This window comes from Strongylocentrotus purpuratus, unplaced genomic scaffold, assembly GCF_000002235.5.
Source record: "Strongylocentrotus purpuratus isolate Spur 01 unplaced genomic scaffold, Spur_5.0 spur5_scaffold_3, whole genome shotgun sequence".
NCBI lineage: Eukaryota > Metazoa > Echinodermata > Echinoidea > Camarodonta > Strongylocentrotidae > Strongylocentrotus > Strongylocentrotus purpuratus.
Genome location: NW_022145609.1, coordinates 10406879 through 10514755, shown reverse-complemented (window position 1 = coordinate 10514755; position 107877 = coordinate 10406879). Strand labels below are relative to the sequence as shown.

At 36.7% G+C, this 107877-nt stretch overlaps 6 protein-coding genes across 9 annotated transcripts in view; 2 read left to right on the top strand and 4 right to left on the bottom strand.

The window, feature by feature from the left end:
* Nucleotides 1-11117: 11117 nt before the first annotated feature.
* Nucleotides 11118-35562, bottom strand: LOC100893278 (titin homolog). Of its 2 annotated transcripts, none has more exons than XM_030996119.1 (12): nucleotides 35311-35562; nucleotides 24386-24479; nucleotides 18644-22298; nucleotides 18112-18214; nucleotides 17577-17803; nucleotides 16800-16936; nucleotides 15943-16011; nucleotides 15525-15581; nucleotides 14437-14466; nucleotides 13735-13854; nucleotides 12609-12808; nucleotides 11118-11617 (listed from the first exon to the last, which is right to left on the bottom strand). In XM_030996119.1, exons 1-12 carry the CDS (start codon nucleotides 35385-35387, stop codon nucleotides 11422-11424), a joined length of 4965 nt encoding a protein of 1654 aa, XP_030851979.1. In that variant the 5' UTR covers nucleotides 35388-35562; the 3' UTR covers nucleotides 11118-11421. The 2 variants fall into 2 exon arrangements, with proteins under 2 accessions (XP_030851979.1, XP_030851980.1); XM_030996120.1 differs by lacking the exon at nucleotides 35311-35562 and adding an exon at nucleotides 27690-28016.
* A 7828-nt stretch (nucleotides 35563-43390) lies between these two features.
* Nucleotides 43391-65310, bottom strand: LOC574943 (sodium-coupled neutral amino acid transporter 9). Of its 2 annotated transcripts, none has more exons than XM_030995594.1 (14): nucleotides 65178-65310; nucleotides 63922-64005; nucleotides 61417-61552; nucleotides 59560-59663; nucleotides 57285-57442; nucleotides 56138-56305; nucleotides 54549-54677; nucleotides 53647-53790; nucleotides 52357-52461; nucleotides 51413-51519; nucleotides 47277-47381; nucleotides 45798-45946; nucleotides 45074-45163; nucleotides 43391-44087 (listed from the first exon to the last, which is right to left on the bottom strand). In XM_030995594.1, exons 1-14 carry the CDS (start codon nucleotides 65267-65269, stop codon nucleotides 43922-43924), a joined length of 1737 nt encoding a protein of 578 aa, XP_030851454.1. In that variant the 5' UTR covers nucleotides 65270-65310; the 3' UTR covers nucleotides 43391-43921. The 2 variants fall into 2 exon arrangements, with proteins under 2 accessions (XP_030851454.1, XP_030851456.1); XM_030995596.1 differs by lacking the exon at nucleotides 51413-51519 and adding an exon at nucleotides 48398-48504.
* A 64-nt stretch (nucleotides 65311-65374) lies between these two features.
* Nucleotides 65375-70318, top strand: LOC575015 (methylmalonic aciduria and homocystinuria type C protein homolog). The gene is made up of 4 exons (XM_775434.4): nucleotides 65375-65510; nucleotides 66776-66979; nucleotides 67639-67800; nucleotides 68521-70318. The coding sequence occupies exons 1-4, from the start codon at nucleotides 65442-65444 to the stop codon at nucleotides 68854-68856; spliced, it is 771 nt and encodes a 256-aa protein (XP_780527.3). The 5' UTR covers nucleotides 65375-65441; the 3' UTR covers nucleotides 68857-70318.
* A 1828-nt stretch (nucleotides 70319-72146) lies between these two features.
* LOC575075 (phosphoglucomutase-1) lies at nucleotides 72147-80910 on the bottom strand. Of its 2 annotated transcripts, XM_775491.5 has the most exons (9): nucleotides 80567-80908; nucleotides 79418-79580; nucleotides 78585-78730; nucleotides 77218-77332; nucleotides 76250-76440; nucleotides 75148-75302; nucleotides 74464-74715; nucleotides 73446-73638; nucleotides 72147-72722 (listed from the first exon to the last, which is right to left on the bottom strand). In XM_775491.5, the coding sequence occupies exons 1-9, from the start codon at nucleotides 80807-80809 to the stop codon at nucleotides 72498-72500; spliced, it is 1683 nt and encodes a 560-aa protein (XP_780584.4). In that variant the 5' UTR covers nucleotides 80810-80908; the 3' UTR covers nucleotides 72147-72497. The 2 variants fall into 2 exon arrangements, with proteins under 2 accessions (XP_780584.4, XP_030851453.1); XM_030995593.1 differs by lacking the exon at nucleotides 72147-72722 and having other exon boundaries at nucleotides 73578-73686; nucleotides 80567-80910.
* Nucleotides 80911-83054: 2144 nt separating this feature from the next.
* On the top strand, nucleotides 83055-92758 carry LOC100890194 (ubiquitin-conjugating enzyme E2 U). Its single transcript, XM_030996792.1, has 10 exons — nucleotides 83055-83232; nucleotides 85054-85148; nucleotides 85621-85705; nucleotides 86105-86197; nucleotides 87076-87173; nucleotides 87508-87634; nucleotides 88377-88571; nucleotides 89199-89295; nucleotides 90499-90620; nucleotides 92488-92758. Exons 2-10 carry the CDS (start codon nucleotides 85083-85085, stop codon nucleotides 92592-92594), a joined length of 990 nt encoding a protein of 329 aa, XP_030852652.1. The 5' UTR covers nucleotides 83055-83232; nucleotides 85054-85082; the 3' UTR covers nucleotides 92595-92758.
* Nucleotides 92759-106400: 13642 nt separating this feature from the next.
* LOC105436428 overlaps nucleotides 106401-107877 on the bottom strand; it is a gene marked incomplete at its 3' end in the record, with an annotated part of 11734 nt that continues 10257 nt past the window's right edge. Inside the window, exon 7 of the mRNA XM_030995709.1 lies at nucleotides 106401-106505. Within this exon, the coding sequence (XP_030851569.1) occupies nucleotides 106401-106505 (105 nt within the window). The remainder of the gene's footprint in view (nucleotides 106506-107877) is intronic.

Below are 107877 nucleotides of genomic sequence, written 5' to 3'. Positions count from 1 at the left end.
AATCAAGAAACTAAGATGATTGGATGCTATCTTGAAAATAAAAGTAAATTGAAGCAATATTCAAAGTATCAATCCTGAAATTAAAATTGTAGCAAGACTCAAAGCATAAATATAATCAGTTATAACAAGTATAAATCAAGAAATGAAAAAGATGATAGGATACTATCCATAAAAGATAAAAGATAAAAGATAAAAGATATTGAAGAAATTAAAGCAAGATTCAAAGTATCAATCAGGAAATTTAAAAATAGATTGGGTACTATCTTGGGAAGAAAATAAAGGTTCAAAGTATCAATCAGGAAACTTAGAAATGATTGGATACTACCTTGAAAATAGAAGTAAATTGAAACAAGATTAAAAGTATCAATCAAGAAATCATTAAATGATTGGATGCTATCTTGAAAAGAAACAAAAATAATGTCAAAGTAAACTGCCAATTTTTAAACCAAAATATTAGATCAAGATTCCAGGTATCAATCAAGAAATTAGAAAAAGATTGGATACTATCTTGAAAAGAAACAAAAATAATGTCAAAGTAAACTGCCAATTTTTAAACCAAAATATTAGATCAAGATTCCAGGTATCAATCAAGAAATTAGAAAAAGATTGGATACTATCTTGAAAGAATTCAAACAAGATTCAAAGCATCAATCTCAGAGTAAAAAGTGATTGGATGCTATCTTGAAAAGAAGAATCATACTTTTATTTTCGAAAATGATAAAGGAGCATTTTTTTTGGCAGTTGTTTTGTGAAGGGAATGTATGAATGATCAGTATAATGATCCCATAGAATATATGCTCTGGTGCAATCGATATGATGGCAAGTTCAACAGCAACAACCTAACAATGAAATAAAGGTTGTATGCTATCTCATAATAATTTGTAGAAATAGATGATTATGATCATGATCACACAGAGAAGTTTATTGCCTTAATGAGAAGATAGAATTCTATTTTTGAATGAGATGACAATTGAACTACAAGAGTTTGCTTTGAAACTACAATGACTATTTAGAATGCAACTTGAAATAAAGTAAAGGAAGTATTCAATAATATTCCAAACATCATAGTGAGGATAGTGAATGAATTAGCAGAAGGGGTTTATAACGTTGGTCAGAGTTTTTGGAGAGAGAATGATATATTCATGATTTTGGGATGCTACCAATATGTTCTGGACTTTAACAATATCTTGGGAAATAACCTTAATAATGCAATGATGTAAATAAACCTTTCAGAGGAAAGACAGTATGTTTAATACACTGATGCAAAATGAACAATAAAATGATTTAGTTGAACAAAAAATGTATTCTTCACCAGAAACTTTCAATTTTTGAAAAAAAGTAAGCAGCTGGGATTGGAATTGTGGCACAAACAAGGGATGTATATTTTTGTAAGAAATGACATTTTGTAATTCTATTAAAAGGTTTGACAAAATATGTTGTATAATTGATTGATCTTATATGTTATTTATGTAGTATTTGCTGGTCATATACAAATTTATAGCATGCAGTTTTTTGGTCATTTTCTGGTGACATCATTTTTATACAGTGCATTCATGAGAATGTATTTCATGGAATGAAGAAAGTCATGTAACAAGGAGTTAAGATGGAGGAATCACGTTAGCAAGGAAATTGGATTTGTAAATACGAGTGAATGGTTGGGAAGAAATTTGAATACAAGATTGTGGATACATATATGTATAAAGGTTATGTTGTGGTGCAATAGTAACCTTAGTCTTTTCTTGTTATTTCTAGTTATTCATACATGAAGTGGGTAAAATATGGGGGAATTGATATCAGAGAAAATGGACGGGGGGAATGCTAGTTCACATTCTTTTTAAAGATCTCTTCTCTATATCTAATTTTTTAAAAACTTCTTTTCAACAGAAAACCTCAATGAATTTTCGACCTATTTTTTTAATGTAGTTGTTTTATGTTTGCACATATAAATGTAAGAGCAATGATCATTAAACAGACGATTGATGTTACTATAAAGTACCATGCACAAAATACAGATTAAGTAGCTGAATAAGAAGTATTCTTCAAAAATATGATCAAAAAGATATTATAAGGTTTTCTAAAACGCAAATTCTAACAAATTTTCTGGAATTAATCATCACTCTTACTTTAATATTCTGTGAAACACTGACAAACAATATTTTATCAAAAGTATTTAAGTTTATGTTAATTTTTATATGTTGTTGAATTTGTTATAAAGAGGTCTATGCTTAATATGATGATATACATATATCAGCTCAGTTTTATCTATCTGTCTATATATACTACAATGCATTACTTTATGTTCAGTTACTTGATCGTGTATAATGTGGAAGTGTGTAGTTTTATTAATTTATTGTGTGATAATTTAATATTTGCGTGTTTGTGATTATGAGTGCAAGAAGTTGAATATTTTCTTTTTACCATTAGGCAGCAACATACATGTATGCAGTTTTATTGTATATAATCTTTATATGTTATATTTTATGTAGATCCAGAGATGGTACAAACAATTATTCATACGAGTGGGAGTTCATTATTCACCGGGCATGGTGGCTCAGTCGTTAGAGCGCCCGCCTCATGAACGGGAGGTCGTGGGTTCGAACCCCGGCCGAGTCATACCAAAGACTTATAACAATGGGACCTTCTGCCTTCTAGCTAGGCGCTCAGCATATTAGATTGGAGAAGGGTAGTAATAACATATTATGTTATGCAGGGCCTGCTGGAAGAACAGTTTCATAACTGAAGTGGCTACCCTGGGTAAATAAAAGTTATTATTATTATTATTATTATTATTATGTGTTTGAAATTCATTTGTATATCAATATTTTCCCCACATCAATGTTACTGTATTACAAGACCTAATGCTTCTAAAACGATTGATAGTTTATGCAAACACAAAGTTAGAAAGGTATATGTTGCTTTTGTTCTTTGGGCAAGAGTGCCACAAATCTGAAAACTCCCACGTTCATCACAAACACGCTACGATGGAACAACAATTTAAGAGTACTTCCAAAATTAACTATTAGTGGCACGTACAGTGACATTTACAGGTGAAGAATTATGTCATTGTCATTTATGCATATACATTGGTTTGTTTTGTGTATCATTTATTTATGTTTCATTTTATCATTAGTTTATTATATTCAGTGTGCTGCATATTATGTGTATTAACGACGGGTCACTAAAATATTAATATATTTCTTTGAAGCATTATACTCTATGTCACGAGAGCTCTTGTTTTATCTTTTTGCGATGATATTATTTGGTGGAAAATATCAACTCTCTGTATCCTCTCCGACTTGACTGAGATGAAGTTGAGTCTTATAGCAATAATAATTTTTAGTCTGGATATCTCCCTATATGTTTATAATAACTTTGATGATAACATATTTGCTATTATGCTTATAACTTTAATTTGATGATGACATGGTTTTTCAGTTGTCTTAGACTTATACCAGCATTGATTTGTCGATGGAAAGTTTGTTTTTGGCACAAATGCATGGTAGCGATCACTGCCATTTTACACCGTTACCCACATCTTTCCCCTACATGTAATTCACACATTTTTAATTTTTGAAGGGTGATAATTGCAGAAAGATAATACAGATTCTATTTTAAAAAGTGCCATTGCAACTACACCTCATAGAATAAGTGAGAATTTTTCCTAGCTTGGATTTTGGAAGAGGAAGGGTTTTCTTTCCTTGCGTGTAATTTGAAAGGATGTGAATAAAAAGTGACAAATTTTGTATACAAAATATACTGCTTGTAACGGTTTTTAAGTATCAGATAACTGATTGGTATGGATGGATCTGAATGAGAACATTGAAAATGGGATGGGACAAAGTGATGAAAGAGGGGATAGAAGATACTGAGAAAGAGAGCATAAGAGAGGCAGAGAAAAGAAGAGCGGGACAGAAGGGAGAGAGAGAGAGAGAGATAGACTTAATGAGAAACTTAGATTCAGAGAGGGAGGAAAGAGAGAGCATAAGAGAAGGGGGAGAGAGAAGGAGAGATAGATTTGATGAGAAACTTAGATTCAGAGAGGAAGGAGGAAAGAGAGAGCATAAGAGAAGGTGGAAAGAGAAGGAGAGATAGACTTGATGAGAAACTTAGATTCAGAGAGGGAGGAGGAAAGAGAGAGCATAGGAGAAGGGGAGAGAGAAGGAGAGATAGATTTGATGAGAAACTTAGATTCAGAGAGGGAGGAGGAAAGAGAGAGCATAGGAGAAGGGGAGAGAGAAGGAGAGATAGATTTGATGAGAAACTTAGATTCAGAGAGGGAGGAGGAAAGAGAGAGCATAGGAGAAGGGGAGAGAGAAGGAGAGATAGATTTGATGAGAAACTTAGATTCAGAGAGGGAGGAGGAAAGAGAGAGCATAAGAGAAGGGGAGAGAGAAGGAGAGATAGACTTGATGAGAAACTTAGATTCAGAGAGAGAGGAAAGAGAGAGCATAAGAGAAGGGGGAGAGAGAAGGAGAGATAGATTTGATGAGAAACTTAGATTCAGAGAGGGAGGAGGAAAGAGAGAGCATAGGAGAAGGGGAGAGAGAAGGAGAGATAGATTTGATGAGAAACTTAGATTCAGAGAGGGAGGAGGAAAGAGAGAGCATAAGAGAAGGGGAGAGAGAAGGAGAGATAGACTTGATGAGAAACTTAGATTCAGAGAGGGAGGAGGAAAGAGAGAGCATAAGAGAAGGGGAGAGAGAAGGAGAGATACAGACTTGATGAGAAACTTAGATTCAGAGAGGGAGGAGGAAAGAGAGAGCATAGGAGAAGGGGAGAGAGAAGGAGAGATAGATTTGATGAGAAACTTAGATTCAGAGAGGGAGGAGGAAAGAGAGAGCATAAGAGAAGGGGAGAGAGAAGGAGAGATAGATTTGATGAGAAACTTAGATTCAGAGAGGGAGGAGGAAAGAGAGAGCATAGGAGAAGGGGAGAGAGAAGGAGAGATAGATTTGATGAGAAACTTAGATTCAGAGAGGGAGGAGGAAAGAGAGAGCATAAGAGAAGGGGGAGAGAGAAGGAGAGATAGATTTGATGAGAAACTTAGATTCAGAGAGGGAGGAGGAAAGAGAGAGCATAGGAGAAGGGGAGAGAGAAGGAGAGATAGATTTGATGAGAAACTTAGATTCAGAGAGGGAGGAGGAAAGAGAGAGCATAAGAGAAGGGGAGAGAGAAGGAGAGATAGATTTGATGAGAAACTTAGATTCAGAGAGGGAGGAGGAAAGAGAGAGCATAGGAGAAGGGGAGAGAGAAGGAGAGATAGATTTGATGAGAAACTTAGATTCAGAGAGGGAGGAGGAAAGAGAGAGCATAAGAGAAGGGGAGAGAGAAGGAGAGATAGACTTGATGAGAAACTTAGATTCAGAGAGGGAGGAGGAAAGAGAGAGCATAAGAGAAGGGGAGAGAGAAGGAGAGATAGATTTGATGAGAAACTTAGATTCAGAGAGGGAGGAGGAAAGAGAGAGCATAAGAGAAGGGGAGAGAGAAGGAGAGATAGACTTGATGAGAAACTTAGATTCAGAGAGGGAGGAGGAAAGAGAGAGCATAAGAGAAGGGGAGAGAGAAGGAGAGATAGATTTGATGAGAAACTTAGATTCAGAGAGGGAGGAGGAAAGAGAGAGCATAAGAGAAGGGGAGAGAGAAGGAGAGATAGACTTGATGAGAAACTTAGATTCAGAGAGGGAGGAGGAAAGAGAGAGCATAAGAGAAGGGGGAGAGAGGAGGAGAGATAGATTTGATGAGAAACTTAGATTCAGAGAGGGAGGAGGAAAGAGAGAGCATAAGAGAAGGGGGAGAGAGGAGGAGAGATAGATTTGATGAGAAACTTAGATTCAGAGAGGGAGGAGGAAAGAGAGAGCATAAGAGAAGGGGGAAGAAGAATGGGACAGAAGGGGGAGAGAGAAGGAGAGATAGACTTGATGAGAAACTTAGATTCAGAGAGGGAGGAAAGAGAGAGAAGGGGGAAGAAGAATGGGACAGAAGGGGGAGAGAGAAGGAGAGATAGACTTGATGAGAAACTTAGATGAAGAGAATGAGAGAGGGAGAGACAGAAAGAGAGAGAAAGAGAGACAGAGACAGAGAGAGAATGAGAAAGAGACAGACAGACAGACATACATGTAGTGAGAGACAGACAGGCACATAAAGGGATGGAGAGTAAGAAAGGACAGCAATTTATCTTTCGATGTTAAAATAAGGATATAAGAAGGATGAATATACATTATCTACAAAATGGAGATCTTCTTTTGTTTCTACTGTACATGACACAAAATGAAGTTTAAATTTCACACAGAATTTTATTCCAAACAACTTACATTTATTTCTTTATCTCATAATTTCTTGATAGCATACTTTCTGTACAGCGTGTCTTGTTTACATGTGCAATGATTCTTTCGAATTTTTTACAAAAAACTTACACATTAACTACAAAACTGTCTCTACTGCTTTTAAAGAGAAAATAAAAATGAAAGAAAGCTAAACAAAGATGATATAAACCCAGATAAAGCAGCTTTTGTAAGGTGATTTCCAAACCATGTTGGCAAGACCAGAAATAGAACTCAGGTAGTATTCTTACAGGCATGTTGGGAACAAACTAATTGTCAAAAACAAATTGCAACCAGGAAAAATATATACTTTTCAGTGGCAGAAAGAATATTTGCCAAGATGTCTCTAGGGATGACAGTGTATCAAACCAGTACATGTACTACCGCTTATACTGGGAGATCAGCGATTTAATTCTAATTTATTTAGTTTTGACACAACTTTGATCTTTACATTATTTCAGAAAACATACAATGTTAGCAACAAGACAGTCTCCTGATGTGAAATTGTAATAGAAATAAACTATAGAGACATTAACAGTAATGAAAGAAAACTTTTAAGCAAAATTTTGAATTTCCACCAAGTACTAAAATCTAGTAATCTGGACACTACAGATCTTGCTCTGCAGCATTCATGTATGAAGACAGATAAATCTGTTACAGCGTAGCATGTCGCCAAATGTTATTCCCCGGCACTTTTTGGATTTCCCAGTAGGTTACAATGTACTGACTTGCAAAATAAGCTGTATTTTGTTTCATCAGTTATGCAGTATCCTTGCCACAATATCCTTACTCAATACATACCTGATCCAAATTCAACATCACTAATACGCAATGCATGTGTATTTCTGTTATGTATTGTATTTCAGAAGAGAGTAAAGCAGAAAGAGAGTCAGCTTAATGGGTATTGAATATCTGGTTAAAGGTAAAGACCAGTATTGGAAACGCCCCAATTTCAAGAAATGGAAGCTCTCATTACCAATCATGTGAAAGAATATGTTTTGACTAATACACGATGATAAAAAATTTGCCGGGAAACCCCCTACTAATTCATATATTTGGTAAATTTGTTTCTCTCATGGTCTGTGAGAGATAAAGGGTAGTCCCAAATACATCTTTCTGTGTATAGTGCTTGTAACGTTACGAAGAATGGGTCAAATTTCTTATCATTTTAATGATTCCAGAACCTTGCAGATGCTAGATGATCAACCTTTTCTGATCGATTTCACAACGTTTCTTTCACAATGCAATCGCATGACCATAACTGGTCTTTACCTTTAAACTAAGTATATGTCTCGTTGGTGTGAAGGAGGTATTAAGGAATTAAGAAAGTCACTTAGGACAATACAAGTATTATTAAGTAACTTGCTGTATTGAATGTCCCTTATTATTTAAATTAACACAGGAAAACAATGACATACTGTAGTCTTACCTAAGAACATAGCAAAAACCAGTAACCCCTAACCAAGGACATAGGGTAAAATTACATAAAGTCATACCTACAATCATATTTTTAAAGGAAATTACATAAAATATAGTCATACCTCAGAATATAGGAAATAACATACTCATATACATGTATATTAGAACATAGGGAAAATGATTTAGTCATAAGTAAGACAACTGAGAAAATTACTACAATATAGTCATACCCAAGAACATCTGAAAACTAAAATACACTGTAGGAATCCATAAGAACATGCAGATTATGTTCATAGTTTTACATATAAATGAGAGAGTCATACTGGTACCTAACAAACAATAACAACGGGAAAATGACATCTAGGCCCCGTCTTATTTAGACTTTATATTAATCGCAACTTATTTTTGCGATTGATATCAATCATAACCATGTACATAGGAGGTGGAGACAGTAAATTTACGATTGATTTGGATCAATGGTAACTCTTTATAAGGCAGAGCCCTAGTCATACATACATGTACTCCTTCACCTTTTGTTTGAATCACTAATCTCATGATCAGGTTGGTTAAACATATTTTCTTTTTGATCGCCTTTCAACTCTTGATATTAAATACTCCCCTTACCTTTCTTTAAAGTAAGGCCGTGAAGGGTAGTTGAATGCTCGAGTACCCGCATGGTTGACAACTACTCGGGTACGATTTTTCGTACCCGAATATTCGGCCGCAAATTTTTTTATTTTTTTAAAATAAAAAAAAATTATGAAAAAAACATGGCGTCCGAATACTCGAGTATTCACTTGTAAGCATGGGAGTGTACTCGGGTACCTCATTACACTGTTGTTCACAGCCTTACTTTAAAGAGCAAGTTAATGCATACAACAACAGCAATGAATGGTATATCATTATCCTCCCAAAATGTTAAGCAAATATACAATAATAATAATAAAACAGTGTTTATAAAGTTTCTAATCATGTATAGGAAAGACAGAGCAATTTGTCTGTTCGGAGTCAGAAAGGCATTAACTCTGTGTTAACGTATACAAGTTAACGCCCTTCTGGTTACAAACAGACAAACAGATAATTGCAACATACACGTGAAAACTAAAGGTTCTCCACAAATCCAAAAAGAGAGACTGTCATCTTTTTATAGATCGTTATGTGTTTTGACATGAGTGCAATTAAACAGCTATTTCAATAGATACCGAAATAAATTTACACGTTATTACCTAAATATGGCAATGTTCTTTCTTGACACATACAAGGGAAAAAACAATTACCTGATCATAATTTTCTTTGGAAATGTCCAATCTTTTCAAACAACCAAAAAATTAAAGTAACATGACCCACGTCAGCTAACAATATAACAGGAAATGCACTCTAAGGCTGCTAATAGCAAACACAATAAATAATTCTGATGATATGAGGAAATATGGCTTATCTATTTTAATAGTGAAAGATCACCTTTCATAGTAATCAATCATCAACAACTTGAAATGTATTTCAAGGCTAAGAACCTCTTCTGTATCACTTAACAGACTCTTTGTATTTATTATAAAAAAAAATACACGTAATCATGTAAATTGTAACTGAAATCTCAATACAATAGCTTGGTGACTTGCAGCAATCGTGCTTTAAAGCCCGTCTGCATTAGTTTGGCCAGGAGGGATTAGCATTGTCACTGACAGGTGGTTATCTCATCAACTCAGCTCTCAAACAACATAAGAAAAAGAGGATCATGGGGGACCAATGGTTACCGACTAGGCATTGTTTTCTATATAGAGGGAGCAAGTAGCTACAAGTTGTACAATGTAGACGAGTCCCACTCCCAATGAGCAGTTAACCTACATGAAACGTGTAAACAAAATGACTCGGTTTATGATAACCTCCCTCATTCCTCATATTGGTTAGTAACACGTTCATATTGAATGTTTCACATGAATTCTTCCCCAATCTGCATTTCAAATATCACCCTTAGAGGTACTCTAAAACAGTTTTAATCTACCATTGCTAATACTTATAATCTGGCTTGCCCATTATCATATAAATGTGTTACAAAACCTCTTACTACCGGTACTTTTATCTGAAAAATGACTTTACTACCCTGCGATTCTATAAAAGAAAAGTTTCCTTGATAGAATTTTTTTTTTTTTTAAATTACAAACTTAAGAAGATGTCAAAAGTTTCCTAAAATTCCAAAAGCTTCACAATCGTTGAGAAATGCTCAGTTAAGAAGACAAACAAGATACCATTCATGTACCTTACAAAAATATATATTTCTTGTAATGAGAATATAAATTGACATCATATATCAGCTCGAGCAAGTTACATCACACAAAGACAAAAAAATAAATATTATCCCATTAGAGAGGAATAAGTTATGGTATTTGAAAGCTATTTCTGAAGTATTTGAATTATGGACCCCCCCCCCCCCCCCCCCCCCCCCCCCCCAAAAAAAAAGTAATCACATAACACAATCTGTTATCACAAAACAGCAAGCAATCAAAATAAAGTGGTTTAAATCAGTGAAACACAAGCAATGTATGGTGGAAAAAATAGCTGTTAAAGGTAAAGACCAGTATTGGAAACGCCCCAATTTCAAAAAATGAAATGGAAGCTCTCATTACCAATCATGTGAAAGAATATGTTTTGACTAATACATGATGATACAAAATTTGCCGGGAAACCGCCTACTAATTCATATATTTGGTAAATTTGTTTCTCTCATGGTCTGTGAGAGATATAGGGTAGTCCCATATACATCTTTCTGTGTATAGTGCTTGTAACTTTACGAAGAATGGGCCAAATTTCTTATCATTTTGATGATTCCAGAACCTTGCAGATGCTAGATGCTAGATGATCAACCTTTTCTGATCGATTCCACAACGTTTCTTTCACAATGCAATCGCATGACCATAAATGGTCTTTACCTTTAACAGAATTACTATAATTTTTATGTCAACAATCCAGATCTTATCACATTTCAGGTGGACAAATACACTAAACATATGATAGTGCTAGAAAATAGAAGGTGAGAAATATCTGACCAAGAACCAAAAAAATATAAGAAAGAGAGAAGGAAAATACTATGAAAGAAGGTTAGGGACAACATTACGAATTTTACACAACTATCCCCAAACTCATGCCAGTCAATCCGGGCAAGCCTTTACTTAAAACAAAACCGATTGAGTTGCATTACTCTACAAAATATACAGTCTCTATCAATTTTCAATATGCAAATTGCCACGCAAATACAAAAGATAAAGAGGTGGTACAGGTATATAAGAATTGCACTTCCAATTTGTTGTATAAATCTTACCTAACAGTCTGTTTTTTTTTTCATGAGATGCATGAGAGAGAAGTTTGTTTGGAAAAAAAATATGGAAAAGTATGTCAATTTACCAAAAGGTAAAATTCTATATTTATGTATACATGAGATACAGAATGTGACTTAACCCTGCTTTCCAAGAAAGTCCGTACAATGTCTATCGAATCAGTCGACACGATGTTTTTTACTACAAAGGCATAACACCTAGCCTCACCATGATAGAAGGAAAAATACATTTCACCAAATGACGTTCCTATGCTATCTCTGAAAGCTCCATTTAAAAAATAAATGTTAAGGTTACATTGTGACCACATGCACAGTGAGTGACCTTATCAACTACACGGACTACTACCTAGTCTACTTCTTCTTCTTGCGTGACTTTTTGACCCCCTTGTTGCGGCTTCCTCCTCCCTGCTGGCCATGGCCGTGACCTCCCCCTCCTCCTCCTCCATTGCCATGGTGACTGTTCCGATGGTGACTTTGTTCGTTGGCCGAGCTCTGGAACTGATGGAAAGCCCCGGATCCGAATATATTGTCAAACATCTCTTCGTACCTGAACGTAACGTAAAAAAGATAAGTAGATAACAGTATGAATGTATATTTCCTTGTCTGACACTTCCACCTGACATCGCCATTACCATCACCATTTTTCTCAGTGTTATCTACATCATCAGTATCATCTTCTAAGTTACCATCAATGTAATCATAATCATATCACTATCCCTATCATGATATGATCATCATCAGCAACTCTTAACACCATCATCTTTAGTCTTTACCATTACCAGTACTTTTATCACAATTATCACCACTATCATCATCTTTATCATTATCACTACCACGATTATCATCACTACACCTACCACCACCTTCACCATCATCACCACTATCATCAATTTCATTATTTTCACAACCACTACCATCATCACCACCACCACCATCATCACTGCTATAATCAACTTCATCATTATCACCACCACTGTCATCATCACTACCACCACCAACTTCAACATCATCAACTTCATTATTTTCACCACCACTACCATCATCACCACCACCACCGTCATCACTGCTATAATCAACTTCATCATTATCACCACTACTGTCATCATTACTACCACCACCACCAACTTCACCACCATCACCATCTTCATCATTATTACCACTAGTATTGTCATCACTACCACCACCATCTTCACCATCATCACCACTACCACCACCACCATTACCATCACCACCATCACCACCATTACCATCACCACCACCGTCATCATCATCATTACCATCTTCATCATTATCACCACTACTATCATCATCATCATCACCACCACCACCACCATTACCATCACTACCACCACCACCATCATCATCATCTTCATCATTATCACCACTACTATCATCATCACCACCACCACCACCACCACCACCGCCGCCGCCGCCGCCGCCGCCGCCACCACCACCACCACCGCCACCAGCACCAACACCAACACCACCACCACCACCACCACCACCACCACCACCACCACCACTATCATCTTTATTACCCTGCTGAGTGTTGCTGCCTCTGTTGTTGACTGCCTCGACCACCTCTCTTGACCTTACACAGCAGACGACACGAGTTAGCCTCTAACCAATCAAGGTTCTGACAGGCAGCCCATTCTGTCACGTCGTACACCGTTCGTTCATCACAGAGGTACACAAAGATCTTGAAACCAAGGTGCCGCGTCTCCTTCCATAGAGCCCCCTGATGAGATGCAATGAAAGCAGTATAGAACATATTGGTGGATAACGTGGGTGCTCGGGGGGTGGGAAAGGGGGGAGGGGGTATAAGCTTTGCCCACATGCATAATCCCGATGTGCTTACTAAATTACCAAATAAAAATAAAAGATTCTTAACCACTGGAATGAGGAAACTATGAAAGAGGATTAATATTCACTCAGGGACATAAACTGATCAGTGCTCTTTGCCTATCATATTTTGTAGGAAACCAGTTAAGTGGACAAAAAGAAAATAGAAGAATTTTATTCTATATTGCACCAATATGCATGTACTTGAAAAAATAAAAATAAAGGTGTTCTTGTGATAGCTAATGTAGTTTCCCTGAACTTCATATCGTGAAGAATACAACATTTGAAGGAAAAGTGATGGAAATGCATGTTGCAATCTACAGTGGTAGAACTGATAGCAGTCATAATCTTACACATGAATGCGCTTAATAAAACATAAAGTTAAAACTCGAAGCCGTAAAAGTCAACAATTCCCTAAGTCCAATCAATTTTTGGAACCATACTATGCAAAACATGTGTTATTAACATTTCCTAAGTTGAATTTTGCCCAAGTCTAACAATTTTTTGCCCTCCCAACAGAGTTGAATAATGCAGAAATCTGTACTCGGTGTGTGTAACATGTACATGCTGGGGCCTATTACAAGAAATCAATAGACATGGCATACATGTAGATGCTTGAATACTTCAATTCTATTTTAGTACTTATGATATCAAACATTTTTTTCATTTTCTTGTTCTTCCTAACTTCAATACTAAGTTAGGGGGATGGGAAGAACTTCTGCTTGTGCAGGGCCTTTGCTGTGGAATGCTTTCCATCGAGAGATTCGTAATAAGCAGATCAGTTGAAGTGTTTAAAAAATCTGAAGGGTCTCATGAACTTACATTACTGACTGGGTGCCTGGTGTTATGAGTTGCACAGAATCTAGCAGCAGAGATGGGTAGATCAGTCTCATAGCGCTTGTGGGATCTCCTACATACTCCACAGGGCATTGCATCGGCCGCCTGAAAGGAGAAGCAGGGGGTCGGTTAAAATAAACCCTGCTACACTGTGAACAGATGACATCCTTATATTTCTTACTTGATGACGAGATTGACGACTTGGTGTCTTAAACATTTCTGCAAAATGGATATGGCGCTTTACAAATAGTCATTATTAACCGACTTTGATACATTAAAACAGGACTTCATGTTCTATTTTTCATCAGTACATCATGGATTTGGATCTATAACAAAATGCTATCATGACACTTTGTAAAGCATAGAAGAGTATATTTGTACAGTGTTTGCACTATATTAATGCACATTTATATCATTACTACCAATTTCTGATCTGTATCTTCAATACTGATGTGTGGAAGATTTGAAGTCTTAACTCTTGCAAAATGCATCATGAAAATCAACTACACAAATAGCTGGTGTGTAGAGATATTCTGAAAAAGCAAATGAACTAAGAATAAACGCATATCTAATACTAAAAGGAGAGAGCTAGAAGGAAAAAAAATGAATTCACATAAAGAATAGAAACTTCTGGATGTATTGTCTCATGTTCCCTACAACCCATCCTACTCTAAAACACATTCTTACCTCTGCCATTTTCTTGAATAAATCGTTGACCTGTTTTTCAGAAGTAGAGAAAAGATCAAAATGAAGACTATGAACTGCTTCCCAATATTACAAAATGGTCATGCCTGTTCTAAATGTCAGCTTAAAGCCCCACTGTCCTACTTGTAGCTACTTGCTCCCTCTATTTGGAAAACAATGCCTAATCAGTGACCATTGGTCCCCCATGATCCTCTTTTTCTTAAGTTAATTGAGAGCTGAGTTGATGAGATAGCCACCTGTCTTTGACCACGCTGTGTGGTCTAATCCCTCCTGGCCAAACTAGTACAGCCGGCCTTTAAAAGAACACCTAATCTGTAATATACATTTCAATCAGAACTGTTGATTCCTGTGAATTCATCTACACCTGTAGTCACACAGAAATCACAAGACTCTCGCATTGGTTTGTATATAAAGCAGTAACCCTCCCCCCCCCAAAAAAAAAAAAAAAATACATAAAAAAGTAATAATAATCAATACTCCATTAACATCAATTCAGATCAAGTTATGAACTTTCAAGCTTGGAGGGGCATATCATTTAACCATTAGAAGGTCCGATTAAGAAAATTGCAAAAATTGCATAAATAAGAGCCAGTAGCTACTCAAATGTTAATGAACATGTGCGTAGATCTGTAAGACATTATTGTTCAATAATGAAAACAAAGAATGAGAAAGAATGAGGATTTTGAGCTCTGGCTGTCAACTGTAGTCTCAGGAGTGCATACTTTTGACAAGCATGATCAGGATGCCTCTCCTTTCCACCAAGATATTGGACGAGCAACAGGATACCTTCAATACTCATCAACATTTGAGCGGCAAGATGCCTCATTTTTGCAATTTTCTTTCAAAGACTTGTTGATGTCAAATAAATGGCTATCCTCACTCATGCACGAATGGTATGATTCCATTTGCATATCATCTTGAAGAGGATTGACTTATGTTTGCTTTTTTGACATAAGAAAGATTAGTTTATATTGAACCTCTATTTGAAAATCTTAACTAAAGATAGTGTCTATTTTTTTTTTTTTGGGGGGGGGGGGCAAGTGACCTTGAGTTTTGACCTTGTCACTAACCTTGTCTTGTAGATCTTCCTTGTAGTCAAGCTCAAAGTCATATTCAGTTCTTTTAGTCTGAAAAAAAGAAAGAAATTCCATCATAAAAAGTGCATTTGAAAAGTAAAGCATAGGTTGAAATATACAAAATTAAGATATCGTGGTGACCTTGCCTTGCACATGTGGATGTGGGTGCAGTATAAAATGGCAGTATTTATTCACCAAACTTGATCAAAACGTGCCTTCCCGTGTGATGAAAAATCACCAAAGGAAAAGTAAAATTCCTGGATAAAGTTGAATCTCTAAAACTCGTGACAACCACATTTAAATTATACTCAACAATAAACCATGTAGCATTCTGTAGCTAATCATGTGTCAGACCAAGAAGTAATACTTCGACATGTTGTTACTTGCTATAAAAATACAAAACATGCCTTACCGTGTCACTTAGTATTGCATAGGCTTTCTGTAGAATCTGGAAGGCCTCATTGGCTTGAGGTTGATCAGTCTGTTTGTGACAAATAAAATGAAAAGAAACTCAAGGATTATTTATACAAAATATAAACCTGTAAAAGCAGACACAATTTTACAAATACCATTAAATATAGATGATTCAATATGGCATGTTCCATGTTTTTCTGGAGATTGTTGACTGAAAGGGCTACATTTTTACAATTGATTGTGGACATAAGTATTTTTTTATTACTCACAAAGTGCCAGATAAGATTCCCTCTTGGCAAATTTGAATGTGTGTGTCTGTATGACCGACAACATTTTTAATTCTCCTGCTTCAGCGGAAAGCAATTCAACTCGACTAAATGATACCTTAGAAATATAGAAACATACAAAAAGTTCAATTTAATTTGAAAACATATTTATTTATTTAGCACTTTGTAAAATCTCACAATTACGAACCAAATATTCAATTTCCACTCCCTACACTTTCTGTTCTGTGAAGCGCATAGAGACATGTAATTATGCCTATGTGTTATGCGCAATACAAAGACGTTAATTACTATTATTATTACTACTAATACATTTCCAAAGAAGAAGAGGGGGAGACCTTGTAAAGGCTTTCTAGATGACTTAATCACAGAATGTGGAGCAACAGGATATGAAATGCTGAAACGGATGGCTCAAGACTGAGGTACTTGGAGAGAGACTTGATGTAGAAGTAGAATTCTGTTTGGGTCACTAAACTTGTCATACTGACACTATCTATTATGAATATATTTCCAAGGGGATGGGGGTTGTTCTCTGTAATCCGGTAGTTTCAGGGGGATATTTTCGACTCACCTTATCAGGATGGACGAGCATGCATTGCTTGCGGTAGAACTTCTTGATGTCATCCTCCGGGGCATCCTCGGCCACTCCTACCACCTCGTAATAACTACCAGGATCACAGGCAAGGATGCGATGAATGGCTGCATGCTCTGAGGGTTCACAAAGTTGAGAACAACACCACGGATTCATATATTTTGTTAATAATGTATGTAGCATTATTAGTATAGTATTGTATTGTATTGTATCTGTATGTTTTTATGTTTGGGGTTGTTTGTTTACAAGTTTTTAATTTGTTTTAGCAATCCCGGTATCTGTAATGATTTCATTTTGATTTTTATCTTTTGCCGAATAAATGTGAATTGAATTGAACGGAATCACAATCATCGTTAATGATAAGCTAGCAAATTTCCTCTATGCTAGGCAAGGTCTCTTTTTATTCATGTTCATTTGTTTAGCATTGTCAAGAGGAGTTTAGCTTTATACTCAGAACATGAACAAGATACGATTGGACATAATAAACTTGAATGACCCTTTTTCACAAACATGAAGTAATACCCGACTAATACATGAAAAGGTGCCATGTACAAGTATCTTGTGAACAATCATCGACTAGAAGGTCTAATAGGCATTTCCATGGAACTTTCACTAGAGGGTTTGGGTACAAGCTAGTGGAAAGTCTAGAGGAAACAAATACTGAAAAATTCTTTCACCATCAAGAAAATGAAACATCCTACTCCCCCCCCCCCCCCCCAAAAAAAAGGATGATGATGATGATAATGAATGATTTACCAGTGCTCGGAAGGTCAATATTCTGGGTCTGTTTCTTCCTGGGTTTCTTTGTCCTGGCTCCTTGCCCCTGCTGCCCACTGCTACCCCAGCCCCCATCACCAGACTCTCTCTGGTGGCTTCGATGAGAGCTGAAGAACCCGTCGTCATCGTCTCTAGGGGATTTCTCCCTGTACCACGCCCACAATTCCCATCCACGGCGGTAGGCAAACTTGCAGGTGTCCCTTGCGCTAGAAAAAAAGAGAGCATTGGAAGGAAAAATATGTTTTGTAATCAATTACTTTAAAAAAATTGAAAACGTCTCGTAATATCTCATTAGATTGTTAATAGAAGACTACTGAATGAAGAATACAAGCTCCCTTTAATAACATGTTCATGTTTTCTTGAATCTAAGAAAAGACATGCTTACATGTATACATTGATCTAGATATGATTTCATTTCACGATCTTTTTTCACTTCAAATTTTCTGAATGGATCATATTTCTGAGAACCATAGTAGATTAATGAGGAAGTAAAAGCAGGGGAAAGTATACTTACAAGGCCAACACGAATGAGAGTATGACAAGACAGAGGAGAATAGTGAAGAGGATTAACCATGCAACTCCATTGCACAGCTTCTTGCCAAGATGAAACCACCATTCTGTGAGGAATAAAAAAAAAACCTTTGTAGCTGCATTTTCATCTACAATCTTTAAAATCAATCATAATAGAGAATTCATGCATCATTTAAAAATGTGAAATGATCTATTCACTCAAGAAGCAACAAGGGCTATACAAAAAAATGCAGTCAAATAATCTTCATTGCACATTGTTTTGCTCTAGGTAAATTATCAGATAGTTTTCATTAAACTAATATGATCTGATGCTGTTTCCCATTCACAACTTCATTACATTTGGGAGGTAAATTACAAAGTGCTGAGGTTATTTTTTTGTTGTCCCCTCTCAATTGCTCTCTCCTATATAAATAACAGTAAGAGTGAAGAATATGTATTAGTTCTTCAAGAGTAGATCATTGTTTCATCGAGAATTATCTACTTAACTTCCATACACTGCATTGTAGCGCACTCACCATCAGTGATTCCCCTCGCTAGGTCTTCCTCCAAGTCGCTATCTTCAGCGCTGTCCTCCTGGGAAGGTGTCCGAGGTCTATCTTCAGGTTGGCTAGGCCATGGCCTTCTGGGTTGTTGGGTCCCTGGCCTTCTTGGTTGTTGGGCGCTGGTCCCTGGCATTGGTCTGTCTTTAGCTGGTCCTGGTCTCTTGGCCTTGGACTCCTGCTCTGCAGACTTGGGCTTACTGTAGGTTGCTCTGGTTGGACGCTTGGCATGTGAGGCACTTGATTGGGGTTTCCCCTGCTGTTTTTTCTGCTCCTGCTTTTCTTGCTGTACCCTTTGCGCTAGCTTCTCCTGCTGCCTCCTCTGTTCCTGCAGCTCCTGTTGTCTTCTTTGTTCATGCATTTTCCGCTGCTGCTCTTTCTCTAGGTGTTCTGCCTGGGCTCTCTCCTGCTGTTTCTTCTGCTCCTCCCTTTGCTTTTCTTTCTCTTTCGACAACCAGGAGTTCTTGAGACCCTCTCTCAATTCTGCAAAGGCACTTGCATCAAAGACCTTTTCCGAAGGGTTATTTCCACACTGATCAGAAACATTTGGTTGTTTAGTTTGAGAAAATGTTTTCTCCTCTGATGATGCAGATCCTGTGCTCTGGTTGACACCAGAAGGAGCTGATCTGCTGTTTGAGCTTGATCGAGAACTACTAGGAGTAGACGACTTTCTGTAACAATGTGCTGAACAACCAAAAGGATGGTGGAAACCATCCATATGAGATTCACCACTGCATCTCCTCTCTCCTCTTCCTTCATCAGAAGAACTCTGAGTCCCACTCGAGTCCCGCCTCTGGGTAGTCCCACTGGAGTCCCGCCTCTGGGTAGTCCCACTGGAGTCCCGCCTCTGGGTTGTCCCACTGGAGTCTCGCCTCTGGGTAGTCCCACTGGAGTCCCGCCTCTGGGGAGTCCCACTGGAGTCTTGCCTCTGGGGAGTCCCACTGGAGTCCCGCCTCTGGGATTGGTGTGTTGTTGCTTCCTCCACTTTTGGATCCGATGACCTTCTCAAGACACCGGTGTCATCATCCTTCTTATAGCTGTACATCCTGGAAGGTCGGGGATCCGTTGGTGAAGCAGGCTGCTTGATTGGTTCTCTGTGATGCTGAGAAGACGTAGGCTCTGCTTTCATGGCAGAGGTTTTGCTAGCTAATGCATCCTTTGCACTGGATGAAGGCACAGTTTGGGCAGGGTGCAGAGGTAGATCTTTGCTTGGGACTGTTCCATTTGCCATTCCTTCATTCTTACTGCTTCTCACAGATTTGGTCAGGTTGGCTGGTTGCTGTACAGTTGGACAATCAGGCAGCTCACTACACTGTTCTGACTCTGCTGCCTGGGCAGGATCCTTTCCCTTGACATGGTAATCCAAAGAAACATTTGAACGGCTGTTTTTAAGGATTCTCGCTGCTGATAATGAGTTTGTTGACTTTTCTGCTTCCTTCTTCTGTTTCTGCTCGGCTGTTTTGACAGGTTTTTGACCTCCAAATATCCTTTTGGGGTCAAAGAACAGATTGTTATCTCTGGTACTTGTCTTCTCTTGACCCTGTATCAGCGTTGATGTAGATTTAGGACTGGTGTGTTTTGAGCTTCCTGTGGTTGTTGGAACTTTGTTGCTATTGCCTAATTTCAATTCATCAGTTAGTTTCAATTTCTCTATAGAGCTATTACCATCTGATTCACAACTTGGTGTTTGATTCTGCACAGGGGTTGACCTCATACCCTTAATAAAATCCTCCTTTCTGTTATTTTGTGATGTATCAATGACATGATCTGTCACATGTCTGGAACAGTCTGAGCTGTCATTCTGTGATGCTATACGCTTATCAAGAGGAGCCGCTTGGGCACTCTGCTCCTGGACATTCTTAGATGACACACAGGGTTTTTCTGAGACTTCTTTAGGTTTACCACAGTATGAAACACCCAATGACATATCATCCTTTATTCCAAGGTTTTCTTTGACTGGTGCAGATTGGAAAACTTTTTCAGAGAGAGTAGATTTACTATCACACTCGTCACATATACTGCTTTCAAGGCAAGAAGCATGATTTACTGATACCTGGTCCATTGGTGGCACTTGTTGACATGAGGTTTTGGAATTCACTGCATGTGCTTTGGAAGCAAGGAGAGAGTTTGCACCTGCATTGTCTGGTATACATGATTTACTCTGTGATGACTTTGTAGGTTTGGATGATTGCACAATATGTTCAGACGAAGTGCTGTTCAGAGATTTGGAAGATAGTTTAGGCATTAAACCTGTTCTGTTGGTGACCAGGTGAACATTTTTGTCTATACCCTCCGGTTGCTCTTTGGTTTTAACCTGGACTGTCTGTTTTCCACAAGATTCAGTTTCAGATTTATCAGCTGGAGCCATGCTCCTGCGTTTGTCCCGAGGCAACTTGGGTTTCCTCTTACCCGGTCGGATCTTGCCATTGCTCAGTGTCTTCCGTGTTGTTGTTCCAATTTTAACACCGTTGCTCTGCTGTGCCTCCTGTACAGTCACTGGATCCGAGAGAGATCTTACTTCTCTACCTCCCATCCGATCCCTCAGATCTGATGAGTCTACGTTAGATGCTGTTTCTTGGTAATCTCCTGTGGAGTCACATCTTCCAGGTTCTTGTAAGACAGTCTTTGCTGGTACATGGCACTCTCTATCCGTTGCCGGGACATTGACTGCAATATTCCCTATATGGTGACTGGACACACTCTCTCCACATACTGGACCGAGTTCTTCAATCATCTGTGATGGAAACTCTCTACCTGTCCCTACCTGTATGTGTAGATTTGAATCTATGCTGCTCTCAGGGGTCAGAGGTTCAGGATCTTTGTCGCGATACTTCTGAAGGAACGTTGCAACTACTTTCCCATTCAGTGAGGCTGCTTTTTGAGAATTGGCATGTGACTTCTGTTTATGAGCACTTCCAGCTGGAACAAACTCAGTGTAGTTGAGCCCTTTCTTCGCCCACTCTCTTCGCTCTTGCCTGCCTTTCATGTCCTCTTCTTCATTTTTCCTAGCTAATTCGTCTTCCTGAAGTTCCCACTCATTAACTGCAGGATTGGCCATATTCCCAACCATCTCCGGTCCGCTGGTGGGCTGCCAGTTTTCAGCTTGCACTGAGGAATACTCCCCCTGATTCCAATTCCAGTCTGGTAATCCTGAGACGTTGGCGTCGTTCACACCGTCACAGGGTGACCAGGCGCCACCAGGTGTTGTAACGCTGCTTACATCACCATGGAAACCAACATCATCATGTCCATACACCTGCTGGTCATACGTTCCAAAGGGTAAACCATTGGTGGTTGATTTAGGAGTGTGCGGCGTATCATGATACCCTGAAGCTGTTGCTGTGGTCTCTGAAGACCAGTCACCTGCTTTCTTCTGGTGGTTCTGGACTCCTGCACTTGCACCCGCCATCTCGCTGGACTTCATCGACCAGATACTATCAAAGGGTCCAATAGAGTAAGGCTCCTTCAGGTGTTGAGGTGGGGCTGCTGGGGGTCCAGAAGGATGCCATTCGTCTGTGGAATGGGTTGGATAAGACAGTCCATTTGGAGTTTGGCCAAGGCCACCGGAGTGCATCTGGGGGCTTGTAGGCATCTGATGCTGTTGATATGGCGATGACGGATACAGAGATTCCTAAAAGATAAAAAAAAAGGATGAGGACATTTACCAGGAGTGAAAAAATGAAAAAAATCTGCATTGATTAGTTGTACATTTTAAAAACAATTTAATCAAAGCACTTCCACTGCAATAGACCAGTTCACGGTAAGCACATTACTGCAATGACCCCGAATATCCATAGATCTTCAAAACATGAAGAGGTCCCACTTTGTACATTTTGAAATAATCACTCCTACAGCGATGGAGGTGCTATATAAATAGCCTTTGTTACCCCTTTTAAAAGAATACTTTCACCTGTGTATCATGGAGTGCACTGCTTGTGCACGAATGAATAATGATTACATAACATAACTTTCATTTTGTCTACGGTACTTGTATTTCAAAATTTGTAACCGTGAAGTGGCTTATTATTCAAATCTCTTTCCCACAGAAATAATTAGTCTACTAAAATTCTACTGATTAATCACACTACACTTCGGCATACACTAATACATGGTGCAAATATATGTGATATATTTAGCACATGATCAGACATGTATAATACAAATACCATATGTGGGTGGAAAACTAGAAATGCTCCCACGTTAAATCAAATTTGAAAATTTACACAGCAAGATGTCTATATTAGGAACAGGGAAGTAATTCATTGTGAAGAATATTATATATTTGTAGATACCATATGGATAACCATGAAAGATGTGCACCATGAAAAAAGTGCATCATATATTAATTCATATTATAAGATGATGACGTGGATCCTAATCAAATGATTGGTTGAAAGCGTACACGTGACCAGGCATTTATTTTGCCTAAGGTGTAATTTGGATAATGACTGGTCATTATCCAATTCTAATGACCGGTTATAAGTAAAATCATGTTATAAAACATCATTTTATAAAACAAATAAAACATAATCGTATAAAACAAATAATACACATAATTTTGTTTGGGCATTAGTAAGATTACCCACACTCGGTACCTTCAAAACAGTCCAAACACCCTCGGCTGCCGCCTTTGGCATGTTAGACTATTCCAAAGGTACCTTGTGTGGGTAATTCTTACTAATGCCCTCACTGCTGTGGATTATTTGTATACTAATGGCAATATATGGTTTGGAGCTAAAAACCTGCAAGGGTGCTCTGGTGAGCATCAACATTCAGGCTTACATGTATGTCAACATCATTTGTTCATTTTCACGTAGTCCAAGGAGGTCAGAGAGCCTTGATGGAATTTATTCTTCTCCCACCCTCACTGGTTAAAAAACAAACAATCCAGACTTATAAACAAACAGACATATTAAGAACTTTCCATGTAAAATACTACCTTCTCTTTCAATATAAAGTCGGCATAATTTCTGTGTCAGATTATAATTAATATAAAGCCTGTAAGTCATAGCCTACATTGGTTTTATTTTCGGCATAAAAATTCAAATGCTGTACATACAAGAATACAATTTACAAATATAATATAAATCAAGATTAAAAAAATGGCTGGAATGTTATATTCAGAGCCATTATTAAAATGGCTCTGTTTTTCCTAGAGGTCCATGCATGACAGTGCTTGTGCAACGACCCAAATTATTTTTGTTTTTCTTTTAACGGTACACTTCCTTTGGAAAGTATCTAGAATAGTACAAAGTTTGTGATCCAATGAAGTTTGAATGGATGTACAGTGAGTACTACTTGCTTGATTTTTGTATCAGCTGATTTATTGATTGATCGAGTGATTACAGAGCCTTTACACACAGGGGTAAAATTCATTTTATCTAGAGCTGTGTGAACGTCGTTTATACGATGTTCGGACAGATACGAAGTCGCGATTCATACGCCGATCAAAGCAGGCTGCAGATACAAAGCCCGTATCTAGAGAGCAAGACATTTTGTGTGTGAACGGATATACGTCCGTAACTAGACCGGGCACTGCTCTTTAAACGTTTAAAGAGCAGCGAATCTCGAACGACAGCACCAAAATTTTCTGTGTGTGAATGATGTTGTATCTAAAAAAGCTGATTAATTTAAAGCTCTTTCAAACTGTGAAAAGGGGGACAGTTCTACAGACTATATTGCGTATGATGACATTCTGAATGACTTTGAACCACTTACATTTGCAGAGGGTCTTGTGGCTGGATTTGCGCTGAAATTCGGTCTGTCACCCGACGGTCCTGACCCAAATAGGGTGGCATAGAGGCTGTCAAAACTGCAGACGAATGAATGAGATCCAAACAAAAAAATTAAGAAACATAGAATTTTGAATTGTCTGCCATAAAATCTACATATAGATTGTACTGCAAATTACACAAGTACATGCTCAGACTGAAATACCCCCCCCCCCCCTCCAAGGTCAAATTGAAATGGCTTAACACAGGAAGCAATAATTTGAATATAATGTAGGACTACATGTACATGTACATGTACAGAGTGTCCAGGTATAGTATAGCCTACAAACACAAATAATATGACTGATCCATGAGGTGTTGAATACATCTACATGTATGATTGTACAATGTCTCAATATTACAATCGTATACGGTAGCTCAATGTACATTAAAGATAAACTTGAGTTCTGGTAAAAAAAGAAAATGAATTTTCACAGAATCTAACGAAACTTACACTGAATGTTCAAGATTACAAATAAATGTCATTTGCTAAACAGTTTGGTAGAAATGTATACTGGCTGAGTAATGAGCATAGAAAGATAACGAAATCAGGGAAGTACTAGCCCCGACACCATGTGTGTTGTCCCATCTATCTGTGTAAGTGATTGTTACTTTACCAAGACTCTGCCAAATTTATGATGATTTTGATGACTCTAGAACCTTGCATTACACACCATTACTTACATGCTATATGATCAACTTTTCTGATCCAGACCACACCTTTTCTTTCACAATGCAATCGCATTACCAGTACTCAAGTTTATCTTTAAAAATAATTACAAAACATACCTTTGTATCTTTTTTATATGAGTATGTATTTTAAGGTTAAAACCTTTGTAACGCCTGGGGAGGCACAAGGAGCATTCTCTACTCCCCTGCCTGACAAAACTCATTCTGACATGTACATGTACCCCAAGTCCTTGATTATACAAATAAAAAAGGTGCCTCCCGTGATCCCCGGCCCCCCCCCCCCACTCCGAGAACGGACGGACCCCATGCGTTTTGCCAAAATGTCCTTTTCGTAACAAAAGAAAAAGGTCGACCCGTATTGACTTTACACACCAGACTTTTGCTGAAAAGGGGGGGGGGGGGGGTGCTGAAAAAGGCTCGTATACAAAAGAAAAAGGTCGAGCCGTATTGACTTTACACACCGGACTTTTGCTGAAAAGGGGGGTCGGTTGGAACACGCATATGTGTACCCTAAATAACACTGAGTGGGGGGGGGGGGGGGGCCGGGGCGTGATCACCCCAAAGAGTACCTGAACATATATGCGATCAAATTGACTTGTTTCCTTAATTTGTTTCCTTTTGTCAAATGTTTGTGTCCGTCATCAAATTTTAAGACTTGTGCCCCCTCCCCCTACCCCCCTCCTAACATACATTATTAGCACCCATGAATCTAAAGGATCTATCCACCATTCTGAGGGAATTAGTGCCAGACTTTTATTCACTGAGTGATGATTAAGCCTATGAAGATGTTACGAAAATACATAATCTACACATGTACATGTATTAAAAGAAGGCTTAATTAACACCAGTCTCTGACATGAAAGACAACTTTATGAACACAACATGTACAAGCAGTACAATGTTTATGTCTGCTACATGTAGCAGTGAGGGTTTGCTGCAGTGTGTGCATATGGTAATGTACTTGCACTTGGCGAGCACACACACACTACACTGTGCCGGAATGTTCAATGCATATTTTGAACACAATAGAGCATGACCTTCCGTTGTGGAGACTGAAATTGATTTTTAGCCAGTTAGATACATGTACTTAAACTAGTGAAGAGTACATTTTTTTAATTGACGTAATTTGACATAAAGATCATACATTACAGACACAGTTGCAAAGTACTGTATGTACATGAACAATGCATGGTTTTTCTTCCTGAATTGCCATGTACATGTTCTGTACATGTATGTACATACACTGTGAACGTTGTACATGTACTGTCTACATACAGAGCTGCCAACCTCCAGAACAAAAAATCAAGGCTCAAAATCTGGAATTTTGGGAAGAAATCAGTACTTTCCTATGCGGCGCTATGAAACTTAAAAAAACGGCATGCCAACACTGCCCAGACGCATGATTATCTGAAATTGTTGGTGATTTTACTTAAACAAAGTTGCTAAATATTGATTTTCAAATCATCACAACACACAAGTTTTCCATAAAAAGTGGCTTCTATTAAGAGAATACTTGATACTTTTCCGTCTTTCTCAGCGCGTGTTGGTTGGCCGCTATACTGCACAGCAAAGATAAATTTTTGTTGTTGATGTTGTTGTTTGTAATCTGTAATTTTAGACAACAATTCCGTACTGCCATAATAATGGTTAATTTCCGTACCAATTACAGAGCTACCAAGTGTCACGCATTAGGCGTGACATCACGCATTTGGAGGGTCTGGAAATGCTCTCACGCACGGCGCGCGCGCTAGATTTAGAAAAAAGGCTATACCTCATACGTGTGTTATACCCTCGCACGTGCGCTTGTGCGCCGAAAAAATTAAAATGTCACGCATTGCTGATCTTTGAACTTGGCGTCTCTGCAATTACGAGAAATCCATACTACAGAGCTACCAAGTGTCACGCATTAGGCATGACGTCATGCATTTCGAGGGTCTGAAAACGCTCTCACGGACGGAGCGTGCTAGATTAAGAAAAAACGCTATACCTTTACGTGTGTTATACCCTCGCCCACAAGCCGAATCATGAAAATATCACGCATTGCGGATCTTTGAACTTGGCGTCTCTGATACTAGTTGGCAGCTCTGTATTTATCAACCATGACCTAATACCCAGGACACATGCCCATTCTACATGTACATGTATTAATGTAATGTAGGTCCATATTCATATGCCCGAATTCACAAACAACGTTTGTGGACAAACCTACATGTAGGTTTATGTGCGTCATATGACGCGTTATATGACGCACATGAACCTAGGTTTGTCCACAAACCTCCTTTGTGAATTCGGGCCAAAATGTCTGTAGTGTACATACTAGAAGTATAGGGCTGGCAAAAAACGAAAGTTATTTATTCCTTCTTTTTTTTCCCCGCAAAATTGCCCAGTCAATACAAACTTGTATACATACATGTAGATAGACCTGCATGTTTTTAGTCCTACAGTACAAATAACAAAATGATTTTGGCCTATCTAGACATGGACATTTTCCCACAAAAACATGAAAATAGCATGATGCAATGATTGCAATCGCTAAAATGAGTAAATGTTACAATACAGACCTATCTAAGCCTTGCTTCTCTATATCCCCCTGAGTCTCTCTGCTGCCTTCGCACGGCATCTTGAACAATGATTGTGAATCGGTTACAGAAACATCCAGGTATGTGCCACAATTATTGAAAGGATAAGCAGGAATTCACAGAACGGCAATCAATGCAATAGACGAATCAGGTTTTACCACGAGACAATGAAAGATATGACATTTAGTACACACATGTACACCGGCATCAAGCCAGGTTGCACAATGGCTGTGATCCATAGCATTGTCATTTCGAAATACCATAAATCAATGCAGGCTATTTTGAAGGGAGGGAATTACCCGCTTTGTCTCCAGTGTCGACTCTTGTCTACATATTCCGATACTTAGGCCAATGAAACTTGATTGCGAGTTTCCCATCACATTTTTTTCAGCTCATAATGAGGCAACTGTTTCATCATTCATTATTTGCATGATTCCTTTATGATTAACCTTTTTACAAACACGTAAATCACTTTTGTTATTTCAACTTGTGTACGTATGTCTGGTTTGTTAACTTAATTAATGCATGTGAACATATTGGTTATTTTCATTCCTTAATACAAACATCAAATATTGTAAAAATAAACCACACAAACATGTACATCCAATAAATGCAAATAGAACAGTAAGTACTTTAAAGTTACTATGTCCCATTTGCAGGCCAAAAAAATGAAAAAGTTAAATTCCAACTGCATTTGAAAGATAATACTAATTTAGAACTTCCCTAAAAAAGGTGGGGCTTGAAAATGTCTTCAAGTGGGAAAATAACGACTATTAGTTGTCAAATCGACTTTAGGGCTATAGAGCCCAAAAGTAATAGTCTTGATTTTCAGACAATTGTACCGAATGGTCATACGTTTTATGCTGCGCAAAGATTCAATGAGTTTAATCTTGGCCATCACAAGAAGTGGGTTATTGATGTAGACAAATGCTCATGTACCCTTTACAACTCTTTTCATGTATGTTGTTACCAAAGAAGAAAAAAGCCAGTCAGTCACTCAATGGTGTCTGACAGTGAAGTCTAGCAAGTAAACGGGTTTCCTTGCATAATTTGAATATGAGGACACTGCTAACGTTAAAATTTCACAGATAGGACATACATGATATATTCATAATTCCTGCAAAGTTCTACAGCATTTGAGGTTGGCTGCAAAAGGGACATAGTACCTTTAAAGGTACTACATTGTATGTCCCATTTGCAGCCAACATCAAATTCTGAAGAACTTTGCAGGAATTATGAATATTTTTAATGTATGTCCTCTCTGTGAAATTTAAACATTAGCAGTGTCCTATTATTTGAATTATGCAAGGAAACCAGTTTACTTTCTACACCTCACTGTCAGACACTATTGAGTGACTGACCAACTTCTTTTTTTCTTTTGGTAATAACATACATGTAAAAATGAGCTGTAAAGGTACATGAGCATTTGCCTACATTAATAATAACCCACTTCTTGTAATTGGCAAAATTAAACTGATTGAATCTTTGCGCAGCACAAAACGTACGACCATCATATACGTGGACATTTATCTACAATATGGTCATGATTTCAAACCATATTCAACATTAACAGTTGACTTGATGGTCAAGCATCAATGGTCAATATGGGTCGACATGTGCACGAAGTCCAAATCCACACAATTTAAACCTTCCTTGTCCTAAAGCTAATGAAACATTTGTGCACAAATAATAGAAAGTTGTTGAGGGAAACTACCTTGAAAATAGATAATTTCCCACATCCTCCAGAGGCCCACATGTACCTACATGTATGCATGTCACAAGAAGCCCAGTACACCATACAGTACACTGTGGTGCTGGGGTCACTGCAAGCAGGTTTTGTGTATTTGTTTACATATTTTTGTATAACAACCCATATCCTGTGTAATAAGACTACAGACAGCAACTTTCAGCCAATTTTTTTTCTTCAAATAAAAATATGCTAGCTACCGTACAGCTGCACTTTAAAACTGACTAGAGTGTCTAGACAGGCAAGAGCGATGCAAAAACTCCCATGTTTATTTATTTGTTTACTCATTTATGCATTCATTTTTTTGAGAGAGAGATTATGGTGACAGCTAATTGGTCATACATACCACTGGTATTGCAGTTCATTGTATGCTTTAAGAATGCATTTATGTTTTGGGTGAGTCTTGGTTTTAGGGAAATTAGGGTTAGTCGCGTTTACATTCAGGTTTAAGATTTTAGGTTTAACTGTAGAGGTGCTGTGGTCTAGTGGATAAGTCACCAGTCTGCAGATCACAAGGTACAGGCCTACAGGGTTGGAGTCCCGCCGGAGTCCTTTGGCAAGACGTTAATCTACATTTGCCACTCTCCACTCAGGTGTTAAATGGGTACCCAGTAGGATGCGGAGATTAATGTGGTTGGATGAGCAAGTGTGCGCTTGTAAAATGGCGACTGGCCAGAATGCTCCCCAAGAAGTGGAGAATGTTGTGCATACATTGTGTGTGGGTAAGCCTGGATCCGATGACAGGAGTAATAATATATCTGTACAGCGCTTAGACACATTGTTGTATTGATGTATTGGGCGCTATATAAAAGTGGAATATTATTATGTACCCAAAATGGCCCCAATCATAAATGTGGAAGCCAAACAGGTCACATGTATGTATTTATTTGAACTTTGAGGGCAGCCTTTTTAAGCCTGGGTTAACTTCCACTGATATGAGGAAGGTCAAGCATCCATAAAGAAACTGAAATTGTGTAAGTTGTAACAAAATACACAAATTAATTTGGCCATAAAATCAAATAGTAGATCTGATCACAATTTCCCTTGACAACTCAAAAAGCTAGACAGATGCCTGCCAGACATAGAAATTATAAGTGGATTTCATCTATAGTCTAGAGATGCCATTAACTATACCATGTAGCAGGTGAATTAAATAGTTTATAGTAACCAGGGCATTGTTTCACGAAACTGTCGTAAGTACACCAACACCCAACTGAAATGCGTGTTAAATGCGTTCCAATGGGTTGTCGGGAAACTTGCACTTATAAAAAACAATCAATTTATAATTACAGAGATTTGCTATATCATCATGTCATCAGAGTGATCTACTGGTATTTTAGAATAAGCGATTTACAACTGTTGGAACTTTTACTCATATAAATTTAGCAAGGTCTCTTTTGCTGTGCCAAATAATACTGATCATTTTTTGCCCTTACAACTAAGAAATGTACATAATTAATACAGGTTACTTTTTCTCCAAAATTGTCTGATTAAAAAAAAAAATCTAGGAGGGGCGCTGGTCCGAGAATAAGGATCGTCCCCACAAACCAGGATCGTCTTCGTAAACGCGGACAGACAAGTCCGCAATAGAGTAAAGGAGGGGGTAATCGACCAGCTCCAGTTTTCGGCCGTTCCGTTGGATTCATGGTAAAATCCTTTTAAAATACATCGCATAATAGCATATCACATATCCCACACATACCATGCCAGAGTCACTATAGAACCACATTTGCAATGGAAAATATATCCTAAAATATCACATTTTAGCGATGTAATCGGCGGTCCCGCTACCCAAATCTGAAAAATCAAGTATCTTACGCGTGTCTGTAAGAAATATGGGTACCAGAAAATGAGCTTTATTTCAAGTATTTTTCAGATTTAGAGCCCGATTTTGTGTAAGTCGCAAGCTCAATAGTATACAAATAACGCACGTCCCAGAGTGCAATAGCGGTGAATGCAGTACGCGTGAGGTTTCTTTAGATTGGTGCCGCTCTGTGCAACAAGCCGCTTGCGGCGAGTTGACAGTGCGAACCATCTGAAGAAACCGAGCGTACACTGCATTTACGTTTCGCACAATTGGTCAAGTGCGTTATTTGTTTTATAAAATAGCGACACAAATAGCAACAAACGAAACTTTAGATCTTAAATTAGAGTCTACGAGAGTTCGATCTAGATCTAGAGTTAGGTTGGTTCTAGACTAAGACCTTGCAGGCTTACCAAAAAGTCAATGGGATTCATTGCCTTGATTAAAAATAAAATCCACAGAGGTCTACAGTGGGTCTAGAGACGAATCTACATCAGACAGCTGAAATTCCTGGCTTCATTATAAAATCCAAGAGTCAAAACAGGCCTAAATCCAAGGCAAAAGTAAAATAAAAATTTGCTTTTTATGTCTAGTAAGTCCATGCTAGAGCTAAGCTACGCCTACGTCGCGCTGGGGATCATGGTGGAGCATACAATATTAGCTACGCGTAGCCTACAATAATTGCAATGCACTCGAGGGAGCGCGTACTACACGTACGCGCGCGCACTGGATCTCCATGGTCACGTGCAATATAACTTTTTGTTGCGCTTTTTCTGCACTCATTTCTGCAAAATCGTGCTTGCATCAAAAATTTGTCAATGTCATGTGACGCGTATTGACCAATCACGATGCTTAAAATACTAGAGCCATTTTATAATATCTTATCGCATGTATTAAATCAATGCAGCCGCACACCGCAACGTACACACGATATGTCCCTCTAATTCAGATTCCAATTTCCGATCACGGCAGTGCTAGTTTTCGACCAGGCGAGCACCGGGGGAGCTCCGGCGTGGGATACCTGCTCCGCCTGCTTGTGCTATAGATCAGCGCGGAAACGCACGGCGCGCGCGAGCGCTTCCTATTGACTTTGTACATGTGGTCGAAAACTGACTCGCTAGGTCAATAACTGGCTCCATTTGCTTCATGATTTGAACAAGAAAAGATAATAAATAGGAAGTAAAGAGTCCAAAAAATAGGATTTTGTCTTAAGTGGCCGAAAACCGGCTCCTTTACTCTAATAAGAATTGTCCACATTTTCGCTGATGATTCTGATTTCAGATCCGCGCGTTGTGGCTATACAAAAAAATGGGTTCCACGGTGATTTTCTTGATGCATTTTACGTTGACTTTGTACAGAGACCTTCACGCTACGAGCGATAAATCCTCGGGAAGACGGACAACCCATAGAAAAGAAGTAGTCTAGACGGTGAACTGGGGGTATTTTATTTCATGGAATCCTTTTTTTTTTGCATCGCCAGCAAGCGGATCGAGAACCCAAAACCTGCAGAGCACCAAAGAAAAAAAATGTTTGTGAAAAATTATTTTTTTCAGATGCATTTTCCCCGCGTAGACTATTATGAGGATGATATCAGGGCTGTCGTTTAAAGCCGGTAACCGGTAAAACTTGCCGCCTATTCACCCGTTTCTTACCGGCTATAATTCCTATAATAAACCTTGCAAAAATCACAGAAAGTAGATCTAAATCAATGCTAATCCAAAATTTCCTTAATTTCGTCCAAGATATAATTAGTGCCGCACATACACGGCCGCAGTCGACGAAATCCCTTACGATCACGAACGCGACGTCGTCCGTACTTACCTAGACCTATCAATCTAACGTTACATCGCAGTTCTCCCCCACAGCGCGGCGGCCAAGCCCGCCCGTCCCTACCCCATTGCGATCCCGATGTGCACGCGAGAGGACGATGCACTGCACAAAATATATACACACTGATCATAACAAAACTGAAGCTAGCTCGAAGTAACCAAACTATCCGTTGCCGATTTGATATTTGAAGATCACGGAAACCGGGGCCTATACACGTGCGTGCAATGTATAGAGACAACGTACTTTAGATTCTGAGATGCGCAAATCGGCAACAGATTTTTGAACTCGGCTGAGTTTAGGCCGGCCACGGCCGTCCCCGGCGGACCCCCGCAGCTAGCTCGCATGATATAGGCCTATGCAGGCTCGCGCTCCGCGAATACTCAAAAGTAAATTCTTAAATGTATTCAATAATTTCATGTCAAAAAAAAATAATTAAATGAGAATTCATATGGGGAGCCAAATAAAAGTAACAAGTAAAAAAAAAAAAATCAAAATCTAGCCTCTGCTGCCCATTATTTAAATACTGTAGACTACATGTATTCAACAAATCATGATGTAGAAAGATTGAGTATGGTGCATCATCTCAGTTTAATTAAAAATTACAAAGTAATGGTACAAAGTGATAAATAATTATCAACTTAATAACTTTTCTATGAGTTATGATTGTTCATGTAATATTAAACATGAACAATATGTGTGTTTATTTATATGTGTAATACTATTAGGGTGTCTGATCGCGCACCCGATGTTGTGTGCTAAAATTCTTCCCATAGAGATTACACGCATCCCTATGCAGCCTACGTGCATTGCGCGACCATGCAAAAAAAGTCAATTTTTTTTTTTCAAATCGAGATTCAAACCTTTATCAGTTGTGATCCTGAAGGTGATAATCAATGAATGAGGTGTCATATGAAAGAGCAGGTGAATTCCAATATTTCCAAAGGGGCGTAGCCCCCGAAATTCTAAAAATATCTTGGTCAAAACAGCAATTTAAACATTGTGTCCTGGCTAACTCTGAGGTTTGTCACTTTTGAGATATGACGCCCCGATCGATAAGTAGTCCCAGTCCTAAGGAACAATTCTATGTGATTATATTTTCGCTAGCCCCCAGGGATCACAACTGATAACAGTTTAAAAATACCCTTCTCGCTATTTGGTGGATCAGCTAATTAGGAGGCGTGCGCTCCGCTCAGTCCAAACCATGGTTACATCGCGTAACATCTCCGCGCACGAACGAAACCCCAAATTATAGTGACTGAAATTATGGTTGGCAATTCCCTCGATAAACCCGGAAGTGAATACACGTTATAGTCAATGGCAATATCGCGGAGACAACGTGCGTTGTCTCCGCGATATTGCCATTGACTATAACGTGCATTCACTTCCGGGTTTATTGTGCGACGAACGCCAACCATACTAGTCAATCGCACATGTCGCGGAGACAGCGTAGCTCAAGCTGCAAGTCGCGGATTGGCTTAGCAGCATGCGTACGATATGCATACGCTTGCATATCGCGCGATACAGCTGTTTGGCTAAATTTAGCAAAACAACATCACTCTGCGTGGACGTCTTTTTCGTCGATTTTGACCAAAATGATATGAATATACCAGCGTGTTGGAGGGGCTGTAACTTTTGATAGAAACATCGGTGAGACTTGAAATTTGAAATGTATTATTCTGATAACATTTTTTATTCAAATATCAAACAAAAATGGTGAAAAACGATCCCAAATTGAAAATTGAAAAATCGTTCAGACACCCTAGAAGGTAGGAAAGATAACTACAAATTTTCTTCTTAGGTATGCACCAGATTGCACGATTTCAAGTGGAAAATCCCAAAAGGTCCCTACCGTGGGAGGGGGGACACCCCTCCCCCCCTCGGTCGCTTCGCTCCCTCGGGCTTGGTCGCTTCGCTCCCTCGCAGTGATGGTACCTCCTATAAAATTCAAATTACCTCCTTCAAAAATAATTAACAAGACCCCTGGATATCCTCATTTATGAGCACGAACGCGATCCTCATTCTCAGACCAGCACCCTTAAGGCTGCAGGCGATGCATCACTAGTATAATTTCAATGACATAAATAAATTGTAATATTTGTACTGTGTCTTTCTGCAGCTGTATAATGAATATGTGGCTACACATTGCATTTTCCTAATCCTATTTCCCTTCCCTTCCCTTCCCTTCACCCACTGCACCCAATGGTTCCCATGCCATGTCTTACCCGGGAGCCGCCGCAGCTGCTGAGCCTGACGATCGATTCTTGGTGTTTGGTTTCGGATTAGCCCTGTATCTATCCATCTTCAGCAAAACCTTCAGGTTCCCGACAAACCTATCTTCCTTCTCGTTTAGAAAACACGACGATCAATTCATATTTCAGTCCCAGGCGCCCGGCCAAACAGTGCGATTATACAGTGAAATGAATGGACGGCCGACATGCATGCATGAATGAAAACGAACTGATCATGTCATATTGTGAAAACGATCAACTTTCAGACGTTTGTAATAATTGATTTGCAGAATAATTAGATTTAACGTCTAAACCGTAATGATCGTCAAATTTTGAATTGTAGTAAAAAATATTTCTGTTGATTTATATCACACAGTTTATAAATTAATTCCTTATATTGTTAATTTTAAGACTTAAATATACCCTTTAAGAACATGACATATAGTACATGCCTGAAGAATAGACTACAAAATCAGAAGCAAATCCACCCAGAAGGGCCAAAGTTTACTTTTTATTTTTAATACTTTCGGTATATCAATTATGTTTCTTTCTTTGCAAATGCTTCAAAAGCAGCTTTAAATCAAAATTAGTTACGATACTTAGATGATAAAATACTCATTAACAGCTACAGCTTTTGTTTTCTCTCCGTCTTTTCTTGCATGTACTCCAGATGAAAGCTATATATAACCACAAATCACTTATTATATGTCGATCACCACAAAGTATGCCCGACATAAAAATTTGCTAGTCAATTTAATATATATAGTCTTATAGTTATGCATTCTCTTTTATTAACTGGTCTGTTTCTGAATATTTTTTTTTATTTGTATCTCCTTTATCTTGAAAAAAACCGTTTGGAGGGCATCAACTCATCCGGGCAACTCATATAAAATACATGTACCTTAATACAAATATATATATATGTTAGTTTCAATGTGGTTCTAATTTCATTATAATTATATATACATATGTTCTATAAACAGTTTATCATATAAACAAAACAAATACTTTCCTGCATGGTCGTGTTCAGTAAATTAATTGCCTCTATAGCAAAGTTTAATTTAAAGGGCCCATGCATGTACATCAAAATAAGTGTATTCCTGTTGGTGTGCAGTCCTGCATACATCTCATATTTTGATATGTAAACTTCTGAATTTGTTTCATAGATTTTTAAATATTTTTTGAAATATTTGTTTTTCAAACTTGCTAAGCTCCACCCAAAAAACCTCCAGATCTCATTCCCCTTGTGATCGACATCATCTGTCAGTCATCAATGAGCTAACTTGAGAAAGTGGCATGTAACTTTGCCGAAGTTGACCACCTGTTACAATAACACAAACAATAGCAACATATACGTTGCTATGTCAGACATGTCAGACTAAACTAATATTCTAGAATAGAAGACAATGGTATGCAATTTCCCCCAGCTTAGCACACGTTCATAATAGAATTGTATGCTTCCATACATATTGCCTTTGTCTTCCTGGTGATGCTACAGCATGTCTGACATTATTATTAGCAACTTGTATGCTGCTATTGTACTTGTATTTCGATGTCATTGGCCCTTTAATGGAGCAAAAAGAGAAGTGTGCCTCCTTACAAATTTAGATCCAAAATGGGCATATGAAAAATCTGGTAACTTTTTCTCCCCGTCAATATTTTTTTGTTTTAGTAAGCGAGTACCTAAAATGGGATATCTGCCCTTTTGCTGTTTGTTAGTCAGAAGATTTTCAGAATTGTGCCCCCTAATTCTTTCATATATATGTAGGTTAGCTTCAATATGGTTTACATTTCATTATAATACATATATCTACATATAATTAAGTTCTATAAAAAGGTTTGTCATATAAACAAATTAAATGCTTTCCTGCATGGTCTGTATATTCATTAAATTATCTATATAGCAAAATAAGTTTAATTTAATTGGGCGAAAAGAGAAGTGTACTCCCTTACAAATTTAGACCCCAAAAGGACATATGAAAAATCTGGTTAGTTTTTCTCCTCGTCAAGATTTTTTTAGTAAGCGAGTACCTAAAATTAGGATATCTGTCCTTTTCTCTTTGTTAGCCAAGTCAGAAGATTATCAGAATTGTGCCCCCTTCTTTTAGTGAATCATAGACCAGCTCCCACCTCTAGCTAAATTTTGTGTCATTTCTTTTTGGATGAAGATTTAAGCCTGAGAACGGCGAAAAGATACAGTGAAAGACACACTTCTTAAAAAATACTAGTTAACCATGCCATTGCAGTAATACAATAATGTTATTGTTCAGATCAGGATTAGGGTCATAAAAATTGCAACCAATCAAGTAAATACAGGAAGTTATTCAGTGTACTTCGAGTAATCTCTTTAACTGAAAAAACAAGTTCGTACTGCATGTTTTTAAGAGCATATATTTATTGCAATAATACATGATACATTCTTTATAAACTTATACATAATGATGAAAAAATTAATTCAATTACATTGAAAACACAAAATAGATTTTTTTTTTGAGCTGTAGAAGAGGAAAAAAGAATGTAGACATCTAAACATTTAAAAATTGGCAACATTTTGTAAATGAAAAAATGACTATTTTTGAGTAAATATTGGCAACATTTCAGTCAAATTTTGCTATATTTCACATTTGTTCAATTAAAAAACATTTTATTTTTGTCAAACTATAAAGGAGTGGAAAATAAGATTAACTGCTGCCAATTTGAAGAGAAAAACGGATTAATTTAGAAAATAAGAAGACTCTGAAATGATAATAATCTTTAATATATCTCTAGGGTAAAAGCACACTCTTTTAAACTCTTAAAATACTTGGGATAATAACCTAACCTGTTAAAAACTAACACATTATGAGCTATGGATACTTCCAGGACTGTATGATCAAATCTCACAAAATCCATTTTTCTAAAAACAAAGCTTAAATAATGTTAAGTATATGAGCAATAAATACAAAACCCACTAAATGAGAAAAACTGGGCACAAGGAATGACTTGATATACCAACAAATAGAGTTACATGTACAGATGAGATGTAACACCCAGAGACAAATGAAAATGTGAGGATTCAATTATCAACAGGCATTTCAAATTGGTATGCTTTTAATATACTCACACATGTAGAAAATTAATGTTTGAGTGTAGAACTGGCACTTATGTCTCCCATACTACTTCCAGTACAGCAAATTCATTTCAAATCTAATTATTTCACAATGATGTTGCATACACTTTTGTTCACAAGAACAATAGAACATGAATGCTACCAACAGTCCAACACACACACAGAGTCAACTGCCCATCTTTCTTCAGTATTTACAATTATCTCTGAACTTTGATTGCGACTTTCGGTCACATATTATCTTTAGTTGTTAGTTGTCTTAGTCTTTGCTACATGACCCTTTGTCACAGGTACAGGGTATATACCAAGTTGAGTTAGATGACATTTTAGGAAAGTACAATAAAGCAAATAAATCTTCCTTGAATCTTTAAGTACCACAAGATAATAGCCAAGAGAGAAAGTTTCTGATATTGTGAATTGGATATTCTTTTCATATTCAGGCAAGGAAATGCAACAAATAATAAAATGCATAAGTACAACAATGATCATCAAGAATCAACGAAATAATTATTTCAAGTTTACATCATCGTAAATGTAAATCTTCTCAATAAATTACCAACATGGTCTCTATGTATGTTAGAACACGCACCTATGGTTAGAACATCACTGCATTAGTGTCACTAAACCTTAGATTATACATTCAAGAACAAGTGTTTTCAGCTCAGATTTAAATTAATCTAACTGAGTGATATTCCTTAAGTTTTGTGGGTGTTTTTTCCAAAGTTCTAGTGCTATCTTTTGAAATGCCCTGTACCAATATAATATGGTCAGGATGGACATTTGGAGGAGCAGAATTGTAGGTATAAAATTAAAGATAAACTTGAGTTCTGGTAAAAAAAGAAAAAGAATTCTCACAGAATCTAACGAAACTTACACTGAATGTTGAAGATTATAAATAAATGTCATGTGCCAAACAATTTTGGAAGAAAATGTTTACTGGCTGAGTAATGAGCATAGAAAGATAAGGAAATCAGGGTAGTACTAGCCCCGACACCATGTGTGTTGTCCCATATACATCTTTCTGTGTTAGTGATTGTTACTTAACCAAGACTCTGCCAAATTTATGATGATTTTGATGACTACAGAACCTTGCATTACACACCATTACTTACATGCTATATGATCAACTTTTCTGATCCATTCCACACCTTTTCTTTCACGATGCAATCGCATTACCAGAACTCAAGTTTATCTTTAACATTTGATGGTAAACTAGCTGGGAGTAAGATAAAGTGGAGCAGTCAAACTCAGATAATTGAGTTTGTAGATTTGAGACTACAGCAATTCCATGATATCTTTCATATTCATGTTTGATCTTCAGAAGTTTCTTTAATTGCTGATCTCTGAAGATAAATATTGGTGTGAGACACACACATACTTTAGATGTGTTTGTTCAAATATATGTACCTGGTTGCCCTTTCGGTTTCTAATGAGCACCTAATCAACAATTTGCCTGCCCGAATGTACATGCGGTCTCCCCTACCAACTGAAGATGGCGTAAATCACAAATGTGTACACCCGCGGTTCTTAGACTGGGCCATACAGACATAGCCGGGGATGCATTGTATGAATTTGTTGATCCCGACATCTTCGTCAGTTTGTAGCAAGTGTATAGGTACCGGTAAAAGAGATAAAAATAAGAACCAGCCAGATTCTGGTCTACCGGTAATGAGCAATTTAAATAGTATCATAGGTATATTTTGATGCCAATTTGATGACAAAATAGAGGTTAGCCCATCTTCATAACGGTACTTTCCACACTATTAATCACTAAATATTTACACACACAAAATGGAAAATAAATAATTCCTTGCTTTTTCTTTCTTCTCTATATAGGAGCCCTAAATAATTAAATGTTGTGCGCAGAATAGAATTGCCCTGGATTATGAACTATTGATCTAGAGAAGGGTTACTGCTTGAAATAAATAAATCACCTTTTTGGTTTATTCTTGTTATGAACAATTTCATTTATATACATACTGTTTATTTGTGCATACTGAAGAAACAGAGCTATTTAGAATAAAAATAGATAAACAATATAAACTTAGTATTGTCTTTAAGTTATGGTCCTTGGTAGTATTAAGTACATTTTCTTTAAAAAGAGAAATTTTTATTGCACTATTTCTTCTACACATGTAAAATAGAGTAAACATACATGACGAGCACCTTGTACTTATATATTTGAACAAAAAAAAGAGTAAATGATATATAAACAGTACATTACTATCTTGACTATAGTTTTGTTATATAAGCACAGAAAATAATAGGTGAGATTAGTCAATTCAGACAAATGTTGACAAATTGACTACCAACAGTAATAGTAATTCACATTACGAAAAGCACATGTTTATGCTGTAGGCCTTCATTGAAATTTAGAGTCTTAAAACAAACATGTTCATTGTAATTCATCATCATCACTAAACTTCACCCTACATATATGTACAACAAAAATGTAAAAATACATTATGAAATTATTCATACATTTAGAAGAAAAAATGTATTTTACTCCTGTACTGCTCCACTTGACCATATGCTCTATGAATACCAGACATGTGTAATACTGGTTATATAATAAGACACACACTTTCTGAACTTGTTATTATTCCACAGACCTGACAATAATTTAAAGAAATCAAAATCCATTTCCACCTACCGGTGCTGTTTAATGATGACTATACATGTATGGATAACTAGATAATTCAAGAGAAGTTTGAATTATTGGAAAGTTTGAAACTGATTAGTGAGCCATCTCATTTTTTTCAAATCAGTTTGGGAGAATATCAAGAGGCTATCATATTCTAACTCGGACAATAAATAGCTAAAAAAAGTTTGGACCAAAAAATGAAAAGCAACTCACATGCATGTAGTCCCATATAAATATTCTTGTGTGGAGTGTATGTGACTCTAAGTAGGATCTAGTCATTACCTTAAAGCCCCACTGCACTACATATAGCTACTTGCGCCCTCTATATAGCAAACAATGCCTAATCGGTGACCATTGGTCCCCCATGATCCTCTTTTTCTTATGTTAAGTGAGAGCTGATTTGATGAGATAACCACCTGTCAGTGACCTTGCAGGGTGGTCTAATCCCTCCTGTAAACTAGTAAAAATGTGCTTTAACATTTAGATAATTCAGATGAATCCACAGCAACACAGTGTATTACAATTTGTATGAATGTACTTATTATAACAGTCACATTTATATAGTTTCTAAGCACTTTACATTGTAATTATTATTACCCGGTCATTGGATTCAATTGCTAATGATAGTATACATTCTCTGCTCCCTGGGGTGTATGTACATTGCTTCCAGATAGTTTCTTCTACAATGTTATCACATGACCAGTATTCAACTTCATCTTTAAATATGTTATCAAACGTTTGGGGGGCTATGATGAAATCTCCATCCAAATTGTTGGGGATATCAAGATGAAAAATAGAAACAATTTATGCCTAGTGGCATATTTCTCTAAAGAAATTTCAATTGCTTTTTAACTTGAATATATTTTGCCATAATATTAGAAGTCAAAGACGTAATAAGCCAATATTAGAATACATGTCTATATTTTAATTACACTGTACAGGCAGTATTTTGACAATGCCGATATTGTTTATACATATTAAGTGTGTCACTTATTATGAGGAAATATATCTGCACTGAAAACATAAGCCTTGCCTGGTAACATCCACCAATCTTCAAGCTCTTTTATTTCCTTAACATGTATATCATGATTGAGATCTTATACCCAGTTATAAGAGACAAAATATCCTCATATAATAATACATATCATAGAAGAAAAGAAACCACTTTACTATTATTTTTAGTAGTGCTGTAACGTCACGGATATCTCCAATTCCGTTTAACCGCCAGTCAAAACCGGACGGTTTTCGGTTAAACGATTTATAAAAATAAAAAAAATAATTTTTTTTTTTTTTTTTTGGCCGTGTGAAAAAGCAGGAAGGTGATTTAACTGAAGAAGCCGATTTGTGCTTGTGAACTAGTCACAAATAATAGTAACAATGTCGTTTTAGAATAATGTGTAAGATCATTAATTTAAATTAAAAACAGTAGAGGACCTAGGATAGAACCTTGTGGTACACCATGTGTTAAAGATAAACTTTAGTACTGGTAATGCGATTGCATTGTGAAAGAAAACGTGTGAAAGGATCAGAAACAGTTGATCATGTAGCATATAAGTATTGGTGTGCACTGCAAGGTTCTGGAGTCATCAAAATCATAATAAATTTGACCGAGTCTTGGTAAAGTAACAAGCACTCACATAGAAAGCTATATATGGGACAACACACATCGTGTCGGGGCTAGTACTACCTTGATTTCCTTGTCTTTCTATGCTTATTACTCAGCCAGTATACATTTTCTTCCAAAATTGTTTGGCACATGTCATTTATTTGTAATCTTGAACATTCAGTGTAAGTTTCGTTTGATTCTGTGAGAATTTTTTTTTTTTTTTTTACCAGTACTGGAGTTTATCTTTAAACTTGGATGAATATATATTGAGATCTATTACAAAGATTACTTTCAAACCAAGATGACAGACAAATTGGAGTGTTGTTCTAGTTTCCAAGTGGTAAGTCATCACACCGATTACTGAGCTAGGAGACATTGCCAGGCATAGTGCCAGGTGGAGGGGCATAAATCGAAACTTAAAATTAAAAAAAATAAAAAAAATAAAAAAAAATTAAAAAAATATTTATAAAAAAAAAAAAAAAATTATAAAAGAAAAAAGAAAAAAAAAAAAAACGGGAAAATTAAACCGTCCAATTGAAAACGGAATCCGCCATTGGCGGTCGGATACCGGACGGTTAAACGTTTGACTACAGCACTAATTTGTAGAGCAGTTTTTTCTTTACAAAACTAGATATGGTCAAGTATTAGGTAGATGTAGGGTTGATTTGAGCAGTTACATGCAGTAACCCTGATTGAGTAATAATAGTATTTTTTTTTACTGTAATCTTTGAAGGCTACTATGCAGAGGATAGATTTGAGCACAGTTTGTGGTGACACCATGTATTTAAATGTATTTTGAAACATTTAAGATATAACTGTATGTACTGAACAGGTTATATATCCACCGAGGCCCATAAAGTTGGAATAAATCTTTCTTACCTCTTTTCATGAAGCGACAATATCGTTTATTCTTGATAGATACGCTTATATCTTCCAAGAACCTTATAGATCAACCTCTATGACTCTTTATACTCTATATATTGTCACAATCATTTCATAAAAAGTGTATTCCAACTTTATGAGCAATAGTGTAATTTGAAATAGCACATACAATTTGAACATATCAGGAGAAAAAAAAGAGTGACTTCAGTTCAATAATACAAATGTTGTCAAGAATCAAATTTCTTACAAATACAACACACGTATCATAGACCAAGAACTTATAATGGCTACAAGATTGACATTGGAAGACAGAGTTCTCTTTGGACCGTTGATAAAATGTGCATTTTTTTCATTTTCTATTTCCATCTTAGACAAGAAATTGAGAGATGAAGTTGGTGACTCCTACCACGATGAAGAGAGAATGGAATGCTATGTGATACCAGCGTAGTTTACCCTGTCTCTTGGTATAAAGAAGATAGATGACCACCGGTAGAGTGAAGACGTAGGCCATACCACAGAATGCTCCCGAGTACCTGGGTGGGAGGATGGTGGAGGGAGGAGGGGGAGGGAGGGGGGAGTAAAATGAGTGAGAAACATGCAATTAGTTCTCCTCTGGTCCTCATATTTAGATGTAATTCAATATTTTCTTGCTAGCCAAAGTCAGCAGAGAAGTATGAACTAAGTAAACTTTATGAATTTCAAGTTGTTTTAAGACTGTATTCTTTTATCCAATACAGGTATTATAAGACAGTAAAGAAATGCTTACATAAAAGACAAGACATGTCTCATACTAATTCAAAAGATAAAGGAAATCCAAAAAAAGTTTACACTTAGAAAATTGTCATTTATTCTAAAAGTCAGCTATAAACGAAAGGTTATCATACATGTTTTGAAAGAGTGTTATATCCCGAATCGTTTGGTATCATTTTTGTGTGGTATGTGTTCACAGCAAATAAAATGACAATATGTATAGTATGCTTCTCATTGTTCCATCTTACAACAGACAAAAAAATGGGCATGCTTAGGGGGCATTGGTGCCATCTCTATCTGACCTTTATTTACATATTAGATATTCTTTCTTTTTTTTTTGGGGGGGGGGGCAGTTTACAGCATCATGTGTACCGTAATTAACGTTGTATTAACCGCACTCGGACACTAGAACAACACTCAAATTTGTCTGTCATCTTGGTTTGAAAGTAATCTTTCTGATAGATCTCAATATGTAGTTTATAATAATAATTGCTCCAATTTTTCTTCTATTACACGGCGTACCACAAGGTTCTATCCTAGGTCCTCTACTGTTTTTTAATTTATGTTAGTGATCTTACACATTCAGCTGGACCTCGCAGTTAAATGAAAGGCCTTCCCGTGTGGGTTTTTTAACACAGACCTGGCTTGCTACCGACAGAGTCAAAAAAAGAGGGGTGCGGTGAATACATGAGGGCGGTTTATACACCGTTAATTACGGTATACAATTTTTGATGTAACAATCCAAATTAATCTTTAGCTCTTTTCTTACCTGATAATATTTCCAATGTGAGGTATGTAGATTGCAAAGAGACAACAGATACACACCAAGATGAGGTTGTACACTACCATGTGTTTCCAGCTGAAGAGAATACAGGAGAAGAAAAAGAATAAAAGAGTCAAGTATACTGCAGTTTCAAGATCATTTATCTACACTTTACCAATGCTTGTAATTGTATGCACAAAACAGAACTCTATTCAAAACGGTTTAAACAGCAGTATCAACCATTAAGTATTAAAGGACAAGTCCACTCCCCAAAAAACTTACTTTCAATAGAAGCAGAAAAATCGGACAAACCAATCAAAAAAAGTTTGAGCAAAATCAGATAACTAATAAGAAAGTTATGATTTTTTTGAAAAAGTATGTTCCATTGTTTTACATACATTTTCAAAAAATCATAACTTTCTTATTAGGTATTCGATTTTGCTCAAACTTTTTTTGATTGCTTTATCTCATTTATCTGCTTCTTTTGAAAGTAAGTTATTTTTGGAGTGGACTTGTATTTTAAGGACTAGGATCTGTGTAGCAGCTTATTCTAAATATCTACACTATGTTTGGTGCTAAATAGCTAGTCTAGGTTTGGTATTAAATATGTAGTCTAGCTTTGGTATTAAATATGTAGTCTAGGTTTGGTATAAGATATGTAGTCTAGGTTTGGTATTAAATATGTAGTCTAGGTTTGGTACTAAATATGTAGTCTAGGTTTGATACTGACCTGGGATACGCATTACCAAACAGCTGATCCATGAGCTGGACCCTGGTGATATAGACCAGCAGAGGGAAGAGGGTTACCATCTGGAAGAGCAGGAACAGCCTTGCTGTAAAGGCCAACACATCCCCTTGATGAAAGTTCTTCAAGAAATTCTATGGAATGGAGTTAAATGAACAGATGGAATAGAATTAATAGATGGAACAGCTTAGCCATGAAGGCAGATACATTGACCTGTGTAAAGTTCTTCAAAAAATTCTGTAACATGAAAGGAAGTAAGGAACATAGTAGTACAGTGTTCGAGTTACCGTAACTAAGGGTTTTTTTTTTGCAGACTCTGTCGGCAGCAAGCCAGGTCCGTGTTAAAAAACCCACGTAGGAAGGCCTTTCATTTAACTGCGAGGTGCAGTTGAATGTGTAAGATCATTAATGTAAATTAAAAAACAGTAGAGGACCTAGGATACAACCTTGTGGTACACCACAATTGGAGGAATTATTATTATAAACTACATATTGAGATCTATCAGAAAGATTACTTTCAAGCCAAGATGACAGACAAATTTGAGTGTTGTTCTAGTTTCCGAGTGGTGAGTCAATACACTGATTACTGAGCTGGGAGACATTGCTAGGCATAGCGCCAGGTGGAGGGGTATAAATAGAAACTTTTTTTTGTACTGTGTATAAGACGCACCCCCGACTTTGAATTTTTCGGCAGCAAAGAAGTGTGGTAAATACAACGTTGATTACGGTAGGCATGAGTGATCAGAGGGAGGGGGGAAAGTAAATGGAACAGCCTAGTCGCGAAGGCAAATACATCTCCCTGGTGTACAGTAGTACTAATGAATGAGTGTAAGATATGAATTGGCAGAGGGAATAGGGCCAGTAGATGGAACAGCCAGAACAGTCTTGCCATGAAGGCAAATACATTCCCTGGTTCTTCATGAAATTAGGCTTAGGCACAATGAAGAGAATAGAGTAATACATTGTAAATGGAACGGCTGGATTAGGATATGAAAGGGCAGAGGGTGGAAGATCACTAAATAAAATAGCAGGAAAAGCTAGCTTTGCCATGAAGGCATAAACATCCCATAGTTGTACGTGTAAGTTCTTCAAAAGTTTAATACAATGAATACAAACAAAATCAAGTAAGAAGGGTTTAAATTGAAATTGAAATGGCAAAGAGAACAGCAAAAGTAGCTCAGATGACGATGCATCCTAAAAATTACTAACTAAATCAGTTAGAGAACATTTATTATGTTGAATATTCTTCAAACATTACATGTACATTACATTTGATAGAACTTGAATTGTTCTCACATACAAAAACAAAACTAGTACTTGTTAAACAGGCATCATCTTTCCTCACAGAGCGAATAGATACAAAATGTATATAATGTTTACTGAAAGACTTCAGTTTTTTGTATAAAATAACAAAGCTATTATTACCATAGTTTTTTTGTTGAAGTGACATAAAGTATAACTTACATCTGAAATGCAGGACTTTGGACAAGGAAATGATATGTAGAATAACACAGCCACAAAGGTGTACGTTCCTGCCACTAGACAATAAGCGATTGTCAAGTCACGACCCTGCGATAAACCAAAACATGAAAGTAAATTACAACTTGTTCTTATTATTTATGTACAAATCAGGGACTCAAGTGATAGTACCATCCTAAATGGTCTCATCTTTGTTTTTTCTGGCAGGCTTCTTAAATGTCATACAATGAAACTTGAAGAAGTATAATACATCTCTTTTTTGTCTCTGTCATTCCCTGTAAAAAAAAATTAGGCAAATTCATTCACAATAATAGATGACTGTCATTTTTATAAAATCCCTCCCACACTTAGTAGGGGAAGAAGAAAATTTGCTGCACTGAGGTGATAACTAATATCTATCAATGACGAAAATCCTTCCCCGACAAGAAATCCAGAAAGACTTGTGAAGTTTATTAGTGGAAACAATTACAGAAATTTGGGACAGTAATGAAAACGTGTGAGGGAAATGTAACCTAGGGCAGTATATGCAGACCCCCCCCCCCCCCCCCAAAAAAAAAAACGTGTCGAGGTCTAAGGGTTCACTTTGAACGAATATTCATTTATATAGAAGGACTTTACATATACATCCACATTTTTTGTTAACGATTTAAAAAAGTCTCATGTAGGGATTCTTCAGTGTTCCCAACACTGCATTGGTTTGACCACTTTTAAGGAAACTTACGGCACACTGGTCCCACTCAATTTATCATTTACAATCCCGTGCAAACTGTCTTCCGCTGTTGAAGAAGAGGTCTCAGGGAGGACCCCTAGCCATAGAAAATTACAGGGAAAAAATACACAGGGGCTCTGGGCAAATTCGCCCCCCGAAATGACCAAAAGAGCCCCTAAAAATTTGCATAGAGTTCAATGCAAAACAAATTTAAAAAAGTTATTTTCATTCAAGCAAGCTTGAAAAGTAGCCCCCGAAATATTTTAAATATTTTTTCCCCTGACAATAAGACATCAAGACCGAAGTTCCAGAAATTTCTTTTTTTAAATATATGTATCCAATCTATAAATCTATCTTCCAGTCAGGTCAGAGAATTAAAAAGAAGGCCCCCACTTACGTTGTTCTCGGGATGACTCTGATTCCGTAAAATTGAAGAGACACAATTGTGAATGAAATATCCGAGCGCTAATATCCCGCTCAGAGCAGGAAAGTTCAGGCTGAACACTGCGTATTCCAGAGGGAGGACAAGTGAAGGAAGGAATAGGAAGGGAAGAACACATGCAGATGAATAACAGACAGATAGAAAGCAAGGGAGTGAGAACGAACAATAGGTTAGCCACAAGAGAAGCAAACGGCAAGGACTACTCTCATGCAATACATTTCCTTTCAATTTCTTCTGTAGCTCATTCTTCAATTACGATTTCTCTATGTTTTCATGGGTTTTTATGATGTGGTAGAAAGTGGGGGGGGGGGGGGGGGCAATGAAAAAGCGTCCAATGCATTGGGGTAGGATCATGAACGGTATCTTTTTTTTTAAAGTGATATGGTACTGTTAAAGTGGCCCAAACACCTGGAGAAATATGTGCCTCAGTAGTACACATTTTTTTTAATAATTTAAAGAATTTTTTTTTTTATTATTATTATTATTTTATTCATTTTTTAAAAATGTATTCATTTATTTATTTATTTATTAATTTATTTATTTAATTATTTATTCTTGGCTATAATATGGAAGTCCCACTCTAAATCTACATAAGGCGGCCAATCTGCATTGTTTTTCAGTACCGGTACATCAATTTCATTCATGCACACATAACCAACACAGTAATTTTTCCAATTTCTTTCATGAACACATGAATGTTTCAATCCGCGAACCATTTTGAAAATATTCAAAATATGTAAATCAATGATGTCAAATATAAATTATTTTGGAATATACATGTGGGTCGATGAAGCAGAAACTTGAACATTGCAATAACATAAAATTGCATTGGATTTAAATAAAGAGGATATTCAATGAATAGTGGCAGATGAAAAGTGCAATTAAAAAAAGTTAAGTTGATATATTTTGGTGTATTAAACAGCTGTACACACATGTCAATGGTCACAAATAATGCAGCATCTCATTATTCTATAAATCATATATAATGCATAGAGTCAAGCTGATGTGATGCCAATGACCAATAGCAAAATTAGAACAAAAAATCATTGCTTTGCAGCCTAAATTTAACTATTGCCTGATGATGCATTTAACCAGCTAAATACTAAGCATGAGATAACTATAGTTGGAGGTTATGGAAAAAGCATGTACTGGTACCTTATATGTATACTAACATGAAAGCTAGCATTAAAACAATGTAGTTGCCCCTTATATGGATAAATTCTATTTCGTGTAGCGTTACAAAAGTATCTAAGGAATGAGGATGTGTGAAGAGTGTAGCATAATGGATGAGGAAAATGCTGCTACAGTGAAACCTGTCGACAAAGACCACCCAAGGGAGACAAGAAAAGTGGTCTTTATAGGTAGGTGGTCTTTGTAGACAGGTGCCTAAAGTACTTGTTTTGATGAGAAACCATTTTCAAGGGAAACAAAAAATGTGGTCTTTGTAGACAGGTGGTCACTAAAGCAGGTTTGACTGTATTTAGCGTTTTATATACCACACAAATAATCTTCCTGCGCCACATTGTCTTTATCGTGGGATGGATATAACAGATACTTGAAGATTATTTAATTGTTTCCAGTGGAAGATTAATGTATATACATATACAACGGAGTTGAAAGGGTTGCCATGAAGCTAATAATAATAATAGTGTAAATTTATAAGGCACACACACTGGACATGGGTAATTTTGTATTAAAAGCCATTGTGTTGCACAAAGCAATCCTTCTGTCAATTGGTGCCAACTGCTTTGTGCAAAATTGCATGTGCAGCAAATAAGTGACCATGCATAGAGGCAAGGAAAGCAACCAATTACAGGAGCGATAGCTTCTGGGTTGCTATGAGTACATGAAATCCTTTCAAATACAATACCACTTTTGACTATTTCTGCTAGACATCGAGGAAACATGAGCGAAACAAATAATGCATAAGAATTGATAGCGCAGGCAGAGAAAGATAGATAGAAATGAAACGAAATAGTGACATGAAAAGAGACAGAAAATGGAATGACACAGTAATGCAACCTGAATGTTCCGCAGCTGACAATGTGTCTTTTTCCTGAGAAAATTCCAAGCCCACTAAAAATCCACCCAAATCCATTTCCATCCATTTAAATACTCTTGACTGACGGACATGAATCTACATGCACATACAACTACTCAATGTGTAGTTTTCGAGGAGAAAAAAACCCAGGTAGTTTTATGTGCTAAATGATGGTATTAAAGTACATCGGACAGATACTTGTGCAATCTTGTGAATATTCCATTATTTTCTGGGGTTCCCCAGTTTGATAAAAACATTGCGATATTGTGGAATTTCCACAAAGCTATGAAAAATCAGGCAAAATACTGTGTAATATGCAATTATTTTTCATAATACCGGTAAGTGATGAAATTTCTACTCAGTATTGCTTGATGCTTTATGAATTAAAAGACTTTTCTCATTGCAATGAATTGAACTTAAGTCGACCTTAGTCTTTGTGAAACACTCCCCTTGGCTGGTATTCAATTCAATACTTAGAATAAGTAAAAAATTTACTAAGTAAATGGCTAAGCTAAGAGGTTATTTCTTGTATTCAAATCACATTTTAGACTTGTACTCACCTGAAAAATAATCTAAGTAAAATACTTATTGATAAGCATTGTGGCATCACATGGTCAATTAAAAGTAATGCGCAATTAACGCGTCTCAATAATTGTGCTTAGGTTATAATACTACGTGAGAAAACCATAGGCCTGCCAATCAAGGCCTCCAAATAATTGGCTTAAGTCTGGTAGGGAGCTGTCTTAAGTTTAGGGTAAAATGCTTAGCCAAAAGTTTTAATTGAATACCAAAATTGGCTAAGTATTTTATCTAAGCCAAATACTATTAAAGTAAAAAGCTTAAATTTTGTACTGAAGTATTGAATTGAATATGGACCAAGATCTATAGACCTTTGTAGTACTATGTCTGCACCGTGACTCGACCCTTACATTATTCTCGGGATGAGCCTGATTGCGCATGATGGATGATACCGCGTTGTGAATGAAATACCCCAGCGCCAGCATACCGGACATTGAAGGGAAACTCCAATGAAATACTGCAGGAAACAGAAGATGCATTGCATATAATCATACTGGTGAATAAATAAATATAAAGCTGAAAGCATTAAATGCAGAAAGAAAACGAAAACTATATTTCAACATTTATGTTAAATAAGTGAGAATAATGATGGGTATATTTTGCATCGATCAGTGAGCTGAAATTTGGTGGAAAATAATCTGCCAAATTAGATAAACATAAAATGAAATTACATAGTAAATGTACAAGCCTTTAGAATTCAACTGCTAGTTAAAGTACATGTATACATATCATAAAGCCATTCTCTCTCTCTCTCCTCTCCTCTCCTCTCCTCTCCTCTCCTCTCCTCTCCTCTCCTCTCCTCTCCTCTCCTCTCCTCTCTCTCTCTCTCTCTCTCTCTCTCTCTCTCCCTCCCTCTCTCTCTCTCTCTCTCCCCTTCACCTCTGTGCCTTGTAAAAGATGTTAACTATAAAGCATGGACTTGGAACAAAATTTTAAAATGAAATTTCTCTACAGCCTTTCTAAAAGCAGTGATAATATGAGAGAAGTTGTCAGCATTTGTAAGATGGCAAAGTGCACACACTCAGATATATACTCTTAGTTCTGGATTTTTTATCAAAAATGTGATATACACATGTAAGTAAGTTTTGCTTCATCACTTCCTACGACTTCTTTATTCCCAAACAAAAATGGTAAAATGCAAAATAATGAAAGCAATATCAGTGAACATATAAAGTATAATGATAATTTCATTAAAATGATATGTAATAACTGTGATTAAAAGATTAATAGAAAGAAAATGAATAACTACATGTGCATGTATACGTTTAACAATTCGCTCACATAAAAAACTTACATTCTACATAATTGTCGCTACTTGGATGGTCAAAATCTATATTGATTCCCCAACGGCTTGCGGTGACGCAGATGTAGACTAACAGAAAAGCCACAGACAGTGTTCCTGTCGGAGAAGAGAAGAAAAAGGACAAAGAACAAATTAAACGATGTCCTACAAAACCTTCCTTTGCATTAGTACATTTATTTTTAACCCAATTTGGCTCAAACTTTTCATATCTTCGTTCTTTTTTTAATTTTATATAATCAACTTATTTTCAGGGTGTAATTCTACTTTAAAGTATGAATAAACCTTGAAGAAGTTACTGTGAAAGATTGATAAAAAAGATTATTCAAAGACAAGGGGGGAAAAAAATGATATAATTGAAATACATTTGTACATGTAATAGAAGAAAATAAAGCAAATAGAGGGAAAAGGGGAATATTAAAATGAAATGAGGGACTCGAAAAGAAGGAAAATTACCAGAAGAAGAAAACATGCATAAAAAACATCCTAACTATAAACAGGAAAAAATTAAACAAGGGAAACGCTCTCGGCAGTCTCGCCTGCATTACTCAATTCGATATGATGAAAAATTGAGGTTGGAACATTATTTATAGGCAGGGTAGCCCATTAGCAGACCAAGAAAATGAAATCCTCTGAATATAATCAGCATTTTGAAGTGAATATTGAACAAGAATCATCAGAAGAATATTTATTATTAATTGTACCAGGATCGATAACTTGAATGAAATATGAACAAATTAATTAAAAAAAAAATTATTTATTAATTCTCATATTAAGTTGTGAAAACATAATTCAAGTCTACTGACCCAAAATGACCTTTGACCTTGTGACCTAGAATTTGTGTCATATGATTTGTGATACTTGATAAACCTGGGTACAAGTTTCATGGAATTTGAACAAACAGTTTTGAAAATATGCTAAAAATTCAAAATCTTGATGTTGATGCCACAAAAGAGTCTCAGTTTGTTGACCTTAAATGACCTTGGACCTTAACTTAGTGACCTGAAATTCTACTCACATGATTGGGGATACTTGATAACCCTATAGTCCAAGTTACATTGACTAAGAACTTATACTTTCAAAATTATATCAAAAATTAGGTTAAATTTTTGATGTTGACGCCGCCGCCGTCACCGGAAAGGCGGCGCCTATGTCTAGCTTTTTGCTACGCAGGCGAGACAAAAATGAAGAAAATAAATAATTAAGGAAAGAAAAGATGTGATAAAATGGTAAAAGTTAGCAGAATGTCAAAAATCTAAAAAAAAAAAAGATGAATTAACTTACCAAGTGAATTGAATTTAGTGAAGAATGTTGGTGACTTGATATGAATAAGAGGTAGGATAAGGATACAGAGGAAGAGAGGCACGGTCCCCGTTTCCGTCCAGATCAGGTGGAACAACACCACTTCAGCTGGGGTTGAGTTGGACACTAAAAAATAAAAACATAAAACTTTATTGTAAAACGACAGAGGGTCTTTATTCATAAAAATTAAATACTGAATGCATATGATACTGATAATGAAATATAAAGTAAAATTATCTTTAATGTAACATTTACCCCTTTTTTCCCTTTTGTTTTGCTCCATTCTATGTTACACAGTAACATTATCTTTCATAACCTCCTCCTTTTCTGCTATATTTCCCTTTCTTTATTCTCTCTCCCAAACACAGAAAAACATAAAACTTTATTATAAAATGACAGAGGGTCTTTATTCATAGAAATTACATACTGAATGTATATAATACTGATAATGAAATATGAAGTAAAATTATCTTTAATGTATGTTTTACCTTAACCTAAACCCTCATCCTACATCTTTGAATAAAAAAGGCCAGAGCAACCGTTACTGGAGCATACAAGTATGTCAGGGGAGTGTTTCACAAAGACTAAGATCAACTATAATTTGGACTTAACTATGGCAGGCTGTTCATGCCACTGTTTGCTCTCACCATTTACTGGTATTGGTATCTCAAGGGACTTACAAACATGGTCACAAACCTACAGAATGTACCTTTTTTGAGTTTATTATTGAAGGAAAAAAATATTATCTAAAGATCATAATTGAGAGACCAATGGTGAGAGCAAACAGAGGCATGAATGGCCTGCCATAGTTAAGTCCAACTTAAAGTTGATCTTAGTCTTTGTGAAACACGCCCCTGGTCTTCAGTACTTCGAAACTAGCTTACTTTTATCTGTCACTTCTCCAAGTACGAGGTACCCTGTTCCATTGACATGATGACCGGGACAGAGCACTGAACTATGACCTGGACAACCTCCAGTACCATTCACTTCAGGTACAACATTTTTAACCTCATCTGGAAACAAAACATAAAAGAAAAGAAAAGAAAAACAAATTGATAAATCTGTAAAATTACCTGGAATGAAGGCTGCGATTGAGATAATCAATTAACTGAATAAATAATACTTCTTGTAATGAGTTAGTCTATGGCTTTTAAGTGTGTGTGTGATAGGGTGTTTACAGACGTGTATCAATCAGATATGATTATTTACATCTGGGGACCGACCTGTAACGTCACCATCTGAAAGACGTGACTCAGTTTCGAACCTGCGTCCTCGGCTCAATCAGTTTGTCACTTCCATTGTTAGCTGGATTACAGGCGCACGCCACAACGCCACTTTAGTGACTTTTTATCTAAGACTTTATAGGAGTGATTTTTCTAGACTGAATGTCTCCCATAGAAAACTTGTAAGTGAAATCATTGTTTGAGAACTTTAACGAACAGGAAAAAATAATTAAAATTGCAATATTTATCAATACAACTAAAAGATCAAAGACTATATTGAGGAAGAATAAAAGCATAAACAAAACAAAAACAGAATATCATCAATGTTGCTGATTGAAACGAAACAAGATGTACAATGTATTATCTCCCCTGAGTAGATAAATATTTTAATTCTGTGCAAACATATTAGCAATCTTTAGAACAACTCATGAAATTCTCACATATCATATCAAAGGCTAAATGTATTTCCTTATTTTATCCTGTGGTGCCTAGCCAATGAATGTTACTGTATATGAAGTTTGACATGAGCACCCAATAGACAATCATGGCCCCAAGTAAATATCATAGCCCCCCCCCCCCCCCCAAGAAAATCCTGGGAGTTTCGAAAACTGCTTGTAAAATTATCACATACTGCATGTAAGGCTATACAGATTTCTCTATTCTAGCCTGCGGTGCTAACCAAATAAAACTTTGACATGAGCACCTACACTGTAGTAGACGATCATGACCCCTAGTAAATATCATAGACCCCCCCCCCCCTTCCCCCTCCCTGCCAAGAAAATATTGGTAGTTTTGAAAACTGTTTGTAAACTTATCACGTATAGTGCATGTAAGACTAAACAGAATTCTCTGTTCTAGCCTGCGGTGCTAACCAAATAAAAGTTGGACATGAGCACCCAATAGACGATCATGGCCAGCGGTAAATATCATAGCCCTCCTCCCCCCCCCCCCCCCTTCCAAGAAAATCCTGGTAGTTTCAAAAAACTGTTTGCAAAATTATCACATACTGCATTTAAGGCTAAACAGAATTCTCTATTCTAGCCTGCGGTGCTAACCAAATATAACTTTGACATGAGCACCTACATGTACACTGTAGTAGACGATCATGACCCCTAGTAAATATCATAGACCCCCCCCCCTTCCCCCTCCCTGCCAAGAAAATATTGGCAGTTTCAAAAACATCTCATGAAATTATCACAAACTGCATGAAAGGCTCAAGAAATTACTCTATTCTATCCTGCAATGCTTACCAAAGATAAATGTGACAGTACTGTATAAGAAGTTTGACATGAGCACCCAGTAGACGATCATCGCCCCCAGCAGAGCAGACAGAGAGAAGAAGACGCTGATGTACTCGCCCCAACGACCAAGGTAATCACGACACACGTCAGAGAACTCTATCAGCTTCCCTGATGACTCTGAGGAGAATAGAGAGGTGAAGGTCAAAGGAGGGGTCAATAATACAGAGTGAAAGGGACTGAATGGCTTTAAAGTGACTCAGTAACATTGCCTCAGATTCTGAAACAAAATCCTGAATTTAGCTCATGCTGCAATCATAATCATAAACCTTTAGGTCAGTCAGGAATCCCTTGACTTTTACAAGCCGATCGCCTGTCTGATTATCAAGATATTTATGATTGGAAATCAAAATTTCATTTTTCGTTTTCCTAATAGTTTTTATAACACTACAGTCTATTGGGGAAAATGAGTATGGTAAAACCGGTCACTCAAAGATTTTTACTTTTTTGAGGCACTTCATTATCATTTTGAAGCGCATTTTTATTAGGGCTCCAATATTACACCATATCACAGACACTGATAACACCTAGGGCCATACATCTCAAATTTAACATTGTTAAACGATGCCTTTAAGTAGAGAAGATGTGAAAGGTTATATAAAAAGAGAGACCAAGAGGGGGCAACTAACGCTCCCTCTCTTGGATGTCAAACAACCCCTAGATCCATAGCAATGCCAGCTTGATGTAAGGCCCATGTCATCCTCAGGAAAACTATGTAAATGGGCATTGGATCAAACGGCAATCAGTCCTTACCTTGTCTTTCAACAGACTGGATAACCCTGTAACATGTATACATAGCTAGAGCTGCCATGAAGAGCATTAGACCTAGACCCATAGCAAAGCCAGCTTGTTGTACGGCAGGGCATCCTCAGGAAAGCTAAATACTTTACAAATTGGCATTGGATCAAATGGCAATCAGTCCTTACCTTGTCTTTCAACAGACTGGATAACCCTGTAACATGTATACATAGCTAGAGCTGCCATGAAGAGCATTAGACCTAGACCCATAGCAAAGCCAGCTTGTTGTACGGCAGGGCATCCTCAGGAAAGCTAAATACTTTACAAATTGGCATTGGATCAAACGGCAATCAGCCCTTACCTTGTCTTTCAACAGACTGGATAACCCTGTAACATGTATACATAGCTAGAGCTGCCATGAAGAGCATTAGACCTAGACCCATAGCAAAGCCAGCTTGTTGTAAGGCCCAGGGCATGCTTAGGAGAGAGGTACCCATCATTGTGTTCCATATTGAGAATCTAAAATGAAATAAAGATAAAAGACGGTTTTACAGTAAGCACATGTAAAATGTATTGTACTTGAATAAAGCACTATGTAACTTGTTGACATGGTTGAGGAAAGTAAATAGCAAAGGTACTTTGATAAGGAATTTAATAGTTCTTCAAATAATAAAAAAAGTCTTTTCCCAAAACTATGCCTAATATCTTTATATTTCAATTGTATACATGTAACTGAATGTTTATCAAAATTAAAATAGCTTGATCAATCATCATTCAAAAGGAGTTCGTTCCATATCATCCGTTTTAGGATATGCTTATCGGTACATGTACCTACATGGATTAGCATTGCCTTCATAACCTCTTAAAAAAAACTTTTTAGTATGAGCTTCATCAGGGCATTTTTGTGCGAAAGCATCCGTTATCTTTTATTTTGATTACCTCCGTGTACAACTACACCTCATCTAATTCTTGAAAAATCATGTACTGAGGTAATTAGCCACATACAATGTATATACAACAAGCAGCTTTATGGATACAAGTATTTTATGTTCATGTACAGTACATTGACATATTTTTCAATTTTTCAATCCATATCAATTTATTTTTCCATTAAAAACATAATAATTAATTAATGAATGCAATAAAAAGATATACTGTACATTGGGAGGACCCCTATTAAAGAAACCAAAGCTTACTAGGAGGGGCTCTGTACAAATATAACAAATAAATGAAATTTGAATAAAAGTTAATCAACAGGCAATAATGATAAAGAAAAAAACATGCTCCCACATACACCCATTCATTCCAATACTTACATGTATACCACACCCGTATTTACACCAAAAAAACAAACACTTTTCACTGATCAGCATATATTACACATGTAGAACAGTTTCACAGAAGAAGAAATAGGGGTGGGGGCCCCTGCCCCCTGTCTCCCCCCCCCCTGGATCCACAAAGAGTTTGAAAGAGAGAGTATAGAAGAAGAAAAAAGCTTAGAGAAAGATGAAGAAGCTTCTAATCAGCACACAACATTCACTAGGTATCATGTTCAATTGGAAATAGAATAAATACCAGGCTTAAGTGTCATGGTGATGTTCCATTTTCAATAAATTAAACAATTATTGGAAACAACTGAATAGAATTTCACTCAGTGGACCTAGTTTCATTCTCAGTGATGGATTGTATTTCAAGTAATTGGGTTGTTCATGTCAAGGGGTTAAACAATATGCAGACAAAATATTATCTTAATTTGTGAGATAAAATTCTTGAGACTACATTGAAACTGTGAGACTTGCCACAGCTGTTATGGATATGGACAGATAAGAAACACAATATAGAGATAAGGTTCCAATCTTGAGTCTCTGCAACATGTTTCTAAACTCTGTGTAATATTTTTGACACTAAACTGTTTGACGACTATTAATCTTGTGTCAATAAGTGAGGGTTCAATGCAGGGTTGTGATGTAATAGAATTTTCCACTCTGATGATGTAATGTGTATATTTTCCTGTACATGCAACCGCATCACTTTATGTAAGTTTTGCGTTTTCGTAATGAGATTGAATGTTAAAGATTATGTTGTATGATGTATCTAATATATAAATGTTTATGAGCAAGAAAATACCAATCAGGACATATCCATAATCTACAAAACTTTAAAAAATACTAAATTTGACATTTTTAGCCCTTTGTTTTGGAAAATTACATTCATATCATATGCAGAAATGAAAAGAAGATACATTCCGAAGAAAAATATATGTAGTCCGTAACATAATAACATGATTTTCTCATAAATATACTATAAAAAGGTACAGGTAGGGTGCTAATAACCTATAGATACTGTAGGATGAGGGATTTTCATACCATTGTAACAACTTGCTACTCTGTATTTAAATAGCGCATGGCTCCATTTTGATTGTTTATTTGTTTGAACCGATTATTTTGATGAAACCTTGAACATTAAACAAGCAGCCAAAGGGCTGGAAATTTATGTTCAAATTTTTACAAAACAAAATTATTAAAAGGAAAACAACATTGAAAGGAACGCGAGTGTCTGAGTATGCAAACTACTCGTTAAAACAGGTACCGTAGACTTCTACATGTGATTGTAGCATTGGGTGTGTTTATACTTACATTGTAATAATGCTACTCTGCTTGGCACCTGGATCCTTCTTGACAAGGTTGAATGGAACGATGAGAACGAACAGATCAGAAGGAACCACATGGTCTGGGATTTTCTGAAAGATAAAGCAGAGGAATTGAGAAAATGGATTAGATAAAAGAATCAAGAAGACATAGTCATGATATAGATGAACATTTTGTTTTATATTAATCGATGATTGCGATTGTGGTAAGAGAGAATTCCATTTACTGTAGGTTGACAAAAAAATAATAATAAATGAAATATTTTAATTTCAAATTCTTTACTTCACTGTGCAATCTTAAACATTTACTTAAAGGTAATACAAAGTTTTGGTATGGGGACATGAATTCTTTATGTTCAATAGCCCCCTCTCAAGGTCAAGATATTAATTTAGCTATATCACTATTAATTTCATTTCACCAAGGAAAGTCGCTCGTGGGCTTGATTTCCGAAGCCCACGCCAAAGCTATACACGAAATTGACTGGCGCAAATAATCTTTGAGATTGAAGAGCGCCATCTAAACGAAGAACCAACCAACCAACCTATAAAACAATGTTTCTTGACTAAAATCTACCAATTGGCTATTCCCGTTTGTAAATTATATATCACAACTGCATATTCTGAGATTTTCATGATCGCAGCTATACGCATGGCAGGAGGTGCTATTTGATATTCAATTTCTCTCGAAAGCAAAAGTGTTTTAGGGGCTAAATTTTCTAGTGATTATAATACATCCACAGGGGCATCCAAATATATCAAAATTGTAAAGAATCACCATTTAGCCAATTTTCAAAATTTTCCCAAAACTTTGTAATACCTTTAACACCTTTCTTGCATCGAAAATGATTGAATGGACTGCATGCATTCATGCAACTACTGGTTTAAAAAGCCTTTCCCACTGCATATTAACACCATGATAAAATATAACCACACTCTCATACATGTATTCAACAAACATGAAGAATATTAGTCATAAGTTCCCATTGTCTTGGATGTCAATGTTGAGTTTCCACAATAGACCTTTTTGTTTTTCTTCTACATACCGATAAAAGGTGATTGTTCTTGTCTCAAAGTCAACAATGGACAAGTGATTCAGATTTCAATGTACAGTCCATGAATACAATGGTTTTTTGGTAGCTTAAAGATAAAGTTGAGTTCTGGTCATGCGATTGCATTGCGAAAGAAATGTTAAGGAATCGATCAGAAAAGGTTGATCGTCTAGCATATAGTATTGGTGTGTACTGCAAGGTTCTGGAATCATTAAAATGTTAAGAAATTTGGCCCAGTCTTGGTAAAGTTACAAGCACTGTACACAGAAAGATGTATATGGGAGTACACAAACATGTGGCATGAAAATCTGTCCCGATTTTCATGATGTTACATGTACATGTACATGCCATATTTAGAATATTTAGAATATTAAAGGCATTTGAAGAGCCTTTTTTTCAGGGAACATTTTTATCTGATGTTCTTCCACACTTGCATAATACAATGATAACGCACTCACAAATTATTTTTCACCTCTTCCCAGAACTCAAACTTCTCTATACAACGCTTACTGTAATATAGATCAAGAACACAACTGTTCAGTGGTTTTGTGATCTGAATTCATCATACTTACAGTGTATTATCAAAAAAATATATGATAAGACAAGAATTGATCACAGAATCTGTGTGAATTTTTTTCTCATTTTTTTCACTCACTGGATTTACAAGATAAAATGACTTCTTTTTACCCAAACTGTCTCTGTAACACTAACAAAATTGCAGGCCTACATAATATACAAGTTGAATATGCCCTACAAATATTGTGCAGATTTAAGAGGAAATTTCTTTCCAAACTTACAAAGTGATCTGTATTATTTGCTCCTAGCCTGCTGTAGTATCTATATCTCTGGTATGTAGCAACCACTCTTTCTTCTTCTGGTTCCTGGATGTTGCCATTTGAGATGGAGGGGCGTGACGCGTGGTGGAAAGGTTTCCTAGAAAAGAAAAGAGAGAGAGATTTGATTCATTCATAACCTATCTTTTCATAGAAATTACAACATGGACATTTATTGAATTGAATTGAATTGAATTGAATTGAATTGAATTGAATTTATTCACCACTTTTATAAAAAACATACAAAGGCAAAGAATACGATAAGATATTTCTTGCAAACGTAGATAAACCAATAAAATGGAAAATACACTAAAGGAAATTACGAAGTGGTTGGATCATCAAAAAAGTTATAGAAACTTATAGGTAGATGATCCTAAAAATGTACACACAAAAAACATAAATCTAATCGGACTACATGTAATTATACAGGTGGCTTCTTATGTAGCGCACATGTCCATCATACCGTGAAGGTCCTGAAAGTCCGACATTTAAACTGACCGTCATGCAGTCATGACCATTGGCACTATGATATTTGTATCCATGCCATTTGTATGATGAAAGTGATGTGAAAATAGTAAAAAACCATAATTCTACTTTGTGCCTTTATAAGGCTATGATTAAAATTATCCCTCAAATATGAAAACTATTCAAAAATATTTTAAACTGATCCTCTCATCACTCATCATCTACAAAATATATGATTCATAGGACAACACAAGGATTATTAACATAAATGTGCATAATTATCTCAACTCATGGATATGCATGTACGGTATTGTAAAATCAACTCGCAACCAAAGTCTTGAATTACAATTCAAGTATTACAGTACATGAACAATGAAGAGAATGGCATCATTCTCAAGCGTTACTTTACACGAAAGACACTATTATAATTTTTTTCTGAAAATTCTGACCAATACAACATTGTAAAAGAACAAAAGAATGGAAAATAGGCATGACTTCTAATGGGGACAATAAGCAGTGTTTATGTGTCATACATACACATTTACATGTTTTTATTACCGGTATGTGCTTTTCTGACCAATAAAAGAATTCAAGATTTAAATACTGGTAGGTGTGTTTTGTTGAGACAGTATAGGCAGGCTTTCAAGTCCTTTCCTGTTCGGTGTCATTTTGATGCCCTTCCATTTCCTGAATTTTAGATTCAACTGCAGGAAGCGGGTCATTCTCAGTGTAGACACTACCGGTACATACTTTTTGTTGACTGCAGTTCTTTTAAGACAAATCTACAGAAGAAATTAAATATACCGATGTTGATTTGTACCGTTTCCCTTTTGTTCTTTGTGCACAGGTGATCTGTTTTTGTTTTTGTTTTGCCTCAGGACTTCAGAGCCCTTTTTTGAGTTTTTCTGAATCTTCACAGCTTCCGTGTACTTTTAGCGGGTCATTCCTGAATGTTTTTAAACTTTTGGAATTTCTCTGCTATATATCAAAGACCTCACCCTTTAAGAATGAATCCATAGAGTTTCATGCACATTTCTTTGTTCACTATACATATGGTATGAAGAATATACATTGTCTTTTTAATATATTAAAAAGGTATTTCATTTAAAATATACAAAGGAACCTTATAATTTCTACTGCTCAACAAAGGAGAAAGACCATCCTCTTTTAACTCACTCTCTCTCTCTCTCTCTCTCTCTCTCTCTCTTTCTCTCTCTTTCTCTCTCTCTCTCTCTCCCTTTCTTTCCTCTCTCTATCTGTCTCACAATTCTTCAACGTAATGTACATGTATCTCCATCATATCTCAGGATACAAAGCATGTACCAGTAAATACAACTACAACAGTTTCAACAAAATTGTCTACTAGTAATCTCCTCTTACCTTCCCCCATGTACATGTAAGTGCCTACACATACAGTACATGCATTAGGTATGTACTATGTACCGGTACCTTTATATACCGTATTAGGTATGTCAAACTGGTTTTTATTGTTAATCTTTTGCTATTTACATTTGCTCTTTGTGTTATACAACCTCCTTAATAAGTCCATCTAAATATACCTCATTAAAAGATTATTTGGGAATCTAAATACTTCCTGCTCCTAAATCCTATTTATGATTGAAATAATTTCAAGCTGGTAGTTTGGATGTACAAATGATTTTTTTTTAGTAGGTTTTACTGAAATGTATACATTACAAATGTTAAACAAATATGTGCATTGTTGGAAAGATTAGAATGTCTAGTTAGGGATGATCCACAACAGGCTCTTCCCCACCTTTAAAATTCTGAAGAACTTTGCAGGAATTATGAATATGTCATGTACAGTGTGTTCTAAAGTCCTATAGATCTGTCGAATATAAACTTTTCATTTTTTTTGCCTGCAAATGGGTCATGGTGCCTTTAACAAGAGGGGGAAAAGAAAGAAATACAAATAATTTTTGTTGGTACTTTGATTTATTCAAGACATTCAAGACATCACAAATAATGACTTTCCTCAGGACTCACCTTCTTTTCTTCTCCGTTCCAGTGAGGCTAGCTCCACTAAGATTACTGCTTCCAGAGATAGGACTGTCTCGTAGCAAGCTCACACTGAAGAAAAAAATACAATACAGCTATATGTAGGTATATAAAATACACATAATTAATTTCATTTTTCAGTTATTTTTTATGCTTCCACATTACAGTTAAAAACAGGCAAAATACAAAATAATGTACAAATTTCATAAAATGAAAAGGAATACTTGAAGATAAAGTTGAGTTCTGGTCATGCGATTGCATTATGAAAGAAACGTCATGGAATCGATCAGAAAAGGTTGATAATCTAGCATATACATGTAAGTATTGATGTGTACTGCAAGGTTCTGGAGTCATCAAAATGAAGAAATTTGGCCCAGTCTTGGTAAAGTTACAAGCACTGTACACAGAAAGATGTACATTGGTCTAAATGAACACTTGGCATGAAAATCTGTCCAAATTGTTATGATGTTATAGAGTAAAGGAGGGGGTTTTCGATCACTTAAGACAAAATCCTATTTTTGGGACTCTTTACTTCCTATTTATTATCATTTCTTGTTTAAATCATGAAGCAAATATTATTATTATTTAAACAAAAAAGCTACGTGCAAATTGTATGTGAGCGACATGAGTATGTAGAGAGCGACATCGTTGAAACCATATACACTGAATGTGTCTTTGATCGCTATTTTTTGCTTGGTGTTCGAGTTAAGTGCAGGGCCCCGCTCCCGCAACATGGCCGCTACAATACACGGTACAATACACCACGCATAGTGTAGCGAATCGCCCATGCCTCGCAGCTAGCAGACAAGCGAGGGTCGCGCGATCAGCCAATCAGCGGCGAGTATTTCCATTCACTGAGTTGGATAGGGGATTCTTTTACGTGAAAAAAATCATGCATAAATTATTAAATTTAATAAATAGCAATAGATCTAGGTAGATTAGGTCTAGGTCTAATTCATTAAGATTAAAGAAAATGTAGATCTAGGCCTAGATCTAGGCATAATTCAAAATTCATCTAAACTATATCATGCGCATGCACCAATCACTGACAAATAGATCTAGATCTATGACAATCACAATCACAACGGCGCGACATGACAACAAGCTACTCTTTCGTTTCCGACTTTCGCGCACCCGAAGACGCGGGTGCCGGGTGCATGCATTCTCAAACTTCGATCAACTCTTCTCCGTCAACACAGTCTCAGCAATTTTTGATACTTACAATCAAGAGAATTCCAACTTACCTTCCTTTTCTTGGCACTGCTTCGTCATCATTTAAAAGTGGTGTTTTCTCGCCTGTTTCATAATCCCTCGGAGTCCCTGATCGAAAAGACATATTTGCTGATTAAAGAAACCAACTAGAATTAATATGATGTTGTCACTCAGCTCAAGTCGTCACGATCACAGATTAGACTTTGGTTTAACAAAACTAGCCGGAAAGTCACATGACATGTCACATGATCATGAGACACAGTGTCCAAAAATCATGAAATTTCTTGATTGATGGAATGGAATCTATTACCGAAAAACTCCGGAATACTCTGGAACCAAGTGGTTTTGAGATTCACCCTTTTAAGGTAGGCTAACAGAGAATTATAATCTGATTTTTATAGTCTGTATTATTAGTCATTTGAAGTTAAGAACTTAGCGCTAGTTCGCGCTGTCACACTAGACCTAGTTTACATATCAGTCCCGTGTGTGTATTATGCGTAGATCTACGTGAAATCACCATTCTAAGACTAAACAGTAAACAGTAATTTTTTGTGAGATGACTTTGACCAATCACCCATTTTCGTGACTATGAATCAGCTACATTTTCATTTTTCACTAAGATGACTGAACTTGTTTCAAATCTTCCAAAATGCTCATGCATGACTCCATGAGGTCGAGGATGCCGGATGAGGCGAGTTGGCTCAGTCGCCAGTCGGTAAAGTGTCTGCCTGTCGAACCAAAGATCCGGGTTCGACTCCCACCCAGGCGGATGACTGAAGTCTGTGTTGTGTGTTAATGTGCCCCTTCCCTTCTTCATAGACGCAGGTTATGTCAAGTGGAAAACACTCCGTCCCTCGGATAGGACGTTAAGAACCCATTGCACTGTTCGTATAAGAGTAGGGGGAAACCCCAGTGTAATGGTCCACCTGCACACCCCAATCAGGCCGAGTATACGGCATCTGCAAGAATCTTCAGTATTGAAGGAGGCAGATTATCTTGAAGAAGAAGAAAAAGAAGAGGCTGAGCCTGCAGAGACGATGTGAATGAGCATTTCAATAGTACACCCTTTTGCGGTTAAGGCCGCCATTTTAATTTGCGTGTACACATTGCGTCACTGCCTGTGTTGTGAGCTCCCATCATATTGACATGGTCATGGGCGACATTTTAAATTAAGAGTAGACTAAACAAAGTTGTTTACTCGTAATTTAGAATGGCGCCAATTTCAGCGCATGCGCACTCTTGTACCCTTGAAATGGTGTATACTGTCCCCCAAATTGCAAACATATCTCTAAATAGGCCTAGTAATAAATCAGTACAGATTTCAGTCCAGACTACAGATCAGACACTACAGACACAGCACAGTAAGACAATTTTCAAGAAGAAGTGTGTAAATTGTACTTTTTATAATAAATTTAAACTTATCCTCAACCTGCTGACTGTTGCACTCATTTAGTGTGGAGGATTATTCCATATAATTGTAAAAAGAAGATTAACATCAGTGTCTCAATTTTCAGACAAAACCAAAAACATGAGCCGCTAGCTGGAGCCAATGATTTGAATGACATTTTTATATTATTAGCCAGTGAGATATTTCTTTCTTCTATATCTTAAAATGTTTTTTCACCTGCAGGTTGGATGGTATAATGAGAAGGTGAAAGCTGTCTTCCATCTGTCATATCCCGAGGATACTTTGGCCTTTTGTATCCTCAGCTCGCCCTCTATGTTCGACAAGGCCTTTTTGCCATTTGTTGAAAGACTGAAATGCCAGAGTGTGATCGAGAACAGAGACCCCATTGACTCATGTGTAGCAGAGCAACTCCTAAGAGCCAAAGAGGTACCAGAATTCAAGAATACTGTAAACGCTGTTATTTTCGCCCGATTAATTTTTTGCGCTGAGCGACCCCAAAACATATTCGCTGGTTCTTAAATTCGGGTTGCACCAAATTCAGCCCGTTCAGAACATGCATAAGAAGTCATGTTTATATTTTTGCGGGTTCTAATATTTGCGGACACCGACTTTAGCACAAAATCCACATAAATTAATGTAGCGCGAATATTTCCGCGTTTACAGTAGTCTTGAAGTTCATATATCAATTAGGGTATATTTCCTTTGCTTTGTTTTACTTATAATAGAAAGTAAGTAAAAAAAAAAATTACCAGCTCTTTTAAAGGAGAACAATGAAGAAAAGATTATGTGCTGTTAAAATTAAAACAAGATGGAGCCTTGGCATGATTGTTCTGGGGAAGGATAAAGGAGTATTTATACCCCTCCCCCCCCCCCCCTCTCTCTCTAAAGAAGAAAGGAACCTGAACATCTCAATGTTCAAGTTTAATGAGACCTAATTCAGACTTTTCAGAGAAAATGGAGTTTGTATATTGTTGCATAATACCCCCCCCCCTCCCCTCTCTGTCACTTACTCTCTCTTTCAACCCTTCTCCTATCCCTCCTTCACTCCAAATACTTGATATCTCTTTTTAAAAATTTTATTCAAGGCTTTAAAACCAGACCATGAAGTGGACATAATCCAGGACTTTGAGATGCATCCCGTGACCAGGAGACCTAAACTCTTGGTCCAAACAGCAGGCCATGTGTCCGGAGCTGCATTCTACTACAAGAGAGATAATGTCTGCAATGGTCCTTGGGATGCAAAGAAGGTATTAAGTTTCTTATTCTACCTTTGCTTTCAGGTTTAGTTATTACAATCACTTATCGACTCCAGATTTTTTTTAATGCTAATTTATCTGAAGTTTGACTACTGTACAATGTAGGTAGATCAATTGTTCACACAATGTGTTTGTGCATGTCTAAGGTTTCACCGGGAAAGGGCTGGGGGAATAAGTTATGATGATAAATCCATGTGTGTGAGTGTAGGATGAATTTTTGCGAAATTCTACATTCAATTTCTGTACATGCCTCCAAGAATACAATTTGGTAGGGAAGAGTAATATTTTACTTTTCCAAAAAAATAGAATAAAAAATAATTAAAAAAAATATGTTTACAAATTTTAAAACCCAAATGCACTAGTTTGACCAGGGGGGGGGGGGGGGATTAGACCTCCCTGCATGGTCACTGACAGGTCACAGGTGGTTATCTCATCAAATCAGCTCTCAATTAACATAAGGATAAGGGGATGATGGAGGATCAATAGTCACCGATTAGAAATTATTTGCTATGTAGAGGGCGCAAGTAGCTATAAGTAGTGCAGTGGGGTTATGTAGTTATGTAGTTATGTTATGTAGTGACCTATGTTAGGGCAGAGAGATTGCTCATCTGGGAATTCTATGAGATCTAGGAAGCATTTGAGCCTTTTTGACACCATAAAATGAAGATCAATATTCACCTTTCACTGTCTGCAACTTCATTCTCTTTACAGAAAATCTATGGAGTCAGCATCCATCCTAGGTATGGCGGCTGGTTTGCCTTTCGAGGCGCCATCATCTTCAAGGACACCATATGCAGCGACCTACGACAAGCGGCTCCTGACCAGCCTCTGACAACCGATGAAGATATCATTGACCTTTTAGAGAAGTTCAACTTCCATTGGAAAGACAATACATTCAGGGATGTGATACCTGCCCAGGATAAGTATTCACCGGAGCAGATTTGCTACTGGAACACCGCACCTTCCAAACGTTTCGCCTTGCTTGGGATCGAGGATAAGGTGGAATCGATATCCAGCTTCCAAGACCTTCATGAAAACATCTTTTAAGCTTGAAATGTCTTCTCATTTTGTAATGGATGCGTTTACTTTATGGATTTTTTTTACTTGGCTGAGCATACTCAAATGAAATGAATATTTTGTGCAATAAATTCTATTCACGATGTAGTCACGTAAGTGCCCTTTTTTACAAATATTTATAAGGAAGACAAGAAATTATGATGGAATAAATATTGATGTATTTAGACCGTTGCTGTTTATGTCATCCAAGACGCAAGTTTGCAGCAGTTTGCTTTAATTACATCATATATCAACACAAAAATACAAATTATGTGAACACTCTTGTTTGTGTAAAAAATGGAAATACAGCTAATTTACCATTAAATGGGAGCCCCAAATTTGCCAAAAGTTGAATCGCAAAATTTCACTTCAATTTTATAATGATACGAAAGAGGATGGCATTAGGCACACACTCCTGCAAAGATTTTTCAACAAAAAAAACGTCTTTGAAGTCGAATATTGATTAAACAATACAAAATTTGGGTTTTCTGTTCGTATCATTATACAATTTAAGTGAAATTTGGCCACAACATTTTGGGGGCTCCCAACACTTAAGAGGGGCTTTAAGCTATTACACAAAACATGTACTGAAGACACACAAAATGAGAGAGAAAGGGAGAGAGAGAGAGAGAGAGAGAGAGGAGGGGTAGAGTAGAGGAGAGAAAAGTGTAGAGTTTCTATTAAAATGAAAATGTGTACAATACAAAATAATTATATACTAGTAACAGAGAATATCAATCAATGTGTTTGCAGGTGGATCGTGTTCTCATTTAATAATTATAATTAACCAACTACTCCATGGCATTCTAAAGAATTGCCCATGGTCCAGCATTTCCTCCAGTGACGTTTACACTTTTGATTTGTCCAGGATAATGGTTAGGGATTGGGCAACAAATTTGGTTTTGGAGGCTTTGTATTTAGGCATGGGTAAGGTAGCATGTTGAGCCAAGAGTTGAAGGAAGACAAAAGTTTCTAGAATTGACCGTGGCACAATTTTTGATGGCATATATGGCATACTAATAAGTCACCAGCAGTGATTTCATTGAAATTTCACATTACGAACATACACAGAAAACTGTCCATCTTCAGATTTCCAATATTCTTTTCTTCTCATTTCGAATTATCAGTGAATCATTACAAGTATTTCAAAACATTTGTGAATACACAACGGTTGTTTAATATGCTTTCAGTATCACATCAGTCACTCCATTATAACTATTGCAAATCATATTCAGCAAATACATGTATTTCTATTCTTAAATATATTAATTACAAAATAATTCTCATTTTTTAAAGGTATGTACAGGACCTTTACATGAAATCTATTAATTCACATATGGATACATATTAGTACAGTAAAATGAAGAACAATATTGTTATTTTATATGATGACTGAACATAAGGATGGTAGAATACCAAAATTGCAATGCAAAATAAAGGTGTGTTAATAGTACGAGTTTTAATTGCATATAATTATTTCCGTGCTGTGCGCAGCAAAATCCTACTCGGAATTCTGAGTGTTGAACAATGTATTTGTACCAAGCTTTTCTTCCTGAAGCAAAAAGGGATACCTGCATTAATTCATGTAATGCAGCTTTAATTTCCTTTTATACAGTTCCATCCTTTAAACATACATGTACATATCTAATATCAGCCTGTCTCCAAGTATGAATAATGACAGGCATGATCAATGATTAATGATGGAAAGATATTCCATATACTTGTCCAAATAAGTGGTAGCAGACCTGCCAACCTCTTGAGTTCAAAAACTGTATTCTTCAATCCCTAAAGTTGTACTTTACTGACAAAAGTTGTATTTTTAAAAATAAACATGGACTGTTACGCGGATCAATGCCTCTTACAGTTCCTACATACAGGAAGAATTTTTGTTTTGATCGTTGGTTGAATATGCATGATCTCGTCATGACTGGTGTGTTCAATAAACCAATGAACATCCCAAAATTGCCTATGTGAGATGCTTGAAGGATACTTTACAGGACAGAATGGGCATTTTGCACACAAACATAAAATATGTATTTTTTTGTTGAAAATTGTATTTTTTATTGTGCAAAATCGTACTGTCGTATTTGCTTCTAAAAATCATACAAAATATGACTATATCGAACCGGTTGGCAGGTCTGTGGAAGCCCATCAAATAACCATAGAATATTGCTCAATCGCATTTATGAACATGGATAAGTTGAGTCTGCACATACATTATACAATATAATTCATGAAATACCAATGTTGATAGCAGCACTTTCTTTTACATATGTTTGATTGTATACTGGGCTTAGAAATCTAGCATACACAAGAACAACAAAAAATGCGGTTGTGCTAAAAATACTATCATAAAAAGTTTGCATCTCTGTAACATTGGACCTTTACATAGATCTTAAACTTGAATACAAATACATGTATATGCTATTGGTGAAGTCACTATGGAGATCAAAATGTAAATGTAGGTGAATAGGAATAAAAATGGATGCTATGATGATTATGCGAATAGATATATAGATACAAATCATGGATGTATAAAATGATTTGACAATCTGTAAAAGTCGAAAGTATTAAGGACATTATCATTCCTGGTTAAAAAAAATTGATTGATTAGAACTTCAATGATATTTTTATTTTTGTGCAGAAAGTTAAACAAAATACTTAAAGAGCAGCATATAGGAAGAACGAACGATTTTGCAGTACTGACGAAAGAAATTTCAAGAAAATATTATATTCTAGTTCTATAAAAGCAGATTTTCTACTAAATAATGAATAGCACAATCGTTGAAGAATCTAATTATATCACAAAATGATTGAGGAGGTAGCATAGTACGATACTGTACAGTGTGTCCCAGTAAAAAAACGAAACCGAGAAGTATCGATGTTGACGATCAGCCATGCACCAAGTCTTTTCGTCTTTTTTGTGCATGGCTGATCATCAACGTAACGGAGTTGCATGTAAGTCTTTTTGTCAAATCCGTTTTTTGCTACGGCAGGCAGCCAGTGAAAACAAATTTGTTTAATCAAATTATGGAAATGAAAGCATTACTTAAAACAAACAGAACTTTGTTATTCTTGACTCATTTTTCCTGATTGAGGTGTCATATAAAAGGGCAGAAAATGAACTTTCTAGGAATGTGATTCTCTCTTTGAAATTCAGATACCGCCCTAAAAATGGTTGCTTCAACTGAAAGAGGACGATCTAAGCTTTACAAATATGTGTCATTTATTTATTATAATTGTGATTAAGTTATAATAAAACATTGATAAATCCCGGCTTCGTTTTTTCTGGGATGCACTGTATAGTCAGTCCTTATGGGAGAATTAAATCACATATCATAATCATTAAGAGCAATACAAATCAATTTGCTAGCACTCTTGCTGATTTACGGTACTTGCTTTATTGATATGTGAAAAACACTAAAATGATTGCAAAATTTGACTTTATTGTACCATGATCGAGATTCACTTCAATACACTGAAGGTTGTTTTTGCTATGCAAAGGACAAATTCGACATACAAAACAAAACAAAACAAAAAATAATGTCAGTGCCATGCACTATCATAACTCAAAATCTAATTTGAGCTTGAAAACAAAGAACTAGAAATCGTGTAATAATAACACAAATTGTTCATGTGATGACAGTAGGCTTCTCAATACCAGTAAACTCCTTAAATTGTGAAACCTCTAAAGCAATTTCCACTAGAGGGCGCAATGCATCTTGTGAATCCATGCCGTATTTTGATTGGTCGGACTCGAAGCTGTCGATGTACATGCGAACGGTCTTGCCAGAGCTGCTGGTTCCACTCAACCGGAAAATCGCACGAGAGCCGTCGTCAAAGATCAATCGAATACCCTATATTGGATAAGAAGAAATACCACAGAAAAAATGAGTTGGAGAATAATTCTCTTAGTTTATATTCCATCTACATTTACAAGAGAATTTATGGATAGGCATGATGCAACTAGTGGAAAGTCACTGGAAATGATAGGATATGACTGCAGATTGAGGTACACGGTACACCTCTATTAAACAAAAGAAGAATTTTCAAAATTTTATGATAGGCAATATTTCAGTGATATATTCTTCATCCGTACATCATTAAAAACCTCTTAATATGGCCCATGTACAGCGATTAAAGGGTAATTTGTACCAATACTTCTTTCCCAGACAATTGTCTACTGCAGGTCATCAAAAAGCTATTAGTTAAAGATATTACTAAGAATTACGACAAGGTTTTAACAATATGGCAATTGAAGTTCAACATTTTATGAAGACGGTATGATGATGACAAGTTCAATTGCATGGTCATACAAAAAGCAATCCATTGACATACATTTGTATGGCATTATGTCCTATCTAAGTGACTTCCTGATTTAGGACCAATACCTAATTATGGGGAACTAGCAAATTGTTCTATCCTTAGACCTCCTGGTTGTGAGGCAACTATATAACAGATGAGCCAATTATATAACCGATGAGCCAACTATATAACTGATGAGGCAACTATATAACCGATGAGCCATTCCCACTTTTTCTAAGAAATACAGATGCACTATATCAGATAAGGATTCATACCTGTTTCAAAGTGAGTCTGTGTTCAATAGGGTCTGTGTATCTGTAGTCGTCAGCCTGGGCTATCGTGAAGGTCTTGGATCCCTTTGTGAATGACCTCCCGACTAGTTCCTTGACCTTGTCTTTGGACACCATGTCACGGAGGTTGTCCATCCACTTAGTGGCCGGTTCATCAGGTACACCTTCAAAGTCCCATCTAAAACAAAAGTACAGAAAGTACTCTCATCATGTCAAGTCAAACAATCTGTAAATCAATTAGAAATATGATGACAATTAACTGCATAACCACTATTAAACAGCGTCTAATTCTAGTTAAACCTTAGAAATTTGTATTCAGACAATTTAACAAGGAAATACAGATTTTGTCGAAAGATCATGTCTCTAATATGAAGTCACACAGTGAATTGACAGGACAAAGGATAACTATCAATTATCTTTAATCCAACATTTCTTGAACAATGGTTTTGAAAGATGTCAATATCCCTACTTGTCCACCTAGGTAATGTGCTATTTGAAGTTGAAGTTGGTGGTGGAGGTTATTTTACCTGACTGCTAAGAAAGCATAAATGCTTGTAAGTAAGCAACCAGATGGCTGACGGCTTAAGGTCCTCTCCGAAGGACCTCGTAATGAGGATTAATGCCTTACCAAAGGGCACTAGCGCATCGCCTTGGTTTCAAACCCGGGTCACCAGATTACGAGACCACTGCTCTACCAACTGAGCTATCGCGCCTCCCACAATGAGCTATCACGCCTCCATGAGGTTTTGTTTTTGGACTTAAAACAGATGCTACTGCATTTAGCAATGCTGCTGCCTGAACTGGCCAAAATTTAGTAGTTGCTTTGGTGTCAGAACAAGTGTGTGTACTTCATCTTGCAGACGCTCACCCTCAAGAAAGATTACAGAGAGTCCTTTTCAGGACCCCTCAATCCTCCCTCTCTCTCACATGGTGCACCCGCAAGCCTACTGTATATCTAAATCACCATGCAAGCCGATACTTACAAGCAGCATCTGACACTCACCTTGTGAAGAAGTTGCGCCCGTACTTCTTCCAGTGTTCCTGCAGGACCTGTTCCATGGTCTGGCCCCTAGAGGCTAAGATCGAGAGCCAGGCCAGGACCGCCCACAGACCATCCTTCTCCCTGATGTGATTGGATCCGGTCCCAAAGCTTTCCTCGCCACAGATGGAGAGTCGCCCAGCATCCATCAAGTTCCCGAAGAACTTCCAGCCTGTGGGGACTTCAAAGAGCGTCATACCGTCAATAGATGCTACCCTGTGTAAAGAAACAGTCAAATTCAAGGGTGAATTAACTGATTTAGATGGGCATTTAAAAAATCTGAAAGCAATGAGGAACCAATGAAGTAGAATCGACAAATGATGGTGTTTGAACATAAAATTTGAAATGTTAACTCCGCTGTTTAGGTCTTCAATATGCACATCATGAATTTAACCTTATTATTGGTTTAGAGATTTAGTGTGAAATCCTAAAAGTCAATTTTAACCATGAAATCTACCTTTCTGAAGCTAAATTGTGGAGAATATTTCTAAAGTGTACTGTGTCTCTTGGTAGAGGACTCACTTTTTTTCTTTGATTTTGTTTAGTTTATCAAAGACTTTAAATCGCTAAACTCCATTGCATTCTATGTATCTGAAGATCACCTAACACAGTATTCAGTTGATGCAATAGAAATGACTCTACTCTTACCTATCCATAGCACCACTTGTTGGCATACTCCTAGCCAAGCCCTGGACAGGGTTCTTCTTGAAGTATGGTATACAGCTAGCATTGGCTGAAATCACTGCTACGGAGTCGCTGGGGTTGACAAAGAATGCGTTCTCACCAAGCAGCATGTTACGATCCTGTAAAGGCAATTTCATTTATTTATTTCACTCTCTTTTAAAAAACATCAACTGTATATATTTGTTCATTATCAACATAAGATAAAAGGAAGTGGGGAATCATGAAATCCAAAATTGGCTTGATGAGAATGATCCCCAAATAAATACTTAGCATAAACAAGATACAAACTTATTTTATATAAAAAAAACCATTGTAAATACACTCACAACAACAGAGGACAGAGGAAAGATAAAGATAAGATAAGATAAAGACAGTTACAGGAAGATAAGAAGAAAGAGAAGATAAGAAGAAGGAAGTTCTACATAATAAATGACAATTTCATTTTGTTCCGCTGAAATAACCCTCATATATTTGAAGCGTTTCAATGTATTGCACTGTTTTATGTCATCTGGCAAACTATTCCAAATTAATGGGCCATGGAAAAATATGGAATCTTTAGAGGTGATACATAAGATTAGCGCAAATTAATTAGCTCACATGTACAGAGTATCTGGGGTTTACGACGAATGCATTTACAGCAAGTAGAATGTTAAGATCCAACAAACACAAGGAATTGTATTGCAATTCCAATAAGCAACATAATGTAAAAGATATCATATAGGCTAACTGCAGCAGATTCAAGGGGCAGGGGCTAAATTGCCTCATGTTTTTTCATAGAAGCATGAAAAAAGTACTCCTGCTATGTGATAAAATCCCACCCCATTAATTATCTCACAAAATTCTGTCAAGGTAAAAGTGCCCTAGCTTCTTTATGTTTTAAACCCTTAAATCATACCTTTTAGGACAAAATAGGTGCCTCTTCTTATAAGGATAGATAGGCCTACATTGTATATCTGTATTTGAGTGCTTTGTTCCATGGGGGACTGCAAATGAGACAGATGTATAATCTGAGTGAAACAACTAGCCCAACTTGTGTTCAGGAAACATGTAATATACAAATACGTACCCCATCTCCATCAAATGCAGCCCCGAAGCCATACGTTCCCTTCTTCATGAGTTCAACCAGGTCAGCTGCGTAGGTCAAGTTGGGGTCAGGATGATGACCTCCGAAGTCCTCACTGGGGTCGCAGTTCAGGCAGGATTCAAGAGGGACTTGCAGCTCCTGGTGAAATGTCCGCTTCACATAGGGCCCCATGACTATGATGAGGGAAAAAGAGTGATTTAACATTCTCGCCCTTCAGTATATACTTCACAATCACAAAAACATGGGCCCCCAAAATCTCCATCTGGGACCCGTTTCACAAACCCTTTTTCAATGACAAATGACAAAAATCAGTGACAAATCTGCTGATAACCAATCAGAATCAAGGATTTCAGTAGCTTATAACAAAAACTGTCATTTGTCATTTATGACAAGTTTTGTGAAACACTCCCCTGGACCCCTCAAATTAAAATGTTCTAGTACTAAGGCTCATTCAAAGCATTGCATACAGACCCTAGAGATTTCACTGAAAGAAAGAAATTTAGTGTGGATTTCTACAATATACAAGTTGGCATTGAAAGGAGCAGTGGGTTAGGGAGGACCTTTTCGCAGGTATTCTTGGTGTTTTTTTAAATATAAGTTCCCTCTTGATGAGCCTATCCACTTCCAAAATTACCTCACGACTGGCACGACCAATTCAACAATGAAAACAAAAATCTGATTTTGAGGTATACAAGTATCATCGGTGACAGGGAATGAATGGGTTAAGCCTGTCTGCACTAGTTTGGCCAGAAGGGATTAAACATACATGCAAGGTCACTGGCAGGTGGTTATCTCATCAAATTGGCTCTCAACTAACATAAGAAAAAGGGCATCATGTGGGATCAACGGGTACCGCTTAGGCATTGTTTTCTACATAGAGGGAGCAAATAGCTACAAGTAGTACAGTGGGCCTGGGGCTTTAAGGGAAATATTCTTCTTTGACAGCTTACCTCCGTGCATAGAATTAATGACCACTTTCAAGCCACTGTCCAGTAATTTCTTGATGGCCCCAAAGTCAAAGATCTCCTTCATCAATCCTAGATAATCCTCTACACAATCTACAATCTGAATCAAGAATGAAACCAAAGAATACAGCATCGTCACAGGTCAAATTGTTACTGGGAAGGTAAATCAGTCAGCCTGGCTGGGTTGTCAAAGCTATTAAAAAAATGTTTAACACAATGAAAATTATAGATGACACGACAGAGTTTAGAATGGTCATGCATTGTGTCTGAACTGGGAAGGCCTGTAATTCAATACTACACTCATATTATCATATGCACCCCTAATTGGGAAAATGATTAACTACATTTAAAATTTTACTTCTAAATATCATCAAAGCAGGTAGATGTATTTTCTGCAATTAACATCCTACCAAAAATACATACTACTACATGAATTAAATATTGTGGCTGACTCTAACATGTGCACCATGCACCTTTGTAATAGTTTTTGTTTTGTTTGTTGCCTCCTCTAAAGAATGCAAAATCCTAGTTAATCATCCCAATGTTGCAATTATCAGCAAAAAGATATGATATGTACATGTAGCTACTTTATACAGGTTGCATGTAACTAAAAACCAACAGAGTATACTGAGAAAAAATGATGCAATTTCAGAGGGTACCCTTAGAAGTACCATCCTGCTTAAATTTCTAAAGAACAACTAACCCATAAGATAAGATGAGATTAAGATAAAATAAGATCAGATTTTATTTGACTCTAATTACTTCAGGGGTATGAGAGCACATATTTACAATACAATACAGAAAGATATATAAAACAAAGTAAGATATGATAATAAAATACAGACATGATATATACATTTTGATATTTCTAAAACACAATAAGCATGAGTTAAAGATTAAGTATACACTATACAGTTTTAAGTTATAAGTCTAAAATATCACGTGGTTTGGTTCGTCTACCACTACGAGTAACTACACTTTTATTAACAAAAATAGGACCATGCCTTTCAGGCTTAGGATCCAACGAAAAGAATTGTATTATTACTGTTATGAATTTTACGAGTTTTCTTAATTGTTTAACACTAGATCTATTAAACAATTTGTCCATGTGAAATGTGCTAGGTTTACTCACAACAAACTGTCGATCTAAGTATAACTGAATTTCTTTCTTGAAAAAAGGGCAGACAAAAATAAGGTGAAATTTATCTCCAAAAACCTTTAAATTACAACAAGGACATTCAATACTGAATACCCATTGAATATTGGATTCTGGGATTCCTATTGGCTTAATTATTTAAATAATACACGGATCACATTTTTCCTGTCAGCAACAAACCAACAGTAGCACTGACCTCCACAATAAAAGGCTTTCCATCCACTTTGAATTCAGATGTCTTGATCAGGCCAAGATCCACTTCAATGCCTCGACATAGCTTGTATTCAGTAATCTTCTCACTGATTTCATAGATCTTATTGGTGATGTTTTCTGGAGCAGGCCCTTGGGTAAGAAAGAGTTTCGGATGAAAATGAGATCAATTCACCTCGGTACATGTTGTAGATTAAGGAAGGGAATACCGGATGAAGAATAAATGGGAAAGCCAAAAGGTATTTCCTTGGAAGAAAAAAAAAATTAAAGGCTGATAGAAACACATCATTACAGCTACATTGATATGTTTTCTTAAACTATTGTCACTATTAGGTACCGTAGTCAGTAATTTCGTATTAATTTTGCCTGTGATTTTGTAATTGAGAATATCATTAAGAATGTCTCAATTAATTACCCAGTTAGTTTAAATCAAATTATGTCAAGAGGGATAAATAAAATCCAAACAAAGATTTTCGGAAAGAGACATAGAGGGAGGAAATGAAGAGAGAGAGAGGGAGAGAGAGAGAGAAAGAGAGAGAGAAAGAGGGAGGGAGGGAGAGAGATAGATATAGAGAGAGACGGGCAGAGAGAGAGAGAGAGAGAGACGGGCAGAGAGAGAGAGAGAGACGGGCAGAGAGAGAGAGAGACGGGCAGAGAGAGAGAGAGAGAAAGATGGAGAGATAGAGAGAGACAGGTAGGTAGAGAGAGAGAGACAGACAAATAAAGACAGAGACGGAGAAAGATACAGGCACATAGACAGACAGTGTGAGAGAGAGAGAGAGAGAGAGAGAAAATTGGTTTCCATATATATATATATACCTCCATTACTTGTGTTATATTTGATACCAAAGTCACCATTGGGTCCGCCAGGGTTGTGGCTAGCTGTTAAAATGATTCCACCGCAGGCTTGTCGTTTACGGATCAGGCATGACACAGCAGGCGTAGAGAGAAGACCATTCTGTCCGATGATTAGCTTTCTTACCTATTAAAAGTATTAATACAGATAACACATGAAACAGATTGACCCAACTGCTCTAGGGCTATTTGGATCAAGTGAGTTGAGTGATGCGAAATGATCAAACTGAAACTCGAATGAAATCTTTGCAAGTTGGTCTAGAAATCTAGATCTACATCGAGTCTACAAACTTACTCAGTGAAAGCTTGAGTTGGTGATAGAAAATGTGCATCTCAAACAACAAAAAATCAATGTATATCTTGATTCGTGATTACCCTTATCATTTTTTGTTGTTGTATTTTGTTTATTGTATTCATTCAATAAAAACATCATACAAATAAAAATTATTTCAAATTGCATTACATAACTTATAGAGTACACAGATTATGTCATAGATAATGACAATATTTTGCACTCTCATCAACATTAGGTCTAGATAATATTCACTATAGAAGAACCTTTCAAACTCGAAGCTTCACCTGATACACGCCTGGGGATTTGTTTGCACAGGGGTGTGCTTCTCAAGCCTCACAACCCCCTCAAAAAAGACCCATTTATCACAATTTTCAGGAGTTTCTTTTATTTTAATTTTTTTTTTTTTTTTTTTTTTTGGGGGGGGTTGCATATGGCAAACACCTAAAAAAAATTGCAAATTAAAAAAAAAAATAACCCATTTTTATTTTATTTTTTTTGGTTAAAAGTGGGACCCATGTTTAGAGACTTTTTGTGAAAAAGTAACCCATTAGAGCAGCACACCCTGTATGTCCTAATATGTGAATACTCCCCCCCCCCCCACCCCCTCCCCCCTCAGGCCGGCTTTATACCCATGACTTACTGCACTGCATAATCTATTGAACAGTTTTTTTTAGACTTTGCATGAATCTACAATAGAATATCAGAGTGGGTCACTCATTCACAGTCAGAAACAAATAACAGAATCGACTGATCAAATCATCAATTTAACAGTAGCCAAACACTGTACATTTCGGTAGAATAACAATAAGAGGCCTTACCCCATTTGCTGCTGCAATTTGAATAATGATGTGGACTGCTTGCCGCATGAAGTACCGACCGTCCCCGCCCACTACCAGGTCAGCCCCGGCTAACTTGTCCCCGATCGCTGCGAGGGTGCTCTGTACGAAATTCTCAGTGTAGTTCGGGGTTATAAATGTGCTTGTCGGCTTGCGGAGACCACTGGTGCCAGGTTTTTGCCCCGAGAAAGGTGAAGTAGACACGACCTCAGATGTTAAAGCCATTTTTTCCTGATGTTGTTGGTTAAAGTTATTTTAAAATAATATTTTTTTTTTAAATTAACCGAGCCTTTGGCATTTCAATGTCCGATCTTCTGCTTGAAATGTGTACGTGCAATTTTGCAAATGATTAGGTCTCCCTCTAGTGTTGATTACAAGTAGATGTCATAATTTTGTGTGTACTGTCTTGTGAATTTTCACCCCGATTTTCACTGTTAATTGCTCCTGGGGATGTTTTCTTTCTTTTTTAAGTGTGTGTCTCATCAGTTCCTGATAGATGCAGAACGCATTATTAGCACAGGGAGCAAGTTTACTAACCACAGAACAGAGCGAGAAAAAACAAAACAAAACAAACTAGTAGAAATTTGCTCAGTTTACCTCAACTCTCTCTCTCTCTCTCTCTCTCTCCCCCCCCCCCCCCCCCTCTCTCTCTCTCTTCCCCTTCACCCATATAAAGACATACGGGATATGGGTTACTTTTTAACCACAAAAATATCCCTAAACATATCAGGGATATGAACATAATTCGTCGCTGTTTTCACGAAGTGACGGTAGTGAAAAAAAATTGCATTCACTTTGCGTTACGATTTTCCTCACTATACCGTCACTTCGTGAAAACAAGGACGAATATGTCCCATTTTTCATAAAAATATCCTTATTTATATTATAGTATTATTGTTGTATTTTTTCAACTGTGAGAAAAATTCCTTAAAAAATGGGTAGGGGATTCGCGAGGTTTGAGCGGCACCCCCCCCCCCTCTTCCAAACCAAATCTGAGTACCCCCCCCCCCTCCCCTGGCTTCTCTCCTTTTCTTCCTTTCTCCTCTTTCACCGGCCTCAGTTCTTAAATTCTTAATTCAGTAAATTTCTTTTCCGATTTTCAAGCTACCAAAAAAGGCCGCGGGAGGCCGGACAGCGGACGATTTGCACCCCCCCCCCCAACCTTTCCACTCCGTGAAAGGAGGGTAAGCATTCAGGGGCGGATCCAGGAATTTCTTCCCGGGGGGGGGGGGGGGGTACAGGGGGCGGGGGGGGGGGGGGGGTTAAGAGGACATATATACATTTTTTTTTTTGGTCCAAAAAAAAAATCGCAACGACTCAGCCAGCCGCTGAATAAGCGTGGGGGGGGGGGGGGGGGTAAGAGAACATATACAGTGCGTCCCAGAAAAAACGAAACCGAGAATTATCGATGTTTTATCTTAACTTAATCACAATTATAATTGATAAGTGACACATATTTGGAAAGCCAATCCTCCTCTTTCATTTGATGCAACTCGTATAATCCATATTTCACGCATGAGTGATTAAAATGAATTTAAAGAGAGGAAATCAAAAAGACATTTGGCGGACGTTATCTGAATTTCAAAAAGGAAAACACATTTCCAGAAAGTTGAGTTTCTGCCCTTTCATATGACACCTAGCTCAGTCAGGAAAAGGACATTATAGGCCTATATATAATTTTTTTGCTCCCGAAAATTTGAAAATCGCGGGGGAGGGGGTTGCACTAGGCCTACGCCCGGGGGGGGGGGGGGTACTCACTCAGTCACATATTAGGACATACGGGGGTGTGCCACTCTAATGGGTAACTTTTTCACAAAAAATCCCTGAACGAAAATACAGAAAATTGAGAAAAGGTGTTTGTTTTTTCCTCAAGAAAATGCCCCCAAATGCCCCCTAATAATGGGTAGGGGTTCAAGGCTTGAGCGGCACACCCCCGTCCACACCAAATCTGAGTACCCCCCCCCCCCCGAGCAACTACGTGTTCGTTAATAAAGCAATTATGCCATGGCTATACCATTGACCTACTTATAAAGAGAGAGCCGACCTTACCCAAATCAGAGGCGAACGAACGAAAGAGACAGAAAAATTCGGTCTATATGACCTACTATACCAACCCCTTAGCTTGCAAACTAACTTGAAACTGGACCATGACAATTTTAGTTATTTACTATACTTCTCTGCAAATTACTTATTATATGTCGATACCCCCGCCCTATTTTATATGATATTTTTTCCCTCTACCTTTGAAACAGTTATTTTTGTTAAGGTTACTATACGTGTTTGTCTAGCAGACGACGCGTTAGCATTACCGATCATAAATTAATAAATTATGTTAATATATTGTATTTTTTATTTATTTATTTAAGGAATACAATAATAAAAAATTAAATTTAAAATATATTTTTTTAATAAAAATGTATTTGTTAAAACTTTAGCATAATACTATTGATATAAATCTATGTCATTGTAGTGGTTGAGCCTATATGGTTACCGATAAACAATCTGACAAATTTACAGGAAAATGATGAACATGTTCGAATAATTTGGCAGAAATACAGGAACTAATACATTTCTGTTGAGCTTTATAAGAAATTGAGATGATTTACAGTAGTGAGATACCTCTTCTGCATTTTCACATTTTATTAAGGGTAAGATTAAAGTGCACGTTTCCGATCCCTGTAGACTGCATTTTTCTTTTCAGTCCCACTTGTTACCAAATATGTGTGTACTATAGGGCCTATTAAATGCGCAGCTCGAACATAGCCATATTATTAGGTGCATTACTATCCTGGCTGTGTATTAAAAGCTGTGCTATTGATTCTCAACTTTTCAAACACCACTGTACAAATCTCAACTAATTTCACTAATAATCAGTAGACTTTAGTGACAATTGATGACACCTAAATATTATTAGCAGTCTAGTCTCTACAGTCTAGAGTAGACCTAGATATCTAGTCCTATTAGTCTAGACTCTAGACTTACTTAGACAAGTCTCTAGATCTAGACCTAGTTTGTTAGAAAGAATAATTTAAAAATTCAAATTGTGAGTCTACTGTCAACTTGCTGATCCACCGTATCGGCATGATTGTGTGCATTCGTATGTTGTGAGTGTAGACCTAGACCTATTTACCTTTACCCGAGATTTTGGAAGAATGCTGTGTTCTCAGTAGACCGAATTTTCCGTCTCTTTCGTTCGTTAAGCCTCTTAAGTCTTATTTGGGTAGGGTCGGCTCTCTCTTTAGAGCCGACCCTACCCCAATAAGAGGCTAACGAACGAAAGAGACGGAAAATTTGGTCTATGTTCTCAGCAGTCATGCTTCCAGTTCAATTTCATTTTCTTCCTTCTCGTAGTTGGGTGTCTTCTTGGTAAGTTTGTCTGCTCAGTTCTGCGTCAGGTATTCTACTCATATGGGGAGCAGAAACGCTTGTCCTTCCATACTCAATCCAGTCTGGCTTTAAAGGCATTCACCGTGGTAGCAGTGACTACCTCTTCAGGAAGTGTGTTCCAGTCATTGATGACTCGTTGGCTGAATGCATCTTGCCTAATCTTTGTTGAGCATCTTTGTTTTATGATCTTTAGACTGTGGCCTCTTGTGTTGCTAGTCGAGTGTTCAAAGAAGGTATCAACTGGGATGCGTTCAAGTCCATGGATGATTTTGAAAACCTAAATTATGTCGCCTCGATGTCTGCGATTTTCGAGGGAGGGAAGGTTGAGCGCCCGAAGTCTCTCTATGTAAGGACTGTTGCGGATGTCATAAATCATTTTGGTAGCTCTCTTCTGCACCTTCTCTATGGTTTTGGAGTCTGTCTTGAAGCGAGGGTACCATATGGAATCTCCGTAATCTATGAGAGGTCTGACAAGGCCTTTGTATTGACTATTCATGTATTCAAATGCTGCCTATTAACACGTAGTGCAGTGCTAAAGGTCAATACGCATTAGCATTGACTCTCTATGCTTTGCTGGAGTGAATTAATTTGCCATCTTGTTTTGCAATTACAACCACGATGCCTTGACTGACAATAATGCTAGTGCCGGCAAGTGAATGAGTAGTTTGAACTTTGAAACAGACATTATTCTTTATGATTTCTTATCGACCTAGTAGTAGTAGTAGAGGCTAGACGGACGGTAGACCTACATGTAGATCTAGTCTAGACCCTAGTAGTACTTGCCTAGATGATACTTGATAAATGATAGCTCTAGTCTTGATCAATTATAATTTTATTTATTTCTCCAGTCCATTCAACCACTGCTTGGCCTTGGAATGGTTGGGAACTTGGAATTTGCATTGCGCTTTGCCTTGGCATGAGCCATTGCATTGGCCATTTCTGATTACGACTTGGAGTCTTGGAGTTGGAGTTGGGCAGTTTAATAAAGTCAAGCATGCCCATTTTTAATAAATGTTGAGTTAGATCTAGGACTAAACTGATTACTTTTAAATCATTTTTTTTTCTTCTATAAATTTCGACAGATTTGAGGCTACTAATATTTATTGCAATAATGCATTCAAGGGCATATCTACTTCTGGACCGGGAATATTACATGCTGCAAAGAGATCCAGTATGGGTGAGTTGACAACATGAAGTTAAAAAAGAAAAATACATTAACAAAATTACATAAATTAAAACTGTTCACATGAAAAAGCATGCTAGCAAGTTTACAACCAGGCACTACTACTTCTTCTACTTCTATGACGATACTCAACAGGATCCATAAGTTTGGATTTATGACAGTTTATCATTTTGTTTTTTAATATAACAATTTATATATTTATGATTCATTGTCAGAAAATAATTATTGTACTTTATAATATTATTGTTTTAAAAAAACTCTAAGCTTACATGAATGCAGAAGAAAATAAAAATCAAAATTTACCAGAGGAATTAAGTATAAAGAGACTAATATTAGAGCAATTTAGAACATTTTTTCGCAAATAATTGTCCACATGAAAATTTTAATGATATGAATAGCATTCGTTAATAGATCTAGCCTAATGTATTTTAGAATATAATGAATTTGTCATTTTGTATTTCTGCAGGGAATAAATGCCCACCCACTTTCTGAAGACAATATGATGGAGTGGACTGCTACAATACGAGGATTGAAAGGCACAATTTGGGAAGGTAAACTAAAAAGTATATCTTGACTTAATGACTCAATAAATGTGCAAAGAACAATATCAATTCTGCTGCATTAATTGCTCAGTTTTGTGTCATCTAATTGTTTTAGTAAAGATCTACTGAGAACTGGATTCATGTTTTAATATACATGTAAATATTGCTTGCCCAAATATTAAAGAAATTCCAGCGAATGAGATTAAAAACTGTAAATTAAGAGTCGTAATACAATAATTTCCCTTTGAAGTAAATGTAGACATGTGGAAAATGTGTAACTACATACACCATCATTATGACATGTTGCCTTAAGAAATGATTAAGAGTAAAAAGTTTGATATTTAGTCAAGTTTAGAAATGCAGTTGACATACTCACCTGTATTCTCTCTCTCTCTCTCTCTCATTAAGGTGGAATATTTGTTCTCAGTCTGAAATTTGATGAAAATTTCAACTACAGGCCGCCTGATGTCCGCTTTCATACCATCCCATTCCATCCAAACAGTAAGGCATTCATATAGTCCCAACCAAGTTGAGGCTCATTCCAATATGGCACTGGAAACTGCTGCAAATTGGCTGCCGCAATTTTTCACATGTAAATGAATTGCAACTGAATGCAGCAAAGGTCTTGCACATATATTCACTTATCTCTGTGTTATAAGATCAAAAACATGATGAAACGGTTTTGCGGTATCATATCTGAATGTTGCTTTAATCACCATTAGTCTAGTTAAATTTCATCTTTTTGAAATATTTATTAGCCATTTTACTGTTCCATCATTTTCTCTACAACTTTGTTAGATCATTAAAGAATGACTGAATAATCTGAGTATGAATGGGCCATGATATCACACTTTCAGATACATGAATGTCTTTTTTTAATGGAGCTTTCTACTAGTTCAGTAATGATAATAATAATAATTGGACTCATATACACAGGCGCCTTTCCAGAGGACTAGAGGTGCTACCCCTTAGACAATCAACAAATGAAAAAGACTTGTACTGGTATGATCGACTTCAGATGTTTTTGGAAGAAGTCAAGTAATTTACTATTTCATAGAAATACATGTAGTTTATTGCATATAGACATGGGGGCAATGGATTTAATAGTCAGGGATGAATGAAAACCCTGGGCATGAATATATACATCGTTGCCGCAATATCCAGTTATTCAGTAACATGAATTTGTTATTTGAAAATAGCTTTGTACTAGATCAGTATATCGTCCTTGTTTTCACGAAGTGACGGTAGTGAGGAAAATCGTAACGCAAAGTGAATGCAATTTTTTTTCACTACCGTCACTTCGTGAAAACAGCGACGATATGTGTGTGTATTGATTAATAATGATTCATATATTAGTTCATATTTTTTCATTTTTATAGTTGATATGCAGACAGGCTGTCCATGTGTAGAATTCCTAGATGATGTTAATTACTGGAAAGAGACATACAGTTTACAAAGCATCCTGCTCGCTATTCAGGTGAGGCTTATTTCTTTAAAATTATGGAAACATTCATATTCCTGCATCAAGAAGAAAGGAGATAGATAAAGGTAGATATAGATTTGTAATAAAGAGATAGATGAAAGTGAATGCAGAATGAAGCTTTATAGTGGATTAAGAGATGAGGTCAGGGATTTAAAAGAGAGATAAGTGGAAAAGAAAAAGAGAGAGAGAGATATATTCATAAATAGAAAGACGGCTATAGTAATAGAGTAAAGAATTCAAAAGAAACTTGTGGTGAACGAGTGACCAAACGTAGAGGCAAAGAATTATAAGCAACCAAGTGTTCTATTCATTTTCTATATCCATGCAGTCTATGTTATCTAACCCAGTGGTGGAGGGAGCAGTGAATGAAGAAGCAGTAACTATACTTCAGAACTCACCAGGTCTTTACAAGCAGATGGTCATAGACTGTGTCAATGCCAGCCAGAAGGTCTTTGGTGAGTTTTGCTCTTTGATTGCTTTAGAAGCAGAAGGTTGCTATGGTGACTCTTAATTGTACAAAGATGGATCAAAGGGGGAAAAGTGATTAGTTCTATGAATATATTTTAAAATATTAGTTTTAATTTTTTGATTTTTAAATTTTTAAATTTTTAAAAACACAAATATATGTAGAAGTGTTCTGTGTTATTCCAGCACACGTGGGCATTTATAAGTAAAATATTGCTATCATAAGGACTAGAAGCCAGTTTGTTTGGAGGCAAGGTTGTTTGATTTATTGCAGGCCTATCAAAGAAAAACTTTAGAGTTGCTTAGTTGGAATTATATCTACCAGTAGTTTCAACAAAATTTAAGAGAATCAGGTTGTTCACATATATCTATAGAAGATAAAAGGAAAGTAGAGTATTATTTTGCAAAAGAAGCTGATTTTTAAAGAAATTAGAAGTGAGTTATGTTATAGATTTCATTGCTTTAATAATCGGATTAATCTTAATTTCATACCACCTCTTGAATTTTAGTAGTCATAAATGGAATATTGAGCTGATTTTTAGGGATTTTACTTATGAGTACAAACAAACAATTTCATAAAAATTAAAGTGTCTTCCATGTTCATCACAGTATTACTTATTTTTGTAACTGTGCATTGATGTTTAATAACATTGCTTTCTGAACAAAGCAAAGCCTTAGTTAATCTGTGATATTCATTTCAGTATATTTTTTCCTTTCTTATGAATAATACAGCTGGTGAAACCATTGCAGCAGAAGGATCGAGGGTTCATTTTGAAGGTGGCGCAGGGGAGAAACAAGACCTTGCCGAGGGTGGGGCTAACTCTGCTCTGAGCATACTCAAGATGGCCAGGATATCATTTGATGAATATCTGACGACATGGACTGGAATAGCAACATCAAAAGCCAGAGCTGAAATGAAAAACCCGTGTAAGTATGTTTAGTGTAAGCTATTGTAATTTTCGAATTTAGGATCTGTCCAAAGTGCAAATTTATACATTTATTTGTTAATTATTTAATTTATTCATTCATTCATTCAATCATCATTTATTTATTTATTCATTTATTTATTCATGTACACAATTTTTTTTTTTAAATCTGTATATTAACTTATTTTTATTCTTTTTTTCAATTTCAAATAATCCCAAATTTGAATGCTGTCTCAAAAGTTGAAGTGTCATGGACTAGATTGAAGATTGAAGGTTCCATGAAGATGTTCCACAAAAGCTGCAAATTAGTCCTCACCTGAATAGATACTGGTATTCCACAAGCTATAGGCATATAATGTAAACAAGTCATGATAACGAACAAACTCCTTGGGCCTGAGGAATTACTTACCATTATTGAAACCTTGTTAAATCTTAGCTAAAAAAAATAATTGAATATAAAGGAGAAGAGCAAGCAAACTACAAGTATATTGAGAGTTTGTTGTACCAGTGATCTTTGTAGCAAATTTCTGCCCCAGTTTTTCTCAAGTAGTTAACTCATGTTGCTTCGATCTTCAAATCTTTTAAAATGTTATTCGTAATCATCATATGTTTACGTTTTCCTTCTCAGTATTGGAAGCCATCAGTAACGATCCTAAGCTGCAAACAGCTCACTTTAGTCTGGATATGGAGGAACTTCAGAATCATATGAAACAACAGCTAGAAACGTAAGTCTGAAGAAAAAAACATTGGAGATGCCATCAGGGGGGTGTTTCACAAAGATCCTTAGTTGAACTTATCTCTAAGTTGGACTTAAACATTAAGGAGAGCCATTTGTAGCCTTAAAATAAAATATATTCAAAAGCAATAATTCAAGTATTTTATATTTTTCATAAATTCCACATCATAACATGAACTTGATGAAAAGAAAATATGAACGAATTTAATCAACATTTTATGCCTTTTAAAATATCTTTTACAAAATATTTCAAAGATGCTGACGACTTTCCATAATTGTGAAGTCCAAATTAGAGATAAGTTCAACTTAAGATCTTTGCCGTGAAACACCTCCCTGACCATATAAATGTCACTTCCTCCAAAAGAAATTGTTTATTTCATATATTCCTCAAAGCATAGAAAGCATGCTTTTGGATAAATGAGATATGTTTTTGGAGATGAAGAATTGCATGCATCAATTTTGTTTGAGGATGCTGTACTTATGTCTCTATACCGATATATTTAACAATGCAGTCTTTATAGTAATGCATATTATATAGCACTATTTTCAAAGGAAGGCACTTTTATTTATTAGAGATAGCTTTTAAAGGTAAAGACCAGTTTTAGAAATGCCCCAATTTCAAAAAATGAAATGGAAGCTCTTATTACCAATCATGTGAAAGAATATGTTTTGACTAATACATGATGATAACAATTTTGCCGGGAAACCGCCTACTAATTGATATATTTGGTAAATTAGTTTATTTATTGGACTGTGAGAGATAAACACATATGTGTCACGCAGGTGTACGTAGTCCCATATACATGTTTCTGCGTACAGTGCTTGTAACTTTACGAAGACTGCATGGGCCAAATTTCTTATCATTTTGATGATTCCAGAACCTTGAAGTACACACCAATACTTATATGCTAGATGATCAACCTTTTCTGATCGATTCCACGTTTCTTTCACAATTCAATGCTTGCCAGTCTCAAGATCAAACAAGGATTCATCGTTTTGCAAGAAATGTCAAAAGAAAGCAGAAATTTTATGTTTGCAAAGTAATTACCATGAACTTCATCTAGCTACTATAGAATTTGATAATTTGAAACCTTTCTTTCTCATGTTTGTCATCTTGCATGATGTACATTATATGATTGCTCTGTATAGGGTTTCTTTATGATTTTCTCATTCTCATTTCTTTCCATTTCAGGCATAATTCTTTGATGTATGGTAAGTTTGGTCCCAAACAGTCTAACAAGGAGCCTGATGGCAAGGATAAGAGATTGGATCACATCAATAAAATGAGAAAGATATACCTTCCGAAAAGAACAGGTCAGTTTGATATCAATTTATGACTCGTATCAATGAAATATGAATTGATCGAATGTGTAGGTTAGGTATTTTGTGTGCAAAAAGGTTGGTTCGCTTACTAATTTTCAAGTGGACGTGTCATTTCAACACTGATTAATTGGTAACATGTCAATGCTATTATGAAAGACATCATCATCATGATCATCATCATCATCATCATCATCATCACCATCATCATCACCATCATCATCACCACCATCATCATCATCATCATCATCATCACCATCATCATCATCGTCATCACCATCATCATCATCATCACCACCCTCATCTCATCATTATCATCACCATCATCATCACCACCACCATCCTCATCATCATCCACCCTCATCTCATCATCATCATCACCACCACCACCATCATCATCATCATCATCATCACCACCCTCATCATCATCATCATCATCACCACCACCACCACCACCACCACCACCACCACCACCACCACCACCATCATCATCACCACCACCACCACCACCACACCACCACCCCCATCATCATCATCATTTAATTTTAATTTGATTTTATTTATTTATTTCTGTTTGATTTTCTTTTTCTTTTGCATTTTTACAAATATATAACAAACAAATATTGCAAATTTACACATGACAAAAGAATATATGTAGAATAAAGTAAGGCTGGGTATAACTAATCGAGAACATCAAACAGGAGGGTTGACAAAATAAGCAAAGCTTGATAGTATGACTACCCTCAAAGGATACATAATGATACAAATATCATCATGTGATGTCAGCATCCAGGATGGAGTTCACTCTTTGATGCCACTTTATTGCTCTTTTCATTCATGACCTTAGGAATATCTTCTAACTTAATTAAGATTAAGAATACGGGCAATATAATTTATGGACATATATTACGGAGTGTTGGCTCAGTCAGTAGAGCGTCCGCCTCACAACCGGGAGGTCGTGGGTTCGAACCCCGGCCGCGTCATACCAAAAGACGTTAAAAGATGGGAGTTGTTGCTACCTTGTTTGGCGTTCGACAATAAGGGATAGAGCAACGTCGATCCGGCGCTGCTCAGTGGCTGCCGGGCTCACGATCAATTGGGCAAAAAGAATTTCCGTTTCGGTTTAATAAAATTTGGAGTGGACTATTAGGCTATTATTATTATTATTATTATTATTATTATATATATTTACATATACATGCAAGTATTTGCAAGTTATACATACGAAAGGCAAATATAGGCATATTGCCTTAATAATATGTTTGTAATGATTATGCACTTGTCATTTGTAAGACGCACCTCTTGACCCCCGGGAATGGTGCGTCATTGTACCGATGTGAGTCGTACATTAATTTGATACCATGACGCACCTTCCGTCACAGAAAGTGACACACCATTACATTCCATCGACGCACATTTGAGTCAAACATATGACACACCATTTCATGAAAATGACTAGCCAATGACGCACATTTGAGAAACACTTCTGCTTGGAGAAAGTGACGGTCCCATTGACACACCAAATGACGCAACGTGGTAAAGTGACTTACTATGACGCACATATGGGTCAGTATTGTGACGGACATTTTGCGGCCATGACGGTACTGTGCGTCGCGATTTTGGGGAACATGACGCAACCATGACGCACCATCCCCGGGGGTCAAAAGGTGCATCTTACAAATGACACCTGCATTACTGGTATTGTTACTAGTATTTCAGCAGAAGTCCTTATTTAGAAAAGATCTACCGGTACTTCTTATAACTCAGGTCGCAGTTTGCTTCACAATGTATGATGTACACATGACATATTCTAGATTCTAACAGACTGACTTCACTGTTTTGTTTTATCTGACATGAACAGTTCCCCCTCCATCGACGGCCCCCAGCGAAACAGAAGATGCATGGGAGAAGGAGGTCGATGACCTGGTAGCATGGAGCAATGACCTCAGTGAAGACCACCTGAAGTGAATGGGAGCTAGGAGGCATTTGAGCTCAAAAGAGAGAGACTTGCATATGATGAACAAAATGAATCATCCAGTTTTAAAGATCTGGGCCGGGTCGTTTCATAAAAATCCTAAGTTGAACTTATCTCTAAGTTGGACTTAATTAAGAATTATGGAAAGCCGTTAGCATCTTTGAAAATATTTTGTATAAGTATATTTTAAAAGGTATAAAATGTTGATTCAAATCATTCATATTTTCTATTGTCAAGGAGACTTTGTGTTCTTGATATATATATATATATATATATATATATATATATAATTTTAAGGCTACAAATGGCTCTCCATAATGTTAAGTGCGACTGATGATCTTTGTGAAACACCCCCCTGTGCTTATCATGGAGCCACGTTGTGCTTGATGATCACAATTAAAGAACCACAATCTGCTGAATGACTATACCTGAATTGAACAAGAGACATATAGTTTCAGCTCAAAAGAGAGCTACTTATTGAACTGTTTTTATAATGGAACCTCACTGTACTTGATGACGATCAAAGCAAACGAAGAAGAAGAAAAACCTTCTCTTCTTCTTCTTCTTCATGAAATGAAGATTAATGGACTGTAGGTTGATGCATGCACAGTCAATGGTATGTACACAGACAAGAAGTTTTTGTTGAACGAGCTTTGGTATCGATACAGCTAATGGATGTACAGCTGTATAGATGAGAAATCTTGTAGAGATGAGAAACGCCTTTCAGTGAGAAAAAAGATGGAAATTATGGGGTTCGATCACCATTGTGTAGGTAGCTCTATGAAGCAATGTCACCCGTGTGACTTGGACCAAATAATCTGAGATTAATGCTTTGATATACTGGGTATGTGATAGCAAGAATGAGTACCTGAATACCGGGTAGTATTTGGAAGTAAAATGCAAGTAATAGTTAACTCCATGAGTACATTAGTCAATCTGTCTGGCATATAAAATCAAGGAAAGACAGTATAGCATGCACTATTTGACCATCGCAAAATTTTGCTTTAAGATTTTGGGTGTATAAATCTTTTTTTTAAGTACATGCTATAGTTGACATTGTGCTTCTCTACTCTGTAAAATCTGTGATGCGTTCAAATTATCAGAATCATAATTAGACAAGAATTTATAGAATGAGAAGAGAGTTATTATATTGCTGCAAATTATATACTGTCTTTGGTGTGCCGAAAGCCAAAAAGGCATTATAATAATAATAATAATAATAATAATATGTCTTGTAGCCTCATCAGTATTCATACTGTTCTCCCTGAGGGCCCGACCTGCAATCATATTATCATCGGATGCAGGCTTACCCTCACACAATGTATGCACATTATCCACTCCCTGGGGAGCATTCCAGCCATGCAGGCGTCATTTTTGCAAGTGCGCACTTGCTAATCTTATCACATTAGCTTTCGCATCCCACTGGGTACCCATGCATTTAACACATGGGTGGAGAATGGCAAATGTAGATCAATGCCTTGCCAAAGGACATAGTGCCGCGGTGGGACTTGAACCACGGACCTTGTGATCTACAGTCCGGTGACATATCCACTCGGCAGACAGTATTTTCTACTTCACAGAATGTACCTCAGAATCCTGAGCTATGAATTTATTTGCTTTTTGTCATTTTTGTTTTTAAACCAGATGATGTGACAAAATAATGTAAAACTACTTTTTTTAATGTTATTGGAAATGAAATGTTAATTCAATGTTACTGTGAAATAATTCAAAATTTTAGTTGTTAGACCACTGTTTGATAATCAAATTACGATGAACACCCGTCTCAAGTTTAAAGCTGGTAAAAAATACAAGATTTTAGGATTTAATCGTACCTGTGATATTGACAAAATTCAAATTTAAAAAAAGTCAGATATGATGAATTAATAGAGAAATATAAAAGGAACATTTGTTTAAAGTGAACCGGTAACATTGGTGATAGTTGATGAAAAAACTGTTATTTTTGTAGGAAATGTTACTTATTATATTCCTTGAATGTACTAAATATCTAACATGCAAAAAATCCTGAAAAAATTCTCGAACCACAAATATAGTTATGGTTTTCTTTGAAGGCGTTGATGGTCAACCCCATCTAACAGAAAATTCTCCCAACCAATTTTTTTAATTTTCCTAACTGTTTTTCCATGAAAAGGCTTTTAGAAATCAGTCAAATGTTTGGAACGGTATATATAGCCAATTCATTGCTTTGTGAGGATTTACTTCACCTACAATTTTATTAGAATTTAATAATATAGTTGGAGAATATAGGAATCGATCAGTTTTTCCCAATTTCATTAATAATGGTCTGTTTTCACTCAGTTTTCAGATTATCTTGAATTGTACATCTAGCATTGAAGTCACTACCTTAGCACCATTTTCTCTCATCTGAACAATGTATATCCAAGTTTGAATTGTTTCAAGTGCAAACCATTTCTTCATCAGTTGGCTAAACATGTGGGATACTGTTAGTTATTATTAAGGGGACACGTTTAGTAAAATTAATATTGATTTTTCATTATTGATACAGTGTTTGTATCTTTCCCAGAATGTGTTGCTTTGCACCCACATGCACACCCACACGCTAACCCCCACACACACCCACATGCTTATCCACACACACACACAGACAAATACACCCCCCCCCCCAAAACCCGGCTATATGCCCTCCTCTAACATTAAGATGTAATCCTTTGATGCAATTCTTTCCTAATTTGATGCGATTTTTGATGTACAAGGCAGCATAAATATTTATTGCTGTATCACATAATGTGATGATATTAATAATGACATATTTAACTTTCATGAATAAAATAAAACAAAATTTGAAATAAATGTGTCTTGTATGGTTTTGTTTTTGTTTTTATTTTTTGTATTGCTTCACACCTTTATGCATATTAAACAGAATAAGTGTTTATCAGAGTCTTACACCAATGCACTCAGAATTTTACAATCCATTGCATATATGAAATTAAGATGTTGATTCATAAAACATTTTCCAACATAAAAAGAATGGAAGGAAATAGATTGTCGTCTTCTTGTAATGATACCGAGATGAATATCGGTGATATTGTACCCAATTATAGTCTAGTGCTATCAATGGTACCCACAAGATACACAAATCCATATCCTTTCCCCTACTTTTTCCTTGCAGGTAATTTAGGACACTGATGTTCCAGTTTTAGTATGAATGTCTTGTGATTTTTGTCATGTTTTGGGGCTGTTATTTCAAACCTGAACTTCAGATAATAGTCTACCGATCATTTCCCTGCAAAACAAAGCAGTGCTATGAATTACCCCCTTCAGTAGCGATTATCCGTTTGTAATCATTATTAAGTTATTTCCTTAATTTTCAAATGTTTGAAAATTAATCGGGATCAAAATTGATAGGGTACTTCCTCATAACTGTCAACCTTGCAAGGTAAAACAAACGTGAGTTTTTTCAAGGGGGGGGGGGGGGTTTAAAATCGGGCCCAAAATTTCGCAACGACTCAGCCAGCCGCTGAATAATCGGGGGGGGGGGTGGGTTAAGAGGACACTTTTGTTCCGTTTGGGGGGGGGGGGGTAAGGTCACCTTTTTTTAGGTCGGCCATTGGCATAAGCCTTTGAAGAGTTGTAATAGTAATGTGTGAACTATTTTTTAGAATTAAGGGGTGTGTTTGCGTACTCTTTACTTCGTTCTCTCTGTCACTTTCCCAGGACCAAAATCCAGTTGAAACCAATTGGAGCAAAACCAATTGAAACCAGTTGCCAACTGGTTTCAATAGGGAAATTGGAACAACTGGTTCCAATTGAAACCAGTTGCCAACTGGTTCCAATCGAAACCAGTTGAAACCAATTGCCAACTGGTTCCAGTTGCCTAAATGGTTTCAACTGGAACCAGTTGTTCCAATTTCCCTATTGAAACCAGTTGGCTTCAATTGGTTTCAACTGGTTTCAACTGGTTTCAATTGGTTTCAACTGGATTTTGGTCCTGGGGAAGTACACCGGATCCAATTGAAACTTACAGTTGGCATAAACTTAATTAGTTATAAGTTAATTAGCTCGTGCACTAATTATCGCTCATGTCAACACAGAAGCATTGTTATATGTGTCTACATTAAGTACAATGTACAATTAAGTACAATGTAAAGGGCATTATAATATGCAGATCATATAATATACTTAACAAGGAAGGCATTGCCATTATATATGTTTCTATTTGATGTATTTTGTACATGGTTAGTGTTTTACTAATCAATTTTTAATCTGTGTAATTACAAAAATATGTTACTAATGAACATGCTTATCATTGCTATAATTAATCTTTATATTTATCTAAAACAAATGCATTACTTGCAAATGAAAATTAATTAATAAGTACATTGTAAATCAAAATAAATTACATAAAACATTGATCTGCACACAAGCAGATAATATGCAAATTAACTGGTTTCAATTGGATCCAGTTGGGTAACTGGAAATATTTCCAATTGGAACCAATTGTGTAACTGGAAATGAATTCTAACTGGAACCAGTTGGGTAACTGGAAATTACTTCTAACTGGAAATGAATGCTAACTGGAACCAATTGGGTAACTAGAAATGAATTCTAACTGGAACCAGTTGGGTAACTGTAAATTACTTCTAACTGGAAATGAATGCTAACTGGAACCAGTTGGGTAACTGGAAATAAATTCTAACTGGAACCAGTTGGGTAACTGGAAATGACTTCTAACTGGAACCAGTTGGGTAACTGGAAATTACTTCTAACTGGAAATGAATGCCAACTGGAACCAGTTGGGTAACTGGAAATGACTTCTAACTGGAACCAATTGGGTAATTGGAAATGAATTCTAACTGGAACCAGTTGGGTAACTGGAAATGACTTCTAACTGGAAATGAATGCTAACTGGGACCAGTTGGGTAACTGGAAATGACTTCTAACTGGAACCAATTGGGTAATTGGAAATGAATTCTAACTGGAACCAGTTGGGTAACTGGAAATGACTTCTAACTGGAAATGAATGCTAACTGGAACCAGTTGGGTAACTGGAAATGACTTCTAACTGGAACCAATTGAGTAACTGGAAAAATTACCTTACTGGTTCCAGTTGCACTTTTTATTGGTTTGAACTGGAAATGAGTACCCATAACAATATTTTCCAGTTCGGCAATTGGTTTCAACTGGAAATTTTATATTCCAATTGAAACCAATTGAAACCAATTGAAACCAATTGAAACCAGTTGAAACCAATTGAAACCAGTTGGAGATTTCAACTGGTTTCAATTGGATTTTGGTCCTGGGTTGTGGGGCCCTATTAGACATGAAGAAGGAGCACCTAAAAAGGATCATTGACAAGATATGACAAGGGGTACTTATGATAATAAAAAAGTCCCCTTTATCATAAGTAACCCTTTTAATATATCTAAATTGTCATTGACCCTTTAATAGGTGCGATAAGTGCCCCCTTTCCCCCTCAATTTCCCTTTTAACAATGATACATGCCCCTTTTCCTTTCTAATATGGGACATATCCCCTTTTCATAAATACCCTTTTCACCTCCTATTTTGATCCAATCAAACTCTGATGGGTGCCCCATTTCCGTCAACAAATGCCCAGTTACCATTCTTATAAGTACCTTTTCTCATCTCTGGTGAGTGCCTCTTTTCAGGTAATTTGTAGTTTGACAGGTGCTTCTTTCTTCTTGTCTAAAAGGTGTCTTATCCCTTTCGATAAGGGTCCCTTTTCCTCTTATCACTAAACGTGCCCCTAATTTATAGCGAGCTAAGAACAATCTCCGCCAAAAGTTAATTGTTCGCTACACTCACTTGCATTGATAGATGATATAATTATGTTACTAATCAAAGGTCTTCCCAGTCTTCCGTTATGAGAATGTGCTAATAACCGGCCAATCAAGATTGGGTTCTTCCCTCTTCATAAGATGTATTTTTTTGCACTGCGATCCAATACATATTACAATTTTTTCTTGCTCGCTTCGCTCGCTCGCATTTTTTTCTTCAGACCATCACACCCAACTGCAAAGCATGATGCTTAAGCAATATGTTGTATGGTGTATAAATTGAAGAAAAAAAAATTGAAATCATCCCTGAAAATGTAATCATAATGTAGGGGTATATTCCAATGTCTAAAAGATTGTATATTTCGCTTTGAGATTTTCCTTTGAAGGTGCCCTTTTTTTCTTCCAGAAAGTGCCCTTTTTTCTTGGTGCCCCCCCCCCCCCCCCACTTTGGAAGTCGCTCGGCCGCCCCTGGTTTTGGTTGACATGATTAAAAAAACAAAATTGGTTGGTTTGCAAATATCTGTATTACTGTATAAAAGGTTAAACAAAAGAAATGGTATTCAAATATTATAAGTTCCAAACGCTTTCTTTCATACTATTTCACGAGATGTAATTTAAAAAAAAATGAATATTTCTAATGATACACATAATTATGCGAATTTATGCATGATCACTTTTTTCGTTTGTTTCTTCCTGCAAAATATTTTTCTTCTGCATTTTGTTTTGATGCTGTTTTAGCTTATATTCAGATTTTTGTTATCAAACAAGAATAAATAAATAAATATATAAAATTGTTCTATGGTACTTGTACACTGGTGATCGGAAGAAACGATAACAATCGCAACTGATCTTTCCTTCCCTTTTCTTTTCTTCTTTCTCTTTATTTTCTTTCCCTTTCTCTCCTCTTCCCTTCCATTTCATCTCTCCTAGGCTCTCTCTTTTTTTTGCTGATGAGGGGATGGGGGATGGGGGGGGGGGGTGGGTAAGGGCCTTTCGGCCCCAGATCCCCACCTTGTTGGCGGAAAAAATTGAAACTGATCTCCCCTACCTTTTTTCTTCCTCTTTTTTTATTCTCCTCTTTCACTTTCCCTTTCCCTATTGTTTAAGTTTGATGGGGGAGGCAAGGAAGTGCCCACCCCCCCCGATCCACTCGTAGTTGGTGGGATTAATCGCAACTGATCTCCCCTTCTGTTCTTTTCTTCTTCCTCTGTTCTCCTCTTTCCCTTTCCTTTCCTTCTCTCCTTTTTGGGGGCGGGGAGGCTATGGGCAATGTCATTTTGCCCTCCCCCGATCCACAACTTGTTGGCGGGAAAATCGCAACTGATATCCCCCTACTTTTCTTTTTTTTCTTCCTCCCTCTAGTTTTCCTTCCCTTTATCTTCCTTCTCTCTCTCTCTCTCTCTCTCTCTCTCTCTCTCTCTCTCTTTTGTTGTTGCTGGGGGGGGGGGGAGGCCCGGCCCCCGATCTCCTTCTTTCTTTCACTTCTCTTCTCTCTCTCTGTCTCCCTTTCTTTTTGGCAGGGGGGGGGGGGGGATCTGCGCCTATAGTACCATAAATTATACAGGAAATTGAGGAGCGGATGTGGGTTTGCAAGATAATCCTCAGACTCATTTTATTCATTCAGTTCTTTATGTTAATTTCTAGTAATGTCTGATTTGTTATTAGTTTTGTACTGCTTTTTGTTTATTGCAGCCCGTAAGTTCTTGATTTAATAGGCAACATTGTCACCATAATTGACACTGTAAAATAATTGATTTTGAATAGTGAAATACGAAACACGTCTCCATGAAAATAAAACTTGAATACAAAAAGAAAGAGACAGGAATAAAGACAAGTAGAAACTGTGATATTTCTAATTCTATTCTTTATTACCCCAAATTAAAGATAAAGGTGAGTTTTGGTAATGCGATTGCATTGTGAAAAAAAGGTGTGGAATGGATCAGAAAAAGTTGATCATGTAGCATGTAAGTATTGGTGTGCACTGCACTACACTGGAGTCATCAAAATCATAATAAATTTGGCCCAGTCTAATTGGTACAGTAACAAGCACTGTACACAGAAAAATGTATACGGGCAGGGGCGTAGACAACGGGGGGGATGAGGGGGATGCATCCCCCCCACCTCACAAGGTGGGGGGGATGGCATGTACAATCATCCCCCCCAGGTTTTGGGGAATGATATTTGCTTACTTAATAAGTCATAATGATGATAATAATAGTAATAACAATAATGATAACAATTATAATATTAATAATAATAATAATTATGATGATGATAATAATAATCCTCATCATTATTGAAATTGTGTTTATTGTTATTAGCCGCATTCACACGGTGAAAGCCAATTCAGACGGTAAAAAAAGAAAATCTTACAAGTATTTTGTGGTTATCTTTTGGTTTGGAAACCACAAGATAACCACAAGATTAAACAGGCGCGGATCTACGGGGGGGGGGGGGGGGGTTAGGGGGTTTAAACCCCCCTTGGGCGGCCCAAAAAACAAAAAACAAACAAACAAAAACAAAAAAGGGGGAAAAAAAAAAAAAAAGAAAGAAAAAAGAACGCGCGCTGGAGAGAAACCCTTTCAAGTGCAAATATTGTGAGAAGATATTCAACTCATCTGGTAACTTAACCAAACACATAATAACTCTGGATATAACTGTGTATTTAACTGTTACTTGATTTAAAAAGACGTTATCATGCACTGCTTTTTAGGGTCTCCATTGTGTTAATAGATGCCAGGAAAACATCACTTACGGGGTTCAAATAAACACCCCAAAAAAAATCGGCTCGCCGCTTCGCGGCTCGTGGACGATGCTCCGCATCGTCATTATTTTGGTCAACCCCCCCCCCCTTTAGCAAAAAGATAGATCCACCCCTGAGTCATCCCCCCCAGGTGTACGAACCTGTCTACGCCACTGTATACGGGACTACACAAATGGTGTCAGGGCTACCTTGATTTCCTAATATTTCTATGCTCATCACTAAGCGAGTATACATTTGCTTCCAAAATTGTTTGACACAAGACATTTATTTGTAAACTTGAACATTCAGTGTAAGTTACGTTTGATTCTGTGAGAATTTTTTTTTTTTTTTTTTTTTTTAACCAGGACTCAAGATTATCTTTAAGATAAATGAATTAAAATTTTACATAGGATTATTACAAGCAATACATACATAAACAAGAAAGGGAAGTAATAACAATAATAAACAAGTGATAACATAAACATTGTCACAACACCTAGAGTAAAATAACATCTACCATAAGGCCATTTAAAAAAATACATGTTTAGCGTCCCCGCCCGCTTCCTTTTTGGGGGCCGCCTCCTATTTTTTTTTTTTTTTAATTTTTTTACTTATGAAAACACTGCTAAAATGGATCTATTTCTGATTTAAAAAAAAAAAAAAAATGTCGGCGGCCATCTTGAAATGCACCAAGCGGCTATTTTGAGCGGCCATTTTGAAAGAAAAAAGAAAAAGAACAAAAAGAGGGCCTCCTCCTTCCTATTTTTCAAAAAAACAGGAAGTTAAACATATTTTTTTTTTTTAATTTGGCCTAATAGGATGGCTTCAAAATTAACAGCATCCTGGAAACAATCGTTTGTGAGCGGACTATATATGAGCCTTATGAAAATGATTCCTTGCTTTTTATTCAAATAAAATGCATGTATTTTCCACAAAAAAAGAAGAAAATACCCCTCGAGCAATGGAAAATATGCCCCTTTTTGTGTCTGAAAAGAATACTCATCCTGAAAGGAAATTTACATATTCTGTTGGTTATTTTTTGCGTTATGTTTGCATTAGACCATACATTTCTCCCCTTTACTAAAATGCAACTTCACTCATAATCTGATCTAGAACTATAACCCAAATGTCCACTTTGTGTTTCTAAATCAGATATTGTTCATAATATTGCATTCCTACTTACATGTTATTACCAAAATATGCCTTTCTGTATTACCCACACATAAAATAATATTTCAATGATCTTATATTTTGTGATATGGCATTAATTTTGCCTTAATTACTAAAAATTAAAAAAAAAAAAAAAAAAAAAAAAAAAAAAAAAACAAAAAACACGAGAATATCTTCACTGGGTTTATTTTTTATTTGTATTTTCACAGTTTTTCCAAAATGCCACAAATGGATTTTGACATGTCATTTCCGAATCAATGTTGCTCAGTGAATCGTGTGTTGATTAATGTAATCAATGCATTATTTGAAAGAATATCATTTTTACTCTATGAAAAGCAAGGAATCATATTTATAAACCTCACAGTTCGTTCACAATAAATATTGGATTTAGGTGTTTTTTTCTGGGACGCACTGTACGCAACGTAACTAAGGCGTGATAGATCAGTCGGTAGAGCAGTGGTCTCGTAATCCAGTGGCCCGGTTTGAAACCAAGGCGATGCGCTAGTGCCCTTTGGTAAGGCATTAATCCTCATTACCAGGTCACTCAGAGAGGACCTAAAACCGTCGGCCATCTGGTTGCTTACTTACAAGCATTTATACTTTCTTAGCAGTCAGGTAAAATTACAACCACCACCACCACCACCACTTACAAAATGAGACTCATAATAGTCGTAGAAGAACAAAAGAATCAAACAAGTAACAAATTCTTATTAATATGAAAATCACATAGCATTTCAATAAAGGGGACATGTTTGGAAGTGTCATACTCCGCCTTCAACCTCAAAATTACAAGGGAATTCGAGATCATATTATATGCTCTCTGGTTACGAGAATGTTAAATCACAGGGATGCCAGTTAGAATTGATCAGGGGGCCTGATAATCACCTAGAAAGAGCTATTTTGTTCACAACTGAAAAAGCCTAAACGATGGTCTGAAAGTAACTCACCAGGGCCTGATTTCAGGATATTGCCTGAAAACTGGCATCCCTGTAAATCAGGCTGAAATTCAGATTCAGTATGTAATTGGAAATTTTGGTTGCAATGTGCTTTTCGTTGTTATTGTTTAATTTTGCGTTTCACTTTTTAGAAATTTGTGATACATGTATATAATTTTTTGTGTATGTTGTCATACATAATTTGATATAGTAAAAATCATTGGAAGCCAAGGGAGTAAAGTGAATGACATAACTTGATGGGGGGAACCTTATTATTTAAATGCTAATTTGTTTTGGATGTGAAGTAACAAACTCTCTCGAACATATTTGATTGACATACAAAAATACCCATTTGTGGCACATTAAAATTGTTTGGAAACAATGTTGACCAAGACCTCAAATTTTGGGGCCACCATAAAAGAAAGGAAATTATCGTTGGAAGCAAGATTTTCTTGGATGAGGCTGCTGTGGTTTTGTTGTTGAGTCAACATAATAATAATATAACATCTACAAAACACCTTTTAATTAGATACTAAGCACATGAACATAAAATACTTACAAACCCAAAAGAGACAACATTATTATACGAAGCTTACATTAATTAAAAACCGAGAAAAGATGTGTTTTCAGACACTTCTTGAATAATAATAATATTACATCTACAAAACGCCTTTTAATTAGATACTAAGCACATGAACAAAAAATACTTAGAAACCAAAAAGAGACAACATTTTCATATGAAGCTTACATTAATTACAAACCGATAAAAGATGTGTTTTCAGACACTTCTTAAATAATAATAATATTACATCTACAAAACGCCTTTTAATTAGATACTAAGCGCATGAACAAAAAATACTTCCAAACCCAAAAGAGACAACATTATCATACGAAGCTTACATTAATTTCAAATCGAGAAAAGATGTGGGGGGGGGGGGGGGGGTCACAACATGGGTTAATTTGACATTTTGCTCCGTTGGGGGGGGGGGGGTAAGGTCATCTTTTTAGGCCAGCCATTGGTATATTTCTTTCTTTTTTTATTTTTTTTATTTAATTTTTTGGGCCGGGGAGGCATGTCCCTGTTTGTCAATGCATTTTTGGCGAATTTAGGGCTGGTTTTAACATATTTTTGGGGTCGGGGGGGGGGGGGCGTGCCCCCTGTGCCCCCTCCCCCTGGATCCGTCCCTGTTACATTAATTACAAACCAAGAAAAGATGTGTTTTCAGACACTTCTTGAATAATATTAATAATACATCTACAAAACGCCTTTTAATTAGATACTAAGCGCATGAACAAAAAATACCTACAAACCAAAAAGAGACATTATCATACGAAGCTTACATTAATTACAAACCGAGAAAAGATGTGTTTTCAGACACTTCTTGAATGATAATAATAATAATATAACATCTACAAAACGCCTTTTAAAGACCGTCAGTTTTCTATATAGAGGAATGCTACAAGTAGGACAGTGGGGCTTTAATTAGATACTAAGCACATGAACAAAAAATACTTACAAACCTTAAAGAGACAACATTATCATACAGAGCTTACGTTAATTACCGAGAAAAGGGAAATTAGAAAAGATGTGTTTTTCAGACACTTCTTGAAAACTGTGAGAGTATGGCAATTATTAATTACAGGGGGTAAAGAGTTCTAGGTTTTGGGGGCTCATAACGGAAAAATCTCTATCACCTATTAGTTTACTGGTTCGAGGGTCAGTAAGTGTTTTACTACTGGCTGATCGTGTATTATGCATGGATGTGTGCGAACGGAAAAGATCACCTAGGAATGCTGCGCCTGATTATTGAAACACTTGTAAGTGAGAATTTAAGTCTTATGTATGATACATAAGTGAAGCCAGTGAAGATAAGTGATGAGAGGGGAGACGTGGGTAATTGTTGCTTTCAATGATTGAGCCGTGCTGCTGTCCTGGAGGAGCTGAAGGGAGTTAAGACTTTAAGCAACATACCACGGAGTAGTGAATTACAATAATCTAGACGAGACAATTAAAACAAGAGTTCTTACAACTACATGGGAAGAATCTTTATCTATGATCTTCCTTATTCTACTGAGGTTACGTAAGTACAAATTAACAGATTATGAATAATTTGAACAATGATCTGACATGTTCATACGCTTGTCAAAGGTAACACCTAATTTGCGAACATGTGTGGTGAAGATGATAATGATCATCAATCTTAAGACGGACATGCTGTAACTGATGATGGTGCTTTGGAGATGCCGCGTTCATGAATTCTGTCTTGTCCTGATTAAGTTTCAGTGTATTAGCCAACATCCATGACTGAACATCAGACATACACTGTTGTAATTTGCGCAATGTATTGTGGATGCTTTGGGGAACCTTCGGATTACATGCGCAGTATAACTGGATGTCGTTGGTATAAATATGGTTTCGGACATCATATTCGTGTACCACTGGCTGAAGGTACATTTTAAAGCATCGAAAGCAGATTACAGAGCCTTATTAAAGGGACACCATATTCTAGACAAAGTTGTATTATTGTATTATATTTAAGTAGTGACAGTTTATATGAAAAATTTTAACAATAGGGAGTTTCCCCCTTTTTTTTCGGTTGCTGAGTGTAGTAAAGGGCGCTGTTTGAATGAGAATATTTTCCATTCTATGGCCCTTTTTGGAGTGCATGGTTATCACTTCGAATTTCATTCCATCGATTTAACAGGAACCCGTTGATATTTGATATCAGTCGAGGTACGAACAAGCTTGACCACACCCATCAGGATCGCCATAGCAACCAATGTTGCTATCATTCCAAGGAGGAGCATCACAAATGGGTTGTAGGAAGACAGATCTGTGGTCATTGACAAATAACAAATATGATAGAACAAATGAATGTGGATTAGATATATTCGCATGCGTATCCATGGGAATAGGAAATGATCCCCTCCACCTTTTAGTAGAAATTGAAGTAAGCATCTGCTGATTTTACAGATATTCAAATCCTTATTTTGTCCTGTTTAGGATCATCATAACTGAGTGCGCTTTATAGTTATCTATGAGGAAAATGTTCCTTATCTAGGTTTTTTAAATGATTGTTGTTACAAAATAGCACATACCATTAGTAGCCATATCGTTGGTTGAGCGACGGATATGAATCGGACCATTACTGATTGTCTGAGTGGACATAACGGATCGACGTTTGCGGTCGGGAGGTGGAGATTCCGAGGGGCATCCTGCGTCTCGAAACGATTGGGCATTCGCGGCACCACAGACCTTCACTGAACAGTGAATGTACACCTGAGGAATAGATATGATTATGCATGCATTACAATGCATTCTTAAAGTAATATCTAAACAACCAAATACATGTTCTTTTAAAGTTTCCCTACTTTTTAAAGGGGAAGTCCGCCCCAATATTAATTTGGTTTTGATAGAAGCATGAAAGAAACAGGCCAGTGAAAGTTTTAACTAATACCCAATGAAAAATAAGGAAGTTATGAACTTTTGAAGGTACCATCAATCAGAAATAAGTTGGATTCTCTGTGACGTATCTTTGAGGTCCCCTCCCATTTGCCCTGTACTAAAAAACTTCTGAAATCTATATTTATCTTCCGAAATTCTCAACCTTACATTCACCCTAAATATAATTATTGCAAATATGTTTTTTTTAATATAAACCCTGTTTGAAACATATCTATTTTGTCATCAACAACTAAGAAAATGAAAGTTTTATGAAATTCTATGTATAAAGCAAAATGGAAAGGAGCTTGCAAGGTGCCTTACAGTGTTGCACTTTTGTGTTTCACTGATGAAAACTTTTTTTTTTACAACTTTCCTATTTTTAACCGATTATTGTTCAAATTTTCATTAATTTGTTTTTCTCATTTTCTGCTTTTATTAAAACCAACTTAATATCAGGGTGGACTTCCCCTTCAAAGTGGGCAATTGTGATCAAAGAAAAAAAAATTGAAAAAGTCTTGTTGAAATATGCACTTTAAAAAAAAATGACATAAAGTGTAATACGATTTAGGTTTCTGTATCTTATACCATAGAGCTCAGTGAATGTGTTCAAGACCTTGGTTGCACGCAGTTACCATTCATTTACACTAAGGTAATTACTAAACCCAAAGAGACAGGGCAGACATGAATAACTAAGAGCGAGATTCTACAGTTTTTTTCTTTCTTGAAATATACTCATGAAATGGGCAAACAAAGTTGTAATACAATTCAGGGGCGGATCTAGCTTTTTGCTAAGGGGGGGGTTGACCAAAATAATGACGATGCGGAGCATCGTCCACGAGCCGCGAAGCGGCGAGCCGATTTTTTGGGGGGTGTTTATTTGAACCCCGTAAGTGATGTTTTCCTGGCATCTATTAACACAATGGAGACCATAAAAAGCAGTGCATGATAACGTCTTTTTAAATCAAGTAACAGTTTAATACATAGTTATATCCAGAGTTATCATGTGTTTGGTTAAGTTACCAGATGAGTTGAATATCTTTTCACAATATTTGCACTTGAAAGGGTTTCTCTCCAGCGTGCGTTCTTTTTTCTTTCTTTTTTTCTTTTTTTTTTCTTCTTTTTTTCCTTTTTTTTTTTTTTTTTTTTTGGGGCCGCCCAAGGGGGGGGTTGCAACCCCCCAACCCCCCCCCCTGGATCCGCCACTGCA

What these genes read in the sequence shown, in the direction of transcription:
- LOC574943 (XM_030995594.1), bottom strand. Translation starts at nt 65,269, where the DNA reads ATGTCTTTTCGATCAGGGACTCCGAGGGATTATGAAACAGGCGAGAAA. An exon ending in GGAACGGAGAAGAAAAGAAG is followed by an intron (nt 61,553 to 63,921) that starts GTGAGTCCTGAG and finishes TTTCTTTTCTAG; the next exon opens with GAAACCTTTCCACCACGCGT. An exon ending in AGGCTCATCCCGAGAATAAT is followed by an intron (nt 47,382 to 51,412) that starts GTAAGGGTCGAG and finishes GGTTTATCGCAG; the next exon opens with GGTCGTGACTTGACAATCGC.
- LOC100890194 (XM_030996792.1), top strand. Translation starts at nt 85,083, where the DNA reads ATGCATTCAAGGGCATATCTACTTCTGGACCGGGAATATTACATGCTG. An exon ending in TGCAAAGAGATCCAGTATGG is followed by an intron (nt 85,149 to 85,620) that starts GTGAGTTGACAA and finishes GTATTTCTGCAG; the next exon opens with GGAATAAATGCCCACCCACT. An exon ending in GCATCCTGCTCGCTATTCAG is followed by an intron (nt 87,174 to 87,507) that starts GTGAGGCTTATT and finishes ATATCCATGCAG; the next exon opens with TCTATGTTATCTAACCCAGT.
- LOC575015 (XM_775434.4), top strand. Translation starts at nt 65,442, where the DNA reads ATGGAATCTATTACCGAAAAACTCCGGAATACTCTGGAACCAAGTGGT. An exon ending in AACTCCTAAGAGCCAAAGAG is followed by an intron (nt 66,980 to 67,638) that starts GTACCAGAATTC and finishes ATTTTATTCAAG; the next exon opens with GCTTTAAAACCAGACCATGA. An exon ending in GTCCTTGGGATGCAAAGAAG is followed by an intron (nt 67,801 to 68,520) that starts GTATTAAGTTTC and finishes TTCTCTTTACAG; the next exon opens with AAAATCTATGGAGTCAGCAT.
- LOC100893278 (XM_030996119.1), bottom strand. Translation starts at nt 35,387, where the DNA reads ATGGATAGATACAGGGCTAATCCGAAACCAAACACCAAGAATCGATCG. An exon ending in GCAGCTGCGGCGGCTCCCGG is followed by an intron (nt 24,480 to 35,310) that starts GTAAGACATGGC and finishes ATTCGTCTGCAG; the next exon opens with TTTTGACAGCCTCTATGCCA. An exon ending in AGCGAGGGGAATCACTGATG is followed by an intron (nt 18,215 to 18,643) that starts GTGAGTGCGCTA and finishes TATTCCTCACAG; the next exon opens with AATGGTGGTTTCATCTTGGC.
- LOC575075 (XM_775491.5), bottom strand. Translation starts at nt 80,809, where the DNA reads ATGGCTTTAACATCTGAGGTCGTGTCTACTTCACCTTTCTCGGGGCAA. An exon ending in AAATTGCAGCAGCAAATGGG is followed by an intron (nt 79,581 to 80,566) that starts GTAAGGCCTCTT and finishes TACTTTTAATAG; the next exon opens with GTAAGAAAGCTAATCATCGG. An exon ending in ACAGACTCACTTTGAAACAG is followed by an intron (nt 72,723 to 73,445) that starts GTATGAATCCTT and finishes TATCCAATATAG; the next exon opens with GGTATTCGATTGATCTTTGA.